At 37.4% G+C, this 144,179-nt stretch overlaps 1 protein-coding gene across 6 annotated transcripts; it reads right to left on the reverse strand.

The window, feature by feature from the left end:
* Positions 1 to 30,247: 30,247 nt before the first annotated feature.
* On the reverse strand, positions 30,248 to 71,487 carry LOC131038315 (uncharacterized). 6 transcript variants are annotated; one of them, XM_057970681.2, is made up of 10 exons: positions 71,111 to 71,476; positions 53,281 to 53,369; positions 35,292 to 35,588; positions 34,477 to 34,809; positions 34,280 to 34,326; positions 34,032 to 34,097; positions 31,287 to 31,419; positions 30,793 to 31,110; positions 30,597 to 30,692; positions 30,248 to 30,458 (listed from the first exon to the last, which is right to left on the reverse strand). In XM_057970681.2, exons 3-8 carry the CDS (start codon positions 35,551 to 35,553, stop codon positions 31,091 to 31,093), a joined length of 861 nt encoding a protein of 286 aa, XP_057826664.1. In that variant the 5' UTR covers positions 35,554 to 35,588; positions 53,281 to 53,369; positions 71,111 to 71,476; the 3' UTR covers positions 30,248 to 30,458; positions 30,597 to 30,692; positions 30,793 to 31,090. The 6 variants fall into 6 exon arrangements, with proteins under 6 accessions (XP_057826664.1, XP_057826665.1, XP_057826667.1 ...); XM_057970682.2 differs by adding an exon at positions 62,572 to 62,688 and having other exon boundaries at positions 30,597 to 31,110; XM_057970684.2 differs by having other exon boundaries at positions 30,597 to 31,110; positions 71,362 to 71,487.
* Positions 71,488 to 144,179: the final 72,692 nt, after the last annotated feature.

Genomic DNA, 144,179 nt, shown 5'->3' on the forward strand with positions numbered 1-144,179 from the left:
CATACAAGTACAACAATCCATAAGGAAAAAGCAGATCAGGAGCTTGTTGTGTGATCTGCACACACACCCTGTCCTAGACAGGGGACCCCCGCATTTTTTTTTTGTCTGCCCGAATGAGAGAGAGGCTCCTCCTATAGTCATGTCTTCACAATCGCTTGATATTTGTCTAGTATAGTCTAAGCTTGGAGTAGGTTCGAAGTCGCGAATCATGGAGATGAAGGATGGCGAAATCATAGGTCGCTATTATGTCCTAAATCACCAGAGATGCAAGCAAAAGGCTCTGAAATCAGCTAAGTAGGCCGAAATGCAAACTCGGATCTCACAAAATCGGCTTGAAAAGCCGAAAATCACAAAACCTTGCAAAATCGGCTTGCAAGCCAAAAATTACAAAAGGGTGCAAATCTCACAAGATCAACTAATAAGCCAAAATTGGAAGGAGGGCTAAGTCGCGCAATTTACCTTAGAGACCCGAATTCCCTTAGTCGGCAGTTTCATTGACTTTGCAAGAAATGGGTGAAGGATCAAAATCGCACAAAACTCCTCATAGGCCCAAAATTCGTTCTTTGTCAAAAGGGCACGCAAACACCAGAACTTGCAAATGCTCCCAATAGTCCGAAAATGGTGAATTGTAGGCATATTCGCAGAAAAGGGGGGTCATTTAGCCGAAACTGGAGAAATCCAAAAATTGCAAAAAGATCCAAATCACACAAAGTAAGCCAATGAGCCAAAATTGGCTAAAGACGCCAAATCGTACATTCCAAATAAAGAAGTCGGGTTTCTCAGTTCATAAATTTCATGAAAATGTTGAATTTCATCTAAGGTGGCCCAACAGGACCCGAAATTTTGCATTACGGCCAAGAAATCCAAATTTTATAAACGCGTTGAAACAAATTTTTAAAACCCCTAAATCACGCCTTTCATCTCATGGGCCGACAATAGGAGGAGCCTGAATCACAACATATAGGTCCAAATCACACCAAAGGGCTTGATAGCCCGATTCTTTGAGTCACTCGCAAAGCTTTCAAGTTCGCGCAAATGAGGTCTAATAGGCCGAAAACTTAGAAAAAGAAAGTCTCGCATTTTGGCTCATAAGCCTGAAATTCTAAAGGGACGTTTTTAGCGAAAGCCTCTCATAATGATCTAAATGGCCAGAAATTGAGAGAAGCGATAAAAGTGTTAAATAAAATTCGCACAATATTTCTAAAGAGGTCGAGTTTTGTATCATAATGGGGGAAGGTTTTAAAATTTGGTGATTTTATTAAAATTGTAAAGCGAAAAGTAAGCTTTTCGTTCTTCTCCAAGGGCCCGAATTGGATGTAAAGCAAAGACTTGCATTTTATTCCAAAGGGTCGAATTTTTCTCTTAGTCACCCAATTGAGTGCAAGTGAAAATAGAGGGGATCCAAGATTTATTTAAAAATGAATATTTTTATTTTTCCCTCTGAACGTTCAAAGTTAAGTTTGTTTGTTAAATTAATATTTAATTTTTTAAATTAATTAATCCAAGTTGGAATTGATTGCTCATGGATCAAAAACGTCGCTGGAAGAGCTAGAGCGTCTACCTGAAGCGCAAATTGGAGACATGATCATGAGCAATGCCAGGAAGAAAGAATGAGGAACATGTTGCAGAGCACAAAACGAAGCACGAGGAAGCACATCATCACCAAACAGAGTTGAGATCCACCCTCAAGACTGAAGACAAAGAATGCTCAGAATGTAACAAGTGTATGCATTCTCAAAAATACACATTTGGATTTAATTCCAAAAATTCAGTTTTGAAAATTGAAATTGTTTATTGCAAAGAACTGCCTGTGGGCCCCATCTAATGAATTCAAAGTGAGGGGACACAGGTCAGTTATCTCTAACTGCCAAATTGACTAAATTGAAGCCAAACAGTTGTAGGCAGTTGAGATAGTGGTTGGGTGGATAACTGGGAATTGAGTAGGCATGGGTTAAAGTTGCCACGCTTGTGGAAGGAAGATTGCAACCCTTGGATGCAATCAATCCAGGCCTCTGGTTCAGTTTGTAAAATATATGAAAGGCAGAGGCCTTTCTTTTGTAAAGGGTTAGATCTAGGGTTATATTTTTAGGGTTAGATAGTTAGATTCTAGTTAGATTTTTAGGAGCGAAGTAGTTGCAATTTTCAAATTAAGAGTAGCATAGAAATGTTGTTGAAATTATTGTAATGGCGGCTGAAGAAAATATATGAACATTGAAATATGGTGTTTGTTGTCTTTGTTTTCTTTTGTTTGCATGGTTTCTTTCAGCTAGTTAGAATTAGAGTTTCGTGATTTTAATGGCAAAATGTGGAGGGGTATTTGATGCATTTCAAGTTCATACCATTGGGGGCCTGTTGATTGTAGGTCACCATGCATGGTTAGTCTAAACCCAAACTGTTCTTAGTTCAACTACAGGTGTTCGTCTTAAGCTGTGCTAGAATTGGGTACCTAAATGAGTGTCTCCGGTCTGAAAATCCTTCATCCCTTGGAGATTGCATTATTCTTGTCTAGTTGTGAAGGTGTCTCTGGCAAAACAAGAATTTTTTAATGGAAATTTGTCTACCCACTACACTAGTCATTCTTATCGTTGTCCTTAGGATCCCTAAACCCTTCTCTTTTGATTTTATTTCACAGCTTGAGAATCGCAGCATCTTAGGATGCAGACCAATTTGTTGCAAAACATAAGGCCCCTTGTGCTCCCAGTAAAACACATCGACCATTAATTTATCCCATAGTCAAGAACTGACATTTAGAACTTTGAGGTTGTCCCCTTTGATCGACTAAAAGTAGCATTAGGGCTTCCTTATACAACAGAGGATAGGATACTCAATGAGAACATTCTATTATGCATTGGCTGGATAGAGTTGTGGTGACACAACTTTAGACATGTCAATGGAATTGGTGCTAGAAGGAGGGCCCCCTGTCAGGTCCCTTGCAGCAAGTTAAGTCTATTGAGCCAATTTAAATGCCTATTCGGGATATGCAACATCCCTGTTAAACCAGAAAAGCCAAAAGAAAAAGATCAGAAAAGTCTGAAAAATACCAAAAAAAAAATTGAGTCAGTATGTCGAGTCAACCACTTCATGAAGACTGTCTGCAGTCTGACAGTTTCCAAATCTAGCAAAGGATGAGTTTGCATCTATATCCCAAGCAGTTGTCTAAATTTGTATTTGTAGGACATTGCAGGATTCACGGCATAGCAGAGCATAAAGAGTTGAATTGCTTGACGTTTTTGTCAAGAGTCGAGTTAGCATTGCAAGGGTAGATATTCTTCTGGGATATCCCCAAACTAGAAGAGCTCGTACAGCCGGATATCCCCAATCCTCCATCCAGCATCGAGGAACTTATACGATTTAGGGACCGAATCAAGAATCGGTTTGGTCTCAATAAAGAATTATGTTTGGAGAGTGTGTTGTCACCTTGGTGGTGCAGAATTCACCACACCCCACACTTAGAATTCACCTGCTTGCTATACATGGAGGTAGTCAATCGAGTCAAAGCCCAATATGGGTTGTCAAAGGAACCAAAGGAGAGCATCACCAACAAAGTGTGGAGTGCCTACCTCACTGCAGATGAGTACAAAAGATCTCAACATCAACGCAACGTCGCACTCTCCGATGATGAAAAGATAGAATTGCCTAATGTTGAACAAGAAGAATCTGTAACTGTGACAACAAATGATTTTGTTGTCCTTGTGCCAAAGGAAGATGTGACAGAGGATGACTGTGTTGTCCCTGCACTTGATGAATCCAGGGCGGAAGATGATGATCAAGTGAGCTCCGAAGATCAACTCGAAGCTGAAGAGCAATTTGCAGCAGCCCTGCCAATGGACGATGCAGTCCAAGAGCCCATTGAACACATTTTTGAGGACCAATCTACCGAAGAGTCCCTCTTGTTTAAAGATATGCTGACAGAAGCGCATAATGTCGCATGGTTCATGCAACCTGAAGATGCACCGGTGGATGATGCATTTCACTTTCTTGAGTGCAAATTCAAGATTGCTTTTTAGCCTGTACCACCAGACAAAGAATCTCATGTTGATTTTCACAAGCCAAACGCAAGTGGGATGTTGTACCACCAGTCGTGACCTCCTGATATAGCTACTAAATTTTTTCCACCACACGACACCTCGCATGACTTAGAAACTTTCCAGGTTGTTTCTTTCCCTCCTGATGTTAATTTGGAATTTGTTCAGTTTAATTTTGAATATTTCAAGAAAACAACCTGTAAATGGATTGACCATGGACCTAATGAAGTTCCCCAACTGATAATCTTGATCGATGTCTCGGTTAAACCTGAGAGTGGCCCACTGAAAATTTTATTTTCAGAATTCAAGGACAAGTCATCTAAACTGAGAACTGTTCCCTCTGCCCTATTACTGTTGCACATACTCAGAAATCACCCTGGGTCGGGAACACATGCATATAGTCCACATTTTATACAGTCATTCTCTCTTATACAAAGTTAGTTTAGGTTTTTTCTTTTCAGTTTTCGAGTAGTTTATTTTTTGTTCTTAGCTTAGTTTCCTTGTTTTTCTGCTTTAGTTAGTTTGCTTTGTTGTAGTGTAGGTGTCCTTTCGGAAGGGGTTGTCTCCTTGTCAGTTTTTGCGAGGGGTATGTTTTCTTTTCCCAGCTTTGGTGTGTGAAGTCAAGATGTCTTCCAATCTGTTTCTTGGATGTCGACTCTGGTAGAGCACCTAATTGACAGTTTCCCCCATAGTCAGTCCATTTGGTTTAAGGCTCTAAAAATTTAGTTGCTTATTGCATTTTGTCACCAACATTGCAATCACTGCACCTTAAATGCTTTAAACTACTTAAGTTTGTCTCTTTATCAACGGGAATTAATTGCAAGTAAAAATCTGAAGCTTTGCTTCAGCGACCACTATAACGCTCAATCCCACGTAGGCTCCACTGTCTATCAGCCAAGATGAAAAGTGAAAATAAAAGAAAAGATTAGAAGAAAAGAAATTGAAAAGCAAAGAAATACCAAATTGCTTGGCTTTGGAAGTGCAGACACCTCTGCCGGTAAAAAAAGAAAATTTACTGGAAACAGAGCAATCTCTATGAGCTTACAGGCGATAACCTCATCGGGGCTATGAATGCTCGCTGGCAGCAAGGCAATATCTAGGTTGCTTTTGGAGTATGAGTCTTCAAGGTAACTTGCCTTGATTGAATGATGATATTCCAACCTTCTTTAAGTTGGAATGAACTTCATTGCACAAACTTGATTTTCAAGTTTGGTGACTTGATTCAATTTGCGACCTTATTTTTATTTTGAATATATCTTTTGTCATTTGGGTTGGTTTGTGGGGTATATACCAAAGATTATTTGGTTTGATCCAGATAGTCATCATTGAAATGTTCAGGAACATTTCCCAACCAAGTCACCATTTGTTGTGCGTCCTACACAAACACCCTGGACCCCCGCCATTTTTTTTTGTATGCCCGAATGAGAGAGAGGCTCCTCGTGTAGTCATGTCTTCACAATCACCTAATATTTGCCGAGTATAGTCTAAGCTTGGAGTAGGTTCGAAGTCGTGAATCATGGAGATGAAGGATGGAGAAATCATAGGTCGCTATTATGTCCTAAATCGCTAGAGATGCAGGAAAAGGCTCTGAAATCGGCTAAGTAGGCCGAAATGCAAACTCAAGTCTCACAAAATCATCTTGAAAAGCCGAAAATCACAAAACCTTGCAAAATAGGCTTGCAAGCCAAAAATTACAAAAGGGTGCAAATCTCATAAGATCAGCTAGTAAGCCAAAATTGGAAGGAGGGCTAAGTCGCGTGATTTACCTTACATGCCCGAATTCCCTTAATTGGCGGTTTCATTGACTTTGCAAGAAAGGGGTGAAGGATCAAAATCACGCGAAACTCCTCATATGCCCAAAATTCATTCTTTGTCAAAAGGGCACGCAAGCACCAAAACTCGCAAATGCTCTCAATAGGCCGAAAATAATGAATTGAAGGCATGTTCGCAGAAAAGGGGGGTCATTTAGCCAAAACTGGAGAAAGCCGAAAATTGCAAAAAGATCGAAATCGCACAAAGTAAGCCAATGAGCCGAAATTGGCTAAAGACGCCAAATCGCACATTCAAGATAAACTAGTCGAGTTTCTCAGTTCACAAATTTCATGAAAATGTCGAATTTCATCTAAGGCAACCCAAGAGGACCCGAAATCCTGAATTTCGACCAAGAAACCCAAAATTTATAAAGGCGTTGAAACTAATTTTTAAAACCCCTAAATCACGCCATTCATCTCATGGGCTGATAATAGGAGGACTCTGAAACACAACATACAGGTCCAAATCGCGCCAAAGGGCTTGATAGCCTGATTCTTTGAGTCATTCATAAAACTTTCAAGTTCACGCAAATGAGGTCTAATAGGCCGAAAACTTAGAAAAAGAAAGTCCTGCATTTCAGCTCATAAGTCCAAAATTCTAAACGAGACGTTTTTAGCGAAAACCTCTCACAATGATCTAAATGGCCCGAAATTGAGAGAAGCGATAAAAGTGTTAAATAAAATTCATACAATATTTCTAAAGAGGCCAAGTTTTGTATCATAACGGGGGAACGTTTTAAAATTTGGTGATTTTATTAAAATTGTAAAGCGAAAAGAAAGCTTTTCATTCTTCTCCAAGGGCCCGAATTGGACGTAAAGCAAAGACTTGCATTTTATTCCAAAGGGCCAAATTTTGCCCTTAGTCACCCAATTGAGTGCAAGTGAAAATAGAGGGGATCCAAGATTTATTTAAAAATAAAATATTTTTATTTTTCCCTATGGACATTTAAAGTTAAGTTTGTTTATTAAATTAATTTATTTAATTTTTCAAATTAATTAATCCAAGTCGGAATTGATTATTCGCAAATCAACAAAGTCGTTGGAAGAGCTAGAGCATCAACCTGAAGCACAATTTGGAGACGTGATCGCGAGCAATGCTAGGAAGCAAGAATGAGGAATGTGTTGCAAAGCGCAAAACAAAGCACGGGGAAGCATGCCATCACCAAATAGAGTTGAGATCCACCCTCAAGACTGAAGACAAAGAACGCTCAGAATGTAACAAGTGTATGTATTCTCATAAATACACAGCTAGATTTAATTCCAAAAATTCGGTTTTGAAAACTGAAATTGTTTATTGTAAAGAACTGCTTGTGGGCCCTGTCTAATGAATTTAAAGTGAGGCGACATAGGTCAGTTATCTCTAACTGCCAAATTGACTAAATTGAAGCCAAACAGTTGTAGGCAGTTAAGATAGTGGTTGGGTGGATAACTGGGAATTGAGTAGGCATGGGTTAAAGTTGCCACAATTCTGGAAGGCGGGTTGCAACCCTTGGATGCAATCAATCCTGGCCTCTGGTTCAGTTCGCAAAATCTATAAAAGGCAGAGGCCTTTCTTTTGTAAAGGGTTAGATCCAAGGTTAGATTTTTAGGGTTAGATAGTTAGATTCTAGGTAGATTTGGAGTTAGAAGTAGTTGCAATTTTCAAATTAGGAGTACCATAGAAATGTTGCTAAAATTATTGTAATGGCAGTTGAAGAAAATATATGAACATTGAAATATGGTGTTTGTTGTCTTTGTTTTCTTTTGTTTGCATAGTTTCTTTCAGCTAGTTAGAATTAGAGTTCCGTGATTTTAATGGCAAAATGTGGAGGGGTATTTGATGCATTTCAGGTTCATACCATTGGGGGCCTGCTGATTGTAGGTAATCATGCATGGTTAGTCTGAACCCAAATTGTGCTTAGTTCAACTGCAGGTGTTCATCTTAGACTGTGCCAGAATTGGGTGCCTAAATGAGTGTCTCCAGTTTGAAAATCCTTCATCCCTTGGAGATTGCATTGCTCTTGTCTAGTTGTGAAGGTGTCTCTGGCAAAACAAGAATCTGTTAATGGAAATTTGTCTACCCGCTACACTAGTCATTCTTATCGTTGTCCTTAGGATCCCTAAACCCTTCTCTTTTGCTTTTATTTCGCAGCTTGAGAATCGCAGCATCATAGGGTGCAGACCAGCTTGTTGCAAAATGTAAGGCCCCCTATGCTCCCAGCAAAACACATCGACCATTGAGTTATCCCGCAGTCAAGAACTGACATTTAGAACCTTGAGGTTGTCCCCTTTGATCGAATAAAAGCAGCATTAGGGCTTCCTTATACAAGAGAGAATAGGATACTAGGTGAGAACATTTTATTCTGCGTTGGTCAGATAGAGTTGTGGCGACACGACTTTAGACACGTCAATAGAGCTACATACCTATTTGTAGGCCAACTCCATAACCACCATTACTAAATGTATTCGAGGGAGATAAACTATTTCAGAAGCCTCCAAATCATCAAACGATCAACTCCATAGCCTCCAAATCATCAAACGATCAACAAAAACAACACCTCCCAATACCCATGCATCAAGAATTATTATGTTGTCAAACAGGAGCATTAGATCAACATGACCAACTCCATTTTCTCTGTATTCAGTATCCTTCAAATTGTGTATTGTCTCTTGATTGAAACAACTACAAAACTTCCACTCACCAAAGGATCAATCTTTTGTTGATTCCTTCATATTCCCTCAAACTTGTTGAGCTAAGAAATCTTCACAAAAGGAATACCCATAACTCAAAACACTAAGGATCTTCACATGCAAGCAACATTCAAGTCCATGCAAGTACATGCAACACGCATGTAAGTACATGCAACTCACAAAATGCACATGCAAACAACCCACAAATCCCAAAACATAGCTTTGGTACCAATTGAAGGGAAAATAGACATCCTAGAAAATCTATCTGAGATCAGTATGTGCATCTAGCATCAAATACAAATGCACACTACCATGCCATAAAGAGGAACTAGACATAGTTTATTTCCCACATTAACCCTTAGAGGAAAGTGATTGCAATTTAAGATTTTGGTAGATGTAATAACAGTTTCAGCAGCATGCATACATTTATATTCAACAACACAAAATCATAAATTAGAAGAGAAAGACATAAGAATAGAACACAGATTTACTGTGGGGAAAATCCTTTTGGGTAAAAAACCCCACACTCCAAAACCAAAGAGCCATTGTATTATTCAACAACAAAATATAGGTTACAATACAATCTTCAGGCTCTAGGCCTTTGTCATGTCCCCTCCTGGATCGTTATATATATACGGAGAGAAAGAGAGAGACCCTAAGTGAAGAAATTATTATTATTATTAATTAATATAATAATTACCAATGAATGATTATTTAAAATTCATTGATTAAATATTATTTATGAACATGATTTGAATATTATATATTATCAACATAATTTATATATTCAATAATAAATAATAATACAATTAAAATACAAAAGAAGAAAATAATATTTACTGATTATTAATTTATAGATTATTAATTTACAAATAATAATAAACCATAAAATAATTAAATAATATTTACTGATTGTTAATTTACCATTATTAACTTACACCTATTAACAAATATTATAAGCTTTAGCGCTAATAAATATTGGGAAGCGGTGACTTTTCAAGGAGTCACCGCCATTCCCAAATCTATTCTAATGGACACGACTCCCCACTAAAGACGTGGAGGAGAATAAAGGGAGACATCGCGGGTGGGTGAAAAGGAAAAAAGAGGAAGGGAAGGAACTATCTCAGAATTTTTATTAAGTTATGGGCAGTCACATCCTTGTTTGGTGGTGTGCATAAGGATACAATTAATATGTATGATTAATACATGAAGCCGATAATGTTCTTAGGTAGAGTATAATAATATAAATAAAGATAAAAATGTGATAATTATAATTAATTTAATATCTTATGAGCACGGTTCTGCATTATAATAATATCTATAAATAAATTAAAATATATATAAAAAGGGAGTTAGGAAGGAGAGTGTGTGGGCAGAAGAAAGAGTATAGGAAGAAAGAGCAGAGGCGCCACAAGTATGTATATAATTATATTGGTAGTTTTAATGTTTAGGTCATTATTAATATATATAATGCATAGTTACAGAATTTTCTCATGAATGTTATAATATATAGGTTGCAAAATTATATCATGAATATTATAATATGTATGTTGCAGAATTATGTCATGAATATTATAATATGTAGGTTGCAAAAGTAATGAATGAATACTTCATGATATATGTTAATAAATATAAATAATGGACATTTTATTATATACGTTAATGAATATAATTAATGCTTATTTAATGTATATGTTAATAAATATAAGTAATCAATATTTTAATATATATATTATTTAATTAATTAATTTAATATATATGTTAATAAATATAATTAATGTATATTTAATATATATGTTAATGAATATTTTTTTATGGTTTTTAGGAATATGTGTAAACATATGTTAATGGATATGTGAAAATATATGTTAATGAATACATATTAATGAACAGTTAGGAATATACGTAATAAATAAATATGAATATTGGTTAATGAACATTTTTATGAATATATGTTAGGGAATACATGTTAAATCAGGAATATGTAAATGTGGATTATGGAACGGAAAATAGAAATCAAATGCAAAAATGTATTATAAACGTGATTACATGATGGAGGCTATAGGGGGGAAACTCCCATAGTCTAAAGGAGGGATTATGATAATCCCTAGGGCAGTATATATACTGACACTGATATGCATATGTATGGCTTGGTTGATTAAACTCAACCAAGAAGAGACGGATCTGGCCGGTCCCCTCTGAGGACTTGGATGATGGAGGCATCACCCAAGGCAAGGAATAGACAAGGGTCTTCCTTGGATGGCTTGGGTGTAAGAGGTTACACCCAAGATAGGATTCAAACTCATCTTCGATTTTTTGGAGGGCTTGAGACAAAGGGGTTCCAAGAAGGCAAGCTTCACGGCCGCCTAAGGACATACTTTCGTATGGCATTCGTATCCTTTTTATTAGATGAAAATTATGGTTATGTTAATTAAGTATTAAAGACAAATGGTTTATATATATATTTATATGTTGTATTCTAACAATCTGTTTTGCAGGACAGTAATCTCTAACTAGTAGGGACATTATAGCCTTTACATGGGATTTACATCCTGCTCCATCTTGGAGAAAATCCGCAATGATAACCCCTATAATAATGAACTCCTCTCTTCTCTCGTAAATCAGCTAAAGCATCGACATATATACATAGCATCTTCCAAGTGGTGCCAACTTCCTAGAAAATAAGAATATGTCATCTCATCACCTGCCATGTAGGATGTCACCTCACCGAGAGGTCCTACAAAGTGAATGACAACTTAAAAAGTTTATAACTTAGATAAATCAATTAGAAAATAATTAATTAATAATTCAACATGTTAGGACTCTAAAGTTGAGACACCTTAATCCCAACAATTAGCTTTGTTGCTACTAAAAATCAATATGACTTTTTTTTCCTCCACAGAAATTTGATGAAAATGTTTTATGTTGTTGTCAAGCTTCTGTTTTGCTGGCTTACAGCTGTCCTATGTAAAAAAAAGATTATCTTACCCAATGAACGAAAAAAAAGATATCTATTCTCAACTCATTGTTATCACAGAACATGCAGAAAAAAGGGTTTGTTGAAAATGCACATAAAATTCTCTCCTTACCAATGGCTAAGAGGGAGTTTGCAACAAGCTATGGGCATTGCATGATAGATGGGAGGTTTTATCAAACATATAGTTGAATCTGCTCTGGTAGACATGTCTGTAAAATGCGGAGGCATGTCAAAGAGAGGTTATCTTATGGATTGCCATGATCGCAGGACCTATAGAAAATGGATTAGTTGAAATGTTGATAGAAACCTTCAGGTAAATGCTAGTGACATGCCTACAAAATGGTGAAGATAGACAAAGCACTTGAAATGTTTGGCCAAACAACTCAAAAAACTGTCATATCCTAAAACACAAATGATTGTACGATATATACAAAATGGATTTATTGAAAAAGCTTCAAGAAATTAGAAGCTAATGAGGTAATGTTGGATTCCCCAATCCTCACCAACACCTTCTTTGTTAATGGCCTGCCTTAGAAAAGCACTTGGTTGACCATGACAACACAATAACATGAAATTTTAGCCAGATTATATCATTTAAAATGCTCTGGCATACATGTACGCGAGATGGCCTTAGCATAGACAGGCATGAGAATTGTTGAACAAAATGCCTCAAAGAGATGTCATCTCATGGAGTGCAATGGTTGCAAGTCTTGCATATAATATATTTGTTGAAAAGTTTTTTTAAAACACTTCAAATAAATGCAATAGATAAAACTAGTAAAGTTGAATTCTTCAACCTCTACCAGTGTCTACTCGGCAGAGAATTCAAAACAATCTACAAATGTGGATTTGACTGCTAAAAGTGCTAATGATCTAGTGGATAAGGCTTTCAAGGAACCAATCGTATCAGTTTTAGAAGCTGCCATTAAACATGCTTCACCATCCCCATATTGTTTTTTCTGGGGAAATTGTGTAGCTCTCCTCATGAGACCACCTCCTAGCCGACAAAGGGAGTCTAGATTACTTTTTATTTTCCTGTGAAGCAACTTTCAATTGCCTCTGGCACACTTATCAAGTTGGCAAAGGAAGTTTTTGTCTCAAGAATGGTTGGCAAAGATGTATCCATAGCATTAAATAAATCCATGAATTGAAAAGGTTTGAATATGTATCTTTGCATGGGTAAATGATTCAATAAGAGCATTGGTGGGAGGCCATTAGTGGGATGAAAATGTGATGGTGGTTGTTATTTTGGGTACTAGCGCTAATGCCTGTTATGTAGAAGATGTAGATGGCATTCCAAAATAGCAAAAACCTCTACCAAAATCTAGCAGCATGGTTATAAACATGGAATGGGGAAGCTTCTACTCATTTTCTTATGTCAGAATATGATGTAGCTTTTGATGCTAAAAATTTAAATCCTGGGGAACAGATCTTTGAGAAGCTAATCTTTGGGATGTATCTCGGAGAGTTTGTGGGAAGATTATAGTTCAGAATAAGCAAAGAAACTGCCTTATTTTGAGACTTTATAGCATCCAAACTTGTAATACTTTTTTAATTAAGTACTCCACATATGTCTATTATGCACAATGACACCTCTTCTGATCTCCAAGTAGTTGGCAGAATACTTAAGGATGCAATGGGGTCTCAAACCCTCCACTGAAGATATGCATAATTGTTGTCAAACTTTGTCGGATTATAACAAAAGAGAGGTGCCCAAATGTTAGGAAATGGATCTATGTTCGACTTCAAAAAGATTCTACTTTATATTATAACAAAGAGCTTTAAGAAGGAAATTGGCACTAGTGCTCTCGTTGGCCCATACGTGATGGTGCCCTATTGAAAGAATTGAAAGTAGTGGCAGAGTTATGGGATTCAAACGTCAAATTTGAATATGTTTACATGTCGATACATACTCTTAGAAAACAATATAAGTAAAACAATATAAGTACCCAAATGAGCATGGAATTAAATGGCTTGTCATAATAAGTTAAATTGTATCACATATAGGCTCAAGATACATAACTTTGAGTTGAAAAAGGAAATAGAAGTTCCAAAAGAAAAATTGATCAAGTTCTTCGTTGAAAGAGCTTCAATGCTCTTTTGAAAGAAATTTTCTTTCAAGTTTTGGTGGACCTATAATTTGTAACAATCGTCCTTCAGTTGTTGCTTTTTTAACAAATATCAGCTTAATCGATCAAGCATCTTTGTTTTACTTTAGAAGTGTTAACTTCATAATTTACTTATCAATGTGGTGTCAACAATTCTTTGTTGCAACTTATGCTTACATTCGAAAGTGGTAAGCTCTTGAGGATAGGGTCCATCTTAGACCTAGATTTATTGCCTCAAGGGTTCATTCCTAATGACCCTTCCTACATATCCATTTGAGGGAATTTAAAGGCTTCATAGTTCACCCAGAGTGTTAGAAGGAGATCTTTTTGTCCTCTTGTATGAGATCTTTTATCTCTCTTTAAACCCTATTTATCAATTATATGCAATCTATTAACTTGGTCCTTTTCAATAGAAGATAACCATTGGTCATCAGGTAATGTATAAGCATACACAATCACATAGGGGTCATATCCTTTCAATGTTTCCAATTCCATAGAGAGTGACTTGAGTACACATCACATAAACAAATGGTGACTAGCTCATACATATCACATACACAATGACTAGCTCTAGCATACATCACATACATAGTGACTAGCATATACATAGTAAAAGACACGAATATCCATAACAGTTAACTATCACTTGCCCATAGTGCATCTCAAATAAAAGGAAACTCAATGCACTGTGCATTGCATCGTGGGTCGCATTATTTTGCTTGGTATTCTACACTAACAAGCAAGTGAGAATAGGATTTCATAAAACACTGAGTGTTCGTCTCCATCCCTACAAGGTCAAGAATATCATTTCCACATAAAGATATACCCAAAATTATACTAAGATTGGTCCAATTATTACCTACCTATTCTTCATTAGAAATTATCTTCCCTGAAGTCCATCGAACAACTAAGTAACAAGGACATCCATTGTTGGCATGCAACTAGTCCCCAGGCCCACATGTTCTTGGCAGAATCTATCCAATGCCCTGTATCAATGTGGGGTATCCCTTTCCTGCATGCAATCATCAGTATCCATCCACTAACTAGGTGGTATGGTTAGCAGTCTTCCAGCATAATACGCTTCTTGACTACTATCAATCTCGAGCGTATAAGCTTACCTTAAGCAAGTCATAGGATTTATCCTTCAGTGATCATCTCAAATAGAGAGGTATAGTATACGCAAAACAGGAATACAATCCTCTATCTATGCCCTCATAGGGTCCTAACTCCATCTATTGTTGTAAAAGTTATCACCCGTACCCTACCCAGCACAATAACTGAAAGAGAGGTTCCTAATTCGAAACAAGTAAATCACAATTGCCTGATCTAGGAGTATACACATGAAGTCTTAAATGTCTAGGATGAAAATTCACAAGTGCATAAGATCACTTGGATCCAACATAAGATGGCCTCTACTCAATAGATTAACAACTTGATTATAAAATAGTTGACCCCTTCGTTCAAATCACTATTCAAAACACATTATGTATTAAATACCACTTATTAGGTTTTTGTATCTCTTTCATAACCATCCAATTCCAACTTCAGCCTCATTTTAAGCCTAGTGAAGAGAGAAGGTCAAATCAATTAGGAACAACCCCATAACTTGGGAATCATCCCCTCTAGACCCTCCCCCTATGAACTTGAGGTCATAGGGGCATCCTTCACCCAAAGACACCCTACGCTCCCACTTCCAAATGGTTCAAAGTCACAAATAGTTATCCTCACCAAGTCTCTCAAAGGACCTACACACAACTTCCCAATTTAGTAACTCTATACCACATCACTTATATTCATGTATGTCAAGATCTCCAATTAGACATTGCCACAATTATTCGACAAGAATATTTTAAAACCTCTTGCAAGTTCACCTCTTTGACACACAAGTTAGGTAGATCTCCTAATTCTCTTTGTTCACACAAACTACAATTATCAATGGACCAAGACACCATTCCATAATAGGGACATAAACAATAAAATACATTATTGAAAATCATAGTTACCACCTACACGGACTTATATCCCAATGCAAGTCATGTAAGGTTTAAATGACAAACTTGGAAGAATGAACAACACCCATTAGGCACATCATTATAGAGTTAGTGTCCCTTAATGCTCTAATTAAGCATGATTGGTGCCCAAGTCATGCTCAAGACATACAACAACATTGTATCCTTTATATCAGGGAATGAAGATGTACATCAAAAATATGATTAATAGCATTCTTAACTCCAATACTCTTATACTATTATGGTTCATTGTCTATAAAAAATTCAAACTTTCCTTTTATAACTATTTATGATCTTAATGGTCAACAATGTGTTAGTAGGAGATGTCATAAAAAATGTTTGCAGATGGTTCTTAACTCTATCTCATTGAATTAAATGATAGTTTCCTTTTATATAATCACGCAATAATTTGATACAACTATAGTACCTCCCTTACTTCACATGGTAGTTCAAATATGTGGATTCTTATATTTAAGAGGTTTGTAGTCATTGTGTAGCTATATAAAGCTTATACTCCCAAACCGAAAGTAAATTACCCAAAAGTGTCAACTTATACAATGTTAAAATATGAGTATAATATAGTTTTAGTTCCAATAATGAAGTCCCTATCAAGTATATCACTATGTGATTGTTTGCTAAAGCTTGTATCATGTAACTACAAAACAAATAAGATAATGCTAATAAGACATCAAAAGAACCTAGCACTCTCGGAAACCTGTATAGAAAATCTCAATAGATGTGTATGGTTTCTCAACAATTCTACTAATAAGATGAGTTCTTACCATGATTCCGTGAAGAACATCAACATCAAAATAATTTAAGTTTCATTTGAGCTTTGCATGTTCCTCGTATGAATGAAATGTACATTGTTTAGTTTCCCTAGGGTATTCTTAATAACCTTATAATAGCTTTGGTAAAGAAGCTTGAATATATTCCAATCCTATGTTATTTGCATTCATCTAACTTTGCTCTTTTGTTAAAAGTGAGTTCATCATGTGATTGCTAGTATACAATTTAATCTAGATCTAGAGCAATGTTGTGCTACACATGAATGTCAAGGCCTAGGGTGGCTTAGTATCTCAATATCATTAGAAATAAATCAAGGTTCCATAATGATGAGATTCGATAGGCTTTGAATTCTAGAATTGCATAGCATGCCTTATTATTGCATCAAAAAAGGAGGATAAAATGACATTAACGGAACTTATTACATCTAATATTTTTAACATTACAAGTATTTGTAACCTCATAGTTTATTGAATTAAAAACCACATTGATATTAAGCCTAAGAAGATGAATAATAACTCTTGGCATCAATATTCTTTTCTAAAATAACGGCATCATAACTGTAAATAATGTTCACTTAATGCCAAACCTACTACGAACTCTTCATAATATAACAAAATCAAATTTCAAGATAAAGGTTAAGGTCTAGGACACTCCTAGTCATGGAATAATAACATAGAAAATACACAAACATCTTATGCTACTACTAGCTATAATTTTAAGTTAATTATGACCCAATATATTTAGCACCACATATTACAAAAGATATTTATCACAAAAGGATTTATTAGAATAAATGGCATTCATAAGTATGGTCTTGGATGCATGTCCATGAGGCCAACATCGCTATTTGAATTATTTTCTTTAGGTTCTATAATTTTTTAGACTTGTGAAGATTAAAGCCTACTTCTTGGTTTCCTTTTAGCATAGAGAGAATTAAGTAATATAGTTATACCCATTAGTTCATTGGTTGTATGCTTCTACGAGCAAGTGAACTTATTTCATAATTGATTATGAGAGACAATCATAGAGTACCCTTTCCTACCAATTAATAGGTTCAATAGCATTGCTTTCAAGTTGGTTGGTTATTGTCAAAACAAATAACATTAGTAAATGGTACTCATAAGAAAGAGAATCACAACACCTTAACATTCTATATAGTTTACAACTAAGACCATAAAAAATATTATATTGTTCGATTTTTTGCCTCCCACATGGGATATGAATATAATCTCCAGATCAGTATTAAAATCAAATACCAAATAACCTTAGTAATTGACAAGTCTCAAAAAAAACATGGCAGAAGTGCTTTAGTTATCATTTTCTATTTGTACCATTTTCTTTATTATGAATCTTGAAAATCCTTACATAACAACAAGAAGTGTAAATATTCCAAACTCAATACTAGTCGAAAGATGTTATACTTAGCTTTGGAAATGGAATTGAAGACATTCCTGAATTGGTGTTGTAGATTCACTCCTTCCTTCTTGTGCTTCTATTGTTGTGTTTTTATTCTAATGCCTCTTCCTCCTACTCGAATTTTCTCTTCCCGCATTCTTGTAACTTCTACTCCAAAATCACCTCTCCCTCGTTCCAAAGCTTTAAGAGTAGCACAAGCAGAGAGCAATGGTGAACAAATTTGGATTCACACCCACTGATTAAATGTGCTCTAAAATGTTTAAATCCCTTTCAAGGAATCCATTTCATTCATATCTTGTGATTTGAGCATTTCATGAGACTCATGCCATTCTTTGTCTTCCTCCTCACAATTCTCTATTCTTTCTCCCAACATCATTTTTTATTTTATTTTATTTTTCTTGTCCTTTTCTCTTTGTATTTTTTCCCACGTGCTCTCCATTTTCCTTCTTAGTACACCATTTTCTTCCCACAACCTGTAAATTTCCCCTCTTCTACTTTTATTTTCTCCCTTGCAGCTTGTGTTCTCCACCTTCCATTATCCTGCATGCTTCAAGAGAGTCCACAACCTGACTGAGAGCTTTGTCCTCCTTTCTACTTCACGCTTTGGCAAAGTTCAATTTCCTACTCCAAGCTCCCACTTTAGCATATGCAGGCAGGATATGACAAGAGCTATCGAAGTTAGCTTTACACATGCCCATTTACAATTGCTTTCACATTCTGCATATAGGTCTACCAGAGCAGCTACAACCACCACATTTTCTTGCAAAAAAGTTATCTCTTGTATATGTTTTATTTTTCAATGTCCAAGAGAAGTGAATCTATTCTCCCTTTTTCAATCTCCAAGGGAAGCACATACATTCTCCCCTTTTCAACGTAGGCAAGGAGGATGTCGGCACCGTTGTGGTATTTTAATTTTCACCTGCCAAAAGAAGTATTCGCTCCAAAAGTTTCTAAACCTTTTTTAATGAATTATTTCCATGCAAATCTTTCCTAGCATACCACTTCTTGTCCTTCCATCTGAAAGTTTATGAATGACCCTGGGTGGAAATGAAATGAAATGATGGATTTCAATAATGTCCATCAGTAGATTTGTCGTTTTTTCGAGTTTTGTTTCTTCAAAAAGCATGTTTAAATTGTATGTTTTCAAAATGTATTCATAAATGATTCGGATGTCATTGTAAGTCAGGCATTCCATGACAAATTGTTGCTTCGCCTCTATTGCTCTTGTGTTACAAAATAGGCATATTATTTTCTCTCATTCTTCTTTAGGCACCTTCCACCTACCTATTTCACATCTCAAGTGATGAGAGTTGGTTCTTAACTAAGCAATTAGCATTTTTGCTTTACATTTAATATTCCCTCTTATGTAAGTTTTTTCTTCAAGGTCTCCTATGGGGTCGAATTCTGTGATATAATAAAAAAAATTACGTCCATCTTGTTTTGTCCATAACCTGCTCCTGAATTTTTCCTTCACAAATTCTTTTATTTCTACATTGATGTCTAGGCATTCTTGAATACTCATGCCCAATTTTTCCATCCATTTGTCATTTTGTTTTATCCATGTGTTCTTCCTTCTATCTAGTCTTTCCTTCATAATCAACTTAGGCCAACGATGTTTCTCCATATTTTGGGTCTTCTTTAGATAACTTACCAAACGCACCATAGCTAAAGCTTCCAAAGGAAAGGTGTCGGTTTTTGCCAATAGAATTTCATATGGGACAATAGTTTTAATTTTAAAACTGGTTATGATTAGGTGTTTTTGAATTCTTTCCAATTGTCTCCATTTCTGATCTGACATATTGCTGCCCCAAATTTCACATTCATAAAGAATCGTCGGAGTGACAAGCAAACCAAAAACCAATCTCTTGGTTTTTCAATCCCATAGCTTAGCATTTCTATGCCTATTTTGTAGAGAGTACAATGCTTTCCAGCCTCCTTGAATTCTTTTTTCTCTACACATTTCCCGACTAAGCTTGTTGTGAAAATGGAGCCCAAGATACATGTATTCATTCACAACTTCCAACGGACTGCCTTCAAAGAGAAAATCATTTTGTGCCTTTTTACTTCTTTTCAAAGAGAAGATCATCACTTTGGTCTTACTAATATTCACTTGCATGCCCGTCCCTTCCTTACCCCTGTAAAGTGGAAAATTGGATCCTAGTGGCTCCCCACCTAGGAGAGAGAAAGGAAGCCACTAGGATGATTTTCACTTGGGAGGAACTTTACATTCAAAAGAGGGGTTGAATCCACTAGATCCAAATCCAAGGGAAACAAGGATGTGAATTCTGAGTGGATTGCAAGTGGTTGAAGTGAGATTTACCCTCTTTTGTAAATGAGAAAGTTGACTTGTTGACTATGTGGAAAAGAGAGGGAAAATTATTGAAATGAAAAGCTACCAATTCGGGATCGCGTTGTAACTTCGAATCTGAGCTAATTAAATTGACGCAGATCTGTCCTACAAATTTGGAGAAAAGTCGTCAGGACCGTGGCGGGAATGTACATGGTCTGCCACAAAATCCGAGAAAAGAAAAGGGTTCTTCCATCTCTACAAATGAAACTAAAATCTGCAATTACAGCTACGCACCTGCAACCTACACACAAAAAGAGAAGAAAAGGGGGTTGTGGATAAGGGTTTGCCTTAGTCAAACCTTGGTTGAGGAATCAACCTAGAAAGAAGGTAATTGCAAATGCTTGCATGTAAACAATGGAAATGTATGCCTTGTAGATCTGCAACTTGTTTGATGATGATTGCTTTGCTTCTTGAATGTAATCACAAATATTGTATGAAATGTCATGTAACATGACAAAACCCTAACACACACACACACATGTTTGCAAATGAATGTTGTAATGTTGCTCCAATGGATGAATGAAGAAGACTTGAATGCTTGAATGCTTGATAATGACCTTGAAATCTTGTATCTTCTCCTTATGCTCTCTATCTCTTATCCTCTGTCATCTGTCTATGCTCTATCCATCTGTCCTTGAATAAGGGTATTGAATTCCTTTTTATACATCCCTTAAGGATTAACTTTCAACCGTCGAAGGCCGACAAAGAGGAATAACAAACCACAAAGACCGTAAGTGCATAGGAGATCGGGCAACCCACACATAGGACCACCCTAGGAGGTGGGGACCGCCACGCCTCTATCCTACCCTATTTCGGGACCCGGGCAGGGTCTAAAGAAGACACAAGACATGAAGGAGGAAGAGAGAAGAGATGAAAATGCAAGAATAGGTCTCGATTAGGGAAGGAGATGTCGTTGCCAAGGTGAGGACCCAAAATATGGTTAAAATTGTGGGGGTCGCAATTTTATGACACTACACTTAGCCCCCACTTTAGCGGGAGTATGGCTTATGCCACTATTGTCGGTAAAGTAGAAGAAAGAGAGAGATGAAGATGAGAGATGCGAAGCAAAAACCACAAGGAGTATAAGACATCACTAATAATGAGGAGCAAAAAAGCCCCCAATCTTAGTGTCTTAATTCATGCCAACATATGCAACAGCACACAAAACAAAAACAAAGTGCAAAAAGGCACACAACAAGAACAAGACACAAGACGACAAACTAACTAGACGAAGAGATCTCGATCTCGGATGTCTCAACAACTAATCAGGACACAAAGACCAATACCATCACAAGCAATCACATAAAATAGCAAAGTCGACATCATCCATGAACTATCAATAGTAAAACTATGAGTTCATGAGAGGAAGAAGAGAGAGAACATGAATACACACTTTGGTGATCCATGAGAAGAAAAGCAAAGAAGAAAGAAACCATGGATGTCTCGCCCCTAAAAATAGGTGATCCATGGAAATGACATGGAAAATCTCTCCCCTAGAGCTTGCCTAGGTGATCCATCTAAAGAGAGAGAGTGAGAACTCTGTTAGTTCCACTCAACCTCATGCGCGTGTGTGCAAGGGAGGTTCAAAGCGCCTCATAGGAGTCTATGCCTGAGTACGCTACAACTTGTATAGAATGTATAGTACAAATGTCAAAAAAGGTGTGATATCTCATTCTAAGAGACCATGCTCTGGTTTCGAGAATAATCACCCCGCATAAGAGAAAAGTGGTGTCATCTCACTCTAAGAGACCGTGCTCTAGTTCCGAGAATGACCCACTGTATAAGAGAAAAGTGACGACATCTTGCTCTAAGAGGTTTCCCTCTGGTTCCAAGAATGTCTCACTATACAAGACAAGAAGAAGTGAAGACATCTCTCTCTAAGAGATCGTGCTCTGGTTCCGAGAATGACCCATTGTACAAAAAGTGATGACATCTTGCTCTAAGAAGTTTCCCTTCGGTTCCACGAATGTCTCACTATAGAAGACAAGAAGAAGTGAAGACATCTCTCTCTAAGAAATCATGCTCTAGTTCCGAGAATGGCCCATTGTAGAAAAAGTGACGACATCTTGCTCTAAGAGGTTTCCCTCTGGTTCCAAGAATGTCCCATCGTTCAATGCATGAGAGAAGTATGGTACAAATGAGCAGTGTGGGTGCCCCCCTCTTAAGATGTCAACATAGGCTAATGTTGATATCTTAAGGAAAGTAGAACAAGGATACCTACCTTCGTCACAAAGAAGATATCCGCCATGCAACAATGTCATAAATCCAAGCAAGAGAGGGAATACTCTTCAAGCAAGGATAAGATAGTTGAAAAGAGATATCTTGTTGTAAGTGTAAAGGTGATCCTTGGAGGAGAAGAGATCTTTGTTCAAAAGACATCTATCCCCAAGAGGAGTTGTCTTAGACAAATATCACATCTTCTAGAACAAGAAAAGGAAAGAACAAGAATGCAATCCTTCCTCCTATTTCTAGGTGAAAGGGATTATTGATGAGAGATGAGTCACGTTTAGCCCCCAGAGGGATGGTTGGATCTATCATAGATGTACATGAGCAAGTGTAAAAGAGGTCATAGTCAAGGATTAACACTTCTTGTATAAGAGAGAATCCTTAAGTCAATAACCAACAATTCTACACAAGGAATGACATCAAGTAATAGAACTCACACCATCCACTTAATAGGGCAAAGTGGATCCCTAGCGAAAGAGAGAGAGAAGGATCATTTCCCCCCAAGCTAATGGAACAATGAGAAGAGCTTACACAATCTACTAAAGAGAGATTAAACATAAGCAAATGTGCAATGAACTTGCATGACCACATGCAAGAAAAGACATTAGTAAATGTAAAATACACATCTCAAGAAGTGGTAATCTTCGAAAGAAAGAGAGAAAAGGCAGCATACATTCCCCAAGGGGGATTAGTCATAAAAGCATACCATTGTAAGAAATGAAAATCACAAATGAAAAAAGCAACCCCTAAAGGAAATAATGATACAAGGGAAAGGAGCGAACATCCTTGCCCCCCAAGTGAGGAGAACAAGGAGAAATATTACACATTTTCTAATGGTGATTAGTTTCAAGTGATATGTTGCCCTAGTGGAACAAATCCTCTCAAGAAAAGGATACATACCTCCCAAAAGATCATTCCTTGCTAAGGGGGCATATCATACTTGTGAATAATCAAAACCATAGAAAAGGTAAGATTTCTAATAGAATGAAGGAAAGAAAATAAGTACAAAACTCGTTGAAGATGAAACTCTCCAAGAAAAGAGGAAAACCAAAGAACAATTATATGCTCACATTGGTATAGCCCTATGCAAGAAAAAGAGATCTAATAATGAATAATGCACAAAGATAGAGATAAATGTATAGAAAGAAGAAGAAAAATGGACTTCATGTTGCTGCCCCAAAGTATGTTAAAGTGAAACAATACCACCACTAATGATAATGAGCCCCCATTAAATGGGCTTATTATGTCATAGGGTGAAGAGCAACATAAGGGGAAAGAAGTGCTAAGGCACTATGTTTTTACCAAGAAAGACAGCTAAATCCTCTGTGAGAAAAATGTGTGCAAGATCATATTGTAGTTGAACAAATTTCTTAAATGCATAACATTTTCCAATAGAATGTGAATATAAATCATGAAAAATGCAATATTCAATACCTTTCACTTGCTTAAGATTTTTGCTTTTATTTTGAGAAGGAAAGGAAATATTCTTGTCATATTTCAATCTCCAATAGATTCTTCCAGCTAATCTGTCCAGATGGTAAATATCATCTTCCCATGAAGAAGAGGGTTTGTTAGAAGAAGAAGTTTCATTATCCACAATTCTAATTTTGCCACTATATATGCCATCTTAAATAGATTTTTTTAAATCAGGGCAATCATCAGCATTATGGTCATGTGTTTGATGAAATGAAAAAAAAAAGACGCCTTGAAGAAGAAGCATTCTTGTGGGCTCTCTTGATTTGTTGTTTTTCAAGGTAATCTTTAAAGTTTTGAAGCGTAAGGAATTCTTCCATAGAAAGAGGGGTACCACTTCCTAGGCCTCTTGTAGTAGTTTGTGTAGGAGGGTTTATAGGGACACTAATTCCATGCTCAAATTTCCCAATTCCTTGTCATTTAAAACCTTGTTTTGTGATTATATGAAAGTCACGACTATAAGAGTGTTGCAATTGACTAGATGGGGGAACATGATCATGAATTTCTTTGAAATCTGAAGTTTAAGGAGGTAGAAAAGGATTTGTAGATGAAGGAGGAGTATCATATGGAATGAGAATATATTTGCCTTTATCAAGCTTATCCTTTTTGGAATATTGGGGAAGAATATCTTCATCATCTACAAGCTCATTTTTAGTGATTTCTATGCGAAGAGAAAGGTCATGAATAAAATGCATGACATCTTCCTCTCTACATAGACTTTGATGTTGAAGATAGGTCCTAGGAGAATAAGGGGGATCTAAAGATGTAAGAATGTTGATGTTGTCATATTGCCCCCCTTGCTCAAGGGTATGCGTAGAAGAAGAAGATGGATCCATATTACTTTCCAATGCTTGCTCTCTTGTAGAAATATCATTGGGTAAAGCATTAGATCTTATTTCTTTCACACAAGATACCCTAGGAAGGTAGAAAGGTTAGGATCTTTAGATTTAGACCTACAAAAGTTTTAAGGTGATTAACATAGGAAATGCATTTTGTTAACAATCTCACCATAATGCCACCTAAATGATACATGAAAGCCTTGAGATCTAATAATTTGGAAATCCTAACAACACAATATGACTAAGTGCTATGAAGAAAGAGAAGCAATAGGAAATGAAAGAAACACTTATCAGACACATGATAAATATATGCCAAAATTAATGTAATCACATGTGAAAGAGCAAGTAAATCCAATTTATTAATTGCTATTAAAAAGTCTCTTAAGTGAAATCTGAATTTGCTAGAAATGCAGATCTAAAATTAGGACCTTTTTATGAAAATTAATGTTAAGATTTGAATTTGATGAATTTTGAATTTGTGTTTGACCTTAGAGAGTGTTAAAATTGATAAAATACATTGATTTTCTGGATCTGAGCAGAAAAATGCAGTCAATTATGTCTCCCGAAATTTCAAAAAAAAAAGCCAAGGACCGTGGCAGGAACACACACGATCCGACCAACTTTTTCCGTAATTTTCAGGGATGATAGAGATTATGATTTTAATGCGAAATCCAAAATAACAGCTGATTTGAAGATGTCTAGATCGATCAACATTGTAGTGAAAGCTCAAAAATGAAAAGATCTTAAAAATTAGGGTTTTATGATTTAACCACTGAATTTTCAGAATAAAGAGACAGATTTGAATTGCAATTTTGAAATAGAAATCAGATCTGAAATAAGCGATTAAAATTTTACACCTCACAAGCTTGATTTTCTCAAAATGAAAAATTAGGGTTTTATGCAATTAACCTCTAAAATTTGCAAATACACCAAACTTGAAAATGAAAATTTGAAATTCAAATTGCAATTAATCGGATCTAAGAATGAGAAATCAGAATTAATGTTGAAGACGTCAGGTTCACCAAAATGTAAAGAGGAAAATTGGATCCTATGACTCCCCACCTAGGAGAGAGAAAGGAAGCCACTGCGATGATTTTCACTTGGAAGGAACTTTACATTCAAAAGAGGGGTTGAATCCACTAGATCCAAATCCAAGGGAAACAAGGATGTGAATTCTGAGTGGATTGCAAGTGGTTGAAGTGAGATTTACCCTCTTTTGTAAATGAGAAAGTTGACTTGTTGACTATGTGGAAAAGAGAGGGAAAATTAGTGAAATAAAGAGCTACCAGTTCGGGATCGCGTTGTAACTTCGGATCTAAGCTAATTAAACTAATGCGGATCTGCCCTGCAAATTTGGAGAAAAGTTGTCGAGACCGTGGCGGGAATGTACATGGTCTGCCACAAAATCCATGAAACGAAAAGGGTTCTTCTATCTCTACAAATGAAGCTAAAACCAGCAATTACAGCTGCGCACTTGCAACCTACACACAAAAAGAGAAGAAAAGGGGGTTGTGGATAGGGGTTTGCCTTAGTCAAACCCTGGTTGAGGAATCAACCTAGAAAGAAGGTAATTGCAAATGCTTGAATGTAAACAATGGAGATGTATACCTTGTAGATCTGCAACTTGTCTGATGATGATTGCTTTGCTTCTTGAATGTAATCACAAATGTTGTATGAAATGGCATGCAACATGACAAAACCCTAACACACACATGCTTGCAAATGAATGTTGTAATGTTGCTCCAATGGATGATTGAAGAAGACTTGAATGCTTGAATGTTTGATAATGACCTTGAAATCTTGTATCTTCTCCTTATGCTCACTATCTCTTATCCTTTGTCATTCGTCTATGCGTTATCCATCGGTCTTGAATTAGGGTATCCAATTCCCTTTTACACATGCCTAACTTTCAACCGTCGAAGGCCAAGAAAGAGGAATAACAAACCTCGAAGACCAGAAGTGCATAGGAGATCGAGCAACCCACACATATGACCACCCTAGGAGGTGGGGACAGGGGCGCCACGCCCCTGTCCTGCCCTATTTCGAGACCCGGACAGGGTCTAAAGCAGACACAAGACATGAAGGAGTAAGAGAGAAGGGATGAAAATGCAAGAATAGATCTCGATTAGGGAAGGAGATGTCGTCACCAAGGTGAGGACCCAAAATGTGGTTAAAATTGCAAGGGTCACAATTTTATGACACTACAACCCCACAACACTCCTCTCATTTAATGCTATCTCCCACAACTAGCTCTGTCCTTTCAACCTTTATTAATTATTTCTCTTTCTTGGACTTAGCTCTATGGGATGTGACATAACTCAATTGTCAAATATGGGAGTAATTCAAGATATTGCATTGGCATTAGCTCCAAATTTGAGTGAGGAGAGACCTTCGAAACTTGTATCTATAATCAATACGTGCAAATTATTCAACATAATGTCTTGATAGTAAAATGACAATCGAATTTAGCAAAAACTTGACATTTTATTATATAGTTTATTTCTATAATGTTTATGTTCATTTTATTTTATGAGTTAAAAGTTGTGTGTATAGAAAAGCATCTTTACGATACTTTTCAATGTGTAGAGTTTGAACATGGAAAAAGAGAGAATTTCTAAATTGAAAATCTTCGCATTTTCTAATTATTGTAAAAAATCTCTCAAGAAAAAGGATTCTTTTTTTGTTTTTTGCTAAGTAAAGACTATGGGAATTCTCACTTTGTACAAAAATATGAAGAATCTATAGTGCTCTTTTTGAGATCAAATGTATAGTGCTCTTTTTGAAATCAAATAAACGACTCTACTGGTTTGTGAACTTGAGATCTCATTCTTCATGTTGTAAATTATTCAAGTGTTCAACTTGTAGCCATTCTTAATAGTTTTTCTGGTTATGAAAAACACTAGTTTCTTCCTCTCGCATGTATGTGCTTACTTCATGCACCTAGGATGAAATAAAAAGATGATTATTTAATATGTGTTTCATGAAACCATGTGTGGGTGTACCTTCTTAACTTAGACTACATTCCATTTATAAACCCTAGTTGCATTCTTTATTCTTTAATAATCTTTTATGAGGAAAAAAAAAGTTACTATTCTTATTTTTCTATATTTTCAGTTACCTTTTATGTTTATAGTTTAGTTAAACTATCTCGCTTGCTTTCAAGTTAAAAGCATACACCTAAAAAACCTTAATCATATCATACAAGGGATTTAGCCCTCTCAAACACAAAGTAAGATTGTTAACCCAATAACAATCTCTCCAATTACTAGAGTTCATTTGTTGTTGATCATCGAGTGAGTCAAGGGCATTTTGCAACTACAAATCCGTTTACCACACTCGCATCTTGCTCGACATTCAAAAAAATTGCTCATTCCAACTACATGAGATATAGTTTCTCCTTGTGGTCACACCTTGTGCTTAAGTTTCCTTGGGTGTTGCGAGCCTCATTGTGTGTTTAATTAGTGGATTCAAGTTAGTTTCCTTCATCCTACTCTTGTTGTGTCTACAAGAGAACATGATACAAGCTAAGACCCAATCATCATTGCTATGTAGTTCTACCCTCTCATAGGTTCGCCATGTTGACTGTCACAAGATTAGTAAGTTTTTTGCTTGTGTCACATTGCTTGGAGGAATGGTGATATGTGATCTTGTGCATAATGCAGAACACCACATCATCCTCCTTATATCTCGTGTCATGTTTGACACAATATTGATGTGGAAGCTACAATGCAATGCAACATATCATTATCGTATATTGATCATAAGTGTCCCTGTGTTCTTTCAAAAACAATTTTTTCACTTAGCTAAGGTCCTAAGGATGGCTTGAAGCATTACAAAGCAAACCATGTAACACTTCAAAATGTGCACAATTGGAGTATGTTTGAACACATACACTCTAAGAAATGCAATAAAATTTCCATACAAAAGTTGAATGATATTAGTTATTTTTATTACAACCTTCACATTTGTCACAAACAATTCTTGACCACTAACTTATCTTCAATCACTTTATAAGAGTTTGATCCACAATCAAATTGGACCATCAAAGTTGAGAATTGCATGTCTTCAACAATGAGGACATTGTGTGGATCAATCAAGTGGATCAAAAAGCAAAGTATAGAGCACCAAAAAATTCCTTAGATGTTGGTGTCACTGAGACACGAGCAAATATCATAGCTACATCATCAAGGACATATCTTAAACAACAATGCAAGACTTGTATCGTTAGGATGAGTGATGCAAACACCTTTGAGCCAATGACTTATAATTTTAGTTTTGATATTTGTTTGATGCCATGGATTTCATAATCCATGAATTTTGTTTACCTTTGACAATAGTTAAAATTTATATATCTAAATACTCATGATCGATGTACACTTGTGTATGTGATCATGTAACATCTATTTGATTAATTTATTGTTTTTTAAATTTACTTATCAAAGGATGCATAAAATAAGTTTGTTTTTTTTTCTTTTTTACAATGCATCAAGGCAAAAAAAAATTAATACTTACATGATTGCAGCCCAAAACCTTCAAACATACACCAAAAATACAAAATGCCCCATACCCACATACATCGACAAGGAGCCATTCTAGCCTCGTGAGTAAAACCCTGGAAAGGAAATGCCATTAGAACCTAAGGAGCCATTCTAGCCTCATGAGTAAAACCCTGGAAAGGAAATGCCATTAGAACCTAAGGAGCCATTCTAGCCTCGTGAGTAAAACCCTGGAAAGGAAATGCCATTAGAACCTACCTACCCTTACTGGGTGGCAAAAAGAACACTGCAACTTGTAAAATGTTCACAAAAACATTTGGCTGAAAGCAATAAGAGCGGCAATAATGTTACATTTATCCCACCAAAGCATCCAAAGGCATTTTGTAGCAAAGGCCAATCATACATAAAACAAAATTTTAATCCTTATAAAACTACATATTTCATGATGTTTTCAATTTATCAAGCCTCAATCAAATATAAGTGTCAAATCTAAATCTCGATAAAAAAATCAACTTGTTGAACCTTGGTCAAAAAAAGGTAACTCAACAAACTTTATATGGATTACTTAAGATATATTAATAGTTAAAAAGTATATATTATATAATTATATGTATTAATAATTAAATTATATCAAAAAATTTAAATAAATTATACATACAATATAATAATATTTAAAATTTATATAATGTATTAAATATTATTATTATATTAACATAACTATTATAACTATAAACCTAATTTGATAATATATTTAAATGTTACTACCACAATGCTCTATGGGAGCTCGGCTCTCATGGAAGTCACAATTCCCTGTGAACAAGAGCCGACAAAGGGATCCGCAGCCCCATGGGATGCCGATGGCCCCCATGTGGGCTGACGTCCCCACAGATTTAAAATTTAGTAATCACAAAAACTGAATGCTATGGTGGAAATTTTCACTCGTTAAGTGACAGAATTTTCAAAAATGTCTATAGTGTTAAATGGGTATCAATTTAACTCATGGATAGTCTTTATGTACACAGTTCTTCACATCCACATACAACTAATTAACACCTCTCAGCATAATCACCTCTTAAAACAGCAAAATGTCAGTGGGTTTAAAATAGTCTTAGCAAGAATGTTAAAAAAAAATAACCATCAAAGATACTATAGGCACTTCACTGCTAATACGATATCAAAAATGATTCTTCTATTCAAGGTATCCACGGGTCCACGTTTGCACCAGCAACACTTCTTCATTGGCTCAGGGTAGTCCTCGTTCATCATTTCCTGTCATGAAACAGGTTAACAACAGACAGTTTTTCACCTTTATAAACTAATTAGATATTCTATATTTCCATTTAACTATATGCAGCAGAAAGTGGAGAAAAGGGGATGGTAAACTAGAAACAAGGTACAAAGACAAACCGTATGGTGTAGAAAAGAGACCAAACATATGAATATGTACCCATAATAGCTTCCCATCGAACATCACTACTGGTTACAGCACTCCAAATATGTTTTCTTCAAGGTAATGAGTGCAAATGAGGAATTAGCACCACAGCCAACCAGATACAAGAAAAAAGATTTGAGGGCAAGAAAGAGTTCAACCGTTTGAACATACCCATAAATATTAACTGACATGTTAACCTCCATTATATGACATAACTGTCCATCTTGAAACATAGATACATCTCTGTTTGAGAACTGGCCGAATGTAAAAGATAAGCCATACTATACAACACAGAAAGGATGTAAATGTCATCTTTCTCTGTCCATAAACATGATGACAGTGTCAACTTGACATGTCCTGAGCATATTTATCTCAATATGGGTTAAACCTTAGATATCAAGCTCCCTTGTTATGCACCATCATAAATATCCATATAGAAAAAAATATTTCAAGTGACATAAGATTGATGCTAAGGCTCCTTGTCAGCTTCTGAAATGTACACAAAATCACAGATATTTCAAGTGAGCTTACTTAATCTTTTAAAATTTCATGCAAACACATATTGGATTGTTATGAGCAGCCCAAACAAAGTATCAATTGCCATTTAGATACATATTCCTGTCAAATATACTTGGGATTTTAAAACACGAAAGGTAAGCGATTACCACTAATTGTGTCCATCCTATCTTCGCAATATACCCCAAGAGGAGAGCCATGGACTGAAAGTAGCATTTCACCTCGTTTAGGAAGCCTTCGGGTTTTAGGTGTGATGCCAATGCTTGACCTTGTTTTGCAATCCTTCAATAACAAGACACTTCATAATTACTAGGCCAATGTTTGCTAATAACTTTGAAAAAGTTCTTAAAGAGTCTTCCCACATTGATATTCAAATGTAGAAAGTGTGTAACAGAGCAACACAATCAACAGTAATTATATAACACAGAAATTATCTACATAAAATGTAGAAAACCAACGTCAGAACCTGCATACTAGATCTCTTAATTGCAGCTTATTTCATAAATGAACTCAATGATAATTGGAAAACTAGATGTAAGATATTGTTATAAACATGTCAATCATTATACTCTCGCTAATGAAATTTAGTAATGCAAACGTTTGCCATATGTAAAACAATTACAAGTATTTTGAAAACCCTTTCAATTCAAAATCACACTTTTCTAGGGTCTTTCCAATTTTCCATTTTTCACTTTTTTCCACATTTAGTTAGAAATCATGTATTTTATACCCCTTCTACACTTCATACACTTTTTGAACATTTAGACCAAAATCACTCTTTGGCACCTTGAATGCCCTTAATGCCAATTTGGGAATTCTAATTAGAAAATTCACTTTCGAAAGAGAATTCCGCATTTGCACCCACTTAACCACTTTTTCACTTTCCACGATAGGATCTCTCTCAATTACAAATCACACTTCACTCTTAAGAAAAAACTCACATTTTTGTGTTTGCAAAGCCACTTGACAATTTTTTGCAACTAGTCATTTCAGTTATTAATCGTGATCTTGCAACCTTGAAGCCACTTAATCATTTTAAGTAGATTAAACCATTTGATGGCAAATCACATTTTCATGCTTTCTAAGCCATTTTGCCAACTTTCACTCAATACAAAATCATGGTTTTGTATATTTAATGTCATTTCAACCACTTGAAATTGCACTTTTTCCAGCCTCTGTGTCATTTTTCCCTTTTTCATTCCTAATCAGAAATCACATTTTTCCAGCCTCAATGTCATTTTGCCCTTTTTCACTTCTAGTAAGAAATCGCACTTTTGGACCCTTTCTGCCCATTTTCTTCTTTTTGCATTTCTTTCTTGTTGGAACTCTGATTTTTGTACCTTTTGAAGTGTTGGAAAGCCCTTGTCAACTGGCTATAAGATGAAATTGGTTTGGTTTCAAAACGTGTGAAACAAATTAAGGGCATGAGTATTTCAAAATGAAGGATTACATAAAGGAAAGATCATTATTTACATACAAAAATGACTTGGGAACAAAAATTTCACAAGACTACAACCCAACTCCAATGCAAGACAAAGGCAAGAGGAAGCACAAAGAGAAGTGGTGCAGGAACCACAAGGCTCAAACTAATGCTGATTCTGAATGTTGTGCGTGGAAATATCTAATTGTGCAATCCACTGCTAATCATTTGCAAAAGGTAACCAACTCTAACACCACTATCCTAGGTGTCAATGCCCACCATAAAGCCTCTATATTTGACATCACAAAGGAGATGAAGTCCATATTTCATAATGAATGTCATGTGAAGGGGTAACCCTTTCATGTTATCATCACAATGGAGCCAGAAGACTATCATAAGCCTTAAGAAAAAATCTCATCCTCAAACATACTCACAACTTAACTCTACTTAGGAGATGTAAGTGAAGCACCAATCTATTTTCAAGTAAGGCATCAAGCCCACGGAAAGTCATGTGTCTTCGACCAAGATGAGACTAAAAAGATGGGCCAAAGCACTGGCCCATTAAAGTCAATAACTGCAGCTATTACAATACCTTTCTGAAGATTCAAGACAATTTTGTATCTGCTAATTAGTCTTGTGCAGAAGTTCATGTTGCTCGTGATCTTCTCAAGACACTTGTTTGTAGTTGTACTAAGAAGTGGAACCTTGCAACAAGCCCAGTGCACCACAGACATGTGTTTTGATCGACAGCTACAGTAGTAAAGAGATGTCTTCCTTGATCTTCACTTCTAAACAAGGCAAATTGATTTGGGAGAACAATAAGATTTGGCATCAAAGTCAAGATAACTGATATCAGAGAACAATAATATTTGGTATCAAGTTCAAGATCTCATCAACCATAGGAAGATTAGCCAACATCTTCATCATCTTATGCCAGTTTAAATAATATCCATGTTCTTGCAAACCACCATTTTCCATGGTCACATTGACCTCTCTGCTCTTCATCAGCAAGTTTGATTGTTTTGTTTTACATTAGACTCCATGAGTAAATTTGGAAAATGCAGACCCAACATGTCAGCCATGGCAGTGTAGTTATAGAGGCTTGGAGAGAGTTTCAATGATATTTATTTTTAATCTTTTGTAATCATTATAATTCCTTGAATTGATAAGAGATATCGTCTGATATAAATACATAATTACCATTATCATAAAAAGTGTACACAAGGCAGCATACCCCTTTTAAGAATAGTATTATATACGAATGAGAATAAATCATTCAGTTGAGTAATGGGTAATATAGTGATGTATTTTAATGCCATCTTCTTTGCAAACAAGAAAGTTCATATTTTGTATGATATGAATAAGTACATAGTCCTTAAAAAAGCCTGTGAAAGCAACTGTTACTACAACAACATACATTCCTCTTCATCAGAACCAGACTAAATAACTTGAAACCATCAGAACAGAGTTGTACCATGTTAGGAGTCTGAAATGAATTTTCTCCATCGATTATTTTGATTTCGGAATTCTCTTCAAAAGCCTAACAATACAGGAAACATACTCAACAAGTCAAAATAAACATACAAAAAGGGAATATATTGTGAGAGCGTGCATCAATATTGCAAGTCAGAGAGAAGTGACATACTACAAAACTATGAAATGTGCAAGTATGAAAATCAAATGTTAGCATAAAGTAGAACTTTCTCTTTGAAGATACTTTACCAGGTTGGAAACATGAATACCAATGCTACGAAGAAATTTTTCTTTCACTGCCAAGCAAAAAGACTCATATAAACAAGGCATCACTTCAATATTACCAAAGGATTGTGATATCTGATTAGAAAGAAAAATCTGGCAAAGACCCTTATAAAAATAAAATCTTTAACATGGCAATCATATTACAAGTGCTTGTGTCCAACCTGCAGAGCTGGTGAAGTGAAAACCAACAGGTGTCGGCATCACAGTTTGGTCATCAACAGAAACCGATCCCTGACACCCAACCGACTTCCGCCATTCTTTCTCACCAATATGACTTCCATCCACATCATAGTTTTGAGTCTTTTTTTCAAACTCAATAATCCCCTCTGAGTTCTTGATTGCAATAGTGTTTGGGCAGTATTCTTTCAGGAACTGTAGAAGTTGCATACTAAGTTGTTCCTTTGAAAGCATTGAGCGTGCCACTCTCAATTGAGTAAGAACATGTTCAATTTGTGCATCACGAATTGCTTGGATGGCAACAATTCTACGTTCAACTGAAGCAATTTTAATCATATCATATGAAATTAGAAATTTGCCTATATTCCAATCAACAAAACATTCAAAAAACGGAATCTAATTGTATAAGTAAAAAATTAATTAGTAAGAAATTAAAATATACAAGATAGATTATAATATGGAAAACCTTGATAATTATGAGGAAGCATTAAATATCTACAAAGTGAATACTGTGATACATTCTTCTCATAAGGATTGCAAACAAAAGTAAGCCATAATTGATTTATCAGACAAAATTATACAGAATACAGAATGCTGAAACGTTCCAACACAATGACAAGGGTATCTCCCACATATAATGAAATCATCTTTATACTATACAATAACCCATAGTAAATCTTTCAAATTAGCCACGCAGAAACAAAGTCACAAGAACTCGAGGGCACACAAATTAGTCACTCACACAAACTGTAACCAATCTAGCTTATGAGATTCAAGAAAATAGGTGTAATAAGCAAACCTTCACGGTTGTTTAACTCCAAAAGTTGTTTTTGATCCGCCAATTCACCAGAATTACCAGTGTTCTCGCCCTTTTTTCCATTTTCCGTAACAGGATATGATCCCCTTTTCAACCTCTTTGATCTACCCCTTTTCATCTGATTTTGATCTTCGGGGTCCTTATTGTGTATGTCATTACTTGGATTTTCATTGTTTTTCAGAGAGGGTGATGGTTCCTTCTTTGCTGCAGTTTGCCTCCCTCTTTTGACCCCTTTCTTCCCCATTGCTTTTAATGGCACAGCTTTTGATTCTGCAGTCTCTATCAGTTTGAACAAGAAGAATAAGTAAACAAACAGAACTTGCAATCTTTCCTTCCTTGATTCATTTCATTACCTTACTTGCTAATCTCAAATTTGACTAGAACATTCTTCAAAATGCACCATGTATGGTATAGCAGAATGCAGCATGAACATGCAACTCTGCTTCAGACAGTATAGTAATCTGCTTCAGAAGGTATGGTGATTATTTCGCAGCAATTGTAGGACAGTTTAAAATATTAAAGAGGGAGACCATATTTAATAAGCATAAGATGGAGCTTAATAATTTGGATGAATCACTAGTAGCCAAACTAAGTAGCCCAAGGGAAGACTTTCCAAAAACCCATGACAATGCTCTTTAATGCCATCAAAAAAATAAAGCGTCAGTAAGTCAAAAAAGTCAATAATTTTGGAGTTTTAATGCATTAAAGGAATTTGGGGAAAAAATAGCTCAACAAAGGACATTTTAAAAAATTTGTTGTTTAGTACCATTCAGAAAACAGAAACATTGAATGGTATGAAAGAAAATGCTGGATCAATTATCATGCTGATGAGGTACAAGTCTAGAATTAGGCACAAAATATCACACTTGAATCATTAGACTAACACGAGTAAATAACTGTTTATATAGATACAAAAAATTAGCTTGGTCATGCCTGAGAAAAGGAAAAGGCAACTATCCCATTTATATAATGATGATAGAATTCTTAGCATCGTGCATTCTGGAAAAGAGAACAAGTATTATAATCCACACTTCAACTGAAGCATATCCCTAACATTTCCACCACAATACATGTTAAACAAAAACAAATGTATTAATTCCTTGTCAAACTTTGCAACAATCAATGTTATAATGGATGAAGTTCTTCTAATTAAATTATGTCATACAACATAATCAATGTACCCAGGGATGCATTCTCATGTTCCCCTGTCGCGGGATGTTTGGGGACGTGGATAAAGTGTCCCCTCCCAATCATCTTGAATCAAAAAACTAAAGAACTAACCCTTTATGGGCACGCGGGGTGGGGGAGCACAAGGCCACCCAACATTAAAATTTGTGATTTCCAATGCTCCCCAGGGACATGTCCCCTGCCTTGGTACCCCCTTCTCCGTCCCCAAAATGTTTTGGGGACTTGGGGTTCCATTGCATAAGATGGCCCCTTATGCTAGCAGTGACTCAAATTTGAGCTCCGATTTTGATACACCTACCAGTTGCATCTGCTGATTAGGGACAACCATATATTTTCTATGTTTTTGTCATTTTATAGTTGAAACTTGGAGCCTTTGGCATTTTGTTATAGTTCTTATATAATATATATGCTTATTGACAATGAAAGCATTTGAATTTTGTTAATCTGTTTGTCAATTCTGATGTGAAATCTCAATTCAAGTCTAATGTTATGTATTAAGCTTCTAGAATGTCTATGATGAATGCTTTATCAATGTTATGATATGAATATTTGAATTTTCTCTTTATTTTTAAAAAAATCTCCCTATTTTAAAGAACATTTGACCATTTCCTAAAATGGGGATGATGGCGGAGCTAGGGTTAAGGAGTGATGGCCGATCGAGACAGTTTGGAATTACAGAGGGCGAAGGATCGAAGGATACCATAATCGAGAATGGCGTCCCCCTTTTAGGGCATGGTAGGGTCAGGCAAGTCGATACAGGCGAACCCAGTATGGTAATAGACAGATTTTTTATAGAGGTCGAGAATCTGTTCGAAACAACTGGGGTTTTGCAGCAATACACTCGGGTCCAAGAGTTGATTTCAAATCGATCGAAAAAAAAGTTGTGGAGGCCAAAGGTGCCACAAAGTGAGCCAACAGCGAAAAAGGTATGCAAAAATGTGGATAATTTGCTTGTAGTTTCTCTTCCCATTGAAAACCCGGAATGGAAGGTTTCAGTTCAACTTTTAAAAGATGGGGCTTTTTTCATGACATGGAACAGAGACCGGCCTGCTTTCTCTAGGGTTCGCTCCTGGGTTGATACCCATTGGGGGGAATCGTGTGGTCTAAAGACTCTCCCAAATGAGTTTTATCTTGTCATCTGCCCAAGTGAAAAAGACAAGGAGTGGATTTTAAATAGCAGACCTTTCCTTATGAGATGTTAAGGGTTTTATATTAAGGATTGGAAACCCAATTTCGACCCCAAAATGGAGAAGATTGTTTGTGTACCGAAGTGGATAAGGATGTATAATCTCCCTCATGAGTATTGGGATTTGGAGACTCAAAATGATTAGTGATAAACTGGGTCATTTTCTGAAAGCAGATGAAGCTTTTGGAAAAAAAAGAATACAGTATGTATGCCAGAATTTGTATTCAATGGCAAGCTACTCATCCTCTCCCTCGATATGTTGAACTAAAATCGGGTGGAGTATGGTGACAACCCATTGAGGTTGAAGATCTCACTGATGAATGTCCAATTTGTAAAAGCAAAGGACATCAAGAAGTGGAATGTAGAAGGGATCCCAAGGGTAAAGGGTTGGATAACAACACCTTGCAATACCTTCTCATAGATTTAACAGAGGCTAATGCTGATGGTGCAGACAAGGCAAACTCCTCCCCCAATAAGGAAAATGCAAAGGTAGATAAATATGACATATCTAATGGAGTCGAGAAGGATAGGGTTCAAACTTTTCAACAGAATAATACTGCTAGTAACAACTGCGATTTGCATACAGAGGAAGGGAATGTGGATACAGGTTTGAAGGATTTTAGAGCTCCTGATAATCAAGATGATTCACGGCAAGAGGATGAGGGTATCGATTTTCAAAAGGTTCTGAAAACAATGTCTGAGGATCCTGGCTTAGAAGGGGCCCATGGATCAGCAAATACAGTGATGCAGATTGAGGGTAAGGGTATCCAGACAGTGCCAGAGGAATATTTAGCATAGGATTGCATTATGAAAGGGCAAAGGATGGAGAATGTTGGCTCTGGGCTTAAAAACAGTTCTATTGTGTCGAATTTTCATGAAAGGGGTCTGAATCCATCAGTTTTTGTTTCTTCAGGGGACAATGCCCCTGTCAATGAGGAGGTGATGGATGAGGCAGATGGATTGTTTGATGATGGTGTTTTCAAAGACATACAAATCTCCCCAATTCGGACCTTGAATTTCAATGATGAAGATATTAAAGATCTGGATTCACTTGAGAGGGATGTTGTAGAGTCCATAAGAGGGGATGATGATGAGGATGACTTAAATGATTTTGGTATGCAAGCTGATATTGGAAATTTAGAAGTTTGATCTCTCAATCAAACTGAATCCAAACAAGGGAAACCAAAATAGGTGAGAAAAAGGCTCGTGGTCCTAGATCCACTAGAATCCAGTTGGAAATAGCTGGAAGTGGCAAGGGACAAACTAAACTTAGATCGGGAAGAGGCTATGTCTCTTCCCAAAGACAATGAGGTTCCTTTTGTGGAATGTCAGGGGCTGCAATGCCCCTGACAAATGGCGATTGATCAAGAGATGTCTTGATCAAGCGCAGCATGATATTTTATTGCTACAAGAAACTAAGTTAAAAGATTTGGAAATCCAAGTTTTTAAATTAAGATTTCAGAGATGGGGTAGTGTGTTAATGGAAGCGGAGGGCGCTTCGGGTGGATTGGGGGTTTTGTGGAATGGTGCAACCGTGGATGTTGTTCTAGTACGACAAGAGAAACATTGGCAATGGGTGAGGGTTCTTTCCCAAACCGTTCATTGTTCTTTTGAACTTTTTAATGTTTATGGTCCGGTTAACACTGCTTGTAAGCGAAATCTTTGGGCACAGTTGACTGGCCTTCTCTCTTCTATGGGTGATGTAGTCAGTATCCTAAGGGGTGATTTTAATGCTACTCTAACCCCTGGTTATAAAAGAAGTGGATCGAACTGGTATAGTCAAGTTCAACAAGATTTCAATGATTTTGTTTTAAAGAATGAGATGGTAGAAGTAAACCTTAAATCTGGTGCTTTTACTTGGACTAATCAAAGGGCAGGTTTTTCCAACATAACAGAAAAGCTTGATAGATTCTTTTTAGCTGGAAATTGGCAGATGCAGTCATGGCTTACTGAAGCTGATATTTTGCTCATTCATGGATTGGATCATTATCTGATAAGTCTCATTATTAAAGATGATTTTGCTCCTGCAAGATGCCCTTTCAAATTTGAACTGATGTGGTTTAGAGCTGCTGGCTTCAAGGAGAGGAGTGTTGATTGGTGGTTGAATGTGCCTACATGGCAAGGTAATTATGCTTTTGTCTTTCATAAAAAGCTTCAATTTTTAAAGGAACGTCTTTAAGAATGGAACAGGGAAAGTTTCAAAAATATTTTTACTGAGAAACTTCTCATTGAAAGGGAGCTAGAAGATCTCCATAATAGGGTTATTCAGAGCGGAATGTCTAATGTAGATTTTGAGGAAAGACAACTTCATCATGACTATCTTGAAGTTTGAGCTAGGGAGGAAGTGTTTTGGCGGCAAAAGTCTTGTGAAACATGGCTTAGGATGGTGACAGGAACACAAAAAATTTCCACAGCTCTATTAAAGTAAGACGATCGAGAAATAAAATCTTTTCGATCCAAAATCAGAAAGGGATTGTGGTCTCAAACCAGAAAGGCATACAGGATGCTGCAGTTCAATTTTTTTCACAGCTTTTGACAGAGAACAATCCACAGATGGATATGGAGGGTGACATTCTAGATGTTATACCTAAATGCTTGACAGAGGACCAGAATAGATGGTTAATGGATAGGGTTTCGATGGAGGAGGTCAAATGTGCACTTTTTGCTTTGGGAGGTGATAAAGCACCGGGCCCTGATGGTTTTTCTGTTGCCTTCTTTCAAAAGTTTTGGAATATTTTTGCTAATGATTTCGTGCAGGTGGTTGAGGAATCTCATGTTAGAGGCTTTGTCCTTAAGGATTTTAACAATACCTTTATTGCTTTTGTTCCCAAGAAGAATGAGGCGGTTTCCTTTGATGATTTCCGACCCATATCTCTGTGCAATACAGTTTACAAAATCATCTCGAAAGTTATTGCTAACAGATTGAAAAGTGTTTTGAATTCTATTATTTCTGAAGAGCAAAGTGGTTTCTCTCCGAACCGTTCCATTGTGGAAGGCATCATTATTGCTCATGAAGCAATTCATTCTATTAAGGTGGCTGGGGTAGACAGAATGATGGTAAAATTGGATATAACGAAAGTTTGTGACAAGGTGAGATGCAACTTCCTTTTCAAAGTGTTGCAGAAGTTTGGTTTTGATCGTGTCTGGATTGGTTGGGTAAGGAGTTGTGTTTGCACTCCAAGGTTCTCTGTTTTGGTCAATGGGAGTCCTCAAGGGCTTTTTGAATCTTCAAGAGGTTTACGACAAGGTGATCCCCTTTCCCCCTTCCTTTTTATTATTATGTCAAAGGCCTTAGGTGGTTTAATTTCAAAGAAAAGGAATGATGGATTGTGGAGAGGTGTAAAGGTAGCACAGGGGGTTAGAGTTGTCACTCACCTTCAATTTGTTGATGATACTTTGTTAATGGGGGAGGCCTCTTTACGAGAAGCTCGGATCATGAAGAAAACTTTGGATATGTATAGCAATTGGTCTGGGCAATTGATCAATTGGCGGAAGTCTGATATTTACTTTTTCAATACTCCCCCTCACAAAATAGATTGAAATTTCCCGCATTCTAGAGATAAATATTGTGGGCCTCCCTGGTAAATATCTGGGTATCCCCTTGTTTGGCGGAGCCAGCCAATCCTCAATTTGGAAAAATTTAGTTGGTGTTTGCCTTCAAAGAATGGACGGATGGAAGAGTCGGTGGCTGACCTCTGCAGGCCGGATTCTTATGCTCAAGTCTATCATTTCTGCCATGCCTTTATTCTCCATGATGTGCATGAAGATCCCTGTTAAAGTCTTGAAGGTTATAGAGAAAAAAATGAGTAAGTTCTTCAAGAATGGAGCTCAGAATGAGGACGAAATTCCCCTTTTGGCATGGGAGAAAATTTGTAAACCAAAACAAGATGGGGGGGCAAGTCTAAGAAATTGGCAAAAAATGAATGAAGCTATGGGGGCTAAATTGGTGTGGGCTATATATAAAAATCCAAACCGGCTCTGGGTACAAATCTTTCGAGCAAAGTATCTGGATTGCCAAAGTGATTGGAGGATATTTACCATCTCAAATCCTCCACATGGATCGGCTATTTGGAATTTTATTGTCTCTTGCAGGAAAGTGGTTATAGAGCATATAACTTGGCATATTGGGAAAGATCGGGATGCAGATTTCTGGATGGACTCATGGGATGGGAAGGAAATTTTAGGTAATGCTATCAACGTTATGGAAGTTAGAAGAATTTTAAGTGAAGCTTGGGGGACGAAGATGCGAGATTATATGGAACCAATTTTTATTGATGGCAGAATGGAATGGGTCTAGAAATCGATGGATGGCCTTTTACAAGACCCAAATCAAATACAGATCATGAAAAACATTTTTAATAGCAAAAGAGTTTTCTTTTCAGATGAGAGGGATGAAGTTGTTTGGTGTCGAGCAAAGAATGGTGTTTATTCTGTCAAAATTAGATACCCCAATTAATTGATCGAGCTAAAGGTGAGGAGGGATGGCTGGTTGATCTTTCTGGGGGTAAAGAATGCCTTTTGAAGGCAGGGACTTTTGCATGGTTGGCAATTAAAGGGAGGATATTAACAGGTGAAAGAAGGAAAAGGTTGGTTTTTTCGGGCCCTACAAAATGTGTTTTGTGTGAAAAGGAGGAAGAGTGTGGATCACCTCCTTCTAGATTGTGAATTCACCTCTCAGTGTTGAAGAATGCTGCAGCAGAAATTGTCATGGTATGGGCCATTGTCGGTCACTCTTAAGGAAGTTTTTGTATGCATGCGGATTTGCTATAGTAAGTCGGTTTTTTCTTGTGTCTGAAAAATTTCCCCGTCAGTGATTATTTGGGAAATATGGAAGGAGTGAAATAGGCGAATTTTTCACGACAAATCGGAATCATTGGAAAGGATTTTCAATCGAATTAATATCTCAATTGAGGAAATTGTAGGGGTGGTTGCTTCCAAGTTTTCTTCAGATAGTGTCATTTTTTCAAAAGAAGATACACGCATTCAAAATTGTTGGCCGAGAATTAAATTCCGGCTTGTTCATGGGCAGTCTCGGATTGATCCGATGTCTTTTGCAACTTCTAGTGAGAAATGGGAATTGCCTCAAGTAGGGTGGTTCAAGACCAACTCTGATGGTGCCTCTAAAGGCAATCCGGGTATCTCGAGAGCAGGAGTGGTGATTCGGGATTGGCTTGGGAATATTGTGATGTTGGGTGCTTAAAGGCTTGAAAATGGTACCAATAACGAGGCAGAAGTTCAAGCAGCATTGTTAGCGGTGTAGTGGGGTTTGAAACTTGGTGTTCAAAATTTGCACTTGGAAGGGGATTCACAAATTATTATTAATGCAATTATTAAAGGTGAAGCCAATTCATGGGTTTTAAATAAATATATTTCCAAGATTAGAAATGATTTAAATTTCTTTAATAATTATAAGGTTTCACATGTGAGAAAAACTGGGAATGAGGTGGCTGATGTTTTGTCCAAGTGGGCAACATCATTTGATGAAGTGCTTGAAACCCACTTAAGATTTCCGAAATCTGATGGAGGCTAATGTGGAAGGCGAAGTACAAAGGTATGTCTTTGGTGGAGGTAATGCGACAATGTGCGGAGGATGACTGGTTGGGCGGTTTGATGGAGCTTCTAGAAATGTGTAATATCCCTTGCCAAATCTGATTGAAAATTTCTGATTTAAATGCTCAAGGAATATTGTCAAACTCTTGTCATGAAACTTTTGTATTTGCTAATTGTGGTTTCTTTTTGATATTCTAATTTATGAGATGATAATATGCATTCATTGAACTCAAAGGGTCATATATCAAAGTCTGAAACTAAATGAGAATGCAATGTAACACCTACCACTAACCTTTCAATGACAATGTGTGACTGAAATCATATATAATATGCATCTACAGCTGCTAGACATTTCTACGAACATTTGGCATGCATTCTAAGAGACCAAAATGCACTTACAACAAATTGTCATTAACACAAACACTTGTCATACATACATGTTATTCCCACGTGCCAATGAGTGGTACTAACAGCAATAAATGTAGCCTCCAACAATCTGAAAATCGCTCTTCAAACCCCTTTGAATTTCTGTAGATCAACTCTTCTAAAATGTATTAGTACTGTACCGATTTACTATTCACGAGTATCGTAGCAACTGATAAAAGCCTGCAACCTACTCTTTAATGGCTGCCAAGTAGAAGCCACAAGTCTCTAATTGATCAATCTTTAAACCCCTTCAAACTCTTGATAAAACTCTCCAACTTTAAGCACAAATAGAACTCCTAGATGAAGCTCTCCCGAATGCCACAATTCAGTGGATATTTCACCACTTCACAGCAGCTGCAACATTGAAGAGTATCACGTTCTCCAATGGAAATTCAAAACCCTTGGCTTCTTCCTCTCCAAAATTCTTCAAGTATCAAAATGCATAATTCACAATGAGGTTCGAGTTCTTCAAGACAATATATATATTTCCCTCACAAGTTCGATTTCTTCTTTGCTCATTAAATGATATTAAATGATAATAAAATTAGATGCACTTTATCATTTAATAATTACCTTGATTTGAGAGTCTAATTAATTAATTCCAATGGCCCCAACTTATGATACCTTGACCCTCACTTAAGTTATAATATAGTGTTTATATTATAACTTAATAATATAAGCTCAGATCCATTAATGTTTATTTAAACTAAATAAACATTAATATCTCCATTATTACTCATCCTTTTTGAACGTCGTCTGAACTGGGAGCTGACATGATGAAGCTGCATACGACCATACCCCTTTACTAAAAATAGTAGGGGTCAATCTCTAACATATCTGACTTACTATAAATAGTAAGTAATGCATACGGAATCCAAATGAAGCCGAACGAAAGCCAAACCTACAAAACTCTGACCATTGAAGAAGTTGCATCCCCCAAAGGACCCTCTATTCAATCTTATTAGCCTACGAGGGTCAATAATAAGCTAATCCCATTGAATATATGATGTCAACAAAAAGGGGACATCACAAAATGGCAATGCCAAAGGTAGGTTTTGATGTTGGGGAAGGGCTGGACATCAATGGAATTCATGAGTTGTGCGAATTGGTCCCATACATTTGGTGGCCTTTTGATCTAGACAAAGATGAACAGCGAGAAGAGGCAAATATTGCCTGGGACTCTCTCAAATTGTTTCTCAAGGAAAAGGTGGTGGAGGCTCGAGGTGATTCGGCATGCAATTCTGCAAGGGTCAATGATGTAAAGTCGAGAATTTGTGAGAAAGGTAAGAGGAAGGTCTTGGTGAAGCGCAAAACCAAGTCTCAAAAGGTGATGCATGAATGTGAAGGTGGTGAACGGGGTGGAGAGGGTAGCGACAATGCTGGTGAAGGGCCAAGTGGTGAAGCCCTAAATGTGCCCTAACCCTTTGCAAAATGGGTTTGTGTTTGAAGGTGTTTTGTAAGGTCAACATTCCTACTGGTTTCTTTTTGTGTATCTCTTTGTATATCGGTCTCTATTTCTTCTGCGCTACTTTATGTAGTATGAAGTATTGGGTAGATATGGTGTTCAATGGTGTTGGGGTATAGGTTGCAGGTGTCTTCGTAGTAGTTGATATTTGTCTTTGATATATGTATAAATTTTTCAAAAAATGCCACTGTGGGTAGTATGGTTGATGCTATAATGGCAGAGTAGGCAAGGGTGCTAGTAGTTGAGGTCTGATTTATCAAACATTTTTGCTACAAACAATGGTTATCTATAATGTATATTTTGAATCTTATTAATAAAATCATACTTATTACCGATCAAAAAAAAAAAAAATCTCCCTATTTTTTAAAAGATGTCCCCTATCATCCCCTAAAAAATAGCCCAAAAGTACCCCATACAAGAAACGTGTCCCTTCGTCCCCTGCCATCCCCGTCCCCGAAACTTGGGGCAGCATAGATTGTTTTGTTAAATTCGTGCCCTAGATCAGTAATCAGATTTGTAACATTTAATCATGTCCTAGTTTATCAATCAAATTTGTAACATTTGATTATGCCCTAGTTTATTAATCAGATTTGTAATTCAGTAAACTATAATCAAGTAAATTCAAGAATGAAACAAGGAACCAAGAGACAAATACAAATACCCTGGGAAAATCTCCAAGGAGGAAAAACCCAGCATTAAAGACCCACAGGTCAGATTATGTATTCACTCTTATTGCACAAATACAATACTTAGCTTGCTTTTCTGAATCTGATCTTTATATATCATCTGCCCTTTTTGCATGCTTCAAGACTGCACCAAAATGCCCTATATCCTCTTGAATAAGTTCGCCCAATCCTTGGACAAGTTCGCACAATCCTTGGATAAATTCGCACAACCTTCTTTAGTGATTTCGCACCTCTTGTTTGCAAAGCTAATTCGCTGATTTCATGGATTACTGAATTGTGTTTGTATTTGCAATTTAACCTTTATTTATATGGGTCTTTAACCCATATATCCTAGGTCGGCTTTAGTACCTTTTGGCGCCAATTTGTGGCGTGTTGTTTTTAGTGAGGCGTGGAGGATGGGGTCGGACTTGTCTTGGGGGCACGCTACCCCTTTAAGATAGGACCCAGTCCTAAATGGGTTCGGATGTTGCCTTAAGGCAATCCGAACCCATTTTCCCTAGTTATAAACAACACTCCCTCTTAACTAGGAAAGAAGAGAATACATAATCTGAACCTTTAGAGTTCCATCTAGCACACAAGCATAGAATGGATCTAGCACACAAGCATAGAATTACATCTCCCACCTAGCACACAAGCATAGGATGGTTCTAGCACACAAGCATAGAAAGTGTAATACAAGTGGGTCTTTACATAATTACAATTTTCCATCTAGCACACAAGCATAGATTGGATACTTTTCATTCTTGCACACAAACAAAGAATGATCAAAGCACAGCAGATAGAGTCACTGAGATTGGAGCTCCCCCTCAATCAAGGTTTCATTTTCCACAATACCAAGTCTGTCTCTGAAGTATTCGAACTTCACCCTAGATAAGGGTTTGGTAAGAATGTCCACAATCTGATCATTTGTTTGAATGGCACCTCTTTGCACCATATCCCGAATGAAGTGATAGTGCGTTTCCACATGTTTGGACTGGTCATGGAACACAGGATTTACTGACATCTTTATACAACTTTGATTATCTCAATGAATGGTGGTAGGACCACTAGCGTGACCAAATAATCCAACAAGGAGTTTGCGAAGCCACACTACTTCTCTAGATGCAACAGATGTTGCAATGTACTCAGCTTCTGCAGTGCTCAATGCTACGGAAGATTGCTTTCTACATACCCAAGAGATCACTACAGAGCCCAAGTTGAAGCAGATACCCGAAGTACTTTTCCTGATACATTCATTGTGAAATCTGTAATCTGAACTCAGCCAGCACTCCTTAGAGAGGATCACAACAAGTAGTCAGTAACCATAAGTAATAAGTTACCAAATCACATAATGGTAACTCATCATGGATCCTTTTATAATATTCATCTTGTCTTGCCTGTGGAGGATGAATCCAGAACTTTATCATGTACACCTGCAAGACATGAATGCAAACACAAGTATATATGTGCACATCATGGACTCTTTCCATGATATCTATCACGCATATACACCATTCATTGCCTGCTAAGAATGATGAAGAGCTTCCATTTCAATCTTCTCTCAGAGAAGATTGCAGCACCAACTTTATTTGCACACGAGTATTCTCCTTAATCTTCTCCCAGAGAAGAATGCATTACCTTTGCCTCAATCTTCTCCCAGAGAAGAATGTAACATCAGAAAATCATAATCTTTCATCTTGCTCACAAGCAAAGAATGAATAAACATAATCTTCTATCTAGTACACTTTCCATCCAACACACAAGCATAGGATGAAATTCCATCTCTTCTACCATCTTACATTGCCCGCAGAGGATGGTAACAATTACTCTTCTCCCTGAGAAGATTACACTACCACCTTACATTACCCGCAGAGGGTGGTTGATGAAACACAATGCATCACTGAGGTTTAGACTCCTTCTCAATCAAGGTGGTGTTCTCCACAGCTCCAAGTCTATCTTCTGAAGTACTCAAGCTTCAAAAGGCTTGGTGAGAACATTTGCAACACAAAATTATCCTGCCATAAGACACTGAATTTTTAGGTATCTCTATACGACTCTAATAATAAATAATTATAAGAAACCATTCAACAAGAATTTGAAAAACCATAAAATTTTCTTGATACAGTTCATGCTCCAATGAATTCAGCTTCAGCAGTACTCAGTGTGACTGAGGACTGTTTGCTGTAGTCCTAAGAGATCATAGGGTATCCAAGTTACAACAAGAGATTGAAGTGACTTCCCTTATCTGAGACACTTCAAAATCTGAGTTAGCCTTCTGAGGTGATTACAGTCTTTTGCTCACAATCATTTGAGATTTTCAAAATGCAACAAGATGTGCTTGGCAGCAACAACATGCTTCAACCTTGATCATGAATTAGCTGAGGCATCCACCAATCAGCTGCTTGTCTTCAAATGGATCTGCAAAATCAGAATTTGCTACAAACATCCTCAATCTTTATGTTAGTTTTCATAAAGGTTTACAATCCATTATTCTAAATATCAAAAGTATACTTGACTTGGAATAATTTGGTTAGATCCTTGACATATTTCTAATCCTAGAAGACAATAAATTTAAATCCTTGCGCTAATTATTCCTTATATTCCAATGATGAGAATAGAGTTAAATCATCACATCAAAAACCAAAATACTTTAAAAAAGAAGTCAAAACTTTACAAAACCCTAGACTTAACAAATGATTGTCAATTCTTTAATACTAAGTCTTTATTGAAGTTAGGACTCCCTCTTAATCCTTAATCAAATAAGAATCAATAAAGGAACCAGAAATCATATAAAATTGAAGATGCTACTTGCTTTTCTCTTACTTCCACCTTCTGCAAGGTGAATTTTCAGAAAACCTTCATCTTTAACCCCGAGAGGCTAAGATACAAACTAGTTCCCATCCAAATAACCATGCCTGAAAGGATCCTTATATACTTATAAAAAAAAAAAAGGGTGTGAGATTCAAGCAAGCAAAATACATAAGCCAAATCATCTTTCAAACTGAACAACTGAAATTGAGATTTCTTAGAAACCCAATCACAAGATATAGTATGACTACATACATATGATTGATAAATATCAAGTAGAACGGAATCTTCATACTTTGCTGAACAAGATCCCAATTATATTCAGCTTTGGTGGAAGTAGAAGAAATTAACAAGTAAAATGCTTACCTCAACCTAAAGAGATCTCAATGCTAATCACAGAAGGAGACCACTGACTTGTTCATCTTTCACTCTTCCTACATATGCTATTTACAACAATACATTCTAACTTCTACTATGTAGGAAAGAGCATCATCATAACCAATTAATTGAAAGCAACCTGTCATGCAGTTATTTTAACAGATAACTGACACATAATAAAACTGCATTTGTCACAACATTTAATGACATGAGCTCGAATGCAATAGGGATGATATAAGGATGGTAACTTGGGATAACACAGGCACAAACTTGCTTGTAGACCTACAAGGATAAACACCTGTCACAGGGAACCTCAAAACATGATTGGCCCAACACGGGTTAATTCAAAGAGAATATCATTTTCCTTTCACACAACCCAACAGGGGTTTTACAAAACTAAGTAAGCACAAACCCATAAGAAACAAATATTGATAATGAAACCCTTATTATTACAACTTGACAAAGAAACCCCATATAAACAAATTGACACAATTATTCAACAGGAATACTTAACCTTCAATTATCATAAAGTCTCTCATCACAAAGTTAATAAAGAATTAAGAAAAATACACCTATTGATGTTTAGATAACACTGACACTGGAACCGAAGGCTTCCCCAAAAGAAACTATCTTTGCAGTCTATCTTCAAAAGCCATAATTCCTAATCTCCTCTTGATGTGCCTTAGCACAGTCAGCTAGGGTTTGAAAATTGGTGGGAATACAACTGATTTTGTTAGCAATACAAAATAGTAGTTGCATGTCTAGTAGCAAAATAAATCTACCATACCATCAAAGATTCAATCATTATTAAAATTGGATCGAATCACATCAAGGGTTAAGAATCATGAAATATATACCAATCTAGGGGTTTAGACCAATTCTGAAAATCAACAACTCTGAAGGTCTGAATAAGGTAATAACTCCACAGTATTCACTTTGCATTCCGGAGATCTGAAAATCTGAAAGGAGAAATATCATTTACTTCCTTCTTTGGTTCTTTACTCGAATCTCCACAATCTTTAATGAATTAAAGAATGACTCCTTGATGAGGACCCGATGATGCCCTCTAACTTCACCCCTGTCATTATCTTAATAAAAGACGAACAGCAACCTGAAGGTAAGAGCTTACTGAAATCTGAGGGTTAGTATAACCTTAGCTCTGATACCATGTTAAATTCGTGCCCTAGATCAGTAATCAGATTTGTAACATTTAATCATGCCCTAGTTTATTAATCAGATTTGTAACATTTGATTATGCCCTAGTTTATTAATCAGATTTGTAATTTAGTAAACTAAAATCAAGTAAATTCAAGAATGAAACAAGGAACCAAGAGACAAACACAAATACCCTAGGAAAACCTCCAAGGAGGAAAAACCCAGCATTAAAGACCCACAGGTCAGATTATGTATTCACTTTTATTGCACAAATACAATACTTAGCTTGCTTTTCTGAATCTGATCTTTATATATCAAATCTGCCCTTTTTGCATGCTTCAAGACTGCACCAAAATGCCCTATATCCTCTTGAATAAGTTCGCCCAATCCTTGGACAAGTTCGCACAATCCTTGGATAAATTCGCACAACCTTCTTTAGTGATTTCGCACCTCTTGTTTGCAGAGCTAATTCGCTGATTTCATGAATTACTGAATTGTGTTTGTATTTGCAATTTAACCTTTATTTATATGGGTCTTTAACCCATATATCCTAGGTCAGCTTTAGTCCCTTTTGGCGCCAATTTGTGGCGTGTTGCTTTTAGTGAGGCGTGGAGGATGGGGCTGGACTTGTCTTGGGGGCACGCTACCCCTTTAAGATAGGACCCAGTCCTAAATGGGTTCGGATGTTGCCTTAAGGCAATCCGAACCCATTTTCCCTAGTTATAAACAACATATTTCACTCCCAAAAACCCTAGCCCAGATTCAATTTTACATTTTAATCATTTGCCATTTGCATTGTTACATTTTCTTCTGCAAGCACGAAGGATAAACAGCATGTGCCATAGAGATCCTTATGGGCTAGAAGGCTTTAATTTGGGCTTGGCCGCAAAGATTCTGCCCCTCAACTCTGCCCTATATTGTGAGAGGGAACACATAAAAAGGTGCTGCCCCTAGACACCCACTAGGGACTGCTGCCCCCAAAACCCTGCTCCAGTTTTAAAAAACAAAAATAGAAGGTAGTTTTGCACTGCACCAAATGGAAAACACTGTTTTTTTCCTGAGTTTTTCCTAATTAAATCCCAGGTAATTGAATTGAATTTATACTTCTGGTTTGCTGAGTCAATCCCAACTCCAAGTGATACTACTATGATATAAACTATTTTGATTTATCATTAACATTTATTATTTGACACTCGACATTAAATTATAAATTATCAACTGTGTTCTAAATTTTGGGCTCAATTTTGCACTTTTCAATATATGCACAGACACACACAAAGGAGAAAGCCTTTACTAACAGTCCTGATTGCATACATAGTTTCTCTTTATCTGCCTAAAGGATATTTTTAGTCTTGTTGTCACGGAGCCAATATAGTGAAGATTCTGTTAACATATCCTTGGGACAATCCTATAGACAAGGTGTGGCATATGTAACAACCTAATGTGTTGTTATTTTTTCAGCAATTGTCTTGTTGGTGACCTCCAAAATCACCCTCCTTGGCCTTGAAGAGCCAAAAGTGCAGAACAGTCACCCACTCTTGTCAATTGGCCTTTAATTGCCTGCAAGTCTGACCATAAGTCTTATCCCATTAATCTTGACTGACAAACATCCCCAAGTCTAAGTGTTGGTTCATGATTTCATCCTCTTGAATTATGTCATACATTTTGGATCACCAACACTAGGTTGAAGTGTAGAGCATGAAGCAAAATTCATGTGCTCAAATCTCAAAATTCAACTTTTGACAGAAACATGCATCTAAATCTAAATCTAAGGGCCGGTCATGGCATAATGTGATGGTCATTTCATGGTGTTGTGGTTCTTGCGACCAAATTTCAAACCCCTATTGGGGTGTTATTGCTTAGTATACATGTTGGGGATGAGCTTCCCCATTTGTGGTCTCACCGGTTCATAACCTGTCAAAGACTCGAGCATTTCCCCTTTGAAAAAAATCAAGATCTTAAGAAAACTATCTTCCAGCTTGATACTGAATTTTGTCTCAGAAATTCCCTCAAGTACATAGCAATAAAGCACATTATGAATACTCTAGTGTACAGTAAAAACAGACATGTGCTCACATAAGGAGGAAATTCTATCTTGATCCTTCTATTTTAACCTGCCCCAGGTGAAGCAAAAAAAATTGAAAATTTATCATGGAAATTTTCTCAAAAACAAAGACAGAATTCATTTTAAATGCTTGCAAAACTGCAATATTGTACATCTTAGAGACTGAACTCCACATTAAGAATTTGCACCTAGGATTAAGTTCTAGAGCTTAGAGAACAGGTTTGTGCATGCATAACCATGACATTGCTCTTTACTCCTTGTTTATGTGAAGAAGCAAAGTAAGAAGCAAAAATTTATACTCATCTGGCAGATTTGAGAACTGGTCATTTAATAAATCATCAAACTTCTGGGCCAGTAAAAACCTTCAAGCTTACTAGTAAATTTGTCCAGAAAATTCTTTCAAACCCCCAGTCATAAAGTGCATTTTAAATATTCAAACACTAACATGTTGAAGATTATTGAGCCCCAACTACAAACTTAAGAATTCAAATCTACGTTTGGTTTAAGAATACAGATGCATAACCATGGCATTGTCTCTTTCTTCCTTGTTTAGGCAAAACAGTGGCATAACAAGAAAAAATTTAAACTCAGCTGGCATATTCAACAATTTAAACATCTAATTAACATTGAAAGTTGGCTATAAATACCCTCAAACTTTATCGTTAGTTTTGTCTCAGAAATTCCCTCAAATCGCAAACATAAATGCATTTTGAATACTCAAATGCTACTATATCACATATCTTGGAGCCTAAACAACATATTCAAGAACAAGCCTGTAACATACATAGTCACGTCACTGTCTCATTATTTCTTGTTCATTTCCCCCCCTCCTAGGTTAATGAAGTAACACTTGTACACTCAGCTGCCAAATTTCACAATAATTACTCACCTATTTTGCAGCATAAGAGCACAACCATTTAACCAGAAATGTTATCAAAATGATGTCTGTGCAGCAAAGAATGCTAACACAAAAAAAAAGACTATTTAAAAAAAGATCATCATAACAGCAACAAAGCAAGGAACACTTTAAAAAACATTAAAACAACCACCATAGAGCTATGAGGTTGTGTGATCAAATCTCATACCTTACAAAACCTTGCACTGCTCTACATCATGGTCACTGAGCAGTTGCTCTTTTCTGACAGGCACAGCATACCAAAAGCCCGTGGCAATGCTAAAATCACACAAGATAAGAAATAAAAAATCAAACCAAATCCAAAAAATTAGATTAGTATTTAATGCAAGAATGTCAGAAACTACAATTTAATTCTAAAAAAAGATTTAGTATTTAAAGCAGGATCAGGATGGTGCGTGGAAGCTCTACAATGAGGCAATAATTAATTTATTGTTATCATAGATTATATAAATTTTGCTGCCACTGCACAACCAAGTAGAAGGTAGTTTCTGATCATCTGAAACTGTGATGCCCCATTAAAAGTCAATGGTGGTAGATTGCATTATCATAGAGTGAGAATAAAACTTGAGACTTTGTATTTACCAGAAAAGCAATTACCTTTACCTCACCACCAAATGGGCTTTGTAAAACAGAATAATACCATTAATAAATTAAAATTATTTCGCTGATAGGTGCAAGAACATAGACAGGAGAATATTTTTTCCACTGAGAAATGTTGGATTAACTGGCAACCATATTGTCTGAATTTTCTTCCTTCTACAAATAACTTTCGAAGGTTTTGTTTCCTGATTTCAACTTCCAAACTTTGCAGCATCCTTAAATTAATTCAGTAGTACAGGTGGAGGCAAAACTCATAAACCCCTGGCCTGTTCATGGGCCTTCCTGGGTTAATCCGGCTCTGAATGGTACCAAGGAGGTGATGTAGAGTAAACCTGAGGAGGGGGATTAAAGTCAATTTTGATGGTGCCTCGAAAAGGAATCCGGGACTATCTGGAACTAGGTGGTTTGGCAAGAGATTCGAAAGGCGATATGGTGGCAATCGGGGCAAGAAATTTACCAAATGGGACAAATAATGAAGCAAAGGTACAAGCAGCATTTTTAGTAATTAATATGGCAAAAAAACTTGAGGTCACTCAACTTTGCTTGGAGGGGGACTCCTTAATTGTTATTAATGCCATCATTAAAGGGGAAGCTCCATCGTGAAACTAAATAAATTTATCAAAATTATTAAAAAAAAAAATAGAATCTTTTTTAGATTTTAAAGTCTCACATGTGAGACAGGAAGGCAACAGCATAGCTGACACGCTGTCAAAAATGGCCATGTCAATTAATGATGGGAAGGACAGCGAGATCTGGGAAGATCTCCGAAAATGTGAGCCTAGGATTGTAAAATGTGTCGTACGCCGCCAAAGATGGGAGTGTATGATGATTTTGATGGAGCATTTATTATGGCAGGTTGGCAGCTTTTAAATCGACAGACGCAACGATTTTTTGACACATTGTGAAGTGAGGCGGAGACAGTGTAGTGTTTGTGTGGATGGGTGACAAAACTATGGCTAATATGGAAGCAAATTTTTCTCTCAAGACCATGAAACAACAGTTGGCCTTTCTGGGGACAGTTTCAGAGAAGACAATTCGTAGTTTGTTTAAATTTGATGAGCCCATCTTCATGCAGATTATTGATATTCTGCTACATGAAAAATTCTTTAATGCGGATCAAAGATATTGAACCAATGCTGATATTGTGTCTATGGTGTTGGCATGGGGGTTAGAGCAAAGAGAGAAGGAAGATATTGAATGGACGATGAGGATGTGTGTGAAGGAAGAATGGCTGTGTGGGATTCGGTCTTTGATGGCAATGATGGAACCAGGGATAGGGTTTGTAACAAATGATGGGAATTGGATTCAAATTGGGAAATTGTGTCCCACTTTGCGACCTTTCATACGCTGGAGTGCAATATTGAACAGGAAGGAACGGAAGACGGAGGCCAATTAGGGTGGGTTGCACTTTTGGACTTTCTTCGTGAGAAAGAAAAGGAAAGGGCAGAGGTTTCTAGTGTGTAAGCGAAGGGCAACAAGCAGGTGAGGCTCGAGCTGAGTGACTATTGAGTCAACAGGTCTGTGAAAAGGGTGAAATCCGAATGAGGACAGTGCTCCTGAATTTTTTGGCTGAAAATATAAAATATTTTGTATTTACTGTTTCATGGTGGCTCTGCTAATTTTTTACAAAGCAGACGGGGTGTAGGTTTCTGTGGATATTCTGTATCTGATGTATAGTTTATTCTGCTATAGGGTTTAGTGGGTTTAATATTATCTGTAGGGGGGAGTAATGCTGGGCGAGTAATACTGGTTTTTTATATATGACGATGGCTACATATATCTGATCAGATTTGTAGGGTAGTGTGATCTATGCTGTTTCTAGTTTCAACTGATATTGTAATTTCTGATAAATATTAATAAAATATATAATTATTACCAATCAAAAAAAAACTCGTAAACTCCCTAGTTGGTCAGACCTGGTGGCATAATCTAGCATGAATTGATAGATTTTAATTTTTCTATTACATCCAGTGACCCTAATGACAATGGGTGCAGTATGAATAATCTTGAGGAACAATGAAGTTTATAAAACTGTGAACAAAACCAGACATCTTCTATACAACAGAAAAATTCAGGTAAAACTAAATCCTATTTGAATTTACACATATTGCATATTCAACTGTTAATTTAAAAGTGTATGTCAGTAATCGTATACATTTAGCTGTCTCAGATATCATTGCATGCCTTCTGATTGTATTTACTTGTTATATTTTTTGTTGTGTCTGTGCCGAACTGGATAAATAGTAGAAGGATATAATATCTCAGTGCCACATATTGTTTTTCAATTACTTCTATGAAATTCATTTGTTGTGCTATTGGCAGGCACAGGGTCTTTTCAATATCAATAAAGTTATAAACATAATTTCCTTGATACTTTTATTTTCAGCTTATCACCACTATTTGTGTGTTTCTCACAGCCATGATTTTTTGTACAATTGACATTCTGATAAAATTTGAGGTTGCTATTGGCAGTGGAAATAGTGGCTCTTTTGTTTTATGAGTGCATTTTACAAGCCGATTCCCCCATTACTTTAATTAACAGAAAGCAGGGTAAATTTTCTTTGAATTTAGCTGAAAGTTCAGGCTTACACTCTCTGCATTAAACGTATCCAGTTTTGAAACAATTCTAAGCCCTAATCTCTTGAAAAATACTTGTAATTGATCATATGCTTTTTACTTTCAAGCAATCAAAAATCTTGCCACAATTTGAATGTTCACTTCATGCACACAACTTCTGCTTTCTAAAACAGGTATTGTCTACCTTGAGAGTTGAGACTTATCTTGCCCTTTCTAATCTATATCATGCCTAGATTATTGCTCTGTATAGAATTACAGAGCCCCAGAATGTGACCTTCTGCAGCAGCAAATGCTGAAAGTGAATATATTCCACCAAGTTGAAGAGAAATTATGAGAAGTGTGCTACTATGGAATGAATTGAAACTCTCTCTACAGGCCCCCACAATGTTAATTTCTGGAGTAGAAAATGCTACAAGCAAATAAATTCCACCATGTTGAAGTAGAAATTATGACAGGCACGCTACTATGGTAGAATTCTCTCTACAGGGCCCCAGAATATTAATATCTGCAGTAGAAAATGTTGCAAGCGAATAAATTCCACCAAGTTGAAGGAGAAATTATGACAAGCATGCTACAATGGGATGAATTTTCTGTTTCTGAGCTTCTTGCCATCACACAACCCTCGGAATAGGCACTAATATCAAATGCATCAGATTCTTTCATAACACTTGAAAATGTTTTATTGTTATACCAAACACAATTTTTCTTCTACCAATTTTCAATCCTGTACACTGAAAAGATAAGATAGATTTTGTCATCATTTAGGAGGTGCAAGGGACATGCTGATGGAAATTCAAGGGAATGCCATTAGTGTCTTCTCCCTGCAGACAACCTTTATTATCCTTATACTTAATTTCTTAAAAATTTCCACTGTCCAAAGTATTTTGTTATACCTGAAATTAAGCACGTGCAGCTACAGAATAATTAATCCACTATGAAGATTGGAACTACAAATATGTAATAAAATACATGAAATTCCGGGTCATGTACACAACTTATTACAAGTATACCTACATCTAGAAAATATAAAAGTGTCCATTAGTATTTTGACAAGCCATTCCAAGCCACAACTGTTTAGATTAACATCATACTTTTGACTTGCAACATAACATAACAAAAATTCAGTCAGACAAGCTCACATTTTAAAAAATAGTTTTTACATGGGTCCTTTAATTGCTCACCAGTTCTACTGAACTCAACACATAATAATCAAATGGCATCTCAAAATGGTTTGAAATTTAAATCATGTCGCCTCACCACACTATCATTAAGTTTTATATACATAATAAACCTCTGTTGAACTAAAACCCATACTAAAAGTTCCTAAATGTCACAGGAAAAAACACAACAATCTCAACAACTTAGAGGTTACTCATGTACTAAAAACTAAATCTCCTTCAAGCATGTCTTAGAATTATCTTGATTTTGGTAAGTGGCAGAAGCATAAGAACTTTAAAATAATCAATAGCACTTACAAGTTATAACCACTTCAAATCAAGATTAACAACTTCAATCATTTTCTAAATTTCAAGAGTAAGAATGAACCTTATATAAGAACACATTTTTTTTCTTATGCATGTCCACAATTACTGACTTTTAAGGATAAGATGAACCTCTGAATTGAATTACAAATGTATCAGGCATGAGACTTAAAAAATATAGAATAAAGTAATTAAATTCAAGGAAAATATTTTATCCAACGTTCATATCAAGATCTTGTTGAAGAAGACTTCGAATATTTTTTGTTTTGAATATTTAGAGTTATTGTGGCAGTGTTGGGCCACAAGCACGGGTGCTTTGATAGTTTTTCTATGTCATCTTAATTTGAAATTGTGTATTCTCCGGAATTTGAAATTGTGTATTCTCCGGAATAAAGTAACAAAGTAATTACAAGAGAATTCAGGCCTTGCCTTGAAGCAGTTATTGTTGCTACATGATTGATGACCATGGATTTCACACAGTAATCTGAAAATTGTTAATAGAGAAAGAAAATCCAATAGAACTATAATGTTTGACATAGTTTGGACTAGTGGGCTATGGAATTTTATTATATATATAAGAAGAATTGTTAAATTCATTAAATCGTAAATACACCACCTACTTGATCATTGTATTGTGGTTTATCATAATTGCTAAAAATTTAAATCTTACAGCCATATCACAACCAACCTATGTTCCACAAAGTCTCAAGATGGGGGAACAAGGAGATACAAGAGATAAGTCCGAAGGACAAGGAAACCAAGGGCCTAGATTTGGAGATCAAGGGACAACGGTGAGATAGTGGTGAGGTGGTGGTAGGTGGAGGTTTGGAGGCTAAGCCTCCAATAGGATCAAGGGTGGCACCCCTTGCAAGGTTTGGGGTAAAGCTTGGTGAAGCCCCTAGTAGAGTCAATGGCAACACCCCTAACACAAGACTGGGGATAGAGCCCTCAATAGGATCAAGGGGTAGCACCCTTTGCAAATTCCAGGGGCACATGATATGAGCTAGGGTAGAGGGGAAAAGCCCCCATCACCAAGCACAAATTAAGGCCTTCAAAACCTCACAAACCTTCACAACACATGTCATTTTCATTATTCAATCACTTTTCTTCTTTGCAACATCAAGTCCTTACTACTTCTAAAACTTAGAGTGATTTAGAATGACACTTAGATGCATATTTACAAGATTTTTGTGAGTTCTTAGGTAGGATTTGGTTTTGTGGCACACAAATCAAAAACGCGTTTTAATCTTTTTTTTTAAATAGTCTTTTTCATTTTTCTACCATGGGGGATGCTTGGAAGTCTTGGGGACAATTAGGAGATTCCTTGGTGTCCCTTTGACACATCGAAGTCTCCAAGTCATCCCCAAACCAAAGGAACATTCTAAAAATGTCCCTCCTAAAGGAGGACATCCCAAAAACATCTCTAGGTGTAGAGCGAAGGTTGTGGGTCGTGAGGGGAAGAACACCCAAGTCCACATGTCTCAAAAACATCCTCATCTTAGAAATAGGGGATTTGTGATGGGACTCATCCCCATGGAACACTACAACCAATGGTTGGCCGATAGAAAAAACATCTTGCCCACCACCAAGGCCCTATGGTTTGCAATCTATGCAATCTACCAATGATATTTCATAACCATTGAAAATAAAAATCCTATGCTAGGTATTATATTGCCTTCCTAAGTTCTCCAAGTGAAATGGTTTAATAGTTCCATTAGACTTGACAAATTTCCACACCTAGAGAACAACCAGGCAAGAACACCAAACTAGAATGGAAGGATTTGTTAAGAGTAGGTTTTTTTTTCTAGTTTTTGAGAAAAAAAGAAAAACGCTTCAAAATTTGAGAACAATCCATCATATCCAAAGATATATAAGAGTAGATAAGCTAATTTACCTAGTACTTGCAAGGTTAGAACTCCAAAGTGTTTTTTTTAATATACGAATAGAGTTTTGGGGGCCTATCTAAAGAGACTAAAGATGGACTAATAGTGATCTTTCTTCTTTAATGCAACTAATGTTTTGTACAATTACAAACACAAGTTTCATGTTTTCTATCAACCAAATAATGAGCTAAAGCCCAAGACCTAATGATTAATGGTTGCAAAGGTATTAAAGCATAAAAGACTAGAAAATAAAAATGCTTTACACAAAGCATTGAGTTGATTACTTCTTCATTAGAGTTCATCAATCAAGATAAGATTGAAGAAGCTAAGGCTCACAGACATTACCTATGTTAGATGACATCAAGAAGAAACAATGTTGTGCATCTTTTTGCAATGAAAAACAACTAAAAGTTAAAACCTTTTAGAGGTACATAAAATTATAGGAGAGTCTTTGTGTGCCTTGCAATGGAAAACAACACTAGGACAAGAAATCTAGATATTGGAGACCACAAGAGACAAATGCCAAACTGTGCAATTTTTTTGCACACAAAATACTTGAATCAAATTTTTAGAGAGATCATTCCTCTTTGTAGTCACAAAAACCTATTTTCCCTAAGGGCGTGTTCCCAACAATTTTTTGAAATGTCCCCATATTGGGACATTTCGAGGAAGCGGGGATGCTTTGGAAACATCCCCCCATCATCCCCAATTAAAAAAATTGGTCCCAAGTCCTAAAAACATAAGTACTTCAAGAGAAACAAAACAAATGGTGATGTCATTACATGTCCCCCTATCAACCCCAATGGGGTTAATTGGCCCTAACATCCCAAAAATATGTGGACTTTGCGAGAATGGCTAGCCATCCCCCTAATAGATGAGGACATCAATGACATCCCTTGATTGTCTCAAGAATAGCCCATCGTCCCCTTGCAATTACACTCATTTATACTGAAGGCCCAAAATGAATTAAAAAGATATTTTATTGTTCTTTTGAGGGACCCCACACCACTCTGAGCTATAAATGAGAGATTATGGCCTGCAAACAACAAATTTTCAAGCTCTTTTATGGCGTTTGACAATCATAAGTTATTAATGTTGACTTTACAAGATTTGAGGGTAGTTTCCAGCCATTTCAATTGACAAAATAGCATTGTTTTCGAAATAAAATCAAGCAAAACAATACCTAAGATTTCAAGCTCCATTTGTACCTCTCAAAGTGGAGTGTCAATCCAAAGTCACTGAAAAGTGAAAACTATTGGAAAAAACAAGAGCATTACATTTGCACAGTAACAAACTAATAGTAATAATAATATTGAGAGAGTTCATTACGAAATGCATTAGAATATGGCTTTTATAAAGCCTCTCAAATATAACTTCTCGAATTACCAACTTAAACGAATACAACTAATTATTAAATGACAAAAATAAACAAGTCAAGCCTTAGTATTCTAACACCCCCTATTAAGGTTTACATTCCATACAACAAACACATACATTTTTTTAGAAGTTTTTCTTTGAAAAAAAAAATCTTGAATTAAGAGTAACTCCATCAAGTTGCCTCGTAACCCTTGAAAAGGTGTAGCTCTTGAGTTAAATTCTCCAATTCCTAGATTACCACCTCCTTGAACTCCAGAATCGCAAGTCCCTCGAATTATTAGAGGGACAATCCATTGCTCCATCAAGTTGTCTCATGACCCTCAAAAGGGTATAATTATCTAGATCCACAAACTCCTGAACTATCTAGACAACAATCCATATTGAGTTCAACTAATCCATTCTTGTCTTCAAAAAACAAACTTCACAATATATGCATTCTTCAATTCTATCAACATCAAAAGGAAAGCAAAAATAACATATGCTTCTCATACATGCCACCATTTCCAAGGGAGAGCCTGACTTAAGATGGTGGATATTCTCTAGCCTCCAATGCCTCCAACCTCCAATGATGAAGGCTCAAAAGAAGCATCCATCCCTAGTATCTTCAAAACAATAATACTCAACAAAAGCATCATCCGGAGGGCCCTCATCCTCAACATAGATTAATTTAACATCATTTGATTTTCTCTAACTTTTCCTTTAAAAAAATCATTGGCTTGAGTCCTACAAGTACAAACTACGTGACCCTTTTACTTTAATAATAACATTCAATTTCCCTTTTAGTTTTTCTATTATTGTCTCGTGTGTATAATACATTCTCAAGTCGAGCATCAACTTTTGAATCTTTTCCATTTGTTCTTTTTTCTCCTATTAAAAGGGCTGAAATCATATCTTCTAGTGTTCAAGAAGTTTTTTAATTGTGTAAAAATTACATTATCATATTTAAAAGGCAAGCTATTTAACAAAATAGCCTCAGCATCTCCATCATCTATTGAATCCTTGATTTATGCCAATTGTCTAATGAGAGATGTTAAGTTGCTTATGTGATTTGACATTGTAATTCTATCTTCCATTTTAGTTGAAATTTTAGGGAAAATGTTGCATTAACTACTTTTACTCCAAACATTTTATTCAAATTATTCCAAATTTCTAATTATGATTTGTCTAAATCTACATGAAGTAATTCAATGTCAAAAAGAGCAAGACCAGTAATAGCTTTAGCTTTATCATCTCTTTTATGCCACTCCAATAACTTATTTGCATTTGTAGGTGGTGTTTCAATCCCATTCACTATTCCTCATAAGTTTTTATTGATTAATTGCATTTGAATTTTAGTTTTCCAAGTATCAACCCAAAACATTTATCTAAAGGGATTTCCATCTTGAAAATTATAAATTGAAGATAATAAATAGCATCAACCTTACAACTCCAAAATCAAGAATTTAAAAAATATAATTTGTAAAACCAAAATTTATTCTCACCATGATGCACTCCTTTTTAAAAAAAATTAATGCTTTTCCTCTTTGGTTCAGCAAACAATACCTACTAATATCAATGCCCTCTCCACATCTTGAATAGTTTCTCAACCTCTAGAAACTATGCTTTCACATTGCCACTTTGGCAGCACCATACTTAGCATATGATCCGGCCCACAACCATCTACTCAACAGCAGTGCATATTCAACAACAAGGCATTAAAAGAAAAATGGAAGTGCTACACATTGCAAAGGGAAGATGCTAGATAACTAAAAAATTCTGATTCATATATCTCTAAACCACTTCAGCAAATGCAAGTCTATGAATTTGTGCCTCCTTGGAGCACTACAATTCAGCAGCAAATAAAATAATTATCGTGCTCTCATGTCCTGTTTAAAATTGCTCTCAATAATTTCTTCCTTTCTATGCTCTGACACCATTTTGGAAGAAACGAGAGCATTACATTTGCACAGCGATAAACAAAAAATAATAATATTATTGAGAGTGTTCATTTGGAAATGTATTATAATATGGCTTTTATAAAGCTTCTCAAATATAACTTCTTGAACAACCAACTTACAAGAATACATAACGAATTATTAAGTTACAAAGATAAAGTCACTAAGGTGATTTTAATAACGTAAACCTTAATATTCCAAAAGAAACAACAGTTTTTTAGTTGATTTGCAGCCAAAAATTGTAAATTTACAACTTATAAGGGCAAAGATTTCAATCTTATTGAGGCAATCGCCATCTTGATCTCAATTCAATACAAATTCAAGAACATGTTGTCACTTGTGTCAACCATTACAATCTTGAGACAAGGAAGATAGGCTCATTGATTGCACAAGTTCTGTCCAAGGTCAAGGGTAACAACATATTTTCTATGTTTTTGTTAATTTGTAGTTGAAAGTTGAAACTTGTAGCATTAAGACATTTTGTTGTGGGTGCTATGTATTAAGGATCTATAAGTTATATGATCAATGCGTAATTAATGTTATCATATGAATATTTTAAATCCCCCCCCCCAAACCTTTAATAGTTGTCCTTTGTGCCGTCCCCTGACATCCCCTTAAATGGCCTCCAAAAAATCTGTCCTTGAAACATTTCCCCCCATCACGGCAACATGCTGGAACATAGACAAAGGCCTGATACTTTAGGGATAGACATGTCAAACACAATCATGACTAGAATTACTTCTTGAAAGATGTTGAACCCATTGCAAATTGATGCAAAAGCAAAAATACTAGCTCTCTTTATTCATGGGAAGATGATCAATCAAATATAACACCCCTTTTTTGGTTGAAGTAACATGGGCACATGATTTTAAAAATAATGTAATTATATCAAAAGCATGTTGGGACTTAAATATGCCACTAAGTCCTAAACAAGTAATTGACCATGTGAGAGGATATACCCATCTAGAAAACCAAGTTGTTTGTCACTAATTCAACACAACAATTTCAAATTTTAGTCGTTTTGTGCCACACTAATCCCTTGCCTTGTGATGTTTGGTCTCTAAGTAAAAGAGACAGTATAATGGCACAAAACTGTGAAGGAATATGATGTACAATAAATAAGGTATATTAACAAGAATGTAATAAGTGCAAAATATGAAGATGATCTGATCTCTACTATCCATTCCATAAGAATATAGCTCTGACAACTATTGCATTTACAGTGTAATGTCCCCAATTTTTAAGGTGACATTTAATTAAATTGATTTTTAATAAGTTATCAAAATATAAATAAAATATTCATGTGATGACTTAATATTAATTAATTTAATTAAAAGAAACAATAAAATAATAATATATTATTATAAGGTCACTTTATTTAATAAAGTTCTCTAGTCGACCTGACCTTCTAGATGTTTCCTAGAGGGCTTTATAAGGAAGTCCTGGGGTTGTAGCAAAGGCATGCTTGTATTTTATAAACAATTTATGCTTTCTGGAGATGGAAACCTTCAAGAGTTTGACAGAAGGGCTGGACAAAACCCTAGTTCTTCCAAAGGGTAGATTCATGATGGAGTCCACGATTGTACCAACTTTGTAAAGTCTCCATTGGAGACCGATTTGCAGAATTGTGATAAGTTGTAAGGATACTTTATTCTGAATATTATTATATATATATTTTGTGGAGTCTATCTGCAGCTTAAATAAAGGGTGTTCGATATTTCTCCATTGGACGGCATTCATTGTATATGACTTGGTTGATGTTGTGAGAACTATAAAGTCTGATTCAAATAAGGAGTGCCACGATTACATACGGCTTTGGGCATGAAGTCTTTGGATTGAAATATTGGAGTTGTCCCTGATTAATCTTTCGATTGAAATTGCTGATATTATTAAAGGTCCTATATATTGCAGCGGCATAATTATCTGGGCAAGCCGGTACCAATTTCCATTTCATTTGCGATGGAATGATCTGGGCAAGTTGGTAGCAGCAATTATGCATAGTCAGCAATAACTAATCCGACTCATCCTCTATGTGGTCATCTTCCTGAGCACGCGTCAGTTCCTACATGTGACAGGTCGGGCCTATAGCTGGAGATAGAGATTGAGCCCAACATAGGAGACACAATTACCAGGCATCTTGCGGATACATATGAAGTGTGGTCCAAGACAATCGCTAAAACTTGCACCTTCCAACACAAGTTATATCATACTCATTCCCCCTTCGGGTGAAAGACATCTAGGTGAAAACATTGATTGGGTGAAGGATATATTAAGTCAGGTCACTGCCTTGGATCAAGACAAAAATGGTATAACTGGAAAGACATTCTGAAAAAACTTGTAAGTCAGTTTATAAGCATATTTGAGCTGTATCTTTCAGTGGTATCAGAGCTGTGCATCCTGCCAGCCTAGGGGTGATAGTCAAAGTTGGATAAGATTATCGATGGGTTGGAAGATTGTGTTAAGATGATGGAAAAATTTGTGCAAACCAATCAGAAATATCAACATAACATAATCAAAATGTTGCAACGTTCGAACAAGAGATACCATATTGAAGAGGATTTGCTTCCATCGAATTTGCAGTCCACAAATGATCAAGAGGAAAAGCCAGAATCAAAAGAAGAAGAATTTGCTAAGAACATTAATGGGCATGAGTCCAAGAATTTTGAAGAACAATCAAAGAAAGAGAAAAGGATTGATGAAGTCTTGCTGGACCAGACCATACTTATTAAACATGGAGATGCCAAGATAGAGACGAATGTTCCAATCCAAGTACCATACACTAATCCATCAAAAGGAGAGCCATTGCAGAAAGTGATTAATCTTCAGAATGGCTATGTTGAGGAAGATGCTTTAGTTGATCCTAATATTAAGATTAGGAGTCACAGTAATGATTGTGTTGGACTGAATATCCCAAAAGCATCTAATTCTAGAGGAGGTAAAAACTCTCATCACTTCTACTCAAGTCATGAAACTAATAGTAGAGGTCTATGTCAGTTTTACTATCATGAAAAGCATATATTCAATTCAGAAGGGTGTATAGATTTTGCTGTCCAAAACTGCCAAAGTATTTCAATTTGGGATCCAGGCGATCGTTTATCATGGATAAAGGGTATTCAAAAGCATGATTTTGGACCCTCAACTCTTGCAACATTAGCAAAGGGCTCAGCGTATGGTTTCGGTGGAGAAAAGGACATTATCATGTCAACTGTTAGAACCAACAAAATTGGTTTCCTTTCAGATTGGAGTCATGCAAATACTGTTTTAGTGCATGAACCATTCTGGCTGAGGATTGGCTCCATGCTTGTTAAAACTGACTCCGTGTGGAAGGAGTTGGCAAAGAATGCAATTTAGAGAAGATGCTTTTTAGATCCAAATGTAGAGAGCAAAATGGTGACCCAGCTTAATGATCTACCAAATAAGGATTTCATCTTGCTCGACAACACAATTTGGAAGATTACATACAGTAATAAGTTTACAAAGTTATTTACCAGTCTGAAGGATTTATATGTGCAGAAGCAAGTAATCAACACATTATGGAGATGGGTTAATGATAGGCAACAAGCTAGGAAACTTGCAGGTCCTGCTGAGCAAAGCCTTATAAATGAATATGTGATCTTGGAATTACATTTAGCAGATATTGAACAAGGAGTGCAGGTATCTCTAGTACTGAAAATGTGGAATCTTCTTACCCTTAAAGAACTTCATGGCCTTAGACAAGGCTTAGAAAATGTTTTTTCAACATATGCTTTAGGGAATATTGAGCAGTGCAAGGTAAAGTGTTTGGGCAGCGATGGAAGAAGAGTGCTACCAATGCAATGGAAGGATGATCCTGAGTTGGTGTGGTATAAATGCATACAGAAATCCGAAATGCTTGAGACTATACATTTGGAAGCTTATGAACAGAAAACCATTTCACTGGAACTAGCCAGAGTTAAAGAAAAATTATTGTTAATGGAGTTCTATTCTCTGCTTTGTGGAATTACAAATCAATTGCTAACAGCTACGGAGGGGTCAGACATTGGGTTTCAATTTAATAAAAATAAGGAAAATCATGCAAGGATGGTGGAAATTAAGCGAGTAATGGAGAATCTTCTTAGAGAAGAGGATTTAGTTTGCAACCATGAAGGAGGTACATGTAATTTTCAGTTGCATGCTTCTTTTGGACCTGCCTTTGTTGAGGAGCAACCTCCTAGTGAAGATGATGAAATGAAAGCTCAAACTATGATCAAAGGAGAAAAGATTGTTTATACTCCTCATGGGCCATCAAGGGATGATAGTGGTTCGATTGGAGAAGAAATTATCCCTGATTCAGAATGGAAGAGATCTCCTTGTCTCTTGACATCCAAGAGGATGGAGGCTCGAATTGAGCTTGAAGCATGTGATTTTCAGTTAGATACATCTTTTGGAGCAGCAATAGATGAAGAACCTTCAACAGAGAAGTAAGGGCTGTTTGAGGTTCTTGAGGATGCTATGGAAAGGTATGACTGCCATTTTGATCTTTTCCTTGGCAACAACAGTCACTCACCTTTGCATAATCGTGAGATGACAGCCACTTTACATGAGGATGATAGTATTGAGTGTTGAAATTATAGCTAAGTTTGGATTACATGTAATTATAGCTTGCTATGAATATTGGGCAGGCATGACCTATATAATGTAACTTGTGGATATTGCAAGACCTATATAATGTAACTTGTGGATAGGACAAGACCTATTGAATGTAACTTGTATTAAAACGTGTTGGAGCTGACCTATATTAAAATCACTTGTAACGTGAGGGCTATTTCAGTTTTGGAGCCAACCTTAAAGCATTGAATTGTAATTAAATATGTTCTTCATGCAAGCCGCCTTGGGAGAATTAAAAGGCTAAGTCTCCTATATATACAAGGCTATCAATCATTGTATGACACAACACACTCAAGCAAATTACTTCTCTAATCTACAAGTCATCTAAGTATTCAGTGAATCCTCCTAAGAGATCAGCGAATTCTTCTTGAAGACAGCAACCGTCATCTAGAAGACAGCAAACACCACTGAGTGACTGCGAACTGGTTCCAAGTGGCAGCAGTCATCATTTGAAGATCAGCGAACTATTCTTAAAGGCTGTGAACACCATTCTAGGATCAGCAAACTTCATCCCTGGGACAACAACTATTGTATTGCAGATAAGTTCATCATTTCAGCATGCCCTAGGTTAGAAGTATAACTGTGATTAGGTTGCTGTTAAAGAGTGAAGCTCATTGTAAATTAAATTGGTGTTGCCCAATAAAGATCTGAGATTAGTGGCTGGGTTTTTCACCTCCAAGAGGGAGGTTTTCCCAGGGTATCTGTGTGTTTTGTGTTTGTTCCTCATTGCATTCTGATTTCTGTTGTTTATTGTTTAATCTGAGTGCTAAAATTAACATTGAGTCGTCTTCTGGGCACTCAAATTTTGGGTGAGGAATGTAATGAAGATTCAAGCCACAAAGGTTCTGATTTTGTACATCATACCTTGAGGGATGTAAAAAAGTCACAAAGTATGTGTGAGGGATGGCTACAAAGTGGTTGGAAAGTGAAGTGGTTGACGGCCCAAGCAAGACAACACTTACAAGAGGAACATTTAAATTTGTATGGATATGGAAAGAGGTATGGTTCAGAAATTTTTGTTTGTCATGAGGTTTATGAGTTTCCTCTTTTAGAAAATCTATGGAAGGCTCAAATCATAGAGGAAGATGAAATAGCTGAACACACAGTTGGTGGAAGAGCCACTAGATTTATACCTACAAGTGTAGAGGGAGGGATAAGTGACTTGGTTGGACCTTTGGTCATTCGTGTAGAGTTTGAGGAGTTATCTCTGCTAGAGGCTTTCGTGGTGGAGCTTACCTTTTCTAAACCAGCTTATAAAGGAGTGAAAATGGATAGGAGCATTGGTGGTTCAGCTTTGTTTAAGCATGTAGACACTCTTGGAGAAGCTATTGCTACTTTTCTACCTCATGACACATTATTGGAGTGTGAATTTGCTCGATTCTCAGGGCATGTAGTGCGCATAATCAATGTTCTTCATGATGTGTGGCATTTACTTGGAAGGGATAAGTGTCGGCTGAGTTTTGATGCATGGCATAATGAAACCACAGAGATTTCTGGGACAGCAGCTGATAGAGGGAGTTGGAAAGGATTGTATCATCTTTCTCTTGTTGGAGGTTGGCTTATTGATGAACTCCCATCATCCTTTGTCATCGGAGGTACTTATTGTTTAACTTGGAGTGAGGGTCTTAGTCGAATAGATGTTCTCCTAATTTACAACAGCAGCATATGTTATATTATCACAACTGATTAGGCACTTAGGACGATCATTGTTCCCCTCCTTGGGAACTCATACAAATTTGGATGGACATTGGGTGTTGGTGGCATGATAAGGGACTTCTACCCCTACAATTTCTGTTGGCATGCGAGTGTGATGTTTTGGGATCCATCAATCAGCTTGGTAGTGGGAATGCTTCAGGATAACAAAGTTGTAGAATTTGGCACTACTGGTTTCATCGGAGTGGAGCAGCGAAGTGATGTAGTATTTTTCAGATGGCTAGTTTGGGATCCTGGTGGTGTAGTGGAGAATTGCTTAAGGACAAGCAATGTTTGGCCGGGAGGACTGTAATGTCCATAATTTTTAAGGTGGCATTTAATTAAATTGAATTTTATTAAGTAATCAAAATATAAATAAAATATTCAGATGATGACTTAATATTAATTAATTTAATTAAAAGAAACAATAAAATAATAATATATTATTATAAGGTCATGTTTCCTAGAGGGCTTTATAAGGAAACCTGGGGTTGTAGCAAAGGCTTGCTTGTATTTGATAAACGACTTATGCATTTTAGAGACGGAAACCTTCAGGAGTTTGACAGAAGGGCTGGACGAAATCCTAGTTCTTCCAAAGGATGAATTTATGACGGAGTCCACGATTGTACCAAATTTGTAAAGTCTCCGTTGGAGACCAATTTGCAGAATTGTGATAAGTTGTAAGGATACTTTATTCTGAATATTATTATATATATTTTGTGGAGTTTATCTGCAGCTTAAATAAAGGGTGTTCGATATTTCTCCATTGGACGGCATTCATTGTATATGACTTGGTCAATGTTGTGAGAACTATCGAGTTTGATTCAAATAAGGAGTGCCACGATTACATACGGCTTTGGGCACGAAATCTTTGGATTGAAAGATTGGAGTTGGGCCTAATTAATCTTTCGATTGATATTGCCGATATTATTAAAGGTCCTATATATTGCAACGGCATAATTATCTGGGCAACGCGGTGCCAATTTCCGTTTCATTTGCGATGGAATGATCTGGGCAAGTCGGTAGCAGCGATTATGCATAGTCAGCGATAACTAATCCGACTCATCCTCTTTGTGGGTCATCTTCCTGAGCACGCGTCAGTTCCTACATAGGACGGGTCGGGCCTATAGCTGGAGACAGAGATCGAGTCCAACATAGGAGACGCAATTACCAGGCATCTTGCGGATACATACGAAGCGCGGTCCAAGACAATCGCTAACACTTGCGCTTTCCAATGCAAGCTATATCGTACTCATTCCCCCTCCGGCTGAAAGACGTCTAGGTGAAAACATTGATTGGGTGAAGGATATATTAAGTCAGGTCACTGCCTTGGATCAAGACAAAAATGGTATAACTGGAAAGACATTCTGAAAGAGTTTGTAAGTCATCCAGGTCTGAATAATTTCCTGAACCTAGAGAGAGAGAGAGAGATTGATTATTGTCTTTGATGTCTGTGAATATATCGTTGTCTCTGGAATATTTCCTATGAAGCGTTATGTTGCAATTGTTCATTGATAACAAATCAAAGGAAAGTTTATAAACATATTTGAGCTGGTATCTTTCATACAGCATCAGATACATTGAATACTAAATAATCCTATAACAAAATTGTCACAAAAAATAAGCTCAAGAACAAGAAAAATTAAATAAATAAACAAAAATTAAAACCACCAAAAATTCCACACTAGATATTACAATAATATCATATATTGAAACAATCATCAATAAAACCGCCGAACCAATGCCTTCATTTTTTACAGCGAAAAATGATCCGACCAGGGTAAGATTCAAAAAACAAAAACCTACTGAAACCATGGCAAGTGACTTACCTCAAGATTCTGCACAAACCGTGTGGTGCTGTCAACTATGCCAATGAGAAAAAATGGAGGCAAAGTTTGCACGAAAAACATTACAAAACCCTACCAAAGCAGAGTTTTTAAATTGAGACGAACCAAAACCAATCTCCTTACAGCTACTTCAATCTATTCGCGGCAAAGAAAAGAAAAACAGATCTAATAATATCGGGGTTTTAATGTTACTGGATTCTTGAGCTCGAGACAAGCTTTATGCAGCCTCTTACGCGAAAATATCAGCTGCGAGTAAAATTTTGTTTTAAGGCGTGAGGCAACGAATTTTTGAGTGCCTGAAAGTTGTTTTTCCCGCGTGAGACAACTTTCCGCTTGAAAGCTGCTACAACATATAGCCTATCGGCTATTAATGCGAATTTAATCCATGATTAAAACTGATTTATCGTAGATCACCACAACAAAGGGGAAAAAAATTATATTTCAAAAAATGTGACATGCAACTTAGTTTTATATAAAACAATAATTCAAAATATTTTCTTATATTTTAAAAATAAAAGGAGAAAATAATAATAATTTATTGATTTTGTCAATTTAAAAAACTATTAATCATTACATATGAAGTGATGGATTATTTGAAAATCTAAGTGCGCTTCGAGAGATAGGCTTGTGTCTCATTGCAAAAATCATCATAAAAGTTTATCACACTGATACAAACAAATTTCAACAAAAATGTTTAAACTTGTTTTAAAATGAATATTTAAGATAATTGGTTGCTCATACTTTAATGAGTTCATTATTGTATGAAAAAGTTACATTGATGATTGCAATTTATATAGTAATTTTTGTTAAGACATGATTAATGTATAACATAAGCAATAAATGTTTATTTATACAAATAGAATCGAATACTACCTATTATATCCTATATCTACCCTCTAATGATCAAAATTTTAAAAAAGAGAGTGGTGTAAAGAGCTTTAATCATTAGATCTATTCCTCAATTGTGTAGCAGTAGAAAGTATTATCTTCAATCTCATTGTTCAAAAACTCAAACCTAGCAAAAATTTGGGAAGACTAAAATTTGACTTGACCTTGGGATTTAGGAAAAGCTTGAAAAAAAATTGAAACACGAAACATAAAAATTAATACAATAATCTTTAAAACATGCATAAAACTAATTTAGAGAAGTCATGAGTGGGTTTTTCTTCATAAGTAGATCAAAAAATAAGTCCAATGCACATCATAGTGATATATGATGATAAATCATTAATCCATATTGAATGTTTTGAGAAGTTTCATCTATAAAAAATATGAGCCCGAAAGGAAATCTTTTTTTTCTTTTTTAAAACTATAGTGGGAATTCATGATTGCAAGGTTGAGGGACATTGCCACTTGTAGGGATATATGGGTAGAGCCCAAATATGATCGAGGGGTGGCCCAAATTGAGGCCTTCAAAACCATGCATACCTTTGTGGTGCATGTCATAAATCTATAATTTAAAAACTTTTGAGTATTGATATCACCCTTTGAAATATTTATGCAATGTTGCCAAAGAGACAATTGTGTACATGAAAAAATGATAAAAATAAATTAAAAAACTTCTTGCCTAGCAAGATTTCTTATCAAACTTGTAATTTTCTAATGATTTCTTTTGTATTATTTTGGTGAGTTACCTGTTAGCTTTTTGGTATGTAACATGTTAGCCCTACTTGTCTCATGAATACTCATGAGTTGGTGAATCACTCACAAAGTTTTTATATGATGATCAAAATGATTCAATTGTTAAGAATAGTGATAATAAACCTCAATACACTTAGTGTGATCATAATAAACCAGGTTCTTGCTAGCTTTAAGACTCCTCAATTCCTATAAAAAAGTTGAATTAATGTAACCTACAAAAGTTGTGGGTCGCTTAAAATCAATATAACCATACTACTTCACAATTAACAGTAAAAGTTACTATGTACTTTGCTTCAATGGAAAATAAAGTTACAATGTGTTGAAGTTGTGTTGAAGCTCACTTTGTTATGAAACAATCCGAGTCCAAGAAAAACTTGTAGTGGTGACTAATGTATCCCAAGAACGTTTTTTATTTTGTTACATCCTTTGGGGGCAAATTCAAAATTATGGCCATTTTTAGAGGGCCTATCAACATTCCTTTCTTATAGATATTGTGCCTTAGCAAATTAGAGTCCAAGTGGGGTAAAAAATAATGTATTTATTTAAAATTAGTGTAATATAAGCCACGACACTTTCCCAGGAGAAAAGATAAAAGGGCCTTTCAACTATTGAATAGCCTTTCTATTGAGATTATGACATCTTTCAAATATCAATATATCTAAACATGACCTTGTTGAACACACCACGAGACTGAGAGGAGGGGGGAGGTGAATCAGTCTTGACCAAATCCTTAAACTTCTTCAATCACAAACACTTATCAATTATCATTAACTAACTAAACATCAATGAAAGATGAAACAACAAACACCAAATGCATGAACACCTGAATTTTATGTGGAAAATCCAATCTGGGAAAAACCACAACGAGAATCACACTCACAATGTAAATAATTGAATACAATATTTTAGGCTCAAGGCCAAGGAAGCTCACTACTCCTAGTTTGGACTTGCAGGTTAAGGTGCGCAACCTTAGGGAAAGATACAAAGGACTTGCAAACTGAAGCTCACTACTCAAGGGTAAGATACAAAGGACTTGTAATATTGAGATGCACAATCCCAAAGCAAGATACAGATCTACACAAATTGCCAAAAGGACTCATTGTATTCCAATAGACACAGAGAAAAGATGAATTGAATTGAGTAGGATATCTTGATCAGAAACACATCACAAGCTGATATTTGCACTTTTTCTTCCACACATGTACTTCCACATCATCCTCAATCAATCCACATCTCAATTCACACATCTACACATCTATTTATACCAACTTATTCATTGAAACACTCAACTCAATCGACCATGGACAGAATAAACACAAATTACACAAAATCAGCCACCATGAGCAACTGCACTAAATGTGATCCACAATAGGAGATAAAGGGGACTCAAATACATCACAACATGTCTTCCTAAGTCGATTCCAACAAACCGCACACACCAACACGTCCTCCAAAGTCAACATCAAATGTAATGTGTAGATAAACAATAAAGCACATCAACCAGTAAGCCCGAAAACATTATCCAATACAAAAAAACTCACTATGGATCTTCATAGGCCATTGTAATACCCATAAATACACTTTAATCAACCTCCAATGCATATTCATACCAAAAGAATACAATCCAAATAAGACAAACCAATTAAGTCAACTAGAGACAAACACAATGAACAACGTTGAACAACAGAATAACATGACTTCTCTTGCGAAGAAAACCAACACTTGAATTTTGAACTAGAATATTGCATGAATAATATGAACATGTCGTCTAAGCCACAACAATTGAAATAACACTACGGAGCAATACAGAGCATTCTCCACACCAATCCTGATTGACAGCCTCACTGTCAGCAAACTACAACAACCAACTTCAACATCTAAACAATTGAGGACCTAAAAAAATAATAGTGCAAAATCCATAAAACATATACATCAAATCCAAAACCACAAGCCACCAACTACAAAATCTGAGGAATGCAAAGCATTCTCCCGTAAAGACTTTAAATAGTCTTTCCTGCATATTTCAGCTTCCACTACTGTCACCTTTCAAACAAAACACATACCCACTCAATATCACCACCAGACATCATAGCAAAATCTAAACACTCATTTTTAGATCATACATACTAAGAAATAATTAGGTTGACAATAATGACCACAAGTGAACTGAAACACAACTAAATAACTGCAACTTCTTCTTCACCTTTATCACCAATACACACAAGTGCGACATCAATGACAACACCATGTAAATTGAAAACAATCTCCCATGACAACAAGTTTGGCATTAATGACAACACGTACTCATGTTAATAGTCCATAAGTTGTCCAATCATGAGATATACTTCTCAGAAGTCAATGATAAAGTCCTTGAATGCATTCATTATAGTTATACTAAAATTTATAGGTGCATTATTTAATCCAAGTAATATTACTATATACATAAAGGATCCCCATCTAGCTAAAAAATATGGTCTTAGGCTAGCCTTCCTCTTGTATCTCTACCTAATGGTAACTATTGGGATTTAGGTTATATTCACCTAGGAGAATCCATATGGGAACAATTTATATATAATCTTCTTTGTGGTGAAATATCGATGAGTTTTTAGGATTGTGATGTAGCATTTTATGTTCATTAGCATGTAGTAATGATGTGAAAATAATTGTGGTCCATCATACATCTTTTCTACATACAGACACATGATAGCTATTAAAGGGTATCAAGAAGAACTCGTAGTATATTAAAGCAATGCATGTTGGAATCTTGATTACTGATGTAGGTGCACCTAATGCATGAGCATGATTTGAGGTTGTGGAATCTTTATTACTAATGTAGGTGCATCTAATGCCACATTTTGTTGTGTGACATTATGCACAGTGCATACATCAACTGCATCTTGTAAATGTTCCTCAGGGGTTTTAGAATTGCCTCTGATGAATTTCGGCAATGATTTTAATGCAGAGGTAGGAATAACATCCCATTAAGCAATAGGGGCAGGTGGGATAAGAGGGCTCCCAATATTCCAAGTGTTGAAATTTCTTTGAGGCTAGGCTGCCATCAGTATGTGGAATGCCTAGACCGGGATTTGCACTCCAACTATTGATACTTCTTGGATGGATACTAGGGGTGGTAACAATAAACTTGGATTCGATGTGGTTTGGCTCCTAGTAATTGGTTTATGGCTCATACACCCTCTTTTGAAAATAAGCAAATATGGTCCCACCGGGCGTGCTAGAAAAAGAACTGTTGATCACTAAAATTACTTTCAGGAATACAACCTTATGGGAAACTCAGTAATGGGAGACCTACGCATTTTCACTGAGTGACCTCCAAGATTTTAGAAGCCGACTCTTCATTCATTGAGGGGGAGAAAAGGGAAAAGGAAGAAACATAAAAATAAAAAACCCATTTTAAAGCGATGCACTGAATTGATTTTAGTATACTAAGGAGCACAGAGAACTTCACATACAAGTTATTCTGAGGCCCATTCAACAAGCTACATGCCCAAAACAATGATCAAGATATAATAAAAAATCCGTTTAACATAAAGAAATATACACCACACATCCACCATATAACAAGTATAAGAACATAGTTTAATCGACAAAGTATTAAGCATATATTTCTAAAGTTATATCAGAATTTCAAAGATGCACAAAAAACTATCAATGCACACTGAACAACATGAATCATAAAGGCTGCAAGCATGGTTTGATTATCTTTTCTTCATAAATACAAACACAGATTAAAGGCCAAATTTCTATATATAATAATTGTTTATATCTTTCTCAAATAAAAGTTTTGAACCCTTTGCAAGACAAAAATCGTTATTCTTATAGACCAAGACCTAACAACCTTGAGCTGGGAAAACAGAAAAACATCCTCCAAAGACACCACTAACACTTCTTTCACATTTGTGGCAACATCCAAAACCTACAAATGAAACCACTATCAGCTTCTAGCAAAACTGCATATGTTGTTCGGTTATTTGGATCAAAAGGATCCCCCGGCAATTCACCTGCAACTTAAAATGCGAAATCCTATGGGCCATTGTTATGGAAAACACGTGGCAATAGAAGGGAAAGAGGGTTGGCTTTGCAAACTGAAGCCTCAGGAATTCCCAGGAAACTACCATGCATCGCTACCTCCTCCTTTGAAAATTGTGGGCCTAGCCCTTTCGGTTTTGCAAAACAAACACCACGCGTTAGGAATGCGCGTCTTAATCAACAAGGCAAAGAAAGGGTGTTAGGAATGAGTGTCATGACAACGCGAGCCAACCTCTTTAGAACACAACGTGGACAGAATAAAGTACACAGCTTTTTGGCGACTTCTGGGATAATCCTGCCTACAGGGTGTCGATACCCAAAATTACTGGTTTCAGACTAGATCTATACATATGTAGGGTAAATTTGGTTGAGGACCCATTGTAAAGGGACCCAGTCATTTTTCGAGAGTTGTTCTTGAGATTTGAGGATTTGATAACTCTGATCAAGGCAAATAATCTCAATGAAAAAAGAGGTCACCCAACTCATTATTGACCAATGCGATCACAATATAGAGCCGAGCCAAAGGGTGCAACAACTCTTTGACCTCAATGGCAGCAGGGGGCACACTTAGATCTCGGAGGAAAGTCTGCTCTTGTTGTCGTTGCTCAATCAAGCTCACGATGTGCTCAACTTTCAAAACTGAACCATCAGGAGGGAAAGGAGAGGGTAAGCCGAGACTTACAAAATGTTAGAAACGTTCTTTGATATCTGATACCGAGGATTTGAGTGAGCTCAAAGTGGACGCGGCCTATGTTGTTGCTCCATGGTGACTTATGAAATTGTTAGCCTTTCTAACCATTTGCTCATGATCATTTACCTCTATGACTGTCAATTCCTCATCAGAAGCAGTATACAACTACTTGATCAGGTTTTGAGCATCAAAGACCTTAGGTGCGGTAGACTACGTGACTTCATCGGTGATAATGCTCGCCTCAACACATAAATATTGCGCATCAGCTAACAATTTTAGGGTTGGCTGCAAAACAAGACAGAATTGTTTCACTTTTTCCCAATGCGAAACATATAACTCTTGGATGAAAGGGATGAAATCTATCGGAGCAGCAGGCGGAACACCAGCAGGTTTTGATAAGAGATTAATTTCTTCCTCCTTTGCTCGGATATTTGCATACAACTCTCTAAATTTTTGCACTATCATGGATGCTAGATGTTCCAAGGCAATGACCCTTGTACTCTTGTCCTGCAACTTGTCTTGCATTCGGACCATGTTATTGCGTTCACCCTCCAAGACCTTCTTTCGATCTTGAAGTTCTTTATCTAATTGGGCCTACCTATTTTGCCATTCTTGTGTTGCCTGTTCTCTTTCTTCTTTCTCCTCAAAAAGGAGTGCCTATGTTTGAGTCAAATCCTGGAAAAGTCTATCTATCTTTATCCTGGATGACATCCTGCAATTGGATTTGGATCTGAGTTATATCCGAGGATCCCGCTTGGAGTTGTAGGAACTCTTGTTCTTTATCGTCGAACTTCTTGTTCAATTCATTCTTTTCTACTTGCTTGGCCTGCAACTAAGTTGTCACAATATTTAGAGCACTTTGCAGCTTCTCTCTTTCAACCCTCTCCTTTTGGACATCATCTTAAAGGCAAGATATCTCAGCATTCTTAGTTTTCTCTTCCACTTTGTAACAATCAACCGTAGCTTTGACATGGCTAAATTCCTTAGTGAGCTTCTCCAAGCGCTTGCTTCTTTTAAGGAAATCAGATGAAACGACCTTCTGCATCTCCTCTATCATTTCTACTTTATTTTGTGGGCGAGCTTGTTTCAAATCTATACTGACGACATGCAATGAATAGTCTGCGGGATGCATTTCTCCTTGTGGTTTTATGACGTTAGGAAACATAGTCATTGACATTGTGTTCTGGCTCTCTTCATTGAAATGTGTCTAGGTACTAGGTTGGGCAGGCTTCCGAAAATCCTTCTCTTTCCACTTTGCAGCCCTCTAAATTCGAGCCAATTTAGAAGAGTTCATCTACTATATGAAATCTGAGGGAGAAGGAATCGCTAGCCCTACGAAGGGAGTGCCGAGAGGAAGAGAAAAAGGTATTGAGATTATAGGATCTCTCAGTTGCATGCATATTGGCTAGGGAAGAGTAGCGAGAGAGAAAGGAGGAATATCAAGCATAGCGCCAATGGGAGGGGATGAAAACAGACAAACACTTGAAGATGCAAGAGGCGAGGGAGTTACAAATCCTAACATTCACGCGACTGAAAAGCGAACGCAAATTGAAAAGGGGTTCTTGGGGATTGGGAAATATCATACAGAGACGCCACAAGAAATCTAGCAGATGCAGAGGATGACTCGAATTGCAATGCAACTGCAGAAGTTGTAACTAAAGTGGGAGAAAAAGCAACAACAGTTGGAACTAGGGGAATGGAAATAGCGGGAGAGACCAAAGATTGAGAAGAAAGAAGAGGGGGAGAAAACAGTACCTGACTCAAAGATGTTGCAATCATTAATGAAACTTGGGTTGCATCGGGTACTTGGGTCTAGATTCTCTCTGGAACTTCTACTAATGTCTGCTTCTTCCTTGGAGGAGAAGAGCTCGTGCGTGCCTCACTAGTCCTTTTGATTGACAATTGAGAACAAGGTTTTCTAATAGGTTCAATAGTCTTGAATGATACGACTACTTGTTGGGTCGAATCTAATTCAACCTCCTTCCCTCTACTAGTCTATTGTTGAATATTTTGTTGTGGGGCTGATTCATGCAGGTCAGTGCCAACTAAAGGAGAATCATAGTTGTCTTCTACGTGTATATTTTATTTGTCCCACTCCTCAAAATTTTCATCCAAAGAGTAGTTTCCTATCAATACTCGGAACTGCTGAACTTCCTACCAGTACATCCAAAAAGCTAACCTCTTCCCTTGCGACCACTTATCATCATCCATCTTCTTAAGCAAAGTAGTAGGAATTAGTTTAACTGAATGCACACTTGCAGTTGGGGTGTAAAACTGTAATCATGGTGGTCGCTCCTTGACGAAAATAACATCCAAGTCCACATACAATCAAGAATCATCTCTTAGAGGGTTAATCTAGGATTTCCAGGATTCACATTGCACATGTGCTACAAGATTCTTTCTCTTTCCTAAACAGTCATTTGGGTCACAGCTCCATGAGTCATTGATAACCACAAGACCCAATTGCACCAATTTTGAAGTAAGCACTCCTTCAGCAGGGAGTCTCTTCACCAAAACAACAAGCCCTAAAATCTTACGGTCCTGGGTGATGGCGACATCATGCTTGCCTGCGCCTATAGCATTTTCAATCATAATTAATTGTCCAAAAATCTCTAAGGCCAATGTGTGATCAGTTACATAAGTGGGGAGGTGGAAATGATCTTCTACAAAACCATGTACTCTAACGAAAGAAAAATCCCTTCCCAAAAACTAGTCACAACGGGGGCTACATGTAGACATCTAGCCAATTTGTTGCTGCATGAAACAGGTAAAAAAACCTGGGGGTTCCTTTCTCAAATCTCGCATGGCGGGGGTCAAGAAACGGTCGGAAAAAGAGTATGCATCATGTGTGGCCGATAGTATGAGAGTCCATGTAGTTACAGGCTTCCACCTATTATGCTCATCAAAAATTGATAACTCCATGTATTGACTGAAAAACTCCTTGTTTTGATGCAGGAACATGTGAACTAGAAAACAAGTGTACTTGAATCTATAATGTGTCTGAAAATCAGTCAGTTGCTTCGCTATTCCTTGGTCAATGTCTTTGGCAAAGTCATACAAGAAAACTTCTTTATTCTTTCAGAGCTTGAAAAGCACACCCATTTGGAAGGTATGGACATGTAGATCATTATCAAGGCCACAGATGTGAGCCAACATTGAGGCAACCTCTTTCAAGTCATCTTGCTTCAAATCATTGAATGCCAACGATAATTTTGGAAGCTAAGCAAGATTCTTATCCATTGCACCGCAACAAAAACTTAAAGCATCTTTCCTTCTTCGCCAATAATTTTCTAACACCTCCCTGCAGAAAACCTCAGTTGTATTGGTAAGCAAAAGGATGCACAACAAGTCCTGAATAGCTTCTATACTTATATCTACTCTCAACGAAGTGCCTTGAATAGCAGGGGGCTCTAGACTGAAACATTATGAGCATGCCTCAATGAATTTAGGGCAATGGGAGACCATCAGGATGACATACTATGGAAGACCGTAATTCTAGAGCTTGACCATCACGTGTTTCCAATCTGCTTTGTGGTTAAGCATCCCAACATAGGTGGCCTCTCAAAGACCCTTGGGTTGCTTATGTAATTCGGGATCAAGAACCTCATCACATATGTTTGAAACAAGAGTGGGATTTTTGGTCATAGCTTTTGTCTTTGGAAAAGTTCTTGGTAATCAGGTTTCGGGGGCATGGGGTGAGAAGTATATGAGAAATTTCCAAAAACATCGACCCAAGTCTCAAGATCCGAGGGACCCGACGTCTCAGCTAGACCATCCATTTCTGCAAGCCAATTTTGCCATGCCTTCTGCTTTTCCAAACTCTCTCTAGCGTTGGGATATACTTCTTTGGAGAACAAAACAATGCATGCTACTCTTATAACCTTTTCTTCTCCACTACGCTCCATGCCTAGATTCTCGCACTCAACAACATGTTAATTATGTGCTTTGCCTCGTGCATGCACCACCTATGCCTTTCGTGAGGAATTAATTATGTGGGACGTCGTATTAACTACCACCTTGACTATATTGAGAAGCCACTCTCCAACTTGTACCACCATTTCAAACATTCCGACAATTATCTCAGAATATGCGCCCCTTTATTTATTGCAATTAATATGGCAAGCGATGTCAACGCAAGCCAAAAGCTAGCGACGACCTACCTTGATTTTGAAAAGTACATACGACAAGATGCATGGCGTATTCTCGTACCTTGCACACTCTCATAAAACCTGAACAACTCGATTATGATCTAGCTTCATAATTTTTACTTGCTACAAAATGAATTCATGCAAGGTTTCAACTTGCGCTCATTTATACAACCTTGGCTTTCCTTTTATGTCTTGAAGTCCCCTCATGTCTATAAATATGAACATAATGCATACTCATTATTTTCTTAGCATTTGGCTTGGTTTGTAGCATACTAGGAGCATGGACACTCCCATTAGGCTAGTCTGCGCTGGGAATCAGGTTGCATTTTTAGGGAACATTTTTTATCGTCGTTTGCAGAGCTTAATCGATCATAGAAACCTGATAGTAATTGCAGCCATAAAATGGATGTTAGGCAAGGATTTGATAGGCTCTGAGGATAGGTATGGGTGAATACAAACATCTCCTCTCACTTTGTTGCCTCTCTGCTAGACATTAATCTGCCCAAGAACCTTATTACCCACCTTGTTGAAGTACTTTTCCTTGGAAAGTACTTGGGTGGGTTGGAAGAAGTAATTGAATATGCAGTCCCTTACATGGGCATCCCATCGGCGTTAGACCTAAGGCGCTTTGTTGACAACAATGAGGTGGTCCCATGGCTCCCATTCATCTCCGGCTTTAAGACTATGACCATGGTGTTACACCGCGACCGAGTGTGGTGAGCTGTTGATTTCCTTCTACGGTTGCATCTCTTGGTCGACTCAGATGGGGTTGCCTAGTACTCTAACTTCTGCAACTATATCTTCCTGAGGATCTTGACTCCAGATGATCCTCCCGTTCTCCAAGTAATCATGCATTTCTCAGATTCAGACTCAGATTACGTAGGGGAATAGATGACGAAGATGAAGAAGAAGAATAATAGGCTCCTCCACCGATGAAGTTGCTTCTCCTGTTTTTCTTTTTGATTAACTGCAACAAGGCCTAAGAGCCTATTGTGTCGTGTAATTATGTAAAAATAGCACAACATAATATAATATGATGTTTGCTTTCGTATTGCTATGGTTATGTCATTTCTAAAAAATGCTTGCTATTCATGTTTTCTATTCTTGTTTGTTTTTGTCTGGCTCATGACTTTCGCTTAAAAACTTTTAAGAGCTGAAAAGAATTCAAACTTAGCACAAAAAAGCCTTTCAGGGAAACAAAGAACACACTATTTACAATATTTACACAAAAATAAGCAACTAAGGCTTAATTGAATACTTTAAGATGAATCATGTTCATTGGGATCTCCAATAGTTCACGTTGCGAGTTTTCCAGCACAAAAGCGTTAAATCCCTTGCATTCAAAAATGTGGAATGGGCCCTCCCACAAACTATCAAACTTTGTGTGTTGTCATTGCTTAACACCACATTCATTGTATTTCAAGACAAGATCTTCATGCTGAAAACTAGGGTTGGAACTCTTCTTGTCGAACCACTTTTTGACAATTTGCTAGCGATTTTGGAGAGACTCGAAACTCGTTTCCCTTTCTTCTTGTAACTTCAGGAGTTCCGCCAATCTCACCTCCATGGGTTCATTTTCCTCTAACTTTAGGGATTTCAAAAGCTACAAGGCCGAAATCTCTAACAAGATTGGGAAATGTGCTTCCTTCCCATACACGAGCTTATATGGGGAATTCTTCAGCACCTATTTGGAGCTCACTCGATCCGCCCAGAGTGCACTCTTCAAATGGCAGTGCCATTATCTTTTATATTCTGCTCCAATTATTTTGATTAGATGAATCAAACTTTTGTTAGTAGACTCGACCAAACCATTCCCTCGTGGGTAGTAGTTCGAGGAAGTTTTTAGATAAATGCCATGGCTGAGGGCGAATTGGGTAATCTTGGAACCTGTAAATGCTCTAGCATTATTTGATATTATAGTCCTTGACGAACCAAACCTTGAAACCAACTCCTCTAAGAAACTCAATATCTCAGCTTCAGTTTCATTCTTTAGCAAAACTGCCTCTGTTTAGCGTGTGAAATAATCCATTGTCACGAGGATTCATTTGTGGTCGGCGGAGGATAACAGATTGATCATCCCTATGAAGTTTAACCCCCATTGATCAAAAGGCTTGTCCACTACTATAGGCTTGAGCGACATAGCTGCATTTCTACATTTTCTAACGTAGAGCTAACACTCCTTGAATTTCTGGATAAGAGCATGTGAGTCTTTGAATAATGAGGGCCAATAATAGCCTGCATGGGTGATTTTAATTGCAGTTGTTTGAGCTAAGAAATGACCTCCTGCGGGGCCGCTATGAAATTCATGCAGAATCCTCTCGACCTGTTGCTTGTCTACATAGAGGAGTAGAAATCCGTCGAAATTCCTCTCAAATAAGACTCCTTCAAGCAACCAGTAACCATCGTTCTATAACTCGTAGAATCTTTTCTTTTCAGGAGGGAGGTTTGGAGGGAAACTTCCAGTTCCCATGAAGTGCTTCTAGTTAGTGATCCTGTTGGAATCAACGAACACCGAGAGGGGGGGGTGAATCAGTGTTCTACAATTTACAAACTTATTAAATTGATTCTTAAACCACAGGATGCATAAGAATGAAAGCAAAGTGCAGAAACACAAACCAATCAACCACAAAACCATAACACCAAGATTTTTACATGGAAACCCGAAAAGGGAAAAACCATGGTGGAATTTGAACCCACGATATTATTATACTTTGATTAGGAGTATGATAATATTACAAAAAGGGGAATGCACTTGCATTCAGGCTCACTGCGTAGAGCTCACTGCTCAAATACAAAGTAGGGCTACAACCCGGAGGACTCACTATCCTACAAATGATTATAAATGATTACAGTAATCAATGAACTAAATTATAGCATCTACTAATGCCAAATAACAGTTCGGATTAGTCTCAATTTGACTTTTGCAACTGTTTTGTCTCTCGACTCTGTTTTCCTAGTCTTTCATGTACCAGAGTACTAAAACCTTCAAACACATTGACCAAACTTCACAAATTCGCTCATACAGATATTTGACACTTATATAATCTCACAAAATTCTTAACCAAATTGATCTTATATATCTGCACCAATAAAACAAATCGATTCTCTTGTCAGCTTCCAAAAACCACATAACACGCAACATGAAACATGTACTGACATGTCAGCTCAAACCCTCCACAAATCCATATGTGGACTTAAACAAGATGATACAAATATTTACATATATCAACCCAAAGTCCTTGAACTCAAAACCAATCACCAAAATTAACCCAAAGATTCTAGACCACACGTTGCACCAACATAGCTATGTTCTGCCTGAATTACCGAATACCGGACCTTCAATATTTCTCATGAATCGACACCGGTTACTAGGATTAAGGTATAATCTACCTCGAACCTCAAATTATCTACCTCTAACACCACAACCAAGATTATGCAACCAAAATCAAGATATGCACACTGAACTCATACTCTATCGGTTACTGTATTCCACCTTCTAGACTTGTGCCTCATGAACAATCCAACTTTCGGTAAATCAAATCTATGTACACCAAATATGATATCTTGAGTGAGTTACCATCAATGACAACTCCTGAGCATTTCTCATGTATCAACTTCCATCAGAATAGTGTCTCTCGTGAACAATCTCCCTCTTTGGCATTGATGGAAACATTGTGAAAAATGAATTGTACACTCTAAGTCCAAAACTTCAAAAATCTTCAAAACTCAACAAGACTCAACAATCTCAATAAGCTCCCCCTGAGGATTTGCACCATTTTTCACTACGCTCTCTCCCCCTTTGATAGTAATGCCAAAGATAGGAATCCTCAAAAATTTATGTACAGGGATATATACAGTTACTTACAAAAATTTGAAGTTATCAACAAAAATTATCTTTAGGTTCAATAAGTGGTTATCCCAACCCTTCTTCAAACTCTTTAAAATACTGATCATCCCATTGAAAACATATGTGTGCATCTCTACTTCTCTTCTATCTGTCGGAACACTCTTATTTAGAGCATCTTGCATACTAGTCATCAGTGAATCTATTCGGGAAGTGATAAGGCTTCATACTTCGCCCACTCTACCCAAAATTCTATACTTTTCCTGATTTAAACTCTTAATGTTATTCAATATACTCATAACTTGACCTTCAAAATTGCTAGTCAGGACTGGTTGAGGTGCATAAGACTGAGATATGCTAGCAAGTTGGCCTTCACACTCTTTTATTTTCTTGTCAATGTTTATGGTAAACTTTGGCAAAATTAGACACGACTTGTACATTTTGCCACCTTCATCTAATGCATCTTGAATCTTCTTTATAACAGTTATCAAGCTTATCCTATCACACTCAATCATCTTCAAATTGACCTTATTCTCATAGCATTAAACTGAATCAAAAATTTTGCGTTTACAGATTTCTCCAAAGACACAAAATGAGATTCTACAACATTCAACATACTTCTAAGCTTACTGGAGGGAGTATCAATTATATCCAGTTTAAATGATGGCAAAATTTTCTCCAATACATTTGCCGCCAATGTTATCGACTCTTTATCAATGGTGTGGGCCTTGAGTAATTCCTCACTAGCTTTTGCTTGTGCAAGAGTTGCAAGTTTTAATACTTGAATATGAGATAATGAACTCATATCTATAGGCCCTTGAGAAAAATCATCTAAATCAGTGACAACCTATTTGCCCTTATCTGCTACAGTGTCTCTTTCCACTGTCACCAGAGCCTGATCATCCTTCTCTTCTCCTTTCTCCTTCTCTGTCACCTTTGCACTTGCATCTTTTTCACCCTTTTCTACTTCAGCCTCTCCCTTTTCTTCATCACCTTTACCAATCTCCTCAGCTGCCTTCTCAGAGTGAACTTTTATTACTGAAGGATCTTGTTCAACTTCACTGGAGTTATCAACCTTCTGATCAACATCATCAACTACTGCATGCACATTGGTTTTCTTTGTCGAAATGGCTTTTGATGAGTAGCCTTTCGGTTATTTTATATGGACCTATGTTATGTTATATTTTTCATTTTGTGACTCATACATTCCGGTTGTGATGGGTATAAGCCCTTTTGTGTTTAAAACTGTGAACTTTGCCATCTATTAAATAACCTTATAAACGATATGATAAATCCCTTTTAATGATATGGAAATGCTTGATTAGAATTAATATTGTTCAAATATGTGTTGTGTGTGTTAAATTCTATGTATGCAACTGGAGGAGAGACTAAGTCAACGCAGAGACATCAGTTGTTGTTTCAGAGAGTTAGAGTCCTACTCAAATAGGGCTGTTGAACCAGTCAAGCTGGTAGTTGATGACTCTGACAGAGCTCTTAGTTACAGTTGATGCGGTTATTGTTTCAAAACATGTGTCGGTCTGTTGAGGATATCTAGAGGATGCCATGGCCTATATTTATGCATTAGACTAAGTCCTAGAATGATTCACCCTTTTTATGCTTTTATTTCTAATAAAATTCATCCTCCTAGTTTGTTGGGACTGGATTAGTTGTGTAGTTAGTTAGTTTTTAAATCTCTTATAAATCCATCAGTTAAGGATGGAGTATGTAATGCAGTTTTTATATTTTCAAGTATTCAGTGTACTTTGCTTTCACAATCTAATAATACAAGAGATTTGAGTTCTGCCATCTTTGTTGTTCAAAATTTCAATGTGTATGAGATGTAGTCATAATCTTTAGGTTTGGTTAAGGTTTTGGAGGCTCAACAAAGGGGGCCCACTTGGGGAGAATCCACATTCATTCACTTCCATGTTTTGTTGAGTAAGCTTATTATCGAGCTTATGTTTACTATTTAGAATCCTTTTGTTGACTGTCCTGCAGCCACATAAACTCCATTCTATGATTGTTCCTGCAGCCAAAGGAAAAACAAAGTTTATAGTTACCAGTTGGTTAGTTTATTTCCTGCGTAGAGTTACAAGCTTCATATTAAGTAGACTAAATTGATGTCAGTAGAACCAATGTTATAATCTAATGCTTTCCATTAATTCCTTGTTTAGCTGCTTCAAGTTTGAGTTAGTATTCCTCATGAGTCTCTTGGTGCACATATAGTGCATACCTTTTTCAAGTATACATTCTTGGGTTGACAATTGAATAAATTCCTTGCTAATGAGCTATTAGTCCAATGATAACAAAGAATTGAACCCCTTTGGTTGAGGAAATGAGTCTTTATTACGAGGGCATTATAAGGAACCAACATTTTTGGTGTCATTGTCGGGGATGGTGTCAAACTAAGAACTTATTGGGAATATAGAATTTAGAATCTTTAAGCCTCTATTTTGTGTCATTAGAGTTAGAAAAAACTTCGAATCACTTGAGAAACACAACACAAACCCATTACCTAATATTTTGTGAAGGCATATTAGCAATTAAGACAAAATCTGCATGCATAGGGGAAGAAGAAGGGATGCATTAGGACAATTTCTTCTCTCTCAATCTAACCTTGAAATAAGTTCCTATCAAGCTCCAGATATAAATTATTTTGGTGAAGCTTTTGTGGAAGCTAGAAACCAAGGTATTTTTTATTTATTAGAGGGAGAACTTGATTTCTTAAACGAACCCCCTTAAGAGAATATTTTACCCCTGGTTTTGTATCAACCACAAATGGTAACTCCTAGTGGAGGAGGTCCTCCACCTCCTAATACCACTTTTGAATTCCCTAATCTTGACCAAAATGATAATGAAAATTTGAAGAATATACTAGCCTCCTCTCTTCCAAAGTTCCATGGCTTGGTCATAGAAAACCCAAACACCTTTTAATTTGAGTTTGATATCCTTTGTAGAAGCTATGATTATACTACTGATGCCCATAAACTTAAGCTATTCCCTGCTACCCTGAAAGAAGCTGCTCTTAGGTGGTTTATGAGTTTAGGTAGGGATGCAATAACTACCTGGGATGAAATGAAGGAAAAGTTCTTGGAGAAGTATACAGACTATTGTAGAGGAATTGATCGACATGGTGGTGATATCTTCTGAATGGCACGAAAAGAAGATGAAAGCTTGGAAGATTATCTTGAGAGGTTTTTGTTTAGTGTCAAGAACTCCAAGCATAGCACCTTGACTCGAGAATCCATGAAATTGATTTTTCTAAGGGGAACTAATGAGGATTGTATTGAAGCACTTGACATTGTGGGAGGAGGAGACATTACTCAAGCTGAATGGGGTGACATTAGAAAGATTTGTCAGAAATACTCCAGAGCTTCTACCAAGAAGGGTAGATACTATAGTCCTGCATCTACAACAACAAAAGCATCTTCAACAGTCTCTAGGATGGAGATAACTCATTTGTTAAAGGATTTCAAGGAAGACATTATCAACAACATGACAACACAACTGGACACACTTTAGGACAACAAGAAACATGTTGAAGCAAAAGTCATGTTGTTAGAACACTGCCCCCATTGCAGGAACAAGAAGAGGAATTACAAATGTAAAAATATTTCAAGCATTGAGAGCAAGCAGGAGTATCTAAAATTCAGTGCACTTGAGGATGATGAAGGACAAGTCTTCTTTGTTGCGTGAAGGAGACCACGTGTACCAAGACAAGGTATGCCTCAAGCCCCTCTTTCTTTCAATCATCCTTATGCAAACCTCGATGGTAATAATAATTGGCAGTCCCAAAATCCTGGTAATTGGTCAAATTATGGGCAAAACTATTTGGGAAACCAACATCCTTCATGGCCAATTAACCCTAATATGAACATGCAACAACCACAAGGTAATTGACAAGTTCCTCAAGGGAATTGGTGGTTAGCACCTCGATGGAGGACAACAATGACAAAATCAATATGTTGGCTATATGTGGCCACCTATTCCTCGTCCTCAACAAACCCTATTACCTCAAGTTAGCCCAACTGGCAATGCACCTAGGTCCACTCAATTACCAACACAATCTGCACCAAATCGTAATAGTAAACCACAACAACAGGTGTTTGTTACTGATCCTATCCAATACCTTGTCTATGCTGTGAATATCAATAACATGCAACTTCGCTCAGGAAAGGACTTGATGGTTCCTCATTCACTAACTATCACTGAACTTCCTCTGGAATAGGAGGAACGGTTAGAAAATGATCACCCTCAAGACACACAATTTAATTCTAGAGAACAAGCTGAGCAAGCACAAACAGGTGAGCCAGACCCTCCATTTCCTCATAGGCTAGCAGTCAAAGAACCAAAAGCAGAGCCAACCTTTCACTTTCTAGACCAGCTCAAGCATGTTTGTGTTAAAATACCCTTATTCCAAGCCATTAAAGATGTTCTCATCTATAGTATCAATAAGAGAAACGTGTCTCAAGAAACAAGGTAGGAAAAGAAAAGACCCAAAAATTGTCCATGTTATAGGCCAATTAGTAGATATTATGTTGGGAAAAGTTATCATGCCTAAGTATTTTGATCTTGGTAGTCCAATGGTAGAAATAACCATTAATGGGTTTTTGGTTGAAAATGCTCTTATAGATTTGGGAGCTGTTATAAATGTAATGACCAAAAGCCTGATGCAAAATTTGAATATTACAACTCTGAGACACACCCCTACTGTGTTGTAACTAGCTGACAGTTCCATAGTCACGCTAGAAGGGGTTGTTGAATACCTTACTGTCACCCTAGATTCTTGGGGAATATCCAATAGACTTTATGATTCTATCTCCTAAAGCCACTTTGGGGGGATATCTTGTTATACTAGGAAGACCATGGTTGGCTACTATAGATGCTTGCATAGGATGTAGGTCTAGAGATATGACCATTTCAAATGGTAATACCACAAAGAAGCTTGTTCTTTGTCCACTAGCTAAGCCTAATGAAGAAAATGATATTGCAGTTGGCCTAACTTGGGTGATGATACTGAGGAGGTTAATTTAATGCAATCATTAATGATGATAGAGAGGAGTTCTATCTTGCAATTGCAAGATAGACACGAGATTTTATCTCAACTTATCCAGAACAATTGTAAAATAGATAATCATCCTTCATGCCCTTTGCAAATGTTGTTACCATCACTTTATACCCCAAAATTCCAAGATCAATCACACCTGTTGCATGCATTACTCCCACACGAAGCCAAGACCCCCAATTTTTGCCCAGCATCGACGATAGAACTGACTAAACAACTAGAGGTCTCTCCAGTAAGATTCCTCAATACCAACAATAAGTTGACTACAACCCAACATGAATCTTTGACAACTCCTAAAAATTCACCAACATGCATTTGCTTGGGACTATCATGACATGAAGGGATTGGATCCTATGTTTTGTACACACATAATTTATATCAATAAATAATGCAGACCAATCCAAGACCACAAAGGAGAGTGAACCCTACAGTAAGAGAAATTGTTAAGAAAGAATTGCGAAAGATGTTAGATGCAGGATTCATTTATCCCATCTCTAATAGTCAGTGGGTATCTCCTTTGGTCATTGTACCTAATAAAGGAGGTAAGTGGAGAGTGTGTGTTGACTACATAGATCTGAATGCAACCACTAAGAAAGATCACTTTCCATAACCTTTTATTGATCAAGTATTGGACAATTTAGCAGGGAAACAATATTTCTCCTTCTTGGATGGGTTCAATGGATATAACCAGATCAAAATTGCTCTTAAAGATCAGGAGAAGACTACCTTCACATACCCTTGGGGCACATATGCTTATTCAGTCCTTCATTTTGGCTTATGCAATGCCCCTGCAACATTCCAAAGGACAGTTATCAGTATATTCTCTGACATATCTCTCAATAGAATGGAAATATACACAGATGATTTTACAAGCTATGGAGAACATTTGATGAAGCCCTATCTAATCTGGACAAGGTTTTGCAAAGGTCTGAATATCATCAGTTATCCCTAAACAGTGAGAAGTGTTTCATGATGATGACAAAAGGTATAGTTTTAGGTCATCATATATCTCAATCAAGCATTAAGGTGGACCCTGCCAAGATAGAAGTGATAAAAAATCTAGCAGTGCCCACAAAGAAAAAAGACATAAGGAGCTTCCTGGGTCATTTAGGATATTATAGGAGATTTATCCAAGACTTCAACAAAATATTAGGACCATTGTATGGTCTCTTAGCAAAGGATGTTGAATTCAATTGGACAGATTCTTGTGATCATGCATTCTCTACACTTAAAGATGCTATGACTAAAACACCTGTTCTCTGAGGACCTAACTAGGAAATTCCATTTCATGTTAATACAAATGCCTCTAACTATGCAATTGGAGTTGTCTTGGGTCAAAAGGAAGGAGTCAGTGAGCATGCCATTTATTTCATTAGTAAGAACTTGCAGGGAGTTGAATTGAACTACATAGTGACAAAAAAAGGAAATGTTGATAGTGGTTTATGCTTTAAACAAATTCAGACATTATATCATTGGGTATCCAATATTTGTCCATACTGATCATGCAGCCATCAAGTACCCAATGAACCCATTTGATCAATATCTAGTGTTTATCACTAGGGCATTATAAGGAACCAACATTGGTGGTTGTTATTGCTACAAGATTTTGATATTATAATAATAAATAAACCAAGGAAAGCCAATGTAGTAGCAGTTTTTCTTTCATGGCTTACCATACCTTTGACACTGTCATTGATGATCTGTTCCCAGATGAGCACCTATTTGCTATCAGTACTTATACACCATGGTATGATGACATAGCAAACTATCTAGCTTCAGGAAAAGTTTCTCCTTATTTCTCCCTAAAGGAGAAGAGGTTGCTAGTTGAGAAGATTTTCCCCTATTCTTGGGTTGCAGGTTGTTTATACTATACTGGATCGGACCACGTGATGTATAGATATGTTAGAGAAGATGAAACCTATGATATTCTACATGGCTGCCATGATGAATCATGTGGAGGCCATTTTGCTACCAAAAGAACCTCCATGAAGGTTCTCAACACTGGGTATTATTGGCCAACCCTTCATAAGAATGCCATTAAATATACTAGGAAGTGTGATCGCTGTCAAAGAATGGGAAGGCCAACTAAATCGGATGAGATGCCCCTGCAAACACAAGTAGTTGTTACTCCATTTGATAAGTGGGGAATGGACTTTATTGGTCTTATTGATCCTCCTTCTAATGGTAAGTCTTATATACTTGTTTGCACTAATTATGTTACTGAATGGGTGGAAGTTAGAGCTACGACACATGCTCGAGACAACAAAGTTGCAGAATTTATTTATAAGGAAATATTTACTAGATATGGAGTCCTTAGGGAGTTGGTAACTGATCAAGGGCCACAATTTTCCTCCACTTTAATAACTTCTCTCATGAATGAATATAGAATTCATCATAAAAAGTTTAGTCCCTATCATCCCTAGGCCAATGGCCAGGAAGAGGTCACAAATAGGGAAATTGAAGCCATTCTCACAAAAACTGCGAGTCTCTACAAGAAGGACTGGGCCTCTAGATTACCTGAGGCAGTATGGGCTTACAGGATCTCATGGAAAACAATAATTGGCTTCACCACATTTGAGTTACTCTATGGCAAAACAACTCTCCTTCCCATAGATTTTGAATACAAAATATTTATGGTGAAAGTGGAAATAACAATATTGAAAGACTAAATGAATTCAACCACAAAACTCTAGCCTAACGACAACAAAGATCCACCATAACATATGAAGATTACCTAAGACAATGCAAATAAAATAAAATAAAAAAAGATTATACCATCACATGTCCAATAGGGTTTGAATCTCTATTCTTCCTATCTCCATTGATCTTGCTTGATATATTGGCTCTCAGATTTTATGTGTGCATAAGAGCTCAACAAAGAACGAAAATGTGGTTGATAGCTAGATCGCATATGAAAGTTCCAATGCTCAAATGCTTGATTTAGATGCTTGAATAGAATGATTGGGTGATTAGGGTTGATAATGAAGGAAGCATCTCTTTATATAGAAGACACTTTAAGAAATGGAGGGATAATATTGAGAGGTGTAAAAGATAAATGGTCGGCTAGGATTAGAGGGTAGGTAAAAGAAATAAGAAAATAATGAGAGGGTAGGTAGTGTAGGAATTAAGAGATGAATGACATGTGTCATAGGTAGAAAAGGCTAGTGAATTAATTAAATAAATAAAGATTTATTTAATTAATAGAAGAAGTGGGATCAATTAAATAAATAAGATATTTATTTAATTTAGGAAAGGACAATTTAAATAAATAAAAGTATTTATTTAAATGAGAAATAAGGCTAGAAGAGGATAAATGAATTAATTAAATAAATAAAGATTCATTTAATTAATAGAAGAACTAGGATTAAATAATTAAATAAATAAAAATGTTTATTTAATTAGACAGGACAATTTAAGGTGTCTACATTTTGCCCCTCTTTGAGACAATGCAACTTGTCGCGTTGTTTCAAAGAAGATAAGATGAACTGATACAAAGTTGCCCCAAGATGGGAATGATATGCCCCCTCGAGAGATTGGATGAAAATGTCTGAAAAAGTTTGCAGACAATCTCTCTATATAAAAGAAATGGTAGAATGGACTGACCGGATGGAGTGACAGAGTCACGGGATAAAGAAGACTGACTTGAGAAACGAGGGCTAGGGTAGTCTATAAGATAGAATATGAGGGAAAAAATCCTCATTGTCATCCACACATCTAAGAGATCAGAGTGCAGAGTGAGCAAAGAGCAATCAACAGTGATGGCGTTGGTGCACAGATTCGATCGCGTTCGCTGATTTCAAAGGCCAACAAATGCAGGAGAGTTGGTAAGTACCACAAAACCTCCTTGTATTTTGGTACATTAATTGTTGCCATAAATGCATGCTAGGTAGTGTAATAAATGCGCATTAGGTAGGTTACAAAAAAAATGTCAAGCGGGGTAAAAAATGCTAAGGCGCGTCTATGATAGTGCCAGGCGTGTCTATGTTTGTGCCAGCCGCATCTACGATTTCAGTAGCGTCTGTGTCAGATGCAAGTGCGTTTGTGTCATGAATGCGCATTTATGTCTTCAAGGTTGAATCAACAGTTCTGTGATAAACATATTTGTCGATTGGATAAGCTGCTAAGAGGATACACTCAAGCACATCCTCTAGGGAAGACTAGGATAATAGATAGGGTTGGGATTGACAATTTTGTGATAGAACATACATTGGTAATCAGGAAACTACTCAAGAGGATACACTCAAGCAGAGCCCTAGGATAGGATAGATCGAGGCACTTTGTGATGAATAGGGAGTACCATAGAAATTGACAATTATGTGATAGAACATAGGTTGTCAATTGGATCAGGCTAAAATTGATAATTCTGTAATAGAACATACGTTGTCAATTGGATAAGCTACTCAAGAGGATACACTCAAGTAGGTGCCCTAAAAGATAGGATCAAAGCAACACTTTGTGATGAACATGGAATGCTACTAGGATAGAAAGCAGTGCTTTGTGATGAGCAGGGAAAGCCACTAGGATTGACACAATTGATTTGCTTGACTGCAGGAGGACCTACTGATGCTAGAGTCACAGAAGAGATTCCCTTCGACTCAGATTTTACAACCAAAGCTGACATTCAAGGACAGAGCAATAGTAGAGGTTATGGGACTGCAACATATTCTATATGTGCCTGAGTTTCGGGCAAACATGGGTTTGCTGACTGCGTTGGCTGAGAGATGGCACTCAGAGACTTGCACGTTTCATTTGTCGACGGGTGAGATGACAGTCACCTTAGAGGATGTGTATAGGATACTAAGGATATCGATCGATGGGGTGTTGGTTCCTTATGATCGAGATGGAGACAAGGATGCACTGAGATGAGTGTTTTAGGATCCGGGACTGGAGATGAGGGCGAGACATGTGGCTTGGGATACCATGACACGGACATGATTAGCGCTACCAGCAGTGTTGGTAGGAGTGATTAGTGGATTCCTCTGTCCGGATAGGGCAACACGAGGGTTGGCTGTAGGATGGGGGAGGACTCTGGAGACATTGGTGACTAAGCACACTAGGTTTGCATGGGGGTCGTGTTTGTTGGCACACTTGTATTATGAGTTGCATCAGTTTGTGTATCACGGATCAACAGGATTGGGATGCAGAGTGACACTGTATATTGGGTAGAGCATCCGTTTCCATGACTGACAGATCCAGGGGAGCCGATAGAGGGAGACAGTGGAGGTGATAGTGGAGATGGTAGAGGTAGGGGCCGACGACGGAGATGGGGTGCAGTGGTAGAGAGGAGAGTGGCTCAAATGAGAGAGGGCGGTGAGGAGAGACAGGCTCATGTAGTGAGGGGCAGAGGTAGATTGTCATTATAGGTGCTAGCAACACAAGTTCCTAGATAGGAGAAGCCACATGAGCAGCCATAAGGACAGGGTCAGGGGCAGCCACAGGAGCAGCCACAAGGATAGGGTGAGGGGGGAGACGAGGAGGATGAGTTACTATCCTTGAGGGAGATTTGCCAGAGACATGCAGATGAGATCTAGGATCTGGAGAGGGAGACAACTAGGCTCAGGAGACAGCTGAGGGACACTGAGCGGGAGAGGGATCTGGCTATTCAACGCTATATAGAGGCTGAGACAACACTGAGGGTAAGGAGGTAGGCAGCAGAGGAGACAAGAGCCGGATATGCCTATGTTCTTAGGGCAGGGGAGGAGATAGCCTACTGGTAAGACCTGTACTATGGAGTGGTGCCACCAGATTAGCGGGCTAGGAGCTTCCAGAGACCATCACGAACGACGATGACCTCTGGAGGGAGAGACAGGAGATAGGCATCTAGCAGTGGGGTCATGGGTCCTCCACCACCACCAGATAGAGAGGGCATGAGAGATGATCCTGGGGCGAGTCCTTCCAGGGCTCAAACTCTGTCAAGGCCAGCCGACTCTGAGGGAGGGAGTTCATCATAGCCTTAGAGGGCTCCCCATGTATCAGTTTTGTACCATTTTGTATGATGATGTAGACACCTTTGAGTGATTGTAGCCATATGTATTTTGACATCATTTTATCATGACACTTATGATATATATATATATATATATATATATATATATATATATATATATATATATATGAGATGATTCATCTTTGTGGCAGCTATATGCATGTGTACCTATGTGATGTTTCTATGTGTTAATGCCTGATTTCTATGTGATGCTTATGATATGAATGCTAGTACGTACATGATGGAATGCAATATTTTTGTAATTTTATATTTTATATGTTATGCAAATGCAAATGTGAATGTATGAAATGCATATGAATATGATAATGCAAATAACTATTTACATGATGAGAATGTAAAATGTGCTAACATGTGTTGTGTGCAGGAGGTGATGTAATTATGATATCTATATGTATGTATGAAATGCTAACATGTGGTAATGTAGGTGCAAACTTCATGAGATGCAAATATTTTTGGTGTGTCATTATACTCAGTCATGTGATAGAAAACTACAAGGACTCGGGAAGGATGATGGAGGTCAATCAAGAAAGGGGGATGGAAGATAGAAGATATGAAAGTGAAAGAACTTCTTGTGCTATTATCATCATTGAGCTTTATTATGGCAAGTAGGTTATGACAATCCAGATATATGTTCGACCCAGAAAGTCATTGTACCCATTTACATGGAGATCAGACAGTTGCAAACAAGGAATGCCCTAGTTCATACTAGACTCATAGTGTCCTCATATCCTTGGACAAGTCATAGCATTACTGAGAGAAAATCCACAGATAGCAAAGCAAATAGGTGACAATACCCCATCCTCGCCTTTCTAGTCAAAGACATCCTGGAGATAAAATCTCTAGTCAGAGACATCTTGGAAAAGCTAAAAGACATGTCACCAGAAAGATAAAATCAAAAGAAAACCAAGACTCGACACCAACATCCACTGTAATCCTCAAGTTTAGTGTCTCTTGTCACTTGTATAAGTGTATTTGATTGTGGTCACAATGTTTACTTTCACAAAAGGATAGATAACATTGAACCATAATGTTGTATGAGTCTGTTGAAAGATTTGATTTGTTGAAGCCCATTGCTGCTTGTGTCTCATCTGAAATTGACTGAATCTATGCAACTGATACTTTATTGTGGAGAAGATGGAACTTTTATTGTGGATTGATGATGCAAGTGTTGCTTTATTATGGATTGTGTGCGGATAGACTGAAGAAAATTGGAAGAAATTGTACTCCTCAGAATGTGTGATGCTCTTAGTTCCTCACCCATTACTAGACTTAGGATTTTCCTTAGCCACAGATAGGAGTTGATTTATTGTGGATGGAAAGGGTGAAAAGGGAGAATTATTATGAATGGCTAACCAATCTTAGGTAGATCAATAACAAGCCATGATGGAAATAGGTAAGTTTATTATGAATGGATAGGTTGTGAGTGTGTGCAAAAGTGAAAGGATGAAAGTGAATCCTGAAGGAGGGAGGATCAATGTCTCTACGCATGGTGCTGGTGACCTAGTTTTCACCATGGTACTTGCCCAGGGTGCCACCAAAGTGGTTTTCACCGTTGGATGAAATGTTTTTCTATTTTCCAATTTTTTTGTGTCACAAAGTGCCTATTTGCCAAGTTTTCACCAAGTAACGATTTTTATTTTTATTTTTTATGATTTTTTTTTGTATTTTTGATATATTTTTTTATCTTTTTGTATTTTAAAATTTTTTAATTTTTTTTTGTATTTTTAAACTTTTTTTATTTTTTTGTATTTTTGTATTTTTTGTTTTTTTTGTTTTTTTGAATTAGGATATTTTGAAGAGCTATGTGTAAAACCTGCGAAGGTGCATGCTGTTAATAGGATCCTCCAAAGGTTCGCCATTTGGAGTTGAGAGCTGATATGCACCGGATCCATAGGTTGTTGTGATGACATAAGGACTGAGCCAATTGGGCTCAAATTTTCCTTTCTTTTGCAGGTCTTGTTGATTTCTTGGATTTTCCTTGAGAACTAAATCACCTACCTCAAATGTGTGAGGCTTTACCTTATCATTGTAGTTGTGTCATTCCTTAACTAAATGATGTGTAGCTCGAGTGACTGTCTTCCTTGATAAAGGAACAAAGATAGAATTACTAGCATGTGGACTACATAGGCCCATATGCATGTCACCTAAAGAAGTTTGGGCATCCCCGACAACAAAGTCCTTCGAGGAAGCTCCATTAAAGGTCCATGATGTATCGCCAGAAGGGAATGGATGTGTGGAACAAATGGATGAGTTACGAAGGCTTATGATTGCAAAAAGAAGTGAAAGTATCATGACATGATGGAGACTTAAGATCAACAAGTATGGTTTTTGGCTTGAAATTTTAGAAATTTTGCCCCTAGTTATTTTGATATTAGGGGAGATCAACTCTTGTTATTTTTTCGTTCATAGGATTTTTATCCTTGACTTTGATTTTTTCAGAGTCCAATAACTTTTGATTTTGATTTGGACTGAAGGACTTCTCTTTATTTTGGACTTTTAGATTTTTCTTTTCGAAGCTTGATTTTTTATCCCTAATGAGTAAGAGCTTTTCTAATTCTTGTTGATCCAAGTTTGGGAGTAGAGTGGAAATGGTAAGGCTATGTGAGTTCTCAAGAGGGCTGGCGATACACTCAATAGATTCTTTGCTGGAACCATTCTTAGGACTATTGATATCAAGAGCTACTTGCACCATTAGAGGAGATTTGCATTCAGACTTAGTAGCCACAACACTAGGTGCTTCGTACCCAATTCCTTGGCATTGCAAATTGTTTATAGATTGTTCCCGTCAACTAAATACCTTAGGAGATAATGGGATTTGATCAACATGAAAGATATACTCATCACATCACATGTCTTTAATCTTGAACTTTTCTTTGATCTCTGCTTGTTTTGATGTAGAAACTTTCAAGGATTTTGGATCAACATATGTTGAAGATGGAATAGCTTCTCGATTGACTAGTATTGTTATTTCTGATCTAGGTCACAGATTATTGCAATATATGAAAGGATTTGGGTTAGCTTTGACGATCACTTCAACTCCATTGTGTGGGAACTTGATACATCGATGATATGTTGAGGGAACAACTCTCATTTCATGAATCAATGGACGTCCCAAGAGTATATTATATCTGAGATCGATGTCTAGGACTTGACAAACCACATCCTTCGTAACTGACCCAACTCTGAGAGGTAAGGTGACTGTGCCTTTGGATGAACGCTCTTCATCATCATATGCCTTGATGGTAATTTTGTTTGTAGCATTTATAGCCTTTTCAGAATATCCCAATTGTATTATTGTGTTCAAAGTACGTATATTGAGACTAGCTCCTCCATCTATCATGACTCGTTTTATTCGATGTTTGTGTAGGAAGGCTTCAATGTGTAAAGGTGCATTATGTGGTTGGCTCACGGAGGCGTTGTCATCTTTTATGAATGTAAGGGAGTGTGGAACAGAAAGGTACCCCACCACGACTTGAAACTGGTCCACGTTTAGATTAGTGGGTACAAAAGTGTCTCTCAAGGTTTTGTCAAGAATGGCTTTATGTGCAAGGGATATGCGTAAAAGTTCAAGGACGGAGATAAGCGTGGGTGTCTTCCCTAACTATTCCACCAGATCGTACTTAGGTTTGGTTGACAAGGAAGTGGTGTTTTTAGCTAGAGCACCTTGCAAAGTGAATTTACCTCGACGAGTTATAACATTACATTCAGAGGTAGGTTCAAAAGAAGATCCAATGTCTTTTAGGACAACCTTGGGTCTTTGGGTTTAATTTTCAGGCGTTTTGTCCTTGATGATAATGGTAGAGACATAATTGTCCATTGAAATGTGATTGACAGTTGAATCATAGTTATAGGATGCTCTGGTATAGTTGGTCTGGTCATCTGTGGCTTTAGCTTTTCCCTTATCATGTTTTGGGAATGGTTCCTTAAACATCTCATGTTCTTGATTGGATGAATGTCCTTCAATCTCAATGTCACCTCTATCAATAAGATGTTGTACGATGTTCTTTAGCCGATGACAATTTCCCATTTTATGTCCCTTGCTCTTGTGATACTCATAGTATTCATCATCATTCCACCAATTTGGTTTGACCTTTGGTTCATATGGAGGCAAATCTGGAATTGTTATTATTTTGTTTGCCACTAGCTTCTTGAAAGTTGGCTCAAGTGGTTCTCCCAATGGGGTGTACTTCCTTCATGATTTGGAAGTTGTTTGAGTATTCACTTGATTGTTTGTAGAGATTGATCTAGAAAAAAATGATTTTGGGTCGTACTGTATTGGCATCAGCAACACCATCATTGACTGTGTTCTTGTTTTTATTCCAAAATCTTGGCTTGTCTTTTCCTTTAAAGTCCTCTTTGTTTTCTTTGAATATCTTCATGACTCCTTGTTCAATTAAGACTTTCTCAGTTGCTAAGCCTTTTTTAATGACGTCCTTGAAGGTGGACAAACAAACTTTTCTTAGGTCATAACCAATGTCTTTGTTAACATTCTGGGTGAAAATTTCTACCATTTGTTTTTGTGGAATTTCACAAGAGCATTTGCTGGCTAGATTCATCCATCTTTGTAAAAATGATGAAAACGACTCTCCATCCCTTCGTTTGGTGTTGCACAAGGTAGTGACTGATATGTCTATCTCTATGTTGTATGAGAAATGTTGGATAAATGCCTTTGCTAAGTCACCCCATGACTTAATTCTAGGTGGGAGTTGGCAAAACCATTCCATAGCTTGATCACCTAAGCTTTGTGGGAATAATCTCATCAAATATGTCTCTTCTGTTGCTACCTCAATGCAAGCTGTGAAAAATTGTCTTATATGTGCCTTAGGATCCCCTTTGCCTCTGTACTTATCAAACTTAGGTGTCATGAAATGTGTAGGAAAAGGAGGCATTGGAATGTTTTTATCAAATGGATAGGGACATATGTCTCTCATTGTGTAAATTGGCTTCGGTGTATTTATGTCCTCCATTTTCTTTTGTAAGTCCTTAATTTGTTGCTCCAAATTGTTCTTAGGTGGAGACCGACTTCTTGGACCATACCCCAAGCCTGAACCACCGGTTGGAGGAGCATGTTGCATATATGGATGGTATTGATCATACACATGTTCATATGGAGGGGTTCTATAATGATGTTGCGTATAAGGACCACTTGGTATAGAGTCGTGATGAGGAATGGAATATTTGTTTTGTCCACATATACCATACTCTACAGGCATGTCATGAGTTTGTTCTGATGTTTTGCCCCCAAATTTGACGCGAGGTTTCCTTGTGTCCAAATTTTGAACATGCCTTTGGATATCCAATTGCTTTTGTGGTTGGTCCTTAGCACTGGTATGTGATTGAGTATATTTTTCTGCATAAGACTTCCATAATGCTTTGCGAAGGTGAGCATCATATGCTTGACCATGTGTATGTGGGACCTCAGGTTTTTGAAACAAAGATGATGGTGATTCAGGCATAAGATGCGTAGGCCTCCTTTGATCCATGTTGAGGTGAGATTGTTGCAAAGGTTGATTTTCCATTATTTGAGACATATCAAAATCATGAGGGATCTTGGCTCCACTTTGTGCGATTACTTGTAGAAAATATTGTCTATCTCTCCTCATGATTTCCTCAACCAGTCGATTAAAATGGGGATCCATAATGGAGTCTTCCACTTCTACTGAATGTATGGAAAAGTTGTCGATATTATCATTGTGTGTATCATTGTTGTTTGTAGTGTCCATTTTCTCAACATTTGGAATGTTTCTATAGGAATCTATGTCAGGTAATGTGGTATGATCAGAATTGAAAAAGACATCATTATCATACTCATAGCCACTCATGTTTGTGGACTCTTGAGCCTCTTTAGCTTCTCTCCTAGATTTTTGGGAATGGGAACCATGAACTAGGTCTTGACCAAGGTTTTTGAGAGTAGATGAAAATGGAAAAGAGTATGGAAGACCAAGAGTTGGATGGAATGTAAATGAATTTGAGGTGTACTTGCAATGTCTAAAGTGTAAGACCAAGTATGTATGTAGTAGAGTAGGTGTGGCTTCCAAAGAGATGATAGTTTATTTTGATGAGGTAAGTTGACCTTGACTCTAAGTATGACCAAATGAGACCCAAAGGTGATAGACCTTGATGAGGAAACACTTAGCAAAATGTTGTTGTATGTAGTGTGTTGACAAAGTAAGATGAGGACAAGCAAGTGACCTTTTGACTCAAGTTTAGACAAATGTGAAACTAATGTAAGGTGTAAAGCAATGATGGACTTTGTGAGACCTAGAAATAGGCTGAATTCTAGATGAAAACCCGAAGAGATAACCTAAGAAGCTTAATAAGTTTGAAATTGATTGCTCTTGTTTGCTGGACTGTAAATTTTTCCAATTCTGAACACAAATGTGTTTGTATACTTCACAGACACAGTTCTAAAATTTGAGTGCAATTTTTCCAATTTGTGAAGTTGTTGTTGTGACCAAATCTGAATTTGTTTGACTGTTTTTCATGACAAGAGGACACAATATTGATGAGGACTCAATGTTTGCAAGTGTTTAGACTCAAAATGACTCAAAAGAAAGTGTGTTGTTTGATATAAAAATGTTTTGCATACACTTGAAGACACAAAATATATAATGTTTTGATGTTTGATCTTGAATGTTTGAATGTTTAAAAGAAGACAAGCACAATTCTTATGGCTGGCCAGGACAATAGTTGTTGATCCCACATGGGGTTTCCCCTGAGGCTACGCTATTCAAAGTGGATACTTAGATGCTTGACCCCACTGGCTCCACCCTCGATACTCACTTCCCTGGGGCAGCCAAGCATCAGTCCCCACGAAAACTCCTTGTGGCAAACTTTGTATCTCTACTAAGAACCGTATGTGTGTGGGCTGCTCCAGAGGTCCGACCTCCTGCCCCAACAACTAGAAGGATTTTGGCTTTATAAAACAAAAAGGTGCTAGTAAGGGCATCTGCTCGTGTGGCCATACATGTGACACTTTCAGCTCTATAAATACAGAAGGCTCCCAGCCAGTAAGGGTTACGCCCTACAAATGATCAAATAAATTTGATCAAACAAGTTTATGGGGAGACATAGTGTCGGTGTGAACTAATCAGCACACGTTACCCATGGCTTTCACCATGGATACAGTTATTTATAGTGGTTCGAAAGAGGTGGGTTTTCCTCGCTACCACTTGGGTCGTTCTCTCCTCACTAGTAGTCCTAATGACCACACGGGAAGACGGGCCCTCTAGAGATTAAACAAAAAGAGCTTATTGCCCAAGACACTGGTTCAATTTTAGTGCACCAATTGAATTGTTTGGTAATCTATGAAAACAAGGCACACAATAAAGATCAAAAACCCTTGCCAAAATTTTGCAACAAATATTTGTTAGTAGTTTGGGTTATTTCAAATTATTACCCCTTCCTGCAAGCACACAAGTTAGGTAAATTTTAGATCCAAAAAGACTTTGTGAAATAGGGGCCTTCGACTAGATGGTCGAATTTCATCTTTAGGGAAAAAGGATGTCGTGTGTTTGGGCGTCTGTGTGTGGCTGAGCTAGGTTTTCACGGCCTTAGCTCGTGGGTGGCATCGTTGCTAGTGCGGCAGGGGAGGGTTGTGCAGGGTGTCAGGGGTCTGGCAGGGCTGCAAGTGTTGGGCTGGGAGCGGTAGTGGGTGTGGGGGTGTTGCGGGGGTTGCTGGGTGGGGCTGAGGTTGCGCGGGGGTGGAGCTTTGGCTGTGCGGGGGTGGCGTTTCAGTGGTGCGGGGGTGGGGTTTAGGTGGCTTGCGGGTGGGACTCCGGCTGGGGGTGGCACGAGGGTCTCTCGTGAGCTTGGGGTGTCGGTTGGCTTTGTCCTATGGTGGTGCTTGGGCAAGGTGGTGTCTTGGGCTTCGAGCCTCTTTGAACAACCTTTTGGAGGGTGGTTTTTTAGGCATCCTCATTTTTTTTTATGCTCTGATGTCGAGTTTTGGTGGTGAGGCCTCACAGGTTGCTCTAGCCTTGGATTTTTGTGCTGCGGTGGGCTCAAAACCCCCACCTCAGAGTATGAAGACCTTTAACAATAATCTGTATGCATCAGATTCAGGGTTTGGGAGTGGTGCTAGCTCTCCCATGATGAAGATTAATGGTTGTCTAGAGAGATGTAGCGAGCGACCGAAGTTGGTTATTCCTCCAAAGATGATAGCGGAAGACATTGATTATTTTTCAAAACACTCGCTATACTACAAGTTTTTGGGAATGAGGGTTTCATTGCAGTTTTTGAAAAATTGGGCACAGAGGACTTGGGCACCGGAAGGGGAAATGGAGATCATGTTGTTGGCCAATAACTACTTCATGGTTACTTTAAATTGCATGGAGATCCCAATAGGGTCTTTGAAGGGGGCCCGTATTTTTACAACTAGGTGGGATTGTTCATCAGGCCTTAGCATACGAGGTTTAATCCTTCTGAGGAGCTCTCAAATAGGGTTCTAGTGTGGGTTCGGTTACCACGTTTTCCTGTGGAATGCTATTGGGAGGATGTGCTGCGGATGCTTGACGCTTTGCTTGGGAGGCCTGTGGGTTCATCAACACAAACCCTAGGGAGAAAGGTAATGACCTTTGCGCGTATCTGTGTTGAAATTGACCTTAGTAAACCTTTGCCAAATGCTATAGATATGTGTGCAGGCTCTTACTCTTGGGTTCAACAGTTAGATTATGAGACTCTACCCTTCCGATGTCGTCTATGTCATGAGTATGGTCATTTACAGCGTAAGTGCCCTAGATATAAGCCGACGGTGCGCCAACCTCAGCAGTCAGACCCGAGCCTAGATAGGGCTGAGAAGGGGAAAGCTGCCATGTCGGTCGAGGGTGAGGGTGCTAATGGGTTTGTCTTAGTTAAGACAAAGAACAGGAACCGAGGAAAAAAGAGGCTCTTACAAGAGTGACAGGAGGGGGTTTCCTTCAACAGATTTGAAGTCTTGGATAACCTTAGCCATCAGGAAGTAAATTCAGGGTTTACCCCTTTGGATCAAGGTGCTTCAAGGGGGGCCTCGGAAAGAGTAATTGAGAACTCTACCTAGGCCTTGCTTGTGGTTGGAAGTCAACAGATGGAGATGGATCAGCCAGTAGGGGCCCAATTGGAAATCACTTTAGGCTTTGAGGTGAACTCGATTGAGGGGGAGGGGTCTCCGATAGCTTTCAAAATGGAACCTATTGGGGTTAGAAGTAATAAGCCCTCCGTTCACCTAGGTTTGCACCAGAAAGATATAAATAAAAGTGCTTCAGAGAAGAGTTCAAAGGTGGGAAGAAAGAAAGATCTGGAGAAGATCAAATTGATGGGGGAGAACTTGGTTGAGTCAGGGTCAATGAAGACTTTGCATTCTCACTTTTCCAATCCTCCTAAATGATTGTGCTTTCTTGGAATGTGAGGGGCTTGAACAATGGCCTTAGACAAAAAGTTGTTCAGGCGTTGATTAGGAATCATTCACCTGATGTCCTATTCTTGCAAGAAACTAAACTTTCAGTGGAGAGTATGATGGGTCTAGTGCCAAAGCTATGGGGGCGAGGCAAGTGTCAGTGTGTTGGGGCAGCTGGTTCTTCTGGAGGGGTGGCCTGCCTTTGGAACCCATTAAGATTTCGCCCTGTCTGGTGGGTTGCTTCCAGATCTTTGGTATCCGAGGTTATATCTAGTCTTGAGATTGGAGAACTAATCTTGTTTTTTAACATCTATGCCCCTACTAATTTTCAGGGCAAGCAAAACTTACTGTCCCATATTTCAGGCGTGCGAAGATTGGCCCCTTTTCACCCTTGGATTATGGCAGGAGACTTTAATGCAATCCTCAAGCTGAGTGAGAAGAAGGGGGGGGGGGGGGGTATGAGGTTGGAACCCTCTTCCTACCTTTTTCAGGATAGTATGTCTTTGTTGCACCTTGTTGACATTAAGCCTGGCAATGGGCTGTTCACTTGGAACGATAGGAGGTTGGGAGAGTATTGGATTGTAGAGAGGTTGGATCATTTTTTGGTCTCTAATTTTTGGATTGCGGGGGGGGGGGGGGAGGGGTGGTCCACAAGTTCTGAGATTCTGGACTGGAGAGGGTCAGATCATTGGCCCATCAAGTTGGTGTCTTCTTCGGCTCAGGTAGCTCGCTCACCTTATTTCAAAGTCCAACTCATGTGGCTTCGAGATCCTACTTTGCAGGTTCTTGTAGTGGAGTGGTGGAGGAAAGGGAGGCTAGCCTTGGGCACAACCATGTACTCTTTTGCCAAGCAGCTGCAATTTGTTAAGTTTCAGCTTAAACAATGGAACCGATAGGGATTCGGGAACATTTTTCTTGCTAAGAAAGATGCTCAAAGCATGCTAAATGGGATCACCAGTGAAATCAGAGAGCATGGGTTGTCTGAGGACTTGCTTAGGGAGGAGGACAGGGCTGTCAAGGTGGTTGAGGAATGGGAGCTTAGGGAATAAATATACTGGAAGCAGAGAGCTCGTATTGATTGGTTGAAGGAGGGGGACAAGAACACTGCTTTCTTCTTCAACTCAGTGAAAGCGAGAAGACATGGAAATTCCATCCCTGTCTTGGTTAACGATAGAGCTGAGCAGTGCCTATCCTTGCAGGAGATTTCGAGGGAGTCGCTACATTTTTTCCAGACCCTCTTTAGGGAGGATTCCCAGGGAGAAGTGGTGGCGAAGAATTAGGTTCTTTCTTGCATTCCCTCTCTGGTCACGGGGGAGATGAATGAGAAGCTTTTGTGTCCTATTTTGTTGGAAGAGCTGGAAAGGATTGTCTTTCACATGAGGAAAGGAAAAGCTCCTGGACCGGATGGGTTCCCGGTTGAATTCTTTCAAGAGTTCTGGGATATTATCAAATTAGATTTATTGGATGTAGTCTAGGAGTCTCAAAGGAATAAGCAAATGCTTAGGGCGTTGAATGCAACGTTCATTGCTCTAATCCCCAAATGTGAGGGGGCTGACCGGTTAGGTCAATTCCGCCCTGTCTCTCTCTGCAATGTGATTTATAAGATCATCTCTAAGCTGATAGCGGATAGATTGAAGAAGTGCTTGGGGAATGTTATCTCTGAGGAGCATAGTGGTTTTGTGGAAGGGCGACAAATTTTGGATGGTGTGGTCATTGCTATGGAGACCATTCATTCTATGGCGTCATCCAAGGAAAAAGCTATGTTTATCAAGCTGGATATGGCTAAGGCGTATGATAGAGTTCGGTGGTCCTTCCTTCAGAAGATCCTCAGGGCTTTTGGTTTTGCTGATGAGTGGGTCCAGGGGTTATGAGTTGTGTCACGTCCACTTCTTTCTCTGTGCTTATTAATGGTGACCATACGGAGTTGTTTGGTGCTTCTAGGGGTCTTCGCCAGGGGGACCCCTCTCCCCCTATTTATTCATTCTTCTGGCTGAGGGTCTGGGAAGGCTGATCAAGCATAATGTGGGGCTAGGTATTATTCAGGGATGGAAATGGGGTAATGACTTGCAGCCGCAATCTCATTTGCAGTTTGTGGATGACACGACCCTTATGGGGCTTGCTCAGGTCGGGGAAGCTACTAATCTGCGTAAGGTCTTGGATGTTTATCTTGCGGCCTCGGGCCAGTTGATCAATGAGAATAAATCTTCTATCCTATTTTTCAACACTCCTGATGCTATTTAAAGAAGGATTGCCCTTATCCTGAGATTCCAAGTTGGCGCTTTTCCCCTGATTTATTTGGGTATTCCTATTTCTCCTGGCAACCCTCCTAGGGAGACCTGGCAGTGTATCTTGGATAAATTTTGCACGAAGGTTGAACATTGGACTCATAGATGGCTATCCTTCGCTGGAAGGGTTCAACTGATTCATTCGGTGGTTCAAGCTCTTTTGATCTACCGATGTATGCTTCGTGTGGCTCCTAAGTGGTTCCTGAAATGATTGGATTCTCTGGCTAGGCGATTCTTATGGGCAGACAATCTTTCCTCTTCTAAATGGAGTATGGTCAATTGGGACTTGGTGTGTAGCCTGAAACAGTCGGGGGGCTTGGTTTAAGGCAATCTGTTCTTTTTGGGGAAGCGCTAGCAGCTAAACTTTACTGGAGGTGGTGTGTTGAGCAGGATCGAGGATGGGCTAGGATTCTGGCCAACAAATATATGCAGAGGATCCCGATGGAGAAAATCCCTAGATATCCGCTGGAGGGAAAGGGCTCTTCGATCTAGTATACTCTCAAGAGGGGGGCCTCTCTCATTATGGATAGACTTTTTTGGATATGCAGAAGGGGGGAAGAGGTCATTTTTTGGAACGACTCTTGGGATGGATATCCTCCCATCCTGGACCAGTTTCCTAACCTTGGGAATTTGTGCCAGAGATTTTTGTTGGCATTATAACAGACAAGGAGAGATTGTTGGCATTTCAATAAGGATATTGAGAAGGTTGTTCATGATTATGGATATAACTGATTAAGGATGTTTATTGTCTTAATATTATTATTTTGTCATTAATGTCAAGAAATTGATTTTCTAATTCAGTATGATGTTGCCATATCTTAAGAAGTATGATTTGATGAGTACAAAGATGTCGGTAAAAGACACAGAAAGAATGTAATGAATAAGGGGAGGAATAAGTTATTCAATGGGAAACTATTACCGAGTTAGACAATGATGAGATCATGATGTTTAGATTGTTTTGATATCCTACATATGTTATTGATTGTAAGGTTAATACTATACTATGTTACCGAGCAAAGAACCTAGTCGGTAAACCCTAAGGAACCTAGTCGGTAAACCCTAAGGAAACTAGTCAGTAAACCCTAAGGTTATCGCTATCAGTGAATGAAGGCAGAATGTCTACCGAGTGAAGTTTAGTATTTACTGAGTTGCAACCGAGTAGTAACAGAATGCATTGAATGAATAAAAGCATTATTTAATGAAGGAAGCCGATGAGCTGGAACTGATTAAATGATTGGTATGTCGTGCATAAAGTTTGTTAAAAGAATCTATCGTAAAGGAAAATCGACAGGAAGATCTACAGCTCAGATTGAATCGCAATACCCTAGCACAAGTTCCAAGAAATATATGCAAGTTCCAAGGCAGGGTAAAACGTTTTTAGATCGAAGGATACATTGAACCTAGTCAAGTTTGAAGATTTGATGGCTATGATTGATCATGGGATATGTGATTAAGGAGATTAAGCAGTTGGCGAATTGTTTATAAATAAGGAACTGTTGATAAACAATGTATGCGGGCAAGTGTATGCACATGGATGCTACATAGTGATTACCGAGCACATAAGCTTGAAGACCTATTTGAATAACAGAGTATAGAGCCCAGCAGATGGACAAGATAAGTCCTAGATTGTATTGAGCAAATAAGAATCTGCTTTAGCATTTTAGATGTGAAGTTGCAGATAGATTTTATTACTGTTATTTTGTGAAGTGACAGAAAATCTCTTAATCGAGTGGACTTAACAGTCTTATTTGTAAAACCCTCTAACAAGGTGACATTCTGATTGAGTGTTTGAAATCCTTTAACAAGGTCACTTCTAACAAGGTGAAAATCCTAACAGATATGAGGGAAATCCCTTAACCGGGTCACATCTAGCAATGTGTTTGTAATCTTTAACAGGATTTGCTTTTAACCGAGCATACTCTAGAAGAGTATATTTCTTAGTGGGTCCAAAATCCCACAGTGGTTTTTCCCTATTTGGGTTTCCACGTTAAATATGGTGTCATGAGTTTTATGATGTTTATATGCTTTTGAGTTTGCATGTTTAGCAGTTTTGGTTATATTACTGAACTATATGTTACCGAGGTTGAATCTGTTGTTTTGATGGAAGATTAAGTTTGTAATATTCACCCCCCCCCTCTCATCTTATTAGCTTGGCATCTGTACTTAACATTAAGTATCAGAACTATCAATCCTCCCATCCTAGACCAGTTTCCTAACCTTGGGAATCTGTGCCAGAGATTTTTGGAGACGGGATGGTCAAGGGTGAGTGACTTTAAGGTTGCTTATAGGTGTGGTCGGCTGGAGTTGGAGCGGTGGAAGGTTCCTAATGAGTGGCCGGTTGTTGAGATGGAGGAAGAATGTGCTGAGTTGCAGGGCATTTTGGCGAGAAGACATTGTAGCTCCCTCAAGAGTAGGGATGGGCTTGATTGGCTTCCAAATCCTAAGGGCATTTTTACTGTGGCTAGTGGATACCGGGAATTGTTGAACCAAAGGCTTGAGGGAAGAGAGGTGATCTGGTGGAAACAGGTGTGGAATAATGTTTCTTGGCCGAAGTTTAATTGCTTCGCTTGGACTTTGGCTTTGAATAGATGTCTGAATTGGGATAATATCCGCAAGCGGGGATTTTTGGGACCCTCTATATGTGTTTTGTGTGGTTATGGGGAAGAAGATTCCTCACACTTGTTCTTTAGATGCCCTTTCTCCCAGCTTATTTGGCATTATTGGTGGGGGGTATGGAAGCATCCTTGTGTCCACGCAGATTCTCTGGTAGAGTTATGGAACAGTTTGGGTAGAAAACCTATCTTGTCTCCCTTCCTCCAAACTGTCTGGTATATTGGGCCCATCGTCATTCTATGGCAGATCTAGCTAGAGAGGAACAGGAGGATCTTTCGTGAGGACAGATTGTTTGTTCAACAAGTTTGGAATAGGATCATTGCTATGATCCGGGAGACAGTGGAAGCTAAATGTGAGGTGAATTTTTTGCTAAGTAGAGATGAGGCAGATATGGTGAGTAGGCTTGGCCTGCAGGAGTTGTCTCCTGTTTCAGCTTGTGTCAGGAGAGGTAGACGGGCTATGAAGAAGGTGCAAAGGGTGGGAAGGTGGATTCCCCCCTAGGAGGGATTTTCAAGATTAACACTGATGGCTCATCAAGGGGGAACCCAGGCCCGGCTGGAGTTGGTGGTGTTGGCAGGAACAATAGGGGGGAGGTTGTTTTCCTCTTCTCGGTGCATAAAGGGTGGCAGTCTAATAACATTATGGAGGGATTTGTGATTCTCTATGCCCTAGAGAGGGCTTGGGAGTTGGGTCAAAGGAAGGTGATTTGTGAATCAGATTCACAAATGGTTGTTAACTTGTTGAATGATCAGAAGGCTAGTGGGATTCAGTGGCAGTTCGCTGGGATTGTCCAGCAGATTCTCCAAATTAGTACTTTAATGGAACAGGTGTCTTTCATCCACATCCCTCATGAATGGAATAGAGCAGCTGATTGCTTGGCCAAGTGGGCTTCAGATCATGATAGTAATTGGAAAGTTGAAGGTTGGGAGCATCTTTCTGGGGATTACAGTTAGGACTTGCAGAAGATTCTTACTAAGGACGTGGATGGTTATGAAGTTGGATAAGATGGGGTTGGATTTGTGGCTTCTGTCTGGGGCCTCAGGGCTCCGACTCTCTCTGTAATTCTTCTGTTTAAATTTCAATAAAGTTTTTACCCCTTTTATTCAAAAAAATAGGGGCCTTCGACAAGACGTTTTTTTGATAGATTCAAAGATATGATTTTCCATGTGTTATTTTGCATCATAAAAAATATACCACCTGTAAAATTTCAAGACATTTCCAGAAATGTAAGAAAATCCAAAAAAATTGCTAAATTGCTCCAAAAATTATTTTTTTATGAACACTCAAAAAATTCATATAAAATGCACAATTGATCCAAAAATCTAAAAATTTTACTGGACACTTCGGATACCATTCCCAATCTGCATAAAAAAATTTATGCAAAAAATCCAAGCAGTTTGTGAGATGTGAGCAAAATAATGCAAAACCTAATTTTCAAAGATATGATTTTTTAGGAATGATATTGCATCAAAATTAAAATCACAAAGAACAGATCCTGTGCATAATTCGGAGATATTTCCAAAAATGTAACAAAATCCAAAAAATTCATTAATTGTCTCTCAAAATTAATTTTTTATGAGAATTCATAGAAAATTCAAATATGATCCAAAAAATCCGATATTTTTACTGAGCATTTCTAATATTGTTCTTGACCTACAAAAAATATTAGATTTCAAAATTCAAAGCTGTTTGTGAAATCTGATCAAATTAATGAAAAACCCTAATTTTTAAAGATCTGTTTTTTAGGAAATATTTTGCATCAAAATTAAAATCACAAAGAACAGATACTGTGTATAATTCTGAGAAATTTCCAAAAATGTAAGGAAATTCGAAAAATTCTCTCATTTGCTCTCAAAATTATTTTTTTATGAAAATTCATAGAAAATTAAACTATGCTCCAATAGATCTGAATTTTGGTTTGAGAGCTCTTGATACTATCTTCAACCTACAAAAAAAATTTGATGAAAATTTTTGTAGCCGTTTGTGAGATCGGATCAAATCTCTCCAAGATCTTGATTTTGTGTCCAAAACCCTAGTTGCACAAGGCTATTCTCCAAATTGTTTTACAAAATAGCAATATAGGGTTAGAAAAACCTACAAAAAAAAAAAAAAGATCTAACAAAAGTCCATGTCCCACGGGGCGTGCCAAAATGTTAAGGTGAAAGTGGAAATAACAATATTGAAAGACTAAATGAATTCAACCACAAAACCCTAGCCTAACAACAACAAAGATCCACCATAACATATGAAGATTACCTAAGACAATGCAAATCAAATAAAATAACAAAGATTATACCATCACATGTCCAATAGGGTTTGAATCTCGATTCTTCCTATCTCCATTGATCTTGCTTGATATATTGGCTCTCAGATTTTATGTGTGCACAAGAGCTCAACAAAGAACGAAAATGTGGTTGATAGCTAGATCGCATATGAAAGTTCAAATGCTCAAATGCTTGATTTAGATGCTTGAATCGAATGATTAGGTGATTAGGGTTGATAATGAAGGAAGCATCTCTTTATATAGAAGACACTTTAAGAAATGGAGGGATAAGATTGAGAGGTGTAAAAGATAAATGGTCAGCTAGGATTAGAGGGTAGGTAGTGTAAGAATCAAGAGATGAATGACACGTGTCATAGGTAGAAAAGGCTATTGAATTAATTAAATAAATAAAGATTCATTTAATTAATAGAAGAAGTGGGATCAATTAAATAAATAAGATATTTATTTAATTTAAGAAAGGATATTTTAAATAAATAAAAGTATTTATTTAAATGAGAAATAAGGCTAGAAGAGGATAAATGAATTAATTAAATAAATAAAGATTCATTTAATTAATAGAAGAATTAGGATAAAATAATTAAATAAATAAAAATATTTATTTAATTAGACAGGACAATTTTAGGTGTCTACACAAAACACTACGGACAACACTAGACTTGGATATGGATATTTATAAAGCACAATAGGACCGCATCATGCATCTTAATACTCTAGATGAATACAGGAAGCAAGCCCTCCATCATATGGAACTCATACAAAAACAACTTGTTCGATGGCACGATAAACATATCAAAAACAAGAAATTACCCCTAGAGATTGGGCATTGCTATATGACTCTAGATATCAGTATAACCAGGGAAAGCTGCAGACACGTTGGATGGGACCATATGAGGTGGCTGAAGTTTTTGACAACAGGTTTGTTCAACTCACAACCATTGATCCAATTCATTTCAAGTTGTTGGTAAATGGCCATAGACTTCACCTTTATCATAGGCCCAATTCTAAACAGGAGTTCCTACAACAATTTGCGGGTAGTGCAAATTTCAAATTTACTACAGGAACATTTGGCAGGCTTCCAAGTTCGCCACATGAGGACTAAGGTTTCCTTTTCCACCTTCTTAATAAATTTTCCATGTCCACATGGAAAAAATTTATTCTTATCTTTCATCGTCATTCCACCTCATCTCTCTATTTGGCACCTCTCTATCCATACTCATTTTCTTTCATTCTTTAACTTTATTGTTACATTGCACATATCTCGACCATCACATCAACGTCGGTAATTATTGCTTATTATGCATCAACCTTCAGGTAGGCATTCACATATTTTGTACTTATTAGTCTTAATTGTATTTTATTTGAGTTATTTCCTTTTCATTGCATCATATCATTTCTTTTCCAAATTGTTTATATTCCTATCCCTTCCCATGTGTGGACCCATGTAACATTTTGGTTGGGGGGAGGGTTGGATGTGTTTTTTGTTTGTTGCAAATACGAAGTTAACTTATAAAATTCATGTTGGCATTGTGATTGTCATTTATGTCAACCGGTATAGGATGGTTACCAGTATAAGAAATGTTTGTGCAGTATTGTTATTGTTGCATACTTAATGAGATGTCTTTGATACTGATAAGTGAGGAAATGTCTTTCAGCACAAAGACCTTTGGAGTCACAGGTACACAAGTTAGTGTTGACTTGTGCAAGGACTGCAGAATGGTATAGGATATGCTAACAGTGCATTATTTTCAACTGACAAGTGAGTTAGTGTCAATTGAAAACTGATATGCTAAAGGATATTTGGATAAGAAACAATAGGACTCCCATTGGATAAAGAAGCAGTCACCATAAGAAGTAGTTGACATGATGATGTAGTCATAGGAGTTGACTCAGACTGAAGTTTAGTAGTCTTATGCATGACCGGAGCTCTCTGGACAGACAAGTGATCAGTCTACTTAGTGATCAGTGACTAGTGGCAGAAGATAACAGAGTTACATCAATGAACTAGTGATACAGGTTGAAGGATGATATCCACCAAGACTCTCGGAGCGTTGACCGGTAAGCTGGATGCGATGACCAAAGTTGAGTCAGTCATGGCGAGATATCATCAAACAAATCGATAGTGAAGTCTACAATAGTTAACAACTAGTTAAGGTCAGATTTGTGCAGATTTTTTGGTTCACATTAAAGAGACAGAACACGACCCAGAGGTTGGTAATATTATGAATTGGAGAGGCATTCAAGGATGAGTTGCTAACGAGATTGATGGAGAGCACGTAGAGAGAGTGCGAGAAGATTTTTAAAGATCTGAATTTCAAATCTACCAAGTGCTAGGTGTAAATTGATTGAGGAATCAACAGGTATGTGTTGGCGAAATATGATATAAAGGTATTTTGGCGAAAACCAAAATGATTGATCAAAAAATTTGCAAAGTGCAAATCCTGTGAAGAGGCAATCCAAAGTGTAGAGTGAAGAGTGAGGAAGTGCTAAGTGATTTAGTAGAGCAGAGTGTGTGTAAAGTAGACTGACAGAGTGTAGAGCCAAGGGTATGAGCAGATGAACGACAAAGTGTAGAGCCGAGGGTATGAGAAGAGAACCGATGTAGTGCAGAGCAGACACAACCAATGCAGATAGAGTATGAGTTTCATTGTGATCTGATCAAGCTATCAGTAGCTATTCCAACAGATCAACTTTATGTTTCTTTCTAACAATTGCAACTCAAAATCCCTTAACCGGGTGGACTTTAACAGGTCCCTTTGTAAAATCCCTTAACTGGGTGACATCTTAATTGATGATCCTAAGTCCTTTAACAAGGCTACCTCTAATAGGGTAAAGGCACTAACAAGCCTTGAAGAAAATCTCTTTATCGGGTGGCACCTAACAGTGTCTTTGTAATCTCCTAACCGGGATGGCTCCTCACCGGGCGTACTCCATAAGAGTGCAAATTTTATGAGTTTCTACTCACACTGTGGTTTTCTCCCATTTGGGTTTCCACAAGATAAATCATGGTGTTATTGTGTATCTTTTCATGCATGCATGTTCTCCTGCAATTAATGTTTGTATTGATGAATATTAAGTTAGTGTAGACTTGAGTAAAAAAGGTTTTAATTCAGTAAAACCGGTAAAGTGCTGATTCACCCCTCCCCTCTCAACACCGGTTGGGACTAACAATTGGTATCAAAGCCTTGGTCCTTAGATTTAGAAGAGCTTAACAACTTAAGGAAATATCCAAGATGACGTGTAAGAAAGGCCCCAAGTTCTCTAAGGAGAATTGTACATTATGGTTTGGTAGATGAAACTCTACCTAAAAACCCTAGGAGATCAATATTGGAATCATGTAAGCATAGAGTACAATGAACCTACAGAGGTTCTCACTGCAAATCAGATAAAAGAAATACAAGACAACATTACAACTATGGATATGATTGCTAGCACTCTATCTGATAATGAGTATGTTGAGGTTCAAGGTTTGAAAATGGCCTATGAGATGTGGAATAAGCTGAAGACTGTTTATGGAGGATATCCTCATGTACAAAAGGCTAAGGTGGACAACTTAAGAGGAAAATTTGATGAGATGAGGATGCAAGAAGGAGAAAATACATAACAGTATAGCAAAAGAATAAAGGGTGTGGTAAATTCCATCAGAAGTGTAGGAGGAAAGCTTGAAGAAGATGATGTGGTCAGCAAAATCTTGAGAACCTTGCTACCATAATATGCCATAAGGATTTCTGCAATTCCGGAACTTAGATCCTTGGGAACAGTTAGTGTTTCACTTGACTCACTGATCGGTAAGTTGACTGCCTTTAAATTGAGCAACTATGATAACAGTGTACCAAATATTGATGTTGCCTTCAAAGCTTCCATGATACCTGCACCAACAAGGAGAAGAAAAGAAAGCAGGAACAATTATACTACAAGAATTGATCATTCTCATGAATGTGACAACCTATTATCTGAAGAACAAGAACAAGATGAGATTGAAGATCTATTATCAAGAAGGTTGCCAAGAGGAAAAGGAAAGTATAAAGTTAAACTTCCCTTGAAGTGTTTCTCTTGTAATAGAATAGGTCATATTTCATCCAGATGTCCTGAAAATGATAGGAAGGATAATTTTAGAAGCTACAAAAACAAGAGCAAGAAGGAGTGCTATCTTGCAGAAGAAGGAGTTACCGATGAAGAATTAGAAGGATTTGATGGAGATGGAATTACATTTATAGTGGTAAAGGAAGATAACACAAAGGAAAGTGATATGGCATTGATCTCTAGTTCAAACCAATGTGGAGACTGGGTAACTGACAGTGGTTGCACTCACCACATGACCAGTGACAAAAACAAATTCCTCAGCATGGAGGACTATAATGGAGGAACAATGAGATTCGACAATGATGCTCCTTGTGTAATAAAAGGTAAAGGATCTATAGCCCTAAATGATAAAACAAATTGTGAAGATGTTTATTGGGTAGAAGGGCTAAAAATATAGTCTGTTAAGTGTTGCACAACTTAACAATAAGGGTTACCGGTTAGAATTCAATGAAGGAATATGCAAAATAAATGACAAATCAGGGAGTCTGATTGCTACCGGTAAACAAACTGGAGGAAATTTGTTTTGTCTAGACTTCACTGTAGGAAATTACCTAGTGGCAAAGGTAGAAGATAGTTGGCTATGGCACAAAATATTATGTTATGTAATTTTTGATAGTATAGCAAAGTTTAGTAAAATGAAGTCTGACAAAGGTATGCCTGACATTATGAAACCTGAGAATGCTATGTGTAAAGAATTTCAACTAGGAAAGTTGATCGGATCTAGCTTCAACAAAAAATATTATTTATCTGAGAATGTGCTAGACTTAGTGCATACAGATTTGTGTGGTCCTATGAGAACTAAGAGTTTCTATGGGGACTAGTACTTCATGTTGTTTGTAGATGATTTCTCAAGAATGATGTGGGCTGTGTTCTTGAAAGAAAAACCTAAAGCCTTTGACATGCTTAAGGTCTTCAAGGCTCGAGTAGAGAGAGGAACCGGTAACAATCCAAAATGTCTAAGATCAGATAGAGGAGGAGAGTTCACCTCTCAAGAGTTCATGAATTACTGTGAAGAACAGGGGATTATGAGACAGATGTTTGCACCCAGAACACCTCAGCAGAATGGGGTTGCTGAAAGAAGGAACAAAACTTTGATTGATTGTGCGAGGAATCTGATGATACAGAAGGATATTCCACACATCTTGTGGAGAGAAGCAGTAAGCACTGTTGTGTATACCTTGAACTGGATACAGGTGAAGAAAGGGACAAATAAAACTCCCTATGAATTATGGTGTGGATACGGACCCAATGTGAGTTATTTTAAAGTATTTGGAAGCATGTGCTATATCAAGAGGGATGAGTACTCTGGAAAGTTATATCCCAAGAGTGATTAAGGAACCTTCTTAGGTTACTCCACAAAGAGTAAAGCATATCGTTGTTTGAACAAAAGAACCGATAAGATTGTGGAGAGTGCCAATGTCAGAGTGGACAAGTTCTCTAAGAAAAATGAACAGGATAGCAAGAGTGCACCAGAGGATTATCAAGGATTTGAGTATAATGTACCAGTCGAACATGCTAAAGAGAATCATGTTATAGCGACAAATGAGGAAGCATGTGAAGTAGAACCTGCACAACCAGTAGAAGAAGCTCTAAGAAACGAATCGGTACTAGCAAGGTATGTCAGAAACAATCACTCTACTGACAAGATTATTAGTGATAAAGATGCATGAGTATTGACTGGAAGAAGAGCAAGAGAGAGCACCTGTCTGCCCTCCAATATTGAGCCCAAAATAGCAAAGGAGGCTCTAAAAGATGAAGATTGGATCAAAGCCATGGAGGAAGAACTAGATTAGATTGAGAAAAATGAAACTTGGGCTCTTGTGCCCAGACCGAAGAACAAAAATGTAATAGGCACCAAATGGGTGTTTAGAAACAAAATGGATGAAACCGGTCAAGTAGTAAGAAACAAAGAAAGGTTAGTCTACAAAGGGTATGCACAAGAAGAAAGTTTGGATTATGGAGAGACCTTTGCACTTGTGGCCATATTGGAAGGGGTCAGAATTCTGCTTGCTTATACTGCTTACAAGAAGTTCAAAGTTTACCAAATGGATGTCAAATCGACAATCTTGAATGGTGTTCTAGAAGAAGAAGTGTACATATAGAAACCATAAGGGTTTGCTTTAGAAGATGGAAAAGATATGGTGTGTAAGCTAAAGAAGGATCTGTATGGACTAAAGCAAGCACCAAGAGCCTGGTATGAGAGGATGCACTAATACCTACTAAGTATAGGATTCATAAGAACCAGCGACAACAATAACTTGTACTTGAAAATTGGAGAAGATGGAAAACATCTAATTGCAGAGATTTTTGTAGATGACATCATCTTTGGGAGAGATGATGAGATGAGCAAAGGTTTTGCAGATGAAATGAAGCGAGAATTTGAAATTTTCATGATCGGTGAAATAAAATTCTTCATCGATCTGCAAGTATCTCAACTAAAGAATGGTATATTCATTAGCTAGACCAAGTACATAAGGGAAATCTTGAAGACTTTTGGAATGGAAGATTCCAAACATGTTGGAACTCTAATGGTTATAGGTTGCACGCTCTCCAAAAATGATGAGTCTAATGAAGTGAATGAGACACTTTACCGATCCATGATTGGTAAGTTGCAGTATGAAGTACACAGTAGACCGGATATAGCACAAGCAGTTGGCTTGGTTGCTAAATTTGTTGCAAATCCAAAAGAGACTCATATGATGGTGGTTAAGAGAATATAGATACCTTAAGGGGAATGATGAGTATGGTCTCTGGTATCCACATAAGGGAGATTTCAACTTAAGTGTCTTCATCGATGCAGATTGGGCAGGGAACATTGATGATAAAATGAGCACTAGTGGAGGTGCATTCTTTCTAAGAGACATGATTGTATCTTGGACAAGTAAGAAACAAAATTGCATCTCTCAATCCACAGCTGAGGTAGAGTATGTGGTTGCTGCAATCAACTATACACAGGTAGTATGGATCAAGTAGATATTGGAAGGTATCCAAGAAAATGTGACTGAACCTATGGTGATTCACTGTGACAACACTAGTGCTATCAACATATCCAAGAATCCGGTGATGCATTCCAAGACAAAGCATATAGCTATCAAATACCACTACCTCAGGGAACAGGTTCAAGATGAGGAAGTAAGGTTGGAGTATATACCAACAAAAGAACAGGTGGCAAATATCTTCACCAAGCCACTACCAAAGGAAACCTTTGAATATCTTAGAGGTAAGCTAGGGGTAATTCCCCTGCATACTCTGAGGTGAGTAAAGATCAGAACAACATCAATCCAGTATGATTTTACTGAAAAAATCTATGTATTTGGATTGATGATTATGGTCTACTCCTATTAGGGGGAGCAGTCAGTGCAGTTTGTGAAATAGGGTGTCTAGACTACACCTTTGGCATTGCTATCAAAGGGGGAGAAGTTTGAATACAGATGATGTAACATAAAGGAAGATAAAGACAAATGTGACAATGAAGTCAGAAGTAATATGAATGGAAGCCAGTTGAAAGGGGGAGTAAGATCATTACTCAAAGATCAGTTCAGTAGAAGCAAAAGTGAGTGATTGCTAAAGAGGAGTCAAAAGTGTTGTCATCACTGCCAAAAGGGGAGATTGTTGGCATTGTGATTGTCATTGATGTCAACTGGTATAGGATGGTTACCGGTATAAGAAATGTTTGTGCAGTACTATTATTGTTGCATACTTAATGAGATGTCTTTGATATTCATCGGTAAGTGAGGAAATGTCTTTCAGCACAAAGACCTTTGGAGTCACAGGTACACAAGTTAGTGTTGACTCATGCAAGCATTGCAGACCGATATAGGATATGCTGGTAGTGCATTATTTCCAACTAACAAGTGAGTTAGTGTCAACCGACAACCGGTATGCTGAAGGATGTTTGGATAAGAAATAATAGGACTCCCACTGGATAAAGAAGCAATCACCATAAGAAGTAGTTGACATGATGATGTGGTCACAGGAGTTGACTCAGACTAAAGTTTAGTAGTCTTATGTATGACCAAAGCTCTCTGGACATACAAGTGATTAGTCTACTTAGTGATCAGTGACCGGTGATAGAATATAACAGAGTTACACCGGTGAACCGGTGATACAGGTTGAAGGATGATATCCACCGGGAATCTCAGAGTAGTGACCGGTAAGCTGGATGTGATGACTAAAGGTGAGTCAGTCATGGCAAGATATCATCAAACAAACAAATAGTGAAGTCTACAGCAGTTAACAACCAGTTAAGGTGATATTTTTGTGGATTTTCCGGTTCTCATTAAAAAGTCACAACACGACTCAGAGGTTGGTGAAATTATAAATTGTAGAGGCATTCAAGGATGAGTTGCCAATGAGATTGATGGAGAGCGCGCAGAGAGAGTGCAGGAAGATTTGAAAAGATCTGAATTTCAAATCTACCGAGTGTTAGGTGTAAACTGATTGAGGAATCAGCGCGTAGGTGTTGGTGAAATATGGTATAAAGGTTTTTTTGCGAAAACCAAAATGATTTATCGAAAAATTTGCAAAGTGCAAATACTGTGAAGAGGCAGATAGAAAGTGCAAAGTGAAGAGTGAGGAAGTGCTAAGTGATTTAGAAGAGAAGAGTGTGTGTCAAGTAGACTGACAGAGTGCAGAGCCGAGGGTATGAGCAGAGGATTGGTAGAGTGTAGAGCCGAGGGTATGAGCAAAGAACTGGTAGAGTGCAGAGCAGACACAATTGGTGCAAACACAGTATGAGTTTCATTGTGATTTGATCAAGCTATCAGTAGCTATTCCAGCAGATCAACTTCATGTTGCTTTTTAACCATTGCAAATCAAAATCCCTTAACTGGGTGGACTTTAACAGGTCCATTTGTAAAATCCCTTAACCAGGTGACATCTTAATTGATGATCCTAAGTCCTTTAACAAGGCTAATTCTAACACAGTAAAGGCACTAACAGGCCGTAAAGAAAATACCTTAATCGGGTGGCACCTAACAGTGTATTTGTAATCTCCTAACATGGATGTCTCTTCACTGGGCGAACTCCAAAAGAGTGCAAATTTAGTGAGTTTCTACTCACACCATGGTTTTATACCATTTGAGTTTCCATGAGATAAATCATGGTGTTATTGTTTATCTTTTCATGCATGCATGTTCTCATGCAATAACTGTTTGTATTGATGAATATTAAGTTAGTGTAGACTTGAGTAAAAAAGGTTTTAATTTAGTAAAACCGATAAACTGTTGATTCACCCCTCCCCTCTCAACACCAGTTGGGACTAACAATTAACATATTGGTCACCTTCTAAAAAGCTTGATTTTAAATTATCCTAAGCCTCGAGTCATGATTTTCCCTTCGAACTATCTTTCTTGTCACCCTATCTTCTTCAGTTTGAACGTGTGAAGATGAAGGTGCTATAATTAGCTCTGAAATATGTGAAGGTTGTGTGTAAAAAGTTAGGAAATTGCTATAAATTCAGAAGAAAGGGAATTGCTCTGTGTAGAAAGAGTGAGAGAGTCTGCATAAAATGGAAGGACCGCCAACTAGGCATGAACCAGTAGACCATGAGCTTATTCTTTCAAATGCAAACTTTGTGCCAGTATTTCGAGCTTGTGGATGGTTGGATATTTTTGTGAAGCTTGACAGTCTTGATTATGTTATATCTCATGAGTTTGCATCCACATTTCAAGAAGGAAAAGCCATGGTAAGAGGGGTTAAGATAATAGCCACAGAAGAATGTATTACCGAGGTAACTGGTCTTCCTACAGTTGGGGAAAAATGTATGGACAGTTTTGATGCAAGATTAGCCAGAGTTGATTTTACACTTCCTAGGGATCCTTCATTAGTGATTTCTAGGTAGGGGACAAGTAGGAGATCTTTTCATCCAGACTAGGCTCCTGTAGCGGTGTATATTATCAAATACATTACCTACGAAGGTCGACAATCTCTTCTACATGTTGTGCATTTCAAGCTTCTTTCTCATCTTCGCCATGGAAGACGCATGAACATTCCAAGTGTTCTATACCACATGCTAAGGAAGATGTATTCAGAGACACAAAAAGGTAGGGAGAATTTTGTATCTCACCATTGTTTAATCAAGTTATTAGTAGAAAGAAGTGTTTAAGAAATAAACCCTAGGTTGTCTCGGGATAATTTTCTTCAAGGGGAACAAGTTCAAAATGTAGGGTCTATGTCTAAACCTTATTCTTCTAGAAATAAAAAGTCGAGGAAGCTTATTATAGAAGCCTCCTCTTCAAACCCTGATAATAGAATAGAAGCAGAAACCCTAGTATCCTCAACCCCTGCTTCTAGGAAGTAGAAGAAGAAGCCTGTGAAGGACAAAATACCATTAAAGGATGTATCTAAGGAAAACAAATCCTATGCACATGGTGTCTAGTGTTGAAGAAGATAGTCCTCTAAGGCCTAAAGTGAAGAAAGAAAAACCATCTCTCGTAGTTCCTTCTGCATCCAAGTAAAAAATGATTTTCTTCGAACCCTTTGGTTTCCCTTTGAGGCGTAGTAATCATAATCAGGGCAAAGCCAAAGGAAAAGTCAAGGTAGCTCCTCAACAGGTGATTATAGAAAGTGAAATTGAGTCAAATAATAATTCTTCAGGAAAACTGGTAAGGCTGATGTACAACAAATCACCTTCTAGAGTTTGAACTACTTCATCCCCACATGATTTTTCACTAGAGAATGTAGGCATGGAAGAGGAATCGGGGAAAAACTTGACAGCTAATTTAAATATGCCATTGCATGATGATAATCAATTAGAAACTAACATGAAGGTTGGCCTAGATAAGCTTACCGCAATTGCAGAGTGGATGGCTTTTGCAGGACAAGCCAAAATAAGGATGCATTTGCCAATACCTCCAAAATTCATATGGCTAGAAGTATTGTTTCAAATGTACCAACTTATTCAGGAAGAACAAGAAACCTGGAAACAAGAAAAGGGAAGGTTACAAAAGTAAATTGATAAGAGAGACAAGGAAAATCTGAAATTGAAAACCAGTATGAGGGAGGTCATGGAGTTAGTTTCCCAAATTGTGCAATGTCGACCCCCTCCTAGAGTATATTCTTTGTACTTGAAAGAATTATATCTTTCCTGTTAGCTATTGACGAATTTTTCTAGTTTATGTTCTTCTTTGTTAACTCCAAAGGAATTCTGGTGTGCATATGAAACTTCAATTTTTGTTGACAGAAATCTCCTTTGTGAGTTGTATTTGCATAATTATGCAATACTAGTTGACACTCACTGGAACCCCCTATTGTACATTGGTGATATCCAACCCAAGGCATTCATGTATTTCATATAATCAAAATAATCGGGGACAACAGTTTAGTCAATATAGAGATTTGGAGTTAACTTCCCCATTGGATCTTAGAGCCGAGACATGTAACTAAGACAATGTATTGTGTGAATGGAACCAAATTTTGAGTAATAACTAGAACATGAATCTTGTCTTGGAAAGAAGGGAGAATGTATATGAAGAGTATGAAGCAATGGCTAAAACCTCAGCATGTGTGGTGTTTGGTTACCTTGCTCAGTGATGGAATGGTTTGGCAGATGCGTTAAAGCAGTGGGAACCACACTCTTTGTAGAACTACCATGCAATGTTGAAGAGTGTAGCCAGGTATGCCCAGATTGGGAGATCATTATAGGAGAGGTGGATTCCTCTCGTATTCCATCATCCACTCTTATTATACCCTATTCTAGATTGGAAGAACCTGCACCCTTATGATAAGGAAGTTGAGGATATTTGATAGAAGGAGATAGAGGAAAATCAGGGTTTTTATTGGGATCCATATGTTTAGGCTACATGGGAGACAAAAGTGACAAATTTTAGAGTGGAAACATTAGAAGAACATAGAAATGCTCAATGACAAGCATTAGTTAGGTTGGGGGAAAATTATGAGTAGCCTTTTTGGTTATTTTATATGGACTTATGTTATGTTAGATTTGTCATTTTGGGACTTAGACATTCTAGTTGTGATGGGTATAAGCCCTTTTGTGTTTAAAACTGTGAACTTTGCCATCTATTAAACAATCTTATAAATGATATGATAAATCTCTTTTAATAATATGGAAATGCTTGATTAGATGTTGGTTAGAAGTAATATTGTTCAAATATGTGTTGTGTGTGTTAACTTCTATGTATGCAGCTGGAGGAGAGACTAAGTCAACATAGAGATATCGATTGTTGTTTTAGAGAGTTACAATCCTACTCAAATAGGACTGTTGAACCAGTCAAGCCGATAGTTGATGACTCCAATCAAGCTCCCAATTACGGTTGATGCAGTTATTGTTTCAGAACATGTGTCAGTCTGTTGAGGAGATCTAGAGGATTCCATGGCCTATATTTGTGCATTAGACTAAGTCCTAGAATGATTCACCCTTCTATGCGTTTATTTCTAATAAAAGTCGTCCTCCTAGTTTGTTGGGAGTGGATCAACTGTGTAGTTAGCTAGTTGTTAAATCTCTTATAAAACCATCAATTAAGGATGGAGTATGTAATGCAATTTTATATCTTTTCAAGTATTTGGTGTACTCTGCTTTAACAGTATAATAATACAAGAGATTTCAGTTCTGCCATTTTTTTTTTTGTTAAGAATTTCAATGTGTATGAGATGTCATAATCTTTAGATTTGGTTAAAGTTTTGGAGGCTCAACCAAGGGGCCCTCTTGGGGAGCATCCACATTCATTCACTTCCATGTTTTTCTAAGTAAGTCTATTATCGATCTTATGTTTACTATTTAGAATCCTTTTGTTGAATGTCCTGCAACCATAGAAACTTCATTTTGTGACTATTCTTGCAGCCAAAGGAAAAATAGAGTTTATAGTTACTAGTTGGTTAGTTTATTTCCTGCATAGAGTTACAAGCTTCATGTTAATTAGATTAAATATATGTCGATAGAACCAACGATGCTTTCCATTAATTCCTTGTTTGCTACTTCAAGTTTGAGTTAGTTTTCCTCATGAGTCTCTTGGTGCACATATAGTGCAGACACGTTTCAAGTATACATTCCTAGGTTGACAATTGAATGAATTATTTATTAATGAGTTAGTAGTCCAATGATAATAGAGAATTGAACCCCTTTGGTCAAGGAAATGAATCTTTATTACTAGGGCATTATAAGGAACCAACAAATTTCTCAGTTGATTGATCTTTCTACACATTAGGAACGACTGTATGCACTTCCAGAATAGATGTATTATGTGACTTCTCTCCTTATTGGATGTCATCATGTGCCAGACTAACATCATATCTGTGATCTTTCAAAAATTGTCTTAGAATTGGTTCGGTCTCTTTTGTCACTTCATATATTTTGTTGAGCATCATTTTATTGACTCTCTTCTTGTTTCCGAATCTATCATTTGCAATCTTTAACAATCTATCAACTTTATCTTTAGAGATTACAAAACTCAAATTTACTAATACATATTCCTTTATCCTTTCATCTTCCAAACTGGTTGTATGTGTCTTTGCATCCAAAATGTCATATAGGCTCTTGGGTATTGTAGACGTATAAAAATGACCATATTCCTAAATGAATATTCAATGTTCATTTTATTCCCATTCCTCTATTTAGTTAAATCTAATTTAATTGAATCACCCACATTCTTCTATTTAATTAAATAAATTATTCAATCTATTTAGTTAAATTCACTTAAGCCCTTTACATCATTTAATTGAATAAATCATTTTATTTAATTAAAATCCCTTCTTCTTACTTTTTAATTAAATTTACATTTAATTAATAGTTTACCCCAAATTGAATAGATTTAATTTATTTAATTTCTTAACTTGCAACTAAATTGAAATAAAGCAATTTATTTTAGCTAATTCTATTTTCCCTCACCCACTTGCATTTTCCTACATCTCCCACTTGCATCCTAACCCTATTCCTAATTTCTTCTAGAATCCATCTAATCCTAATCAATTAATCCAAACCCATTCATTATCCCTTTTCCCTAAATTTGAGGAGGTCACTTCTCAAATTTGGAGTAAAGTCTTCTAAAAGCATTAAAGCCTTTATCCATTCAACAAGCTAACTTGTTGAATACCCCCAAATTTGGAATGACTCTTACAAATTTGTCCCCAAAGTCTTCAAACCATCAATGGTTAACTAACCCTTAGTGGCATGGTTAGAGACTTTTTGACTAACTTAACCTCCATCTTACCCAGGGGTCTCATCAAGCATTCATTGCTTTGACCATGGTTATCCCTTTAACCTTTGCACAAGAGTTTATCCCTTGGGTAAAAGCTTTATCCATTGGATAACCCTAACCTAACCTTAACCCTTACCTCCTAAGGTAACCATAAGGTCTTCTCAAGCATTTAATGCTTCTTTCATCTCCTCTCAACCAGTCTTATGTTAACAATTATCACCATTTCATTGGTGAAAATTGTAAACATAGATTGATAACTTTCAATCCTGACCCTTGATTAACTCCTTCAATCTTGACCATCCATTGCCCTATTTTCACTATAGATAGAGCTCTCCTTCCTCCATTTTGAGGATCCATGCAAGCTTTTAGTATCTCATTTATGCTCAAATTTATCAATACATATAGCTTCTCTTTGTAATAGGAATTAATCTAATAAGAATTTTAGACTATTTCCTTTATCATTAGCTTAAATCATTAACTAGTATATCATGTTAGGATAGTATTGCTACTAATCTTGTCATCTTATAATCTAGTTTATTGCATTTGTAGAATCATGCATAGATAGGATGCATTTCAAAATTAAATCAATCATAAGCATCCCTCGTTCTTGCATTCATCATCCCTAAGCCACTTTGCTCAATGATCTGAGAGCAAAGGCATTGGCTTGAGGGACCTTGTGAGATAGAGAACCATGGAACCAGCCTTGGGAAGTTGAGTCATTCTTCATGATTCCATAACTTGCACCAAGAAGTCCCATGGGTGTGTGAACAAGCCTCTTTGAGACCACATTTTCGCATTTTAAGTTTCATTGACCCACTTTTCCCACACACATTTCTAGCACCCATCGTGGGGCACTACCCCATTAATCAAATCGGTTTTTAAAAATAAACACTTTTGTAGGTACACAAGAAACAAGAATCAGCGCATAGGGAACATCCCTTAGCGCATCTGGTTTTTCTTTAAGCGCATCTGGCTCACTGTTTAGCGCGTGGGACTCATTCTTTAGCGTGTGCAAACCATACCTTAGAGCATCATCCCCACTAACATTTTCCTGTAGGTCTCAACGCGGGAGAATAACAGAGTAGCGCATTTGGAAACAGTTCAGCGCATCGGGTCTGTCCGATAGCGCATCCTGATTAACTTGTAGCGCATATAGTTTGTTCTATAGCGCATCACATACAGAGGATAAATTAAAAAGTTTAACTAAATTTGAAACTAGACTTGTTGAATTCCACCAAATCCTCAGATTTTTCTAATGGTTTTACTTGGTTTTTTTGTAGGGTTCTTGACAGTTTTTCTTTTGCAGATAGGAGCTTGGTTTTATTTCTAGGAGCACAAATAGTTTAAATTGTTACTAACTTATTTAAGTTAGTTAGAATTTAAATTCTTTTTAGTTCTGGTTAAATAAAATTGAACTCACTTTATTTTGGCTTTAAAAAGAACCGCAAAACAGAATAATTTTTCCTTGCTTTTCTAGGAGAATTTTTTTCAATTGGATCTTAAAAAGAACAAATCAAGTTTTCAAGTTTTGCAAACAAATGGCTTAAAAAGAACTTCACCATCCTTTGGTGCATAAAAGGAACCATTTTTAGTTTTTACAAGGTAAAGATTCACACAAAGTCCAAAAGTCATTTGCAACTAAAGAGGGAAGATCTTCCCCTTCAAATCAATTTCTTTTGTTGACGAAACATCACATTTATTTTGTTGACTAGATTCATTTTCAATAGATCAGAAAATCATTGCCTTGAAAGATTAAAAGGAACACCATGATTTCATGGAGCAACATCTCCATATAGAGTTAGAAAATCATTGCTTTGAAAGGCTAAAAGGAACTTGTGTGCTTTGTCTCGAAAGTGGAAGGTATATGCTCTCCCCTTAACTGGGTGATCAAAAGCCAAACCACTCTTAAAAGCTTTCTTTACTTCAAGCAATAAATCCCTTAGCAGGCTGGCCTTCTCGAGGGGTTGAAAAACTCTTAAAGCCATTTTTGGTCGGTGTGAAGGGAATGACCTAAGTGGGAAATGACTTTGAAGCCAAGTGTTCCAACCCACTATAATCAAATGTGGAAAGTGACGAAAGTCCTTTTCAACAGTTGCATGAAGCGATTAGCCTTCCCCCAGTATCCTTGAGATACGTAAAGCCTTTATTCTAAAGGTTGGGAAGCCTCCTGAGGGAGTTTATCACTAACGGTCAAACAGGAAGCCTGATTACGAACCTTAGCATGGAAACTTTGAGCCAAGTCAATATCCAAACATTTGCAATATCATAGTGCAAGGGTGAGGAAGAATCTGCCCCAAAGATCGCTCACCATATATCTCCTAAGATAACTACTCAATTGTGAAGCAATTCACTTTGAGTTAATTTCTGGGAAAAGACAAAAAAATGAGCGCCCCCTAGGGGGTGACACGACTGTTTGAGCTAATGGAGTATCGAGACTAGTGGGCTATGATATTGCTTATGACCTTTGAATAAAGAGTTTGACTGAAGTGCATGTTGTATCTAAACCTGTCAAAACATTGAGGATTTGAACACATCCTCGGAGAACATACACTTATTGTTTAGATTAGGTAAAATGGTTGTCTCTTTGGTGTTGTATCTTCGTTTGTTACTTCAGAAAATCATCTATTATCGTTGAAAACTTAAAACAAAATTCCAAAGATCACAGAAAAGCAACCGAGTTAAACTATCAGGGCAGCTTAGCACATAAGAGCAACCTCTTAGTGTGTAAAAACCATCTTTTAGCACATTAGACCTTTTTCTTATTGCATTAAGGCTTAACGTTAGCGCTTCACCAGAATCCAAAACTAGTAGTTTTAAATAGCACATTTTGAAAACGGTTTGGTGCATTGAAGCATCAACTTAGCACGTGGAAACCATTTCTTAGCGCGTAGGGTTTAACAGTTAGCACATTGGCAGCCCATATTGGCGCATAACATTTTGAATTGAGACAAAATCAAAACAATCTAATTAGCGCGTAACAGGGGGCAGCTTAGCATGTGGAGTCATTTCTCTAGCACTTTGAGAACTTTCTATAGCGCATTGCGTCTCTGCTTTAGCACATAGCCAAAACCAGAAAAACAGGGGGCAAAATAGAGGTCATTTTAAAAATTTTTGAAAACAATTCTAGAAGCTTTCCTTCCTCAACCCGAACTTCATCAAGCAGAAAACCAAAAACAGAGTATCAAAAACTATTTCCAAAGCAAGTTTTCCATCGAACAAAGTTGTCCAAAATATGAAACTAGTCACAGGATAAACATATCTCTCCTATCAAAATCAGGAAACATCATCACAAGTGTCAAACAGGTCCTTTAATCAAACGAATTACTATCCCAAAACACACTTGTTTTAAAACTCCAAGTTGTCAAATCGAGTTTCCATATTAAAAAAGCTCGTATTCCATATTATTTGACACACTTTGTCATGAGGGGGCATCTAAACCTTCACTTTGATAAAGTAAAACTTGAGTTTCCAAAACAAGCTAAACTAAATCCAAAACAAATCAAAGGAAACCATTGATCGCTTGTGCATGACTAATCCTCATATTCTGAGAAGAAAGAGTATTTATCATAACACTAAGTTGAAGAAACAACAACCCAGTTCTTTGAAACTTGCCAAAAAAAAAAAGTTTTTATACATCAATCACCAACTCTTCAAATTCTGTCACACATTCCTTCATCATATACGCTTGTATCTTCAAAACAAAACCAACAAATTCGATAAGGAACCATTGAGGAGTAGAGCATTATGTCAAAATTAGCATTCAGTCAATGCATAAACCAAGGAGGGAAGATCAATCCGGCCTTCTTTCCCGAAGAGTGCATCACTTACAACATACCCTGATTAGAACCACCAACCCCTTAGCAACACATCGAAGAGGAGTTCATTCCCTTTGTCACAGAAATTTTTTACTAGATGCCCGTTGTTACTCGCCCTCAATGAAACAAACAAAGCGAAATACAACCGGAATCCAGCATGAATCGGAGATTATCAAATCCTTTCGAGTGTCTGCATCTAGAGGACACTGAAATTACTAAGGAACTCCTTCAAGAGTTTCAAGAAAGCGCTTCATTTCAAAGGCCTATGGAAAGGATCATGGAAAATGACAAAGAAAAATATCTGCTCATGCTCACAAGCAAAGGAGTTAAACTTCCTGAAGATTTGGACACTGACATTTTTAGAACAAGATCTCAACATTATGAATATCAAGAGCGACAAAGAGAGGAAGAAGCTCGTGACCCAGAACAAAACATACATGAGCAAGATCTACCAGAACAAAAATTGCCCGAGCAAAACATCCCCGAACCAAACATACCATTCCACACACCTTTTCAGCTGAGAACTAATACAAGGGAAGAATCCTTCCCTCAAAAAAATAATGCACCTTTGATTGCTCTCACTCAACAAATGCAAATGTTACAAAAACAAATGCAAGACATGCAACAAGGGGCAACAATATGGTACCCTTTAATTGAAATTTGTCCTTATCCTTTTGACAGACGGTTAAACATGGTAGCTTTTCTCCCAAACTCGGACATTCCAAAATTTGACAAATATGATGGGAAAAGTGATCCTCGTGATCATGTTCGATAATTTTGTACCATGAGTCTTGAATTCGCACATGATGACACCTATTTGATGAGGTTATTCCCAAGAATCTTGGGAGGGCAAACAATGGAATGGTTATCCAAAATCACACCCCCCATCAGATCGTTCGATGAACTAGTCAACAAATTCATAACTCAATATTCCTATAACTTTCAACATGCTATCACTATGCTAGATGTCTGTAATACCAAGTAGAAAAACAATGAAACATTCATGGTATTCCTTCAACATTGGCAACGTATGGTTTCGAGATATCCTCGAGATGTGCCTGAAAAGGAAAAAATGGAGATCTTCATCGACAACTTGAATAGTGAGATGAGTTACATACTCAAACTTCAGTGTATACCATCTTTTGCCAAGTTCATTGAGAATGAAATCCAAGAAGAAGAAGCATGTGTCAAGAAAGGAACGTTAAAATTCTTCAAAGAAGGAACAAGTTCATCCAATTACAACAACCAAAACAACAACTTAGACAAATCCAGATTCTGGACCAGAAACAAAAACAATGGAAATGAAGGGGGCAATGAATCAAATGATCCAAAATCCAAGCAACCAGTGCTAGCATTATCAGGTAATCCTCAAGCTACAAAGAATCCCAAAGGTGCTAACCAAGGCACTAACACTTATGCACCAACTACCAATCAAGATCAACTCAACACAGACAACGCCAACAATGCCCAAAACAATAATACCAATCGAGGACCTAATCCAAACTCACGGGATAATGCAAATAATTTTCCAAAACACATTTACACACCACTAGGGCAATCACTAGAGTCAGCATTCAGATAACTCCTGGCAAACAAAATTGTCTCTTTACCAACGATCAACAACTTTGAACCACAAATCAAACCACCCTGGTGGAATGACTCTCTTTTCTGATTTTCATTGTGTTGATATGTGGCGATTGATCAACAAAGTACTGTACACTCAGCACGTATCCTCGCCGGGGTTTGGGCCGGGCCCCGGGAAAGCAGGCGAAGCCCGCTGCGGTGGTTCGGGGGCGGCAACCCCCGAGAAATTTTTTTTTGCCTTTTTTTGTTGATGAAAAATGACATTTTAATAAAACCCTAAAAAGGCCGACTTTGTTTGTTGCCCTAAAATGCATGTTATAAGTGGCTGGGATGCTTAAGACATTGTAACATTCATGTACTATTTTTGCTGGATAATAAGAAAAATTGGATGGTTGTGTATGGTGGACGTAACCCATTCTGGGTGAACCACGTTAAATCTCTGTGTTATCTATGTCCTGTTTTATTTCTTTATCTTTTGTATTTAAATCTGCATATAATTGTTAGTTCATATTTGCTTCGGATCTGCTTGAAACCCTAACAATTGGTATCAGAGCGAGGTTTTTTGTAAATTGGCAGGACTTTCAGATTTGAGTGGGAGTAATGGAGGATTCCAAATTCAAGGTCAAAAAGTTTAATGGCCAGAATTATTAGTTATGGAAAATGCAGATGGAGGATTACCTGTATCAAAAGGATTTGTGGCGGCCGTTGGAAGGAAAGGCAAAGAAAGCGACCACAATGTCAGATGAAGAGTGGGACATTTTAGATAGAAAGGCATTGGGATCCATTCGATTGTGCCTTGCACCCTCTGTAGCATTCAATATAACAGAAGCAAAAACAACTATAGATTTGATGGCGACATTGGCTAAGTTGTATGAGAAACCCTCGGCTTCGAATAAGGTATTTCTTATGAAGCATTTGTTTAATTTGAAAATGAGTGAGGGAGGATCTATAGCGGAGCACTTAAATGAATTTAATACAATTACCAGTCAATTGTCTTCGGTAAAAATTACCTTTGCAGAAGAGGTTAGGGCTCTCTTGATTTTATGTTCTTTTCTAGAAAGTTGGAATAGCTTGGTTATGGCTGTAAGTAACTCTGTCTCTGGTAAAAATACTTTGGTATTTGATGATATTGTTGGTGTTATCCTAAGCGATGAAATGTGAAGGAAAAGCACAGGTGAGACTCCAACATCATCAAGTAGTGTTTTGAATGTGGAGAACATAGGAAGATCAAAGGAAAGAGGAAAAGGCCCTTGGAATGAGAAGTCATGAGGGAAGTCAAAGAAAGGACGCTCTCAATCTAGAGGAAAGAAAGATTGCAGGTACTGCGAAAAGCCTGGTCATCTAAGGAAAGACTGTTGGTCTCGAAAAAACAAAGAAGGAGAAAAAAATGAAAATGATAGTAAGGAAGCTAATATTGTAAGTAATACTTTACAAGATGCTTTAATCTTATGTTTGGATAATGTTAATGATTCCTGGGTAATAGATTTTGGGGCTTCATTTCATGCTACACCCCATAGAAAATATTTTCTAGATTATGTTCAAGGTGATTTTGGACAGGTATATTTGGGTGATGATGAGCCATGTCAAATTGTTGGAAAAGGAAAGATAAAGATCAAGTTGCAGAATGGAAATGATTGGTTTCTGCAGGAGGTAAGACATGTTCCTAATTTAACAAGAAATTTAATTTTTGCAGGGCAGCTAGGTAGTGAAGGTTGCATAGCTACCTTCTCAGACAGTATCTGGAAGGTCATTAAAGGATCATTAGTAGTAGATAAAGGTGTGAAGGTAGGCACATTATATCTGTGTATTGGTAACACTTACTCTATCCTAGCTACTACATATAAAGTTACTGCAGGGAGAGCAACAATAGATGTTGCAAGAACATATTCGATAATGTGGCACCATAGGCTTGGGCACATGAGTGAGAAAGGGATAAAAATCCTTCACTCAAAAAATCTATTGCCAAGACTAAAGAAGATTGATTTAGAGTTCTATGAAAATTGTGTTTATGGTAAACAGAAAAGAGTTAGATTTCTCAAGGTTGGGAAAGAGAAGAAGAGTGAGAAGTTAGAGCTTGTGCATTCAGATGTATTGGGACTGACTCAGGTATCATCTCTTGGTGGCTCTTGTTATTATATTATTTTTATTGATGACTCAACTAGAAAAACATGGGTATATTTCCTAAAACAAAAATCAAATATTTTTGAAACTTTTAAGAAATGGAAAGCTTTGGTTGAGAATGAGACAGGAAAAAAGTTGAAGTGTCTCAGATCGGATAATGGAGGTGAGTATTGTAGCAAAGCATTTGAAGCTTACTGCTCCTTAAATGGGATTCGAAAGCAGAAGACAGTTCCAGGAACTCCACAGGAAAATGGTGTGTCAGAGAGAATGAATAGGACTATCATGGAACGCGCGAGGAGCATGAGATTGCATGCTGGATTGCCCTTAAATTTTTGGGCAGATGTTGTACATACTGTTGTCTATTTGATAAATATAGGACCTTCAACCCCTTTGGATGGTGGTATTCCAGAGGAGGCATGGACTAGTAAAAAAGTAAATTATTCTTTTCTGAAAACTTTTGGTTGTGAAGTTTTTGTCCATATTGATAAAGAAAACAGAACCAAGCTTGATGCTAAATCTCAGAAATGTACCTTCATTGGATATGGGATAGATGAATATGGCTATCGGTTATGGGATTTTGAAAATAAGAAAATAATTAGAAGTAGAGATGTTATATTCAATGAGAAGGTTATGTATAAAGAATAGATGCAGGAAAAGAAGCATGAACATGACAAACAAGAATATGTGATGTTGGATGAGATTCCTGAAAATGAAATGCCATAGGTACCTGATGCTCAGCAACAACAGATTGTCCCACAAACTCCTGCAAGTGTTAGACGTTCTACGAGGTCAAGTAGACCCCCTGAAAGATTTTCTCCTTCTTTGTATTCTATTTTATTAACTGATTCCGGTGAACTAGAAGAATATGAAGAAGCAATGCAGGTGGATGCCAAACAATAGTGGGAGCTAGGCATGAAAGAGGAGATGGACTCCTTGATGAAAAATAAGACTTGAGACTTAGTCCCTTTACCTGCAGAAAAAAGAACCTTGCCTAACAAATGGGTTTATCGGCCGAAGGAAGAGGAAGGAGGTTAGAAAAGATATAAGGCCAGACTTGTGGTAAAAGGTTTTGCACAAAAAAAGGGTATAGATTATGATGAAATATTTTCTCCAGTTGTAAAAATGACTTCAATTAGAACTGTACTTAGTCTTGTGGCTGCAGATGATTTACATCTTGAACAATTAGATGTCAAAACAACTTTTCTCCATGGAGATTTGGAGGAGGAAATTTACATGCTGCAACCACAGGGATATGAGGTCAAAGGTAAGGAGAACTTGGTGTGCAGGTTGAAGAAAAGTTTGTATGGCCTAAAGCAAGCACCCCGACAATGGTATTTAAAATTTGAAAGTTTCATGGCTGAACACGGTTATCATAGATGTCATTCTGATTATTGTGTATATTTTAAGAGATTGGATAATGGCAGTTATATTATCTTGTTACTTTATGTTGATGACATGCTTGTTGTTGGGTCTAACATGCAACATATAAATGATCTTAAACAGAAATTAGCTAAGTCATTTGCTATGAAGGATTTGGGTGCAGCTAAACAAATTCTCTATATGAGGATTACATGGGACAGGAAAAATAGAACCTTGAATTTGTCCCAAAGCGAGTATATAAAGAAGGTGTTGAAAAGACTTAACATGCAGGATGCAAAAGCAGTTAGTACACCTTTGGCTAGTCATTTCAAATTGATTAAGGAGATGTGCCCAAAAGCACAGGAAGAGGTAAAGAAAATGTCTAACATCCCGTATTCATCAGCTGTTGTAGTCTAATGTATGCAATGGTTTGCACAAGGCCAGATATTGCACATGTACTGGGAGTTGTGAGCAGGTTTATGAGTAATCCGGGTATGGAACATTGGAATGCTATGAAATGGATTCTTCGGTATTTGAAAGGAACTACTACGAAGGCATTATGTTTTAAAGGATCTAATGTTGCTCTGAGTGGATTTGTTGAATCTGATCTAGCAGGTGATATTGATTCACGGAGGAGTACTACAGGGTATGTTTTTATTATAGGGGGAACTGCAGTCAGTTGGATTTCTAGGCTACAAAAGGTTGTTGCACTTTCAACCACTGAAGCTGAGTATGTTGCTGCTATAGAAGCCAACAAGGAGATGATTTGGTTACAATGTTTCTGGAGGAATTGGGTCAGACAGAGGAGGATCGCCCACTGTATACCGATAGCCAGAGTGCCATTCATCTTGCGAAAAACTCTGCTTTTCATTCAAGGACAAAGCACATTCAACTTAGGTACCACTTCATCCGGACTGTTTTGGAGGAGGGTTAGTTATGGCTTGAGAAGATTCACACAAGTGAGAATCTTGCCGATATGTTCACAAAGGCAGTTCCACAGGAGAAGCTGATTTCTTCATCAATTTTTGTTGGTCTTCTTGATTGATAATTGTGAAACTTATACCAGTCAAGTCTAAGTGTTTTATCCAGCGGATGCTGCAAGTACAGTGGTGTCATCTAGTATCAGTCTCCAAGTGGGAGATTGTTGATATGTGGTGGCTGATTAGCAAAGTACTATACACTCAGCACGTATCCTAATTAGGGTTCAGGGTCGGGCCCTGGGAAAGCGGGTGAAGCCTGCTGTGGCGGTAGCCCTCGAGAAAAAAAATTTTGCCCTTTTTTTGTCGATGAAAACCGACATTGTAATAAAACCCTAAAAAGGCCGACTTTGTTTGTTGCCCTAAAATGCATGTTATAAGCGGTTGGGATGCTTAAGGCATTGTAACGTTGATGTAATATTTTTGTTGGATAATAAGAAAAATTGGATGACTGTGTATGGTGGACTTAACCCATTCTAGGTGAACCGTGTTAAATCTCTGTGTTATCTCTGTCCTGTTTTATTTCTTTATCTTTTGTATTTAAATCTACATATAATTGTTAGTTCATATTTGCTTTGAATCTGCTTGAAACCCTAACACATCGCAACAAAGGTCATCAAACAAATGATTGCATGAGATTGAAAAATGTTGATCAAGACATGATTGATAGAGGCAATTTAACAGTCGATGGTCTCAAGACAAATGGTGACCATGGAGCCTTTAAAAATCCTCTTCCAACCTACAACAAGGATGGAGCTTCAACCTCGAACGATACACATGGAGCTCGTATCAATCACGTATACAATAACATCATCAATCATATATCAGCTGAGGACAATCAAGTAAATGTCATCACAATCACAGATAAGTATGAACATGAATCTGTCAACGTAACAACCAGAGCTCAAAAATATGTCTTGAAGGGACATATGTCAACAACAAACACCATACCAAAAATTCAATATGATCTAGTCAGTCAACTGCGCAAAAATCCTGCTCAAATATCTATACTAGAGTTGCTAAAACTTTCGGCAAAACACAAAGACATATTGGAACAAGCGTTATTAGAAACAAATGTACCTCAAGATCTGGATGCTGACAATTCCAAGCCATGGTGGCTCACATGACAGGGCCTCATAACCTCACTTTTTCTGAGCATGATAATATCTCATTGAGCTATCCACACAATACTCCACTCCATATTGAAGTCTTGGTCTACAAGCATCGAGTCAAAATAGTATTAATAGATAGAGGAGTTGGACTCAATATCTGTACCTTAAAGCTTATCTATGCATTAGGCTTCTCTGAGCAATCTATTGATCCATGCAAAAAGATCACTATCAAAGCCTATGATGATGAAGAGAGATCATCCAAAGGAACAATAATGTTGCCAAGTCAAGTAGGACCAATACAAAAGGACACTATGTGCCAAGTCTTAGACATAGACCTCACATACAATATCTTATTGGGTCAACCTTGGATACATGAAATGCAAGCAGTACCTTCTACTTATCATCAGTGTGTTAAGTTCTCTTATAATGGGTAGGAGATTTCTATATCAACGGATCATAATCCATTTCAACATTGTAATGCTATGGGGGCAGCCCAAGACAACTTGGTTCCACATAATAGAGAAAAACAAAGTTACTCAACACCAGATCTTCAGCAAGAAAAGTCTACATCACTATCTATGGATTTCAAGCAGAAAATGAAAATCAAAGAGCGAGGCATGGGAGAATACTCTTTGGAACCCATGTGTTTGGCCAACTTACCAGCATCACCTAAATCTCATGGATTACCTACAACATCAACACATCAAGCAACCTAACCCATCACCAAATTTGATGGTAAATTTATCCAACTAGGCACTCTAGCACATGAATCAGAGGAGAAGGACATCCTTAGTTGGTTGTACAAGGATGAGGAAGAAGACAAAGCAGCTACTGTGGAGGTAGCTATACCAATACACTTGTATGGAAAATGCTACTTAATCATGCAACAAATGGGATACAAGGGTAAAGGACCTATTGGAAAACGTTAGGAAGGCGTCATAGAACCATTAGATCCTCCTTCACAATTCAATAAAGACAAAAAGGGATTGGGCTTTGAACTCACTCTACTACCAAGGAAGACACCACACAAATATCAAAAACCCCAGTGGAAAGCAAAGAAGAAACAAAAAGAAGACTCCTGGCAGGAGGCACTATTTGAGTTAGCTGAGACAATACGCAAAGAACACAAAAATCACGAACAAAAACAACATCAAGAGAAGCCCATCAAACAAACGAAGGAAACATCTACTGCAAGAGCACATCATATTCAAGAATCAATATCCAATAGAGAAACATCACCTCTTGATAACATCTTCCTCTTCGAGAAGAGACAGTCTATGAACAAATGCAAAGAGTGGAAGCAGAATCTGACATAGAATCAGAGAAAACTATCAAACTTGTATCAATTATCAAAGACCTGTTCTCACCCTACAACATACCAGTTCACAACACTGCTAGAATCTGGGATACTACCTCTGAGACTGATTCCAATGAATATAAATGGGGCAGCTGTTCTAATATTGCTAAAGATATTTATGCAAATGACAGTCACACACCCATCTCTCAAGAAGAATGCGGCACAAAATCTAGACCACTTGAATTTGGTCCACAAAATATCTATGACGCCAAGGAAAATGAGCAGCGACATTATGAGCAAGTCTATATGGAAGATGATACCATCAAAGACCTCGATGAAATCCTTAACTTCTTTAACACCTAGACTAATCACGAGAATACCTCTGTCCTAACGCTTACAGCAGCAGAACTTGATCCACTTAACGACTCCTTACCACTTGTCTTTCCTGACCTCATAGACTAAGATGAACCTGGAACTCATGATATACCAATTTTCCCAAATGATGAATCCATTATCCCTTACTTGTGTACCATTAACCTGGATACAGACTCTACCAGTGAACAAAATAACGACAATTGCCATCAGGGGAGTGCCAAGTCTCTCAGTCACAAAAATGAACAAAATAAAGGATCTACTGTTGAAAACCAGTCAATGGAAGCAATAGATCACAAAAAAGTAAAAATAAAGGACACATCTGAGGGTGAAAAACTTTGTAAGGCACCTAAAGATGGGAGACTTGACACTCTTCCTGAGCATTATCATGAGCGATCACCCATATTGATTGAGCCTACTCAATCAGTCAACATTGGTACTACATAAGCAGCCAAAAATATACACCTTGCAGAATATTTGACAGAGGAAGAACGATCAGAATTTATTAAATTTTTTAAAGAAAAGCAAATCAACTTTGCTTGGTCATATGCAGATATGATTGGGATTGATCCATAATTAATCATGCATCACTTATCCATTACTCCAGGAGCTAAGCCAGTCAAACAAAAACTGCGCAAGATGAATCCACATGTGGCACTCATGGTTAAAGCTGAGCTAAAAAAACTATTAGATGTCGGATTCATTCGACCTATCGACAATGCCGAATGGATTTCCAACATTATACCAGTATCAAAACCAGATGGCAGTATTAGAATATGCACTGATTTTAGAGATGTCAATAAAGCATGTTCCAAGGATGACTTTCCTTTACCCAGTATCGACATAATTGTAGACCTCACAACAGGCCATGCAATGCTATCACTAATAGATGATTTTTTAGGCTATAATCAAATCAAGATAGCCCCGGAGGATCAAGATAGAACAACATTCACCCGTCCGTGGGAAACATACTGTTGAAATGTCATGCCTTTTGGCTTAAAGAATACAGGAGCAACTTATCAATGAGCAATGACAACAATATTTCATGACATGATGCATACCTTCATGGAAGACTATGTGGATGATTTACTAGCTAAATCATTCACCAGAGCAGATCATTTAAACATCTTAGAAAAGTTTTTTGATAGATTGGAAAAATTCCAAGTCAGGCTCAACCCTAAAAAGTGTGTCTTCAGGGTTACATTAGACAAGTTACTAGGCTACATAGTTTCAGCTAAGGGTTTTGAAGTAGATCCAGCAAAGGTACAAGCCATAATGGAGATGCCACCACCAAAGAACATCAGTCAGCTCAGATCTCTACAAGGACGACTCCAATCAATCAGGTGATTCATCGCTCAATTAGAAAATTAAAGTTTCCCGTTCAATCATTTGTTACATAAAATGTGCCATTCAGATGGGAAGCCAAATGTGCAAAATCATTTTATCAAATCAAGCAGTATCTAATGAACCCAACAGTTCTAGTACCACCAATAGCAGGGAAGCCACTCATTCTCTACATTTCCACAACAGATATATCACTGGGGGCAATATTAGCACAAGAGGACCAACAGGGCAAGGAATGAGCTATTTACTACATCAGTAGGACATTAAACGGATATGAACTTAACTATACATTCATTGAGAAGGCTTGTCTAATAGTGGTATTTGCCTCTCAAAAGTTCCAACACTACATGATAGCTCACACAATCAAGCTAGTCGCAAAAATTGATCCTCTCAAATATCTACTTAGCAAGGCAGCTCTTACAGGCAGATTGGCTAAATGGGTCATGATTCTCAGTGAATTTGATATCCACTACACAGAGTGACGAGCTATCAAAGGACAAGCAATTGTAGATCAATTGGCAGAAGCACCACTACCTAGAAAACAACCTATGGAGATCGAATTTCTAGACAATGACATTCTTGCTATCTCCACCAAACAATGGATCTTATACTTTGATGGATCCTATATGTAACATGGCTCAGGTGTTGGCATTCTATTCATTACTCCTGAAGGGAACACCATACCAAGATCATATAGGCTTATGTTTCCATGCACAAATAATGTTGATGAATATGAGGCATTGGTTATAGGCATCAAAATGGCCGTAGAATGGAGAATCACATAATTAAAAGTCTACGGAGATTCACAACTAGTCATTAATCAAATCAACAATGACTATCAGACAAAGGACGATAAGCTGTTGCCATATAAGCGAATGGTGGATGATTTCAAACAATATTTTGTACACATCACCTTCGAGCAAATACCAAGGTTGGGCAATAGAGCGGCCGATGCAATGGCTACTATCGCTTCACTACTACAAATTCCAAAGCAACAGAATCGTTATGAGTTAGAGCAATTGTTCTCCCCAGCCTATGACCATTCTGAATTCCATGTTATCTATGCCTTGACCAGTTCGAACTATCCATTATATGGACCGATATACGACTATCTTAAGAGAAATATCCGACCTATTGACCTATCCTGAAACCAAAAATGCCACTTTATCCAGCAAGCCGCCTGTTATACTTTTACTGCTGATACTTTGTACCGTCAAGGTCTAGATGGTACTCTTCTTCGTTGCCTTGATCATAATGAATCTGACTCCGCTTTACAAGAGCTTCATGAAAGTATCTATGGCACACATTCAAGTGGTCCTACTCTTGCTAAAAAGCTTCTGAGAATGGGATATTACTGGCCGACAATGGAAAAAGAATCTTATCACTTTGCAAAGAAGTGTCCTAAATGCCAAATCCATGGCAATCTTATACATGTATCAACACAGGAACTGCAACCATTCATAACATCCTGGCCCTTTTTCCAGTGGGGACTAGATTTAGTTGGCAAAATTCATCCTTCATCTTCAAATGGACACAAGTTCATTATAACTGCAACATAATACTTTACCAAGTGGATTGAAGCGGTCCCCATGACCACAGTAATAGGGAAACAAATAGCCTCTTTCATCCTTAATTATCTGATCTGCAGATATGGCATTCCAAGTTCCATCATCACAAATAATGGACGACCTTTCAAGAACCAAGATGTACGAGAACTATGTGAAAAATTCAAAATCCAACATCGTTTTTCTACACCTTACTACCCATAGGGGAATGGTCAGGCAAAAGCATCCAACAAGACAATATTAAAAATCCTAAAGAAAATAGTAAATGATGTAGGCAAAGATTGGCATGTACAACTCAATCCAACACTTTGGGCATACAGAACTAGCATCCACACACCTATGGGAGCTACACCATATTCATTGGTATATGGATCAGAGACAATTTTACCCCTGGAGGTAGAAATTCCATTTCTCAGAGTCTCTTTGAAAGGCCTAATTCCAGATGAAGAGTATTGAGTTAACCGACTGCAAGAGCTCGAACTGCTAGATGAAAGACATCAATGTGCCTACACTCATCTCAAATCATATCAGTAACGCATGTGCAGAAGCTACAACCACAAGGTCATTCCTAGAATTTTTTAAATTGGTGACCTAGTGCTCAAAGAAAATCCTAGAAATCAGCAAGATCGAGAAAAGAAAGGGAAATTTGAACCTAACTGGTTAGGTCCCTATGTCATTATATTAGCCTGTGGATTAGGCACCTATCAGCTAACAACTTCAAAAGGAGATGTGCTCAACGAACCAACTAACAACATACATCTGAAGAAATACTACACTTGAGTAGTCTAATGCACGGAAAAGTCAAAAAATCAAAAATATCAAAAAAAAAAGCAAATAAAAGGTACAATAAAAGCAACTGGTGAAAACCTGGCAACAGGTGCTATTGTGAGAGGATGGCTCCTCTATCTATATCATACCAGTATATCCATAGTTAAACATTATTGGCCATTGCCTAACATTTTATCACAATATCCATCCAGGACATACTTAGCGTAGTCACTATCCTGGTTTATCCACATATCCTTTCACCGCATCTCACCATGGCTTGATAATCACTATACATATCCACATTAAGAGGATCACTCAGCTAGGGGCAGTATTAATTAGAGCTTGCAACACGTTCAAGATGTCAAAACTAGTAGCAAACTCAGAGCATCATATCCAGCAAACAAAACTCAACAATCACATAAACCACACATTGATCACTTAACGAGAATCACAAACTATGATGGATGATTTTCTGAAGTATCAAATGTTGCATCTTGCATAAATT

This window comes from Cryptomeria japonica, chromosome 6 (genome assembly GCF_030272615.1).
Source record: "Cryptomeria japonica chromosome 6, Sugi_1.0, whole genome shotgun sequence".
Taxonomy (NCBI): domain Eukaryota; kingdom Viridiplantae; phylum Streptophyta; class Pinopsida; order Cupressales; family Cupressaceae; genus Cryptomeria; species Cryptomeria japonica.

Bases quoted from the DNA above. Each gene is read 5' to 3' on its own strand.
- LOC131038315 (XM_057970684.2), bottom strand. From the start codon at position 35,553: ATGGGGAAGAAAGGGGTCAAAAGAGGGAGGCAAACTGCAGCAAAGAAG. The intron at 34,098-34,279 runs GTAAAGTATCTT...CTGTATTGTTAG, and splicing joins GTATTCATGTTTCCAACCTG to GCTTTTGAAGAGAATTCCGA. The intron at 31,420-34,031 runs GTACAACTCTGT...TTGTTATTGAAG, and splicing joins CATTTCAGACTCCTAACATG to GATTGCAAAACAAGGTCAAG.